The 138223-nt window shown below is 44.3% G+C and overlaps 18 protein-coding genes and 1 pseudogene across 23 annotated transcripts in view; 7 read left to right on the top strand and 12 right to left on the bottom strand.

The window, feature by feature from the left end:
- Window positions 1-4307, bottom strand: part of LOC8063617 (sugar transporter ERD6-like 4) — a 5306-nt gene extending 999 nt beyond the window's left edge. Inside the window, exons 1-13 of the mRNA XM_021448405.1 lie at window positions 3895-4307; window positions 3667-3756; window positions 2326-2385; window positions 2165-2230; window positions 1869-1934; window positions 1701-1776; window positions 1425-1489; window positions 1243-1335; window positions 1008-1088; window positions 831-915; window positions 326-372; window positions 186-248; window positions 49-108 (exon numbers count right to left, since the gene is read on the bottom strand). Coding sequence (XP_021304080.1) covers window positions 49-108; window positions 186-248; window positions 326-372; window positions 831-915; window positions 1008-1088; window positions 1243-1335; window positions 1425-1489; window positions 1701-1776; window positions 1869-1934; window positions 2165-2230; window positions 2326-2385; window positions 3667-3756; window positions 3895-4209 — 1167 coding nt within the window. The 5' untranslated portion in view covers window positions 4210-4307. The remainder of the gene's footprint in view (window positions 1-48; window positions 109-185; window positions 249-325; window positions 373-830; window positions 916-1007; window positions 1089-1242; window positions 1336-1424; window positions 1490-1700; window positions 1777-1868; window positions 1935-2164; window positions 2231-2325; window positions 2386-3666; window positions 3757-3894) is intronic.
- On the bottom strand, window positions 7024-12076 carry LOC8074610 (sugar transporter ERD6-like 4). The gene is made up of 17 exons (XM_002440224.2): window positions 11619-12076; window positions 11441-11530; window positions 10814-10873; window positions 10649-10714; window positions 10326-10391; window positions 10157-10232; window positions 9870-9934; window positions 9687-9779; window positions 9447-9527; window positions 9278-9362; window positions 8482-8528; window positions 8338-8400; window positions 8200-8259; window positions 7966-8031; window positions 7821-7880; window positions 7567-7681; window positions 7024-7483 (listed from the first exon to the last, which is right to left on the bottom strand). The coding sequence occupies exons 1-17, from the start codon at window positions 11910-11912 to the stop codon at window positions 7371-7373; spliced, it is 1500 nt and encodes a 499-aa protein (XP_002440269.1). The 5' UTR covers window positions 11913-12076; the 3' UTR covers window positions 7024-7370.
- On the top strand, window positions 20738-24652 carry LOC8063616 (probable DNA-3-methyladenine glycosylase 2). 2 transcript variants are annotated; one of them, XM_002441487.2, is made up of 2 exons: window positions 20738-21752; window positions 24521-24652. In XM_002441487.2, the coding sequence occupies exon 1, from the start codon at window positions 20867-20869 to the stop codon at window positions 21746-21748; it is 882 nt and encodes a 293-aa protein (XP_002441532.1). In that variant the 5' UTR covers window positions 20738-20866; the 3' UTR covers window positions 21749-21752; window positions 24521-24652. The 2 variants fall into 2 exon arrangements, with proteins under 2 accessions (XP_002441532.1, XP_021303051.1); XM_021447376.1 differs by lacking the exon at window positions 24521-24652 and adding an exon at window positions 24079-24514.
- LOC8063615 (protein RADIALIS-like 3) lies at window positions 22488-23755 on the bottom strand. The gene is made up of 2 exons (XM_021447377.1): window positions 23312-23755; window positions 22488-22656 (listed from the first exon to the last, which is right to left on the bottom strand). Exons 1-2 carry the CDS (start codon window positions 23568-23570, stop codon window positions 22652-22654), a joined length of 264 nt encoding a protein of 87 aa, XP_021303052.1. The 5' UTR covers window positions 23571-23755; the 3' UTR covers window positions 22488-22651.
- LOC110430198 lies at window positions 25134-27117 on the top strand (annotated as a pseudogene).
- Window positions 27254-32393, bottom strand: LOC8074609 (putative rRNA methyltransferase). Its single transcript, XM_002440222.2, has 11 exons — window positions 31818-32393; window positions 31368-31415; window positions 31125-31280; window positions 30986-31029; window positions 30123-30285; window positions 29965-30026; window positions 29641-29827; window positions 29473-29562; window positions 28941-29074; window positions 28685-28817; window positions 27254-28508 (listed from the first exon to the last, which is right to left on the bottom strand). Exons 1-11 carry the CDS (start codon window positions 32289-32291, stop codon window positions 27540-27542), a joined length of 2460 nt encoding a protein of 819 aa, XP_002440267.1. The 5' UTR covers window positions 32292-32393; the 3' UTR covers window positions 27254-27539.
- On the top strand, window positions 32552-36090 carry LOC8063614 (GTPase Era). Its single transcript, XM_021447736.1, has 9 exons — window positions 32552-32949; window positions 33394-33539; window positions 33666-33806; window positions 33905-34018; window positions 34116-34241; window positions 35036-35134; window positions 35230-35331; window positions 35529-35609; window positions 35733-36090. The coding sequence occupies exons 1-9, from the start codon at window positions 32589-32591 to the stop codon at window positions 35817-35819; spliced, it is 1257 nt and encodes a 418-aa protein (XP_021303411.1). The 5' UTR covers window positions 32552-32588; the 3' UTR covers window positions 35820-36090.
- On the bottom strand, window positions 36886-43448 carry LOC8063613 (protein ROOT INITIATION DEFECTIVE 3). Of its 3 annotated transcripts, none has more exons than XM_021447738.1 (9): window positions 43033-43448; window positions 42834-42947; window positions 41630-41757; window positions 41405-41543; window positions 40803-41002; window positions 38619-38746; window positions 37767-37960; window positions 37465-37661; window positions 36886-37232 (listed from the first exon to the last, which is right to left on the bottom strand). In XM_021447738.1, exons 1-8 carry the CDS (start codon window positions 43255-43257, stop codon window positions 37506-37508), a joined length of 1284 nt encoding a protein of 427 aa, XP_021303413.1. In that variant the 5' UTR covers window positions 43258-43448; the 3' UTR covers window positions 36886-37232; window positions 37465-37505. The 3 variants fall into 3 exon arrangements, with proteins under 3 accessions (XP_021303413.1, XP_021303412.1, XP_002440266.1); XM_021447737.1 differs by having other exon boundaries at window positions 37483-37664; window positions 43033-43447; XM_002440221.2 differs by having other exon boundaries at window positions 37465-37664; window positions 43033-43446.
- LOC8063612 (WRKY transcription factor 42) lies at window positions 45449-49006 on the bottom strand. Its single transcript, XM_002440220.2, has 6 exons — window positions 48558-49006; window positions 48287-48397; window positions 47294-47485; window positions 46696-47184; window positions 46484-46597; window positions 45449-46404 (listed from the first exon to the last, which is right to left on the bottom strand). The coding sequence occupies exons 1-6, from the start codon at window positions 48849-48851 to the stop codon at window positions 45709-45711; spliced, it is 1896 nt and encodes a 631-aa protein (XP_002440265.2). The 5' UTR covers window positions 48852-49006; the 3' UTR covers window positions 45449-45708.
- Window positions 51592-57395, bottom strand: LOC110430129 (aspartic proteinase oryzasin-1). Of its 2 annotated transcripts, none has more exons than XM_021447153.1 (14): window positions 57082-57395; window positions 56211-56576; window positions 56033-56093; window positions 54945-55039; window positions 54697-54809; window positions 54081-54249; window positions 53958-53997; window positions 53812-53876; window positions 52991-53104; window positions 52822-52886; window positions 52502-52661; window positions 52302-52421; window positions 52093-52181; window positions 51592-52007 (listed from the first exon to the last, which is right to left on the bottom strand). In XM_021447153.1, exons 1-14 carry the CDS (start codon window positions 57388-57390, stop codon window positions 51923-51925), a joined length of 1851 nt encoding a protein of 616 aa, XP_021302828.1. In that variant the 5' UTR covers window positions 57391-57395; the 3' UTR covers window positions 51592-51922. The 2 variants fall into 2 exon arrangements, with proteins under 2 accessions (XP_021302828.1, XP_021302829.1); XM_021447154.1 differs by having other exon boundaries at window positions 56970-57143.
- Window positions 62406-72073, bottom strand: LOC8063611. The gene is made up of 10 exons (XM_021447373.1): window positions 71705-72073; window positions 69271-69314; window positions 68842-68956; window positions 68672-68750; window positions 67559-68199; window positions 66575-66857; window positions 66212-66488; window positions 63959-64111; window positions 63150-63662; window positions 62406-63026 (listed from the first exon to the last, which is right to left on the bottom strand). The coding sequence occupies exons 1-10, from the start codon at window positions 71877-71879 to the stop codon at window positions 62736-62738; spliced, it is 2571 nt and encodes an 856-aa protein (XP_021303048.1). The 5' UTR covers window positions 71880-72073; the 3' UTR covers window positions 62406-62735.
- Window positions 77226-78289, bottom strand: LOC8074608 (chlorophyll a-b binding protein M9, chloroplastic). The gene has a single exon (XM_002440218.2). It carries the CDS (start codon window positions 78129-78131, stop codon window positions 77334-77336), a length of 798 nt encoding a protein of 265 aa, XP_002440263.1. The 5' UTR covers window positions 78132-78289; the 3' UTR covers window positions 77226-77333.
- LOC8074607 (cold-regulated 413 inner membrane protein 1, chloroplastic) lies at window positions 79733-82829 on the top strand. Its single transcript, XM_002441485.2, has 6 exons — window positions 79733-80113; window positions 80233-80367; window positions 81357-81452; window positions 81601-81665; window positions 82007-82076; window positions 82441-82829. The coding sequence occupies exons 1-6, from the start codon at window positions 79965-79967 to the stop codon at window positions 82604-82606; spliced, it is 681 nt and encodes a 226-aa protein (XP_002441530.1). The 5' UTR covers window positions 79733-79964; the 3' UTR covers window positions 82607-82829.
- LOC8074606 (eukaryotic translation initiation factor 3 subunit D) lies at window positions 84572-86701 on the top strand. The gene has a single exon (XM_002441484.2). The coding sequence runs from the start codon at window positions 84663-84665 to the stop codon at window positions 86409-86411; it is 1749 nt and encodes a 582-aa protein (XP_002441529.1). The 5' UTR covers window positions 84572-84662; the 3' UTR covers window positions 86412-86701.
- On the top strand, window positions 99433-104886 carry LOC8063610 (mitogen-activated protein kinase 7). Of its 2 annotated transcripts, none has more exons than XM_002441483.2 (10): window positions 99433-99659; window positions 100907-101315; window positions 101903-102030; window positions 102179-102238; window positions 102334-102483; window positions 102571-102726; window positions 102835-103043; window positions 103161-103253; window positions 103501-103583; window positions 103924-104886. In XM_002441483.2, the coding sequence occupies exons 1-10, from the start codon at window positions 99609-99611 to the stop codon at window positions 104355-104357; spliced, it is 1773 nt and encodes a 590-aa protein (XP_002441528.1). In that variant the 5' UTR covers window positions 99433-99608; the 3' UTR covers window positions 104358-104886. The 2 variants fall into 2 exon arrangements, with proteins under 2 accessions (XP_002441528.1, XP_021303027.1); XM_021447352.1 differs by lacking the exon at window positions 99433-99659 and adding an exon at window positions 99670-100543.
- Window positions 105717-106669, bottom strand: LOC110430188 (protein ALP1-like). Its single transcript, XM_021447353.1, has 2 exons — window positions 105905-106669; window positions 105717-105828 (listed from the first exon to the last, which is right to left on the bottom strand). Exons 1-2 carry the CDS (start codon window positions 106647-106649, stop codon window positions 105779-105781), a joined length of 795 nt encoding a protein of 264 aa, XP_021303028.1. The 5' UTR covers window positions 106650-106669; the 3' UTR covers window positions 105717-105778.
- On the bottom strand, window positions 109736-114626 carry LOC8074605. The gene is made up of 9 exons (XM_002440216.2): window positions 114178-114626; window positions 113947-114081; window positions 113349-113459; window positions 112651-112932; window positions 112208-112407; window positions 111762-111996; window positions 110984-111097; window positions 110427-110615; window positions 109736-110229 (listed from the first exon to the last, which is right to left on the bottom strand). The coding sequence occupies exons 1-9, from the start codon at window positions 114556-114558 to the stop codon at window positions 109885-109887; spliced, it is 1992 nt and encodes a 663-aa protein (XP_002440261.1). The 5' UTR covers window positions 114559-114626; the 3' UTR covers window positions 109736-109884.
- Window positions 114776-117710, top strand: LOC8063608. The gene is made up of 2 exons (XM_021447281.1): window positions 114776-115348; window positions 115466-117710. The coding sequence occupies exons 1-2, from the start codon at window positions 115196-115198 to the stop codon at window positions 116288-116290; spliced, it is 978 nt and encodes a 325-aa protein (XP_021302956.1). The 5' UTR covers window positions 114776-115195; the 3' UTR covers window positions 116291-117710.
- LOC8074604 (probable WRKY transcription factor 34) lies at window positions 121783-125095 on the bottom strand. Its single transcript, XM_002440215.2, has 3 exons — window positions 124357-125095; window positions 122903-123052; window positions 121783-122785 (listed from the first exon to the last, which is right to left on the bottom strand). Exons 1-3 carry the CDS (start codon window positions 124845-124847, stop codon window positions 122152-122154), a joined length of 1275 nt encoding a protein of 424 aa, XP_002440260.1. The 5' UTR covers window positions 124848-125095; the 3' UTR covers window positions 121783-122151.

Below are 138223 nucleotides of genomic sequence, written 5' to 3'. Positions count from 1 at the left end.
AAGAACTGTTATATTCTGACCAGAATCTTATCGCAAAGGAGAACTTACCTGGATGTAAAATACAACAGCAACTGCAAGAAGGCTTAGCGTCATCCCAGAAGATGAGATCTGTAATTTGAAGTGGCAATTAAATTAAGCTACAGAAGACCCACAAATTAGTGGCTTTAGAGGGGAGCAGAAGTTACAATAAGGAGGATTCTCCGGCCAGCTCTGTCCAAGAACGTGATTGTAACACCAGTCGCAACAACCTGATGGAATGCTGTTATTAGAAGATTAATAAAAACAGAGAGACTAGATCAGGTCTGTCTAGTTATTAAGTACTTGCCCCGATAGCTCCAAGTACACATGTGTCCAAGTTACTGTTCTTGAGCCCTGGAGAAGTTTGATTGTTAGAAGTTAGAACTAAAAGTCAAAACAGATTTAACTAGCACTGTTGTAGATAAAGACAGGAGGCATAATGCTTTTGCTGTAAGCGATAAAATGCCATCGTAATCAAAGCAAGAGAATGATAAACCATGTTACAACTTACAGGGAGACTAAAATATTAGCTTTTTTTTACATGTTATAATGCATTAGGACTTAGGAACAATAAGGTCACTTTATCCCAATTTCACTATTTTGATTTTTGTAGTCCACTACACTATTCCTACGTCTGTAAAAAAATATTGCCAATCAGAGACTCATGTTTTCTATTCAGCAAACCGCCAAAACAGTTCCATAAGGCCCTAATGCTCCAGTTAAATTTGGAAGGAACAAAAATTTATTTCCTCAAATTTATTATGAACAGATACTAATGAAAACACAAGTCAGTGAACAAGTGCACAGCTTACCTGCAGCTTTGAAGATGCTACCTGAATAAAATATTATACCGTTTATTCCACTTAGCTGTTGCAACGCAAGTAGCCCAATTCCTAACTGTGAAAAGTTGTAGCATTGTCATAAACTGACAGTTGCAAAATGTGATTACTAATTTGGTACCAGATAAGCACATAAAGTTAGAAACTTACAATTAGAGGCGTGCGGTATTTCTTTTGATTCAACTCTTGAAAATGTATTGTACCACTTTTGTTTGCTGATGCTGCAGCTATCTGGATAAAGCTAAAAGTTAATCCCACTGATTCCATAAGAATGAAGTAAATAGAGCCATGCGCCAAATGTTAAAGAAAATAACAATACACAAAGTGAATACTCTTCAAATAAACTGTATTCAGTCAGTCTAAATGAATGAAAGTAAGTGTGCGCCTTTATATCATTAACTTCTGCAGTGATGTCAGCATCGAATCCCCTCAGAACTTGTAGAGAAGTCTCGCATTCATCCATCCTATTCATCCTTGCCTACAAATATAAGGGGGTAAACGAGCATAGGAAATTGCAATTTGGCATAATTATTCAGTGTTCGTTATCCAACTTGTGTGTGTATATACCAGCCATCTTGGAGATTCCGGAATGAAGAATAGGCCAGGTATCAACAATAAGCAGGGCAAGGTTCCTACAAGTGTGGAATCACACACTTTATGATAGAACAGAAGGGCCTAATAACCAAAATATTTGCCTACTACTTTTGTACTATCCAAAAAATATGTGTCCAACTTATTCTGAGTTGCTGATTGTGCGAGCTAAAATATCAGAGTTGAAAAGCAAACTAAGAGCAGCGTCAGCAGCAGCAGGTTTATTAATCTGTCAGGGTTTAGTCACGTTACCTATTAATGCAAGAAGCCTCCAAGGAAAAAACAAGCCAAGCACATATGCAAGCATGACACCAAAGGTTACAGACAACTGCAGAATGAAAAATTGCACAGTGAGGTCGGCGTAAATAAGCCAAGTGTTTGCCGCATGAAAAGATAAGACGTTTCTGGGTATGAACAAACCGTGGTCACAGCACCAAGAGCTCCTCTCATGTTCTGAGGAGATATCTCTGCTACGTATACTGGTACCTGGTGGACAAAATTCACAGACCAAAATTAACTGATATAACCAGTATTCTCCATGCTTCCATTGCTCTTCTGCCAATAAAAATAAACTTCATAGGGATCGGAGCACTTAGTCTAAAAAATGCTGACATATCAGTTGATTTTTTTTAAAAAAAATTGTAGTAGAAAGGTTAAAAAGCACAAGTACTCATACTCTCAAGGCATAACAAGGCATGGAGTTTTATTATACATACCACATACGACATGACACCGACACCAAATCCTTCAAGCAATCTTCCCATATACAGAAACGAAGTGTCCTGCAGAACAGAGTAGACATCGACAGCCATCAAAACTGACGTTGTCCTTTGTGAAGCAATGAGTGGAAATAAATTGACAACACGTAGCACCATACTTTTGCTAAGGAGATTGCAAGCCAGCCCATGATGTTCGGAATCGCTGCAATCATCAGTGACTGTGAAATAGTTACCAAGCTAGTTAGTGTAAGATCACACGCTATTTGGTTGGAGCATTTTTCATGGCGTGATCCGATCACATCGTGAAGTGATAGCAGGGTAACCGATCCCAAGACTTGGTAAATCCATCACCGCCGATCTGGTCGTTAACTGATTAGGTTCCCCGTTAACACAGATGAATGAAAAAAAAAAGAAGCATGTAGTCGTTTTATTATGAGGGGCCAAAAAGTACGTATTTCCCTTGACGTGCGCTTTAGAGCAAGCTCAATGTATATGACAAAACTAGTCCATAAAAAGAGGGCATAGTCCATAACTATTTTCCCTTTCGCAATGAGTGGAGCCCACTAACACATTAAAAAAAAGACAACCGTCTGGCCGGCGGTTGCAAAAGACAAGGGAGAGAGTGTGTTTTCCTATTCCTATGGCCAGCCCATAAGCCAATGGATAGCTGATGCTATGGACTACCCTATTGACTACTCTCACATTGTATCAACCAGTCTATAGGGAATATTTAAAGGCTTATGGACCATTTTTGCAGCACATTGTGGTTGTTTCCCTTTACGCAACCAAACAACACTTTACTCTACTCAAGTTCTTTTTATTGTTGAGGAGACTTAGGGCCTGTTTGATACACATGGCTAGTTACTTGTTAGGGCTAAAAATTAACCAAATTAGCTAGGGTATGTTTGGATGCACATAGCTAGTTACTAGCCGGACTAAAGGCATGCTTGGATACTAGAGCTAATTGCTATGTACCTAAAAGTTAACTAAAATTAGCTTTAGTGCATCCAAACAGAGAGCTAATAGGTGGGCTAATTGTTCAACCAGTAGTTAACCAACTAACTAGACAATCAGAGCTAATTTTTAGCCTAGCTAGTAATTAGCCACATGTATCTAAACAGGCCCTAAAAATTAGCTTGGCTAGGTAGTTGGCTAACAAGGACATGTTTGGATCCAAGAGCTAATTGCCTAGCTAAAAATTAGCAATTAACCGGCCCTAAACTAGTAGAAGATTTGGCTAAAAAATAGCCCACCTGTTTGGATGCACATGCACTAGAGCTAATTTTAGCGAGTTATCAATTAGCCCTTGTATTCAAACGTGCCCTTAGTCTACACTCTGAGTAGTGCTGTCAACCCTCTCTACACAAAGCCCCCCCACCCCACCCCCCCGCACAGACCATGAAACAGTCTGTGCAGACAGACAACAATTTTCTGGGACATGTGCAAGGAAACAAGTCGTAGAAAACGAAGAAAAGGAGCAGTTGAGCAGAGTTTCTCACCCCTCTGCGGCCAATGTACTTGGCCATCTGGCCGCTGGCAATCGCCCCGACCATGGCGCCTACATTGGGCAGCGAGCCGAACACCGAGAACTGCGGGGAACTCAATTATTCGTTTTGAAATGAGACAAGAAGAAAAGGTCGAGCCGAGCGTGAAGACAGAGTGTGTGTGTGTGTGTGTGTGCGCGCGCGCGCGCGCGAGCAGACGTAGAAGCTGCAGCCAGGACGTACCTCGGATATGGAGAGGTTGAGGTCCCGGACGACGCCGTCCTGCGTCGGCGAGGAGTACCCGTTGGTGAAGCCCAACTGGAGGGGGCCGAGCGCGACGATGAACGTGCACAGCAAGGCGGGGACGTGGGACTCGCGCAGGACGGCAATGGAGGTGCCGGCGCCGTTGAGGCAGGACTGGCGCGACCCCATCCCGATCCGGTACCCGCACCCGCTGTTGCGCAGCAGCGGCTTCTGCAGCGCGTCGTCGTGGTCGCTGCCGCTCTCGTACCCGGCGCCGCCGCCGCCGCCGTCGCCGGATGCCCTGTTGTTCGCCATGGCGCCGCGCTGGCCGCCCAGCTCGCAGCGAGATTTGATTTGTTTTGTATTCTCCGGGAGTCCGGGGTGGGGGCGGAGTGAGAGGCAGAGGAACGCGAATGCCAGCAGACGAGCGAGACGAAGGAGACTCACCTCGTTCCGTACTTCCGTCTTTTTTTACCGAGGCCTTGTTCAGTTCACCCCGAAAACCAAAAAGTTTTCAAGATTTCTCGTCACATCGAATTTTGTGGTTTTCAAGATTCCTCGTCACATCGAATCTTGTGGTAAATGTATAAAATATTAAATATAGACGAAAACAAAAAATAATTACACAGTTTAGCTGTAAATCACGAGACGAATCTTTTGATCCTAGTTGGTCCATGATTGGATAATATTTGTCACAAACAAACGAAAGTGCTACAGTACCGAAAACTTTTCACTTTTCGGAACTAAAAGGCCGAACAAAAATTCCGTACTTCCGTTGAATGCTGTGGACTCGTCGTGTCAGGCAGGTCTTGCCGGGGTCTCACCCGACCCAGAAGGCCACTTGGCTTTGCTTTTTTCTCCGAGCTATATGCTGGACTAACTTCCTAGGCCTTATTTAGATCTATTTTTTTTAAAAAAAATTGACACTGTAGTATTTTTTGTTTTTATTTAACAAACATTATCCAATTATAGAGTAACTAGGTTTAAAAGATTTGTCTCGCGATTTATAGGCAAACTGCGTAATTAGTTTTTGTTTCCATCTATATTTAATGCTCTATGCATGTGCCGCAAGATTTGATGTGATAGAGAATCTTGAAAAATTTTTGGTTTTTGGGTAAATTAAACAAGGCCTTAGTTCATCCTAAAAACAAAAGAAAAATTAAGATTTTTCGTCATGTTGAATCTTGCGGCATATATTGCGTTAAATATAGATGAAAACAAAAAATAATTACACAGTTTACTTATAAATCACGAGACAAATCTTTTAAGCCTTACTCTATAATTAGACAATGTTTGTCAAATAAAAACGAAATTACTAATATCAAAATCCAAAAATAATTTTTGGATCTAAACAAGGCCAGCTCATCATCATCCACACACACATGTCCGTGAGTCTGTCATTTATCTAGGTCGGATAGTAAGGCTTTGGTAGTCTTGCTAGACAATGTGTTGCCTTTGGCTAGATAAAAAATTCAAGCGAACTTGATTTTCACGTTGGCAAGATTTTTCTTGCTAATCAAGCTTCTCATTGCCCGTGCCATCCACGCTAGGTGAGGCAAGGCAAACCTAGGGAAGATTTCAAGTACGCCTTAATGATGCTCGAGTTGTTTTACGGTTCGCGGAAGTAGTGCGTTAACCCACGACCCTAGCCACCTCATTTCCCTTGTACTCAATCTTGTTGTTTTCGCCTTGTTTATCTCACCTTCGCCTTCTTCATCCGCTATCCCTGGGCAGTTGTGTCCCTCGTCGCTGACCGAGCCATCCACCATACCACCCTCACCACTCCAACCCATCCTCCATTAATCCCAATTGAAAAGCAAGCTCTAACTCATCACCTCCACCACTAGCCTAGCCCGACCGGAAGTCATGCATTGTCCGCTTGGCGGTGTCCCCATTGCCTTACAAGTCGAACCGCCACCACCACTGAGGCCCTCCTATGGCCGTCGGCCATGGAACCCCCTAGAAACCCAAGCCGCTAACCCCAAAACCCTAATGCCGGTGAGCTCGTCTCTGACGACGATAGTAGAGGAAGAAGGCACAAAGGCGCAAGGTCGTGTTGGGCTTATGGGCTACAAGATGGCCCACTCCACATGACCCATACTGTCACATTGACTCAGAGTGTCCTATTGTCTTTTTGCAACACTTTAGTATCTTGTGCACCCTAAATTTATTATCTTTAGCGAATCAGGTCACTTAAAAAAAAGATGCATTGATTTGCAAGATTACAATGTCCTTGTCACAGGAGCGTTAGGGTTCAGGTCGCACGCTCATGCCAACCCATGTCGGTGGATGATACATGGTAGGTTGGTAGCTAGTGGGGAGTTGCTCACAACCACGTCAGATTTGTTGGGGAATAGTATTTCTTCTCGCCTCCCTCCTCATGTCGGTAGCTGAGGCCGTGATAGCCTCCTTTTTGTAGATATTTTGTTGTGTTCTCTCTAGCGGATGCTTTGCCGAGTGTTGCTCGAGCGGATACTTCACTGTTGTAGCCTCGTCGCTTCTCGATGGATGTTTTGCCACCACGGCTTCATCTCCCTTCCTGGCAAGCCTCGCGTTGATGTATTTTTCCCCTTTGCAGGTCCAGTTAAGTTTGTGGTGGGGGGCTTCTCCCTATTCCAAACAGTGGTGGAGCTAGAAAAAATTCAAGGAGGGTGCGCTTGCCTTGTGGGTGCGTAGACTTTTATTTTGAGGGTGCAAATATGGTAAAAGTTTAGCTATAATCATTGTTTTCCTATTTTTATGTGGGTGCGGCTGCACCCACTGTTTACTATATACATCCGCCCTGATTCCAAAGCAGACACAGGCATTCAAAATTCTCTTTTTTTCTCTCTGGATATAGGTTATCTGCCAGTCCACGTGTTACTCCTTTCATTATCTTTTTTAAAGCATGATTTAACATGACACGATCTTCCAAAATACATTTGACTATTTATTTATTTTATTTCTAATTTTTATGCTTATAGATTTATGGTAGTTGAAGAGTATATTTAATTACAAATCTAACTATATCAAGCTTGTACTATACATAATAATAATAATTAAAAATTGTACCTAAGTTATTGGTCAAAGATTTTTAAAGTTTAAAACTTTAATATGTATGTGTGCCTTGTAATAAAAGAAAATAGAGGAGGGCTCGACAAAATTCGAAAGCTGGGATTGGTCAGTTAGCGCCCAACCATCCATTTTTACATATACTTTGACATTGCACTGTTGATCTTGCATCGCTGAAGGCAAGAAGAGAGCAATATGATAAGAGTCACTGCTCTAGCATTTACATGTCAAATATTTTTGACAGCATCGTGTCGTATCAACAGAAAGAATTCGTGATCTTCACCTAGGACAATTTGTGTACGTTGAGTCCTTTCAAAAAATTTGTGTGCGTTGAGAAGGATGCCCAAAATTTCCTGTTCAACAGATACCGACCCTTGCCTTCCAAGAGAAAAACTCGAAGAATCTTTGCAACTGATGTTCAATGCTCAGCGAAACGAAAATTGTATCTCCTCTAGAGTTCTTCCCTTCGTCTCCGGCACCCAAAGCACGACAAAAACAAGGGTGAAGGCGCTCACAACCATGTACGAGAGGAAAGTGCCTGCCCAGAAAACAAAAGACTGCATCAGCTTCCATGCTTCAAAATCAGAGCTGAAGCACAAAGGTGTGGTGTGGACTGTGAACCTCCAACACTCCAGGTTAGCATCAAGTTCGTCGTCATTGTTATGGCGAAAGATGTCAGCCAGTTGGCCAGTGTTGCGATGCTTCCGCCGAGACTCTTGATGCTAACTGGGAGGATCTGAAAAACGCACAAAGTTTGAATTATACCTTCAGATATCTCTTACAGTACGTGCCTGAGACTCTTGCTTATGCAATGAGATGCCAAAATTAGGAGACATAGAGGCAGTGTATATCAGGTATGCATCCAAGTAGTGTACCTCAGACATCATGAGCCATGGAATGGCACCCATACCAAACGAGAAGGTAATGACAAAAGCCTGAACATAGTTGCACGAGTCATTGTTTTGGCATAGATTCCGCATTTGGATCCAATTTTTCAGAAGAAACATAACTGAGACATACCACGATAGAAACCAAGGAGATCATAGTTAATATGTAGTACGAGTTAGAATCCTGTGAAGTCTTATCCTGGAAAAAACCGAAGCTTAAAAAGGATTAGAGGAAAATTCAGCAGATATTGTATAAAATCTGCATAAGCCATGTGTTACCAATATAGTTTACTATTGCAACGACAGTCAGTGTCAATACAACTATTATCTTCTCACTGGAATCCTATCAAAAGAAACATGAACATACCTTGACAAAAAATACAACAGAAACAGCAAGAAGGCATAGAGTCATGCCAGAGGTAGAAATCTGTCATTTGAAGTCAGTGTTAATTCAGAGTTACAGGAAGCATGCAGGCTAGTTATTTCACAGGGAAGAGAAAGTTACAATGAGAAGCATGCGTCGTCCAGCTCTGTCTAACAACCATGTCGTAACTCCAGTAGCAAGGACCTGACAGAAATGCAGTGACCAGCTTAATATAAATTACAGATAAATTGTATCAGGTTATAAACTCATCCTAGCTATGCGCACCTGGATAGCTCCAAGTGAACAGGTGGCCAAGTTGCTGTTTGTAACACCTGGAGATTTTGGATGTTAATTTGGAACAAAAGTATACTTATCGTTGTTGTAAAGCATGGTAAAGGAGCTCAAACTATTAGTACATAGCGCCTATGTATTCATTCGAATAATACATAGGGTCTATCAGATGCGGAAATGATCTAAATTTACAAATGCAGTGAAATGCCATCTTTTAGTGATGACAGGGAATGATAAACTATATTATAACTAGGAACATACCCCGCGCATTGCTGCGGGAATTGCGGATTAGTGGATTATATAGTACGCTGACATGGACATTATAGTTATCATGTGTGCTATTGGATTTTAATTGTATATGTGGTAGTGCATTGCATGTTGAAATAAATAGTTATTGAGATTTTACTTAGTGGATTTTAATTGAATATGGTAGTGCATTGCTTAGATGGATAGCTTGCATGCTTAGAGAAATAGTTAGTGGGGTTTAGGATTATAAGAGTTATAGATAAGTCATTTTATAATCTTTCTTGATCCTACTATGATCTAGGAAGACATAAAGTTTGTGCATTCTAGTGGCTTGAAAATCAGTAGTCTAATTATTCTATTCCTTCATCTGGAAAGCATACTGCCAAACAAACAATGGTATTAAAGGTTGCTTCATTATTGGTTATCAGTAGTCATTATCATTTCCAATTAAATTTGCAAGGTACCAAAGTTATCATGCCTAAAACTTATTAAACCAACTACTATGACCTAAAAAAGTACAGACAAGATAAAGACTGCAGCTTACCAGCAGCTTTGAAGATGTTACTTGCATAAAACAGTACACCGTTGATTCCACTTAAATTTTGTAGTACAAGTAGGCCAATTCCTAGCTGCCAAGTTAATAAATAATCACAATTAGAAACTATAGCTGTTGATTTTGGCATGGATTAAGCTGACGAAGTTAAGGAAGTTACAAGTAGTGGCGTGCGGTATTTCTTTTGGTTTAATTCTTGAAAACTTATTGTAGTCCTCTTACTTGATGATGTCACTGCTCTCTGCAAAAGGATCAAAAGTAAAGATGATTCCGTTTATTCCATAAGAACGTGGTACATAGATCCATGTGTCTAACTTAAATAAGATCTTCACAGCTAAACTGGAAATAGATCATATATACTGAATTTAGTCACTCCAGAGGAATAATAGAGGTGCTTTGCCTTTATATCATTCACTTCTGTCGTTATGTCAGTCTCAAACCCCCTCAGCACTTGTAGGGACGTCTCACAATCTTCCATCAAATTCATCTTTGCCTAGAGATAAGAGCAAGATAAATGGCAGCTAAGATTTCAGTTTGATGCAACATATCATATTTCAGATCCAGTTTATGCATATATATATACCAGCCATCTGGGAGATTCTGGAATGAAGAATAGTCCAGGAATCAACACTGTGCAGGGCAAGGCTCCTATAATTGGCAACCCAGACATTTAGATAAGAAATAATGACACACATACTAGTCCGCATTTAATATCTTCCTAGATAGTATATTTCTAAGATTATAGTCATATTGGGGACTGCCATTTGCAGTTAGCAATCTTGTGAGCTGAAACATGAGTGGTTGAGTATAAACTGTAAGCAACAAGAAGAAAAGAAAATTCAGTAATACATCAGTAGTCAGCAACATTACCGATCACAGCTAGAAGTCTCCAAGGAACAAACATGCCGAGCAAATAGGCCAAGAATATGCCAAAGGTCACAGACAACTGAAGGATGAACAATTGCACAATGGATCAAATATAAATAAACCAAGTACTATTTTTCTAACAAAAAGATAAGATTGTTTTGAGGAAGCACACCTGGTTCACAGAACCAAGAGCTCCTCTCATGTTCTGAGGAGATATCTCTGCTATGTATACAGGTACCTGGTAACAAATTAATAAGAAATAGTCTTGTAATTAGTCCAAACCTCCAAGGTTCTTTCGGAAACAAATAAATTATACATTGGTCATGATTCACTCTGCCTCCATTTTTTACCCCTAAATGTTCCCAAAATATTGGAATCTCACTCAATATTTTGATCTCTCACTTTTTCAAGCAGCAACTGCACCAGTTCTTAAGTTTTGAAAGTACAAATCTTCTGTGCAAAAAATAAGCTGGCAACAAATCTTCTTTTACAAACCGTATAGGATATGATGCCGACACCAAACCCTTCAAGCAATCGTCCCATATAAAGAAATGAGGCATCCTGTAAAACAGACATCGACAGATGGCAGGCATCAATCTTCTGTTTTCAGAAGCAGCAATGGGTGAAAATAAACTCAGGGAACATGTACTTGTTGAGTACTTTTGCAAAGGAGATCGCAAGCCAACCGATGATATTCGGGATTGCAGCAATCATCAACAACTGCAACCATTTAGCAAAACCGTCAGACCAAATAGTACATCTCTAGTGCAATTTACTATGACTGAAATGATGTGATATGTTGAACACCAGACTGAACTTCTATGTACAAAATACACAATCCACACCATTTCTTGGACACGCTAAAACTGCATGATTAATACAGAATATCAATAGCAAAGGAAAGTAGGGAACAGACAAACATGTAGAAACCGTGCAAATTCCCAATTTGGTTAACTGCACAAAAAGAACACAGTCCACAGGCATTAATTCTTGGAAAATTATTGAGTATTTTCAAAATTCCACCTGCTTTTATTTTGTGAAGAAAAAGTCCTCCCATCTAATTTATGAAATACCGGTATCCTATTTATATTTGGGTTCTCTATCTATCACAGAAAAGGATGGCTTTTCTTGTTGGCTAGTCTAAAGTCTTAACGCAGACTCCTCTCTGTCTATAAAGAAGCGATGATGATGACCCTCCTTCATCGTCGGCTTACAAGTAACAAACTGTTCATAAAATGGAAGGACAGCTGATAACTACCAAGAAAGAAAGGGGCTCGAATTTCTCACCCCTTTACGGCCAATGTGCTCGGCCATCTGCCCGCTGGCGATCGCCCCGACCATGGCGCCGACGTTGGACAGCGAGCCGAACGCCGAGAACTGCAGCGCGGTCAGTAAATATTATTCTCACGCGCGATTCTTCAAAAGAAAAAAAAATCTCAGAGACGTGGGTTAATTAGTTAGTTACCTCGGAGATGGAGAGGTTGAGGTCCCGGACCATGGTGTCCTGGGTCGGGGAGGAGAAGCCGCTGGTGAAGCCGAACTGAATGGGGCCGAGCGCGACGATGAGTGTGCAGAGGAAGGCGGAGACGTGGGACTCCCGCAGGACGGCCATGGAGGAGGCCCCGGGGGCGACGCTGGACTGCCGCGAGCTCATCCGGTACCAGCTGCCCGTGTGGAGCAGCGGCTTCCGCAGCCCGCCGTCGTGGTCGCTGCCGCTCTCCTCGCCGGCGCCGCCTCTGTTGCTGCCGCCGCCACCCATGGCTTCGCTCGCTTGCCGGCCGGGCACCGCCTCTCGCCCGCAAGCTTTGATTTTTCTTCTTCTTCTTGCCCGCTGGCCTGAAGGAGGAAGAAGAGCAGCGGACAACGATCGATGCGAAATGGAACCGTCGTCCCGTTGAAATGGGCAAAGAGAAGACAGAAGAGTGACCGAACCGCCGAGTGGCCTAGTGGGGTTGTCTTGTCCGAAGCTCTGTTTCAGTGAGGGCCCACCGGTCAGTCAGCTAGGCAGATGAGCTCGCCGACTATGCCCCTTTATCGTTGTCCTATTTCTCGTCAGCTACGAATCCATAAGTTTTTTTTTTAAAAAAAAAAAGTTTACGAATCTATAAGTACAACAACAACAAAAAAGTATTTACGCCGATTAGCCATTTTTTTCTATGGTGATCCATCACTAAGCTTACATATTTTTATTTGCATCCAAACGCGGCGAGGTCGTCATATAACATTTCTGCGGGTTCGTATCCTAAATGAAAAATGCAGTTGTTGAACGGATAGCAAGGCAGAAAGGTTAGTGATCGATCATACGCTGAGCTCGAAGAGCATAAAGTCTTTCTCCTTGCACTACTAGAAATGTGTTCATCAATGACGAATCACTAATGACGCTTACTATTTTCGTCACAGATTTAGGTCATTCGATGACGAAATTAGTAGCTTCGTCATGGTTGACAAGTGGCGGAGCTTTGGCACGAAGAACAGTGACGAAAATGGAAACAACTTCATTGATCATCATAACTAAATCATCATAGATTGTTGGCAATAGTGGGTCCCACAGGCATGACATGGCACCATGGTGTCACCTGTTGGTCCCACGTCGTTGACGTGGCGTCATGGTCCCACAAGTGGGTCCCTACCGGCGGGTCCCACCGTCATAACGTGATGCCGAAGTCCCACCCTGTTGACGTGGCGACAGGATTCCACCAGCGGTCCCTGCCTCGCTGACGTGGTGGCGTGGTCCGGCCAGCGGGCCCCACGTCTGATGTGGCCATGACTCTGGTTTTTATTTTATTTGGCAAAAAAAACACGTTCCATGGGATCTTGGATCCCACAACCTATTGTTGCAAGAACAGGTGAGTTACCACCAGACCACTCAATCATTTGTGCTATAGTCTTGTATGTTGCTTTATTTGTTTAGTTATTAAACCGAACTTCCTTTTTTATTTCCCAAAAAATTAAAAAATCTTCCACAAGGGGGTTTGAACCTACAACTTGTTGATTTAGAGGGTGCTACCTTTACCACTAGACCAATGAAGCTTTTTTTGTTTCTATGACACATGTTTGTTTATTTGTACACAGATTTTTTTTAATCCATCTGACTTAATGGGCCCTATACCCATGATCCATCGTCACTTTTATGTATGCGCGAGGTGCAGAGAAACCATCGCGCAAGCTCGTTCCTGGCGGCTACGTGCATGTATAGGGTGCCCAGGTAATCGGCGCCGACGCGTGCAACCCTAGGAGGTGATCACCGCCGACGCGTGCATCCCTAGCAGGTGATCCTCAAGTGTCCTCACGTGAGTCCCCAGGTGATCGTCACGTGCGTCCCAGCTGATCGTCGTCGTGCGTCCCCAGGTGATCGACATCGTGCGGCCCAACTTTGAATCCTCACCGTGCGTCCTCAGGTTTTCTTCTTGTGTGTGTGTATATATATATATATATTATATATATATATATGCATGTGTATGTGTGATTTGTTTTGAATTCTTTTGCATATATACATGTGAATTTGTTTTATCAATTTAAAATTTGGATTTCCAAAAATGGCAACTACAAACTACATCTTGAAGTAGTAAATGATTTCAGCTCGAAAAGTCATGAACATAAAAGTTGTAGAGCTAATAAAGATCTACAATTTTTATTTTGGTCATTTCAATGTTATGAAGAGTTCACTTCTATGATGATTTTATTTTATGTTCTGTGACGATCGCATAATATGATCTGTGACGAAAACGATAACAAATCACAGGATGCCATGTGGCCCCATTTAAAAATGACATGTGGCAGCCAACGAAGCCGACACGTGTCACACGCCACGTCAGCAAGTGGCCATGTCAGCACGACACGTGTCGTTTGCCACGTCAGCATGAATCGTGTCAAGTGCCATGTCAGCGTGACACGTGTCGGGCTCCACGTCCGCACGACACGTGTCATGCCATGTGGCCTGCCACGTCAGCAGACATGTCAGCTGCCAACGTGGCAAACGCCGTCTGTTAGGCTAATGGGACAACATGTTATGACGAAAGCAACGTACATCCATGATGAAAATATTTTGTCATAGAATGGATTCACTTCATACATATTTCGTCATATATTGAATGCACATCTATGACAAAATTATGCATTTCGTCACGGTAGTCAATCTATGACGCTCATTCCATGACGAACGACTTTTCATCACAAATTCGTCACAGATGAAGTTTAGTGACGATTTTGGAGTTTTCTGTGACGAAAGTGAAACGTCATTGATGAGCAGATGCCTAGTAGTGTTGCAACAAGTGGTACGTCTTGCTTACAGAACAAAATAAGCCTGTGCCGGGAGGCATTGACCGACAGAAACGGTGCTGCATGTGCATTGCAATTGCACGCACTAGATTACAGAACCACTTGTCCGGATCCTGTTAGAATATGGACAGGCATGTACATTTTCCCACTATACCATATGCATATGCAGGCACGTTGGTGCCAGCCCATGGGAGCTGTCGCCGATCGAGCGCCGGCCGGATCGATCGGCCGGAGCTGCATGCGTATGCGTGCCCTCCGGCCGGGACGGCGCCACCGCCAAGTCATATGCTGATGCTCTGACACATGGGACATGCATGGGGAACAAAAGCATCTGCTCCCTGCTTCGATCGATCGATCGATCTGGCTATGGTTGCCGTGCACTGCAGCATACTCCTATAGAGTAAGGAACCTGTCGATCTCATGCATGCCGTATGCATGGCTACTACTGTACTTGATGGAAGCGCCAAGGGACATGTGAGTGAGGACGACGCGAGCACTACAAGAAACCTGTTAATCTGTGACGGATTCTTCGTGACGGATTCAAAAAACGTCACCAATTGTACATTATCACTAACAATACACACTCCAGCACCATGGATATCCAGCCCAAAACCCAAAACCTGCTTGCATATATAAAGTGTGGCAAAACCTAAATCCATCCCCTCCCAATCTCCACTGGCCGCCACCACGCACCACCATCCCCGTCTCCTGGCCGTGCGTGGTCGCCCCTACGACACCTCCCACTCGAGCGCCACCACCCAACCGACGCCGCTGCCCCCATCGTGCCACCCACCCAAGCGCCACCGTCCTCAAGCCCGCCCCCCACATGAGCTCCACCTCCTTCGACCTCCTGCGCCGCCGGCCAAGACCCTTGCCTCCCCACACGAGCTCCACCTCCTTTGGCCTCCTGCGCTGCCGGCCAAGCCCCCTGCCCCCCACACGAGCTCCACCTCCTTCGGCCTCCTGCGCCGCCGGCCAGGCCCCCTGTGATGCCGTCCTACTCCGACTATCCCCTACACTGCAGATCCTAGGTTGGGAATGCATTCGAGGTGGATCTCGGCGAGCCTGTGCCTATACAGTCGGTGTCGGGTGCTGGCTAGGCCAAGGAAAGAGGCGATGGTAAGTAGTGTGCAGAAGCTGCAAGGCCAGGAGATCTGCTCCCTCCGTGACCACACCTTCGCCATGAGCGAGCACTGTGTAGTAGCGCTTCAAACATACAGCTGCAGATTTACCAATATTGTCTCACTATATCAGCTTCTATCAATTAATTGGTTCTGTAGTATGAATTTGCCAATATTGTCTCATTGTATTTTTGAATATGAATTTAATACTTATTCTGTACTCAGAGATTTGCCAATGCAATTGTTTTTTTTTGTCATGTCATCTTCCTTATGATGTTTTGACCAACTATCTAAACTATTGAATTACCAAATAGTAGGTCAGATTTTTAGACATGTGGGAACAACTGTTTTGGCAATAAAGAGGAAAGGTTACGACATTAGCTGTAGTGGGCAGCGTGGTGTTGTTATTGCAGTCAAGTTTCAACAAGGGCAGAGCTCGTAGGATGCCTTTTGTAAAGGTCAGTCATCTTGCAATCAAGTTTCTACCTTGTTTTAAGAACAGTTTAAATGAATTAACTATGACATTGCTAAAATTATTGATCTCTAGAATAAAAAAAGGATCATCATTCTGCTTACATTCCCCCTGTGAGTTATAATACATTATATACGTTCATACCAATCTATCATATTTTGTAGGCTGTAGTTTTAGCTTCAGTCTAAGGTAAACTATTCTGCAGAAAATACCCTGTGTAGCTGAGTGCAAGTTTGTACCAAGTTCTAATCATAGAAAAATGTTTCTTCATTTATCTTAAAATTTCCAAGCGTGACAAACTGGCATGATTCTTTTCATTCTGCAGAGTCATGCATTGCATAGCAGAATCTAGAGTTGTAGACCAAGAATGATGCAATTCAAACACCGCATATGATTGTCAAGGAAATATCACATAAGATAGGTACTATGGCTGTTGAGCTCGAGAAGCAGGTAATGGGCTGGTTGTTGTGCTTTCTGATCCAACTTCTTGCAGACTGAGAAACTCGACAATGATATTACAGAACAAAAAAGCTCTGGAAGCTAGAGCTGGCAATACTGATAAGAATGTGGAAGAACCCAATACAATGCTAGAGAAAGTAAGCGTGTGGCTATGGCTGCGGACTTATCTTCTTTGCTACATTAGGCTACTATATTTTCTACTTTACTAGCATTTGCAATTACTTTTTTATTGCTTAGCGTCCATGTCAAAAACTTTTGCTCAACAAAAAAACAAGATTTATGTGTTATGCTTACTGCTATTTTTTTTCCTTATGTGACATTCCATTCAGTCACAGCTTATACGTTTTCTGGTGTTGGTATTTCCTATGTGTCCATATTATGTATGCTTGTGTGGGCCCATAGGGCATAGTCGACCTCTAGCCACTTTCATTAAGCGGGATACTCTATTTGTGTTATGTGATTCTTTAGTTGTTATATGTTTGGTTCTAGCTACCTCATATACCTCCTATATTGTAGGGATTCTAGAATTAGTGCTGATTATTGTTTGGTATTTTCTAGCTACCTGTCATGTGCAGTTTTAGAGTAGACAATATATCAAACACTCAAATTTATCATTTTAGTGTTCCACTTCATATACACATATTATTTGTGAGCCGTATTTGTAGTTACTCACTTTCAATCTAATATGTGTACACTATTTTTACAACCTTAGATATTTTTAACTCCTAATAATATTGTTTTGTAATACCTCATAAATTGTCTTGTCAACAATACTCCTAAATCTTTCGTAGATTTATATGTTATAAAATCCCTTGACCATTTTCTTATTCTTTGCTATCGCAGGGTGCACCACCGTCTTAAAACGCGGGGTCATCTTCTTTTGTAGAATGACAAGGGTCATGCCTACATAATTTCGTAGCTTTTAATTGGCACCACCTACTCATGAACTAATGTTTGTAGAATATTGCCTCTGTTATTTCCTTAAGTAGAATTGCTAGAACTCTAGGCATCAACCCACTTCATACTAACCTTGCATAACAACTTTATTCGACACTTGACAATGTTTTTCTTTGCCTGTTAAACTTGTCCATCTTAATACAGTGGCACCTCCTATCATCGTTTATAGTGTACTAAAACTTTATTACAAACCTTGTTGTTCTGTACATATTTATCAACTTCCAATACTTTCTATCCGCTTATCTATTTTGTTCATAATCGGCGCGCCATTCCTACTAGTGACATATTATGCTTCCTCAAGCTCGCGCGATGTGTGGGGGGGGCCAACTAGTTTATTGGGAATCCAGGACTCCTGCTGAATGCAGCACTTATTTTTGTCTAAACAACTTGAATGTTTGAGCTATAACTGCAAACTGGTATTTTTTTAACTGCTAGAGGCATAATGGCTTTGTCCATGACTCGGTTTGTTCATTGTTCTATGCACATGTTAGAAATGGGTTTGTATTTTGCATTCCTTTATTATGTGAATTGTGTTGTTTTCTAACTGCTACGTTTTCATCCGTGCAGACAGATCAAATGGAATGACTGTACTTACGTTTGTGCTGTGTTTTGCTGCAGGGTGACAAATGAAAATAGTGCAGTTTGGAGGATAGACAATCGTGTTTTCAGCAACAAGAAAACTGCTGCAGAGCCTGAATCGTGTAGCATTACAAGACCTTGTATTTGGTTAGTAGAAACGTGAGATGTGATTAACGTGAGACTTTGTATTTGATTACTGAAACAAGTTGTCATTACGACACTTCATCCATTATATTGTTTGGTGTATTTGATTACTGGAATGGAATGAAAACATGATTTATTTGCATGTGATGCTTGTTATATTATTACGAGATTTTTAAAAATCAGCAAGAATGCTGCTAGTATCCACGTCAGTGTCCACATCAGCACTGATGTCAGTGTCCACGTCATTGCTGCTTTAACATCCACGTCAGCATCCATGTCAGTATAAAGATGAGGTGGTTGTTTAATCTGTGACGGTTATTTTTCGTCATAAAAAATGGGCTTGGGCTGGGTTAATTAGGCCTCGGGCTCTACCGTGACGGTTTAAAATCGTCACTGATTACGTTAATCTGTGATGGTTTTCGATAAACCGTCACGGAGGACAATCCATGACGCTCAATCCATGACGGTATCTAAAACCGTCACAGATGCTATATAGTGACGGTTTTTTGGTGATTCGTGACCAAAATGTTACGTCATGGATTATCAGGTTTCTTGTAGTGGAGGCGAGAAGTACTATTCGTGCCTCTTTGGGTGTGGCGTGGCATGGTATGGCAGATCTCTCCATCTTCCGTGCGCTTTAAGAGTCTATTTGTTGGTCTGAAAAGTCATAGTTGAAAATATTATTTAGTAATTTATTATAAAAGAAAAATATATTGTTGGCTGACATAAAAAAATATAGCCGACAAAACAACCGAATGAGCTCATACGGTGATGATGGAGATGTGCGCTGTGCGCCGCTGAGTCGTCGTCGTCGTCGTCGTCGTCGTCGTGTCGTCTACTCATCTCCGTGTTTGGTAATTAACCCTGGGCGTTCATTGGTGCTTTGCGATCGAGCACGTGATGGCGAGATTGATTGGCAATTTAATTAATCGGACGTGTTTTGTTTTTCCATCATCTTCCACTTCCCACTAGCTTCTAGTACTACCAACGTCTGGGAAAATTATTCGAGGCGCCGTGATCACGGCACGTGTATATATATATACGCATGGATTATGAATTTATGGGATTTACTAAATAAATTCAGAAAAAAATATAACTCTCTCTGCAAACCTAGATCTCGGCCCGTTTAATTAAGGTCTCGATTATTCCCACGGAAAAAAGGTCCTTTTTGACCCATTTAGCTTTTACGATAGTCTAATTTTCCTTCTTCATTTATAAAACTGGGATTTTTAATCTCCAACTTTTAAACGGCTTTGATTGTGGTACAACTACTTTTGGTTAGTTGCCCGCCTGCAGCGCATCGGAAGTAGCACAGCCGAGCGAAGCCAGAATCTTTTGTTTTTGCACTCTGAACACTCTTGGATGGCAATCACGTCATCAGCCACGACAGGGCTAAATTTGACCCCTTTGATAGCTTAGAGAGGTAAATCGAACAATAATTACTTTTAATATCTTTCCCTTGAAATTTTTATTCAATTAAAAATCATAATGTTTGGCTTAATCTTAGATAATTCATAAAAAAATATTTTACCTCGAAAAAATTATGAAAGTAGTTTTATACCTGTTCTAAAATCATGCTCTATCTTATGATGCCTAAATTAATGAACTTGTTTTGCCTTTTTTGGTAGATTTAAGATGATCTCATATATATTATATATAGTTAGTCTACGTCGAATGACCGTGATTGTGAAAAAGTTCACATGACTTTGATGACAACACAAGTATCATGTAGTGATACTCTAACAACATCATATTTGTTCCTACTTAGGCCCGGTCTAGTACAACTTTAGGGAGAAACACTTCCTTATGGAGATGCACGAATGGAGAACAAGTGCGTCAAAATGAGCTAGTCCAACCTAAAACATTTGCTAGCGAGAATAGTCCATGTCACTTTAGCCTTCAACATGGTTTGGTTAGTCAACAATGACTAATTATAACAGATAATGAGATCATATGCTAGCAAATAAACATAAAAAGAGTCCATACAACATTTAAACAAAATTCAATATAGGCACTAAAAGATAGAACATGATTTTTCAAAAATACAAAACTGGTTTGGTAAATTTCTAAGATAAAATGGATCTTATATGAGTTTTTAAGATTGCAATAGATTTTAGGATTTGTAATTTCATATAAATTTTCTAGAAAAAACTTAGATAATTTTTCAAAGAAAATATTTACAGTCTAATTTATCCCCTAAAGTATCAACAAAGTTTGATTTACCTCTAACATAGTAAAAAAATGCTGTACAAAGTCGCTTAGACTGCAAAAACAAACTTTATTAGAAGATGATTTTATAAATGTGAGGAAAATCGGATTATTGCCAATTTTTTTGAGGAAATATTGCCAAAATTAATGGAGTTGAAGATGCTTTTTTTTTTCATACTCCCAAGTGATTGAGTTTCCGTGGCCCAAGATTATGTCGCGATTTATCGTGTCTCCGCGACCCAACAAATTTAGCTGGGCCGAAACGGGTCGTCCTCAACCAAACTTGAGTGAGATGGCCCAGCCCTAAAACATCTACCGGGCCGCTGTTCATCTGTCGGTACAGTGTCCCATCTCACCTTCACCCTCACTTTGCCTCCGCGCTCCGCCTTTTTTTTTTTTTTTTACAACAACCGGCGCTCCGCCTCGGCTCCTCCTTTGACCTCCAACTCCGGCGGCGCCGTACGTCGCAGCCGCACGCCACCCGGAAGGACCTACATGGGGCGGCCGGCGCGCTCCCGATCTCCGGCCATCGAGCCGCCTCCGGAGGTCACTGGCCTTCGCTCCTCCAAGATCTCCTTCCGCTCCCGTAAGATTGTCAAGACACCATCCGCGAAACCTTTGGCCACGACCGCCCTCGCACCACTGCCGCCGGCACCTCCGCCTCCAGTGCTTCCTGCGCTGTCGTCCCCCGGAGAGCTTGCGGCCGCGCTGAGCCACCTCCAAGCCGCGGACCCCCTCCTCGCCGCGGTCATTGCCTCCACTGAGGCGCCCACCTTCGCCGCCACCCCCTCCCTCCCCGCGTTCCACTCCCTCGCGCGCTCCATCCTCTACCAGCAGCTCGCGCCCTCCGCTGCGGATGCCATCTACGCTCGCTTCCTCGCGCTCCTCCCCTCTGCTTCGGCGGCGGCCGCGAACGTAGCCGCTGACGCGGTCACAGTCACACCCGCCGCCGTCCTTGCCCTCGCCGCCGCCGACCTGCGTACCATCGGCGTCTCCGGCCGTAAGGCATCCTACCTACACGACCTCGCGGCCAGATTCGCAGCCGGGGAGCTCTCTGACTCCGCCGTCGCTGCCATGGATGAGGCTGCGCTCCTCGCGGAGCTCACCAAGGTCAGAGGCGTCGGCGAGTGGACTGTCCACATGTTCATGATCTTCTCACTGCACCGCCCCGACGTGCTGCCGTGCGGCGACCTCGGTGTGCGCAAGGGCGTGCAGGAGCTGTACAATCTCAAGGGGCTCCCCAATCCGGAGGAGATGGTGGCATTGTGCGAGCGGTGGAGGCCGTACAGGTCAGTCGGCGCGTGGTACATGTGGCGCCTCATGGAGAGTAAGGGCGCTGCGGCCAAGAAGAAGAATAAGGGTAATGCGAGTTCTTAGCTAGGTATGTACATGTATGTGATGATCTTATGTATTTGTTCTCCTAAGCTGTTAAATTTAGATGATTCTGGGGTAGATGATGGTGTCCCAGATTTGTGACACTGTCTATGTTCACATCAGGGTCCTTGCAGAGTTACAACTGAAGTTGATTAGTTTCAGAGTCAAATGCTATTATGTTGTAAGCTTGTGATTTTATTAAATATTCATAATTGATGCAACTATGTGGAGCATAAGTTAATGGTTCCCTATTCTGATTATTAGAAAAAAGGATGATTTGTGGTTGGAAATGATATGGTGTTTCTTCCTTTCATGTATGTCATTCCATTTCATTATTCAGTCATGACTTGATTGTACATCTTAGAGCATACTAGATGGGAAATAGTTGGAATAAAGTTTTTGTCCGGACCAATCTCTGTTGCTGCTTTTGATTCTACTGTTACACCATCTTGATTCTACTTTATGCACGGAGGATTCTTTAACAGTGGCTTTTGGTGGACTCAAATATACGTGATTCTAGCATTTGGTTCTTTGCGTTGTTCGTGAGCACAATCTAGCGACCTCTCATTTTGAACCTGATGCTAAAAAAAACATTGGTGAGCTAAAGCAAAATTTAGAGGCAACAAAATGCTACGAAACAATTTTTTTTAGTTCCATAAATACAAGAGTTTACATCCTCCATAACTTAGTTCAAGGGGACAATGAATACATGCGGTTTATGAATGTACACTAGATCCTACAACCAGGTAGACATAAACTTGCTCATAACCTATACTATATACATGTACACACTGTTTCATCATTTTATTCGCCAACCAGAGCTGGATTCTTTTGCTACCTTCTAGAACCTAGGTCCATCTTAGATTCGTAGAGCTTTGTTTTCTGCCTCCTTGAGCCTCCAACATTTTAACCTGAAAGCAGAAGTCAATATGCACACTGTAAGTTTCTATGAACTGTAAACATTAATTCTGCTTTGTACATGTGATATCTGCTTGTACTGATTTCGTTTGCAGCTGCTTCTACAGCGGTTGTAAAGACCTGCCTACCAGAAATCACCCACTTGAATATAAAACAAAAGAGAAGGACAATAAAGGAAGCAAAGAACTACCCAAAGCTTGCCTACCCGTTTGGCATAACTTGCGACTTTTAGAGTAATATGAGAACTGCATGTCGGGTGCAAGCTGGATGCATGAGGGAGTAAAGTGTAAGGTCCAAACTTTTCTATTGGAAGTAGGAGATTTTTGTCATAATACTAGGATTGGAGCCCACATAATTAGTGGGCATTAGTGAGCCTATACAATGTCCATGCATGGAACAGCTAAAGAACATAAAATACTCAGATGCTCAAGTGTGTGAATTCTTGAGACATCGATGACATAGCGATGCATGTCGAGCTATTCATAAAAAAATATGGTACGGTGACTGAATTATGCCTAGCTCGAGGCCTGCTTCTTGTGACTATCACCAGTTAGCATGCATATATAGTTAACCAAAAGCTTATGAATACAGAACGAAGCTGTTATGTTATTTGTTTCCAGTTTGCTTTTCAAGTGTCATGGACTTTACCTCGGGTCCAGAATCCCTGTGTCTTGTACTGGGGGTACGGTACATGGCCTGACTCAATCATCTTGACGTCATAGTCAAGATCTTCATAGTGGCAGCGCACCTCCTCAGCAGACTTGATGCCTCCCATGGCGCTGGACACCTTGTCCCACCGGTTGGGTGTGCCCTCGCCATAGTAGGCGAGTGCCTGTTCAAACATCTTGTTCTCTTTGGGGCTCCACTTTGACATGGAGTTGGGAGAGGAGCTCCGCGAGGCAGACATATTTGAAGTATCCTTGTTGAGATATTAACCTCTGTTGGTGCCAAGGCTTACTGTATCTAGTGTCTAGACTGAAGTTTTTTGCTCTTCAGAAGCTCTTATGGTTTGGTATCTCTTGTCACAAGATCTGCTATTTATAGACCCTGGGGTTGCCTGCTGTGTGCCTGTGTGTGAGCTGTAAGTTGCATGGAATCACAATTGTGGGTTAAAGGTGGCTGGGGAGAATAAGGCTGGCTCGTTTCAGGGCCAAGGGACATGGATACTATGTGATCTAAATTCAAAGAGTAGAATCTCTATGTTTTAAAACCTCTTAAGATTTTTGTGTTGAGATGACCGGCGGTGCATGATGCTGGATATGGTATCAGAGAAAGAGCTCTTCGTGTCCCAAGCTTAGGGCCATAGCACCTGTGCGTTTCGTCTGTTGTTAAAGTTAATTTCCTGATGTTTGGATGACTTTGTACACGCACTCGTCACCCTTTCTAACATGTAAAGGTTGTGGCTGAACTTGCAGGTGCGTAGATCTCACAAATCACAATAGGGGGCATTCTGCTTCTGGCCCACCTGCGTTTTTCACACAACCGAGATGGCGCTGACCTGATCTGGAGTTCTGTACAACCCATTTCAGCAGCACACTGAATCTAACAATGCCAATGGTTTATTTTGCGTGCATGTCGCTGCTCTCTGATGCACAAGCACTGATCATTTCAGCCCCCTGAGACCTCTGCAGGAGTGCCTCCTTTTTACTGCAAAAAAAGGACTTTGCATGCCAACATATCACCTCATCTCTGGCATATTAGCATTCATGCACATTAGTCCTTTTGAAATAGCAACGCAATATCCTGTGTTCGAGCATGCACATGAGCTTGCATTCATGCACGAAAGACTATAGGGGTGATTAGTAATATATAACTTCTATATATGGCTCAAGTTCTGATCAAACATATACTTTTCAGGCGGCAAGAACAGTGGGCATTATGAATAGGCAGACAGGAGTGAGGGTAAGGCCATCCTCAATGGGAGTTTCATGACACAGTTTCCAACACATCCATATTTTGGAAACAGTGCATAGGAGTTTCATGGGGATGAAACTCTCTCTACTCCCATGAAACTCTTATCATCTCTCTCTTCATTAATATAGCGCCACATCAGCATATTTAATGTGTATGAAACTCCCATTGAGACTGGCCTAAGATCAGTGCAAGTAATCAAATTAAATGTAATGTAATGCCACTGTATCCAGCAGCTGTTTTGTATACTTGCAGAGACCTATAAAGGCATGGTGTTGTCTGCTGTGGACGAATGCATTTATAATGGAGCGAAGTTACAAGGCTGCCTTGCTCTGTAAGTAGTGACTGCTGAATCCCTTAGTGACTAGACGTTTCTGTTTGCCTCTCCTTAAGTGGCAGGTCGATCCATCACATATCCAAAGGCTGAACAAGATTGCAGTGTTGTCTTTTGTCGTCTTCACTCTTCATCAAGGTAGATTGTCTATAAAGGGGTTTAACTTTTGAGTGGTGAATGAAAGGAAATCCAAAGCCTACCCTTTTGTACACATGAAATAACCTTATCCGGGCTGTATCCTTGCTCCATGCATGATGAGAAATTGGAAGAATATGTGCCAAAGCAAGGCTTGTTAAGTCCCTTTTGGACTGAAGAATACATTTCACCTGTTGCCAGGGCCTTGGAAGAGGGGATTGCATATGTTCTCTATGGTCCATGCCCAAGCTACCCTTATGATTCTGAGACTGCACTTGTACAGCAAGGTACTTGTTGCATGATAAAACTCAGGTCTGTAAATATTTGTTAGGTCCTTGCAGATGCTTGCAAGATGCTAGTGTTGTAGCATGGAGGACCATTGTCTTTAGTGTCTGAAATATGAGGCTGGCATGCAGGTCGATGTCTGAGCACATAGCTCGGAAGATGTGCGTATCAGCCAATAGGTTATGTGACTGCGCCTGCAAGATGCCCTGAGGGACGCGCTTCCTGAAAAGTCAGAACTGCAAAGGTACGCAAACCAAACCTCTGATTGAATGCTTCCATGGCTCATAGTTCCTAGATTCTTGTCTCTATCTGATAGCCCATTGTTTACCATTGTCCATTCATGCACCTGGTTGAATGCTTTGATGCATCTGATCACAATGATCTCTCAGATTGTTGTAATATCATCCTGACCATTGTCCACTGTCATATCAGCTTCATGCATGGTTGAAAAACTAGTTGTCAAAATGCTGTCACTTCAAACACAGATTCACGTGTAATTTGAATTTGAATTTATATATTACCTGATGCATAATTCACTGCAGAATGGAGGATAACAGGATTTGGGCTAAGAACATCCATTCTTTTCACCGTATATCACTTTGTAATTTCAGCCATCCGATGTACAATCCATAGAACATATTCCCAATGAGATAAGCAGCCGGTGCACGCTCCTGGGGACCAAAGGAATATATCTATGTGGGTATATGTAACTTTTCATCTCCAATGATCCTGGAAAGGGAATTGACTACATTCCAATCTTGTTCCCAGCTTGTTCATGGAATTTGCACTGTCACACACAATAAGATTTGATTTACTGCCACTTGATCTGTCCAAAGGCTACCATTTCTTGGTTTAGATGAATGGGCGTGGAAGGTTTGCATCCATCGGATGTGTTGGAGCAGCAAGTGGTAGTTTTGATTCGTGCAGCGTGCATCGACCCATCAAGAGATCTCTACCTCAGAATCATATCTGCACAAAGCCATCGCAAAGATGCAGGATTCCCACTGATATTTTGAACCATCCAGGCAAGGCTTCAGGAAGATGCTGGGTAGTGAAATGGAGGCTTCTTTCAAGCGCTTTGCTAGCGTTTCTGAATATTTTTAGGGTAGTGTTTGAGTCTGCAGCTTTGTATGGGCTGTTACTAAAGATAGATTGTGACTTGAGATACTCCAAATTTTGAATCTTTATTTGTGTTTGCCTCTTGCCCTGTGAAATTGGAGATTCTGGATTGAGTATTCTGTGTTGTTTTCAACTGGAAAGGGAGTATATATTGTGTTGAAATTAGTAGATTACTACCTTGTTGGGTTTTAAAAGAAGAATATATTATTCTGTAGCTTTTTGTGTACAGAGATGTCTTGATTGGTTCCTGCTATTCTACTGACGTTCAGGTGTAAGGGCACGCACCACTAGTGGGTTATACGGTCAACTTGTCTCCTACTCAAAACAATTGTTTAAGCACTACAACAATAGCGGCTTTTGCAGTGACTGTGAGCCATCGCTCACTGCTTATATTCTCTTAGAGCTGAGCCATCATTAGTTGGTATCTGGCCAGCTGCTTGATGCTATGACCAAGTAGCTCGGATTCAGTGGCCACCTCTGCATCAGCCTGATTCCAAATCTTGAACGCAAAAAAGCTTGGATCAGATTCTACTCTGATCGTCAACTTGACGAATGCGAATCCAGGCGGTCTCTGCATCTCAATGTTTGGGATTCAAAGTGCCGCATTCTTTTCATCTGATAAGGAAATGCAAGCGGATTCCAGAGGAACTTCATAGCCAAAGTCGCCTATCTAGTCCAAAGCAGCCAAAGCCACAGACACACCACGCCCATCTCGACACAACGGAGAACTCTTCAGTTCCTCAATTGTAAAAAAAGAAGTCTCCACCGGCGTGCGTCACACAAATATTAGTAGAGATGCAGGCATCTGTATGTCCTGTACCCTGGAGTCCCCAAGGGGGCTAAAAGTTTTGATAATTGATTGTGAAATGTGTAAATTATGCTTAGTGACACTCAAAGTGACCACTAGTTTAGAAACAAATTATAGCCACTGATAACCCACGCTAAAAAACTTTGAACACATAAACTTTTATCATCACATAACTTCAAAACATCTGCCTACAGAGTAGCTGTAGTCGGACGAGACAAAAATTTAGCACGGAGGCGGGCATCCAGCATTCCAGCCATGCTTTTAGCTTCCAGCTTTCAGCTTCCTTACCGCGGGGCTTTCCCAGCCTTCTTCCCAGCTTTCCCTCTCATGCCTTTCAGGCCACCCTTCCCCTTTGCGCCTTTGCCGCCCTTCTTCCCTTTCTTCCCAGTCCCGCTGGCCCGCTTGTCCTTCTTCATCCGTGGATCCACCAACACCTTCCCTTTGCCAGCCCTCACCTGAACCCCCTTCTTTGCAACAACATACTCCTTCTGAGGCCTCTTTGGCATCGCCTTCCTGTAAATCTGGTCGATCATCTTCCTCTTTGATCGCTCGTTTATGTCATTCTGGTCTGCTATAGCATCTGCCTTTTGGCGTGCCTTGTCAAGTTTCTTCATGGCAACACGCTTCTTCCGAGCCTTGGCCTCTGCAACCTTCTTGGATGGACGGGCATCAATCTCCTTAAACTGAGCCCTCATCGCTGCTACTTCCTCACGTGTAACAGGCTTCATGGGCTGCCTATGTCGCTTTTCATCCTCAACAAACCAGTTGGGTAACCCTTCATCATCAAACATGTGCTTGTTGTAAGCATCATCAAGTATCTGCTCTCTCTGTTTCTTCCTCAGCATCTTCTTAGCATAGGCTAGTACTTCAGCCTTTCTGTAATCATCGAGATCATCCTCTGATTGATCTGATTCATCAGAAGATGAAGATGAATCCTCTTCGTTTCGGACAGGTTCTGCTGGTACAATCTCAAAATCTTCTTGTTGCAAACGCTGTGCTTTAGCCACCTTTTCCTTTTTGCCAGTATCCATCTTCTTATTCCTCTGCAAACTCTCCCTTTCATCTTCAGTGTCACTCTGCTCAGTAACGCCGGTTACAGCTTCTGTGAACACATCCTGACTATACCATTGCTTTACAATCTGCTCTTTAGTTGGCCTCTGTTCATCTAGAGATAACAGAAGGGGATTGGTCTCCTGATCTTGATCTTCATCAAAATCTTGATCCATTTCAACATCACCATCATCTTCACCTCCCTAGTAAGATTAAAAGATAATAAGAACATCTATATCACCTTAAAACTTTACAACCTCTATTATTGAAACCTAAATCGAGATCTTAAAACTTTACACCCTGTATCATTGTAAATTGCAACATAGAAAAATAAATTGCATAGCATTGTACAAGTCCTGTGCTTTGGCTGCTGTATTACCTCTAACAGGTCTGCATCAGCATCAGGATTGATTCGTTTCGCACGCTTGCGTTCTTGTTTTATTTCACCACCCTTTTTAGTTACAAAGCGCTCATAAGCTTCATCAAGCATCTCCTCAAGCTGGGCATCATACCTGATGTGAACAATGATTACTTACAAACTTTTGACATTACAGTTATTTTTTTAGAAATATAAGGATAAGGATATTTGATCACTTAATTCTGCTTTCTGATGGCGTGGATGTTCAAAAAATTACCTCTGCTGTTCCTCATCAGAATCAATTTCCTCATCAGAGTCTTCAAGAGCTTGAGTATCCTCATTCTCACTGTCTCCAATTTCATCTTCCACATTAAGCTCTGCTGATTCAACAGCTTCAAGTTGTTTTCCACCCTAAAAAAGGAAAATGAATATAAAAACTTAAGAATTAGATGATCATGAACGAGCATGCTCTTTTAGATACTTTTGCAACAAACCACAGGCAAAGATAGCACATACACAGCCCATTAGAAGGTTACTTTACAGAAATCCAAATAGAGTGAATCAAATTTGTTGGTGTGTTTTTGCAAAAATGAAGGCTGCCGCATTTAGAAATTATTGCATGCAGGACAAGGAGGAAACTCAGGAGAGGAAAATGAGTATTGCTGTTTACTAAGGAATGATGGGAAAACAAGTTCAATATCATGCAAAACTAAAGCTCTTCCAGTGAGCTATTGGTATAAATTCTGAGCACAGGAAATGCCACTAAGTAACCATAGCACATAACATGACCACAGAAAAAAGCACGATACCTTAATAACACTAATAGAAAACAAGTCAGGATCGCCATAATCATCTCCAGTAGCATCAATCTGCATTCCTGTGGCCTTGCGTGCTTTATCCTGCAATGAAGAGACCCATATGTCAGCATAGATGTCAAATCATCATATTGCAAAAATTGTATATGTATTTCATAATACCTTCGCTCGACGCTTTGACAAACGCTTTTTCTCTCTTTTTTTATTTCTATCGATGACACTGGTCAATTCTTCCATTTCTTGTAGAAGCACATCATCATCTGTGACCTTTGTGTTCTCCACAGCATCATTGACCTTTGGGGTGACTTGTGAAGACGCTGACAGTGATTTTCGTAAGCGAATTCGCCATCTAACATGGTCATGCAAATAGACAAGATTTATATCCTCCACACACCTTGACTTATAGACTTGTTTGGGTTATCATAACTATTTAAATGAACAGAAATAAACCATATGGGAAAATAGAATGGTAGATAAGGTACTCACTTCAAGATATGCTTGAAACTATTTTTATCCAACAGAAGTAAGTCCTCACAGAAATTTTTTATCTGGCACAAACCAAACAATCAACCGTAAGTACTTATACTAGAATAGATGGAAAGATAAGCTGTGCAGTATGCTTAGCAAAGGCATCAGTTCCTTACATCATCTGTTGTAAGCTCATGATTTTTTATGGGCAGGGATTCTGGATTATCAAATGAAATTGCATTGTAAGAGCCCAAAAACTCCAGTGGCGCCTGGGCATCAGACCATACAAAGTCTGATGCCAAACCGACTTTCCGCAATGTCGTATTCCCTTCTTCATACCTACATACAAGTTAGTGATATCAGTGTATAACAATCTAGTGTCATATTGTTCACCAAAGAGGGCTTCGTGTAACAAAAACTTAAAGCTACAACTTCACCAATTGCAGCCTTAAGTGCAGTGAACCAACATAAACACCCACCCACTCACTGTTATGAACATAAACACTCAGCGATGCACCATACATGAACTCGAGTACCATGTTTTTGTTGAACAAATTCACAAACTATTAATTCTTGTTCATTGCTTACCCAAGGGCAGAAAAGCACAGTTTTCTGGCTCAAACAAGAAATGCCTAACTGATTATGTGACTTAAAAAAACGCTGAAATGATGAGAACAAACATCTCAATTGCTTACACGAAATAACAGAGCGACATAAACTTTCACAATACCAAGAGCAATGCACTTCTTTACATGTGAGCAGAATAAGGATATTGGAAAACAGGCTGTTATAAACCTATAATGATCGTAAGAAGTGGATATGTAACATGAGAATAGGTAGAACATTATAAACTTATAATGATCTTAAGAAGTGGATATGTAATGTGAGAATAGGTATAGGTAGAACATTATACTCAACTATGATGTGAACACTGCTAATCATGCTAACAATTATAGATATAAAAAAGTTGCATTCTTTCAGAAGGGGAAAAAGAAAACAAGCAGGCAAACTCCAGCAATGGTGTGAAAAGGGGCCCTACCCATCACGGTGTCTCTTTTTCCTACCATCCATAACATCCCTAGACTGCAGAGCACAAAACATTTCCAAAATCAAGGTATGCTAGCAGAAAAAGAATAAAAGAAACTAGACAGATGATTCAGACAAGTGGCTCAACATACTTTGGTCTGTTCTGGAACAACACTGAACAAGTGCTTTATATCTAGAAGTTCTGGTTGAATCTTTGCAGGAGCCTTGTATTTCTGGCAGATGATATAAATTTCAGCAGATGTAGACCGACTTGCCGAAGGTTTAGTCGCCTCAACCTTCTCAAAGAACTGCATGCCGAAATGATATTTGAAGTTTCAATTAACCAAATACGAGAAATATAAAAAAATATTACAAAACATTTAATGAATACAGACCTGTTTAAGACAGTACATAATAGCGTTGTAATCTTGAGACCTAAAAACCTGTTGAAGAAAAAGAACAGTTGATTAAACATGGATTGAAATGTGAGACAATGAGAACAACGAAAGTAAAGCAGATTCAATAACTAAAGAGATGAATTAATAATAAAACACATGACAACTCTGTAAGGTATAAACTGTCAAAACCACTCAATATGTCAGAAGAATGGATACTACTTAACTGTGAACCAAGGAGCACATATATATACATAAACATTGCACCTGCCTAGGGATGAAAATGTCAAGATACCATGCTGCTACTCATTTAGAACAGATTTTTATAGTGTGTTTTCAACAAAGATATTTTGCATTCACATATTACAAGGAAAATAAACATCATGCTTAATTACAAACTGAAGCCAATGGCTGCAACATTGAGCATTCTTCTTCTATAGAATCCTTTACCTTCGTGATGAAGGCGCCCTTGGGAGCGAGGAACATGGTAGCAAGGCGCAGTGCGTCAATGACGAGAGCCGACTGCGATGTGGCCTCCTGCGCCCAGGCACCACCGACGTTGGGCGACCCGTCGTGGAGCACGACGTCGAAGGCGGAGACGCCGTTGGAGTCCATAAGCCTCCGCACCGCGGCGCGGCACTTGGTGGTGGTGATATCCTCGGTGAGCGAGTGGGCACCACGGATGGGGCGGATGGGGACGAGGTCGACGCCGACGACGAAGGCTCCCACGGGGGCATGGTTGACGGCCACCTGGACCCACCCTCCTGGCGCGGCACAGAGGTCGAGCACCGAGCGAGCCGTCGGGAGGAAGCGGAACCGCGCGTCGAGCTGGAGCAGCTTGAACGCCGCGCGACTCCGGTACCCTTGCTCCTTGGCGAGGTGGTAGAACTTGTCCTGACGCTGCTTCCCCTTCGCCTTGCCCATCTCCGCCGCCGCCGAGGAGACTTCCCAGCGAGGGGTTGGGGACTAGGGTTTTGGAGATGGTTTTGCTCCGCGCTCCGGCGGCGGTTAGGTGCCTTGCTGCTCTCGTCGTTTTTGTCGGGAGGGCTCCGTCCCTCCGTGGCGGGTAGGCCGTGACCGGCTCATGGGCCTGGGCCTTTGTCCTTTTATGGGCCTCTGAAAATGGGCCGAAAACGTCTCGTCGCCCGCCTTCTCTTTTCCCTTATCCCCAATGGCGGACGCACGCGGACATCACTGCGCACTCTGCTGCACTCTCGCGGGATGGAGCTTGGCCTCGCGCTCCGGCTCGTGGCGCCGCCGCCGCCGCCGTGTCTCTCCCGTAGAGCCCTTTCCCTTCCACAGTGTTTTATTTCCCTGTGTGTGCTGCGGGGAAGACGCGTCCGCGCCTCGAGACTGAAGCATGGAGGTGGGGCTGTGTGCAATGCGATTCTGACCTATTCAGGAGTGGAAGAGGAGGAGATGGTGGAAGAAGAAGTGGGGGAGGAGGAGGAGGAGGCTGAACCGGCAGTGAGCACGAGACCGCGCCTGGAGCTCATCGAGAAGCCGGACCGGAGCCTGGCGCTGCTGGATGAGTACGAGTCGGAGGAATTGGGCACCTCTCTTTGCGCCAATCACCGCAGCGGTTAGGCTTCTCACTTCTGTGCTTTCTGCGTTTGAAATTAGTCGGGTTTAGTACTCCCTCAGCCCCCTGCAAACTTCAATTCCTAAAATTCGTGCTAGTCAAACTTAAAAAAAGAGCATCAATATATCTATGATATAAAATTAGTATATTATGAAAATATATTCTATGGTCAATGGTACTAATTTAATACTATAAATCTTAGCATTTTTTTCTAAAAATTTGTTCAAAGTTTAAAAGGTTTGACCTAAGACAACTCTAGGAATTGAAGCTTTTAGGGACAGAAGAGGAAGTATTGATTAAGCTTAGGAATTGAGGTCATGCATTTCGTAAAGTAAAATTAAGGAGCTTGCGAAGTTGCAATGCGCAGAGCATTTTCGTCAAAATTCCAGAAAGGAAATTGATGCACATTTAAATGATTGGCGTACTGATACGGTGTCTCCTCAGGCTATGTTGCTGTATTGGGGAAACCAAATGTTGGCAAGAGCACCCTTATAAACCAAATGGTTGGTCAGAAACTTTCAATTGTAACAGATAAACCGCAAACGACAAGGCATCGCATTCTTGGTATATGTTCTGAACCAGAGTACCAGGTATCAGAATTTAATTCAGTTCAATGCAAATGCAAATTAAGGTCCTCACAAGTTTCTGGACCCAGTTATCATCAAGGGGATCATGTTGCTTTTCACTGCTAATCTGAGATATCATTTAGTTTGCAGATTATACTTTATGACACTCCTGGTGTTATTAAAAAAGAGATGCATAAGCTGGACAGTATGATGATGAAGAATGTTAGGAGTGCTATCGGCAGTGCGGACTGTGTGCTTGTTGTTGCTGATGCTTGCAAAGCACCTGAAAAGGTATTGCCACCACCCACCAGTAAGAAAGAAAGTAATCGATCCTTCTGACATTCAACCATTTCTTTTTACCTTACTTCTTGTAAGCTTTGAGCTTTTAGATTGATGAAATGCTTGAAGAAGGTGTGGGAAACAAAGATATTGCACTTCCTGTACTGCTAGTATTGAACAAGAAAGATCTCATAAAACCTGGAGAAATCGCAAAGAAACTTGAGGTATGAACCTGATACAATTGTTGAAAGGTGTTTCCCTGTTTCCTTTGTGCTTTCCTCTGTATGCAGTTGGTATTGATTTCTGGAACTCTTTTGACAGTGGTACCAAAAATTTACTAATGTTGATGATGTTATACCAATAAGTGCTAAATTTGGTAATGGGGTGGATGATATCAAGGAGTGGATATTGTCAAAGCTCCCTCTGGGTCCTGCTTACTACCCCAAGGTATTACCAAATCATTCATATTTTTCTAATGGCATCTCCCCTGTGGTTTGTTTTCCTTTAAATGCCATTATCTGTTCTCTTATATTATTAACAGAGAGAGTCAGGTCCACAGGCCCAGAACATTTTAGTGAATATTTTTGTCTGTGTGGTCAAGAGTGTGCTCCTAAATATCATTATAGTTGAACTTGATGTGCCCATTCCAATGTTGAATCCATCAAATCTTGTGTTATTCTTAGTTTGATGGATGGAGACACTGGCAAAGTTGAACTTGATGTGCCCATTCCAATGTTGAATCCATCAAATCTTGTGTTATTCTTAGTTTGATGGATGGAGACACTGGCAAGTCATCTTTCTGCAGATGGCCTAATAGTTTGCTTTTTCCAGTACTGGTGAACTGAACAATGTGAACTTGAAACCGCATATGTATGAACTAACATAAAATGATTACTATGTGCCCTGCTAGGCTGCTACAAATCAGCTGCGAAGAAATATTTTCTCGGAAGCCAGAGATTAGGAACTTCCCTGGTACATTTTTACTTTGCTAGATGATGATAATAATAGGTTTACACCCTTTTAGTACGTAGTTATCACCCTCTTTGTTGCTCTGTGGTTTCTCTCTTAAACGAGCATATGCGCTGTAATGTGATTCCTCAGTTGGACTGATCTTTCAAAAAACATTCCCCAGTTGAACTGAACCATCTATTTTTTGTTAGATGGTGTACTACATAGGATGATTTGAGATTAATAGGCATATTTGGTTCATGTATTTAGCCATGTGGTTCACCATGTTGCAGGATATAGCTAGTGAACACCCTGAGAGATTTTTTGTTGGTGAAATAGTGAGGGAAAAGATTTTTGTTCAATACAGGCAGGAAATTCCTTATTCATGCCAGGTATATCTTCTGGTGTTTTTTCCCTATCAGTTTGGCGCAGCGTATTCTCCATCTTGATATTCTCTATTTCTAATATAAAACGTTTTTTGTGACAGGTTAATGTTGTCAGTTACAAAAGCAGGCCTACTGCCAAGGACTTCATTCAAGTTGAGATACTTGTCGAGAAAGAAACACAAAGAAGCATTATACTAGGGAAGGTAAAAAAAAAGTTAAGAATACCATAATTACGCATGGTGTGGTTTGTTTTTTCTGGATGTTTGAAATACATGAGACAAAGTTAAACCTTTTTTTAATCATAGATTAAATATATTGTAAAAAAAGGGATTAGATCATGAATTCTCGGTTTGTGTTGTCTAATAGAAAAACATTCCCCTGACATGTCCGGTTGATGCAGGATGGCAAAGCCATAAAGATGTTGGCAACCGCATCAAGGCTTGACATCGAGGACTTCCTACAAAAGAAAGTCTACCTTGAGGTTTACATACATCTTATTCACTTATATTACATGGTCGCTGTGGATTGGCCATCTCCTGCTGGAATGCAACCATCGTGGAGAAGTTTCTATCTAACAGTAATGCACGACTCCTTCCTTGTGCAGATAGAGGTCAAAGTGAAGGAAAACTGGCGGCAAGATGAGCGGCTTCTGAAGCGGTATGGCTACGGCGGCGAGATCCAAGCACTGTGACTTTGACCCCGGGAGGATGCGCTATTACTGTCAGCTTCCGCGAGCATAGAATGACTTCACTTTTCCTTTTTCATTTCTTGTCTTTGGTGGTTGTTGGCGATGCGAGTGAGTATAGTAGTTAACCGAGTGTCGGACCCAACTAGCAGCTAAGTTATTAGTGAGGTACTCGCAGTAAGTTTTGTGCTCTGATCCTGTTGTTTTGCCCTGTGGAATTGATTTTCCTGCAGATAAGTAAAGTGAGCATGGTTGTGCTCTCTGTGGTCTGTGTAAACCATGGGAGAGAGGGTCTCAGACAGCCGAGCCAAGTGCATGTAGTAGAAGTCGCTCTTTCCAATTTGTGCTTCGGGTGGCCGCGTGGGCGTTACGACGCCGCCGCGGCCGCGGCGGGTCCAGGTGGTGGCGCGCCGTGTGCCCTGCGCCGCGCCGGGCGTTGTGGATACGGTGTGGCAAAGCGAGCTCGACTGGTTGGAGCTGCCGCCGCATTGCGCATTACTCGACCGAGCATGCAGGTCGGATCATCTGACGCAGCATTGACTTGGCTACCTCGGTCTCAACTCTCGACATTCTCGCCCTTGTATTCGCTCTCTCAAAGTTTAAACTCTTAGAATCCGTGTTATAAAAAAGTATTAATATTTATGATATAAAATAAATATTTTATAAAAATATATTTTAGTATTTTTCTATAAATTTGGGACTTACAACAACTCTAGAAGTTACAGCTTTTCAGTACAGAGAGGGAGTATATAACAAAAATTTCGACTTCCGCCATAGGTGTGCACTGCAGGTTTTTTTTTTTTGTCTAATCTATTGAAGAAGTCAAATTTATTTAAAACACTAATCTTGGCGAACAGCAGGAGGGCCAGGAACACCGATGCCCGAGCACATCTCAGCATGGCCACCGCAACTCTCCCGCGCTTCAACCAAACAGCACCTGAGGTTACTTCAGAATTGGCCAATCTCTGCACCATTTCATTGTTCCAGTTTATGCCCCATCTCAGAATTTTATACTTTGGCAGGGTTCTAAACTCCCGTGGAAACGTTTCAAATCTAGATTCTCGTAGAAAAGTTTCAAATCCAGATTCCCTTGAGAAAGAATCATTTCTCTAATAAATCAAAATCACTTTATTTACCTAGCTCGCTGGATTCTTAAAATTAGAACTAGAATAGAATCAAGAGAAACTAGGTTTTTGTGTTTATCGAGACTAGTACAAAAATGAGAATCAGTTCCAAGTGAACTTTGGCAGCGATTCTAGTGATTTTACTAAGAATCTGAAAAGTTCCTCGCGGCCAAAGGCAGTCAGGCACCCTCAATTACACCCCACAGCCACCACCAGTTGAATTACTCCAAAGAGCTCATCTACATCGTTTGTGGCCCGAATGGCAACCATCACTGTTTCAATACCGCAAATGATCCTACACAACGTGTTAAAAAACGTAAGTCTCATGGCTGAAACAAAAACACAGCATGCATATAAGTGCAATATGCTTCTGCCGCTAACTTGATTATGCTACCATAAAGAGACTAGAATAATTGAAATGAAAAAAAGGAGGATTTTCCAGGTTATGCTATTGTGTTGCCAAAAATCTCTGCCATTTCTTCATGATCTCTATTGTTAACCAGCAGGAGAAAATAAAAATCACTTACTTAATTGACAATAGCAACCTATGATATCCAAAGCATGCGCATCATGGGTTCCTCGAGGATGGCATCTGATGGAGGACCTCATGTACAAAGAGATCCTGCAACTCCAAGTATCTATCTCTCCATTCTGTTCCCTGTTGGTTTGGAGTGCCATTCTGAGCATTCAGCTCGAAATCAAATAACCTGGAAGAACCACCATGCTTCTGGACCCCATAAAAAAACATAAGATGCAACAGAAAGAAATATGGAAATGACACTTGTAAGATGTATGACAACAAATGAAAGACAAAGCAAAATCACCCAACCTGAAGCTCATCCAAGTAGCGCTCCATAAAGATGGAGGTTTTATTTCCAGGAATTGGAACATCATTTTCAGGCCGAGGAAGAACTACTGCCCGCCATTCAGCCTCCCCATTTGCTGAGCAAACTTTGCGTAATGGTTGTAGTGGTGGCAGATTTACTCGTTGTGGCGTTACTATCAGAACATTGGTTACTGGACCTGACAAACAATTGCATTATGGAAGCTCAGAGGTACTGCAGATTCAGGGGAAAAAAAGGAAACAAAAACATGATTCATAAACTATATACAAAAGGTGCATTGTGATATATTTTTTAAAAAACATGGCCATAGAATAATCCTAGCCTCAGCTTTAGAGATATCAGATATGTAGGCTTCTGGCGAAGAATACTAACAAAAAATCATACCATGAGTCATGAAAGTTGACTTTGTAAACTCATGGAGACATACTTTAGCAGTCCAGATTCCAGAGTTCATGTTTCGGTTATAATCAAGACATCCCATAGAACTTCCCTCAAAAAAAGAATTCCCATAGAACTAACTCAGCCTAGGCAAATTATCACCATTCACCTAACATAAGGAAATGTATTTAATATTAAAAATGCCTTTAATGACAGTAAAAAAACAAAAAGAAACATCTTTTGCCTATTAAATGCCCAGGAAAATATGTTATCCTTGGCTTTCTCTAGAAAGAAAGTTCTACTAGTCAATGGAGTAGGCTCGCAACCCAACCACATATTCAACGCATAAGAGTGTCCAACGTAAGAATTAAGTTTTCAAATATTGCACTGAGTTTTGTAAAGTCAAGGCAGATTTTCAGTACGAATATAGCCTTTTTAATATAAAATAAGAGTATAACCTTGGGAGTGTTTGAATTTTCGGGTCACCTGCTGACATCTAGTATCCCAGACCCGAACATTACCATCCTCAAATCCAGAGACAAGTAGAAGTCCATCTGTGCTTGATGCTAAGCTTGTTACTGCCTTGCTGGATCAGTCAAAAAAAAACAGAATCAACTTAATAGATCTCACCACACAAATGTTAGGAATTTGACACTGAAGCAGCCTATATTAAACAGAGAAAGTAGTTGGAAATAAATTTATTTAGATAATGGCATTGAACAACCTGCACTGCTAACAACAATGCAGATCAATGAATAATCATTGCCAAAAAAAATAAGCCTATCATCCAGCCTATCTGTAGTTTCTAAGCAGCGAATAACAGATAAACAAATAAAAAAGAGGATGAGAATTCCTTTAGATTGAAGTTAATTAGGGTGCATTTGGCAGCAATCCTTGGAGCAGCTTCTTCATGAGAATCACTCCAGCTCTGCCAAACGCCAAAATTTGGCACAGCTTCTTAGGGAAATCTAATGAATCGCTCTCTCATTTTTCTATACCAACCACGGAGCCAAAAAAACTGCTCCCACAGATTCACGCCTGCTACCCACCCTTCTGATGACCTCCTCAACAAGTCAAAAGGTTATTGATCCACAATTGCCACAGGTATAAAAGGACCGCACTTCCCCATCCTGCACCCATTTGTCCCAAAGCACCACTTGGAGGGGTCCGAGGTTTTCTCTCCATGTGTGGGCAACTGCAGCGCTGCCAACAGGACTGGCCCAACACCAGCCGTCCAAACAGGGGAGCTCTGCGCCCAGGTCCATCCCCAGGACACCCACATGTGGCACAACTCCACCCCCCACCCCCCTAGCTAGAAATTAAGATTCGGTACAGTTGGTGTCAGTTGACCCCAGGGGGCAACCCTACCATACCCCTGTACAGGCACACTCTTTCCCAGCAGATCGAGCTCGGGTGTCCACCTTCCACGGGCTGTGGTCTCCATAGAGGCCACCGGTGTCTTCCTCTAGGTCAGAACCACAGATGTCCAGGCCGCCTCAGGTCGTCCCTCATCCAGACCAAAGGCCCTGGCAACACAACTTTGTTTAATGTTCTGTTGATCAAAGGATAGGATGAGCCCTAGTTAATTTTGATTTGTTCTGTGAGCATGTAAATCAGGTATTCATTTATTTGTTGGTGGTTATATACTACTTTTGCCATAGGATGAACAACAATGGCTTTCATAGTTTATTAAACAATTGGGAAGATTGACAGGGGAAGCTAGACGCCTGGACCCCGTAAGAAAATGTCTGATTATTTTGTTCTCTTTTGGGGACTTTGTAATCTATTGGACCCCATCGGTTTGGACTTTGGAATATGATGATTGTATGATGCAACTTGCAGTGTCAACAGCTAATTATTGGCGTATTGGGTGAAGAATTTCTCTAGTCAATTTGTCGTTACACATAAATTTAACCAGCATGTATCAAACAATGTATGCCTATTCATGATATGTATTATAGACTTTTGTTCAGACAGTCAGGGTACTATGGACAATTACAGATTCATCCACTCTTTCAAGAATCACTTCACAGTCACAGCTTGCCAAACGATTCTATCAGACAGAATAAATTTCAAGTTCCAGAGAATCAGGAAGTGGGGCTGGAGAATCAAGGAGTGGAGCTCTGCCAAACAGGACCTTTAAGTGATATATACTTGCACATTTATGGAATACTTAAGTGTAAGGCTGTGCAGAATGTACATGTTGCCTGTTCGATCCCTGGCTACATTCCTAATGTGTTGAGAAAGAAAAGAATTTCCATGTTGCTGACTAAATTCCAAACTGGATTATCATTATTACTTTAATGTAATGTCACTAGATAAAGATCTATGATTTCTGTTATTCCTTTTTGCAACTTACTCTATCCCTCTGCCCATCAATCAGAGTAGATGCAACATGGATGTCCTAGCAATTCAATTTTTATTCATTCAAGTCTAAAGTAAAGGTTGAAGATACGGAGCCTTGTCAAAGCTGAAAACCATGCCCATATTGTATGCATTTCCTATGGGTAAACATAGCGGGTCATCTATGGATAAGGACGATTCAGTGATGAACAATTATCTCATGGAATTTCATGATGCAAGAACTAGTAATTCACAGCAGTAAATTTCAAGAACAAGACAAAAAGCTAGGTCAGGCAAACCTGTGGTCATCCAATGTGCCCAAAATAGATGACTCATCACTACCATGAAAACTGAGATCAACACCCATAGCAGTAACATATATCTTTCCATCTCTACCACCAGCATAGAAAATATGACTTCTTGGGTCTAGTGCTACAGAACCAATGCTAGTAGGAAATGAAATGCTTCTTAGCATCCTACCCTCAGATAAACTCCAAATCTGCAGATAAGAACAAATGCCATTAGAATATGTAGCCCAAGATGCTACTCCCTCCGATTCCAAATGTAGGTCGTTTAGGACACTGGCAATCTCCAATATGACACTTTGCCTTGTAATTTTGTAAAAATATACCATTTATATAGTGAAACATATATTATGGAAGTATTTTTCCATGATAAATATAGGAACATCAATCATATGTTATCAGTCTATGTAACTTTTCATGCTTATAATCCAAGTTAAAAAATTTTGACCAGATACAATCCTAAGACCTACATTTGGAAGCGGTGGTAGTACTAGTTAAGTTATAAATAAGAGTAGCTAACAAGAACTGTAATAAATAAATAACTGCATATAAAACATTCAATTAAAAAAAACAAACAAGAGTTGAGTTGCACACACTTTGCATGTTCGATCCTCTGAAGAAGATACAGCAATTGCTCCAAGAAAACAAGCAATATCAGTTACAGGCAGTGCATGCTGACTGAAACTATACATGTATGGTGTCTGGGCCTCCAGCCTTGACTGCTCATCAAGCACCCTGCAACCAATACAACCAAACCCAATGAACACTATAGTACTATTCAAAAATAGTTTTACCGATTTTACTACACAAAACAAACATACGTGATGAGATCCCAAACTTTGATACTCCCATCCTCTGACCCTGAGACAAGCAAATAGTCATACAGCGCAAGGCACCTAACAGCACGATAGTGCGCATGCCATGTGCGGAGAAGCTCTCCACTAGACACCTATAAACCATCATAAAACCCGATAGGTCAGATAAATAGCTTAGACAATGTTCAAATTTAACCAGAAAAGTGCTGGATGGATCAGATTCAGATATATAGCAAATAGCATAAAGGGGCTGTTTGGTTCATGCCCTCGCCTGGGATCCGTAGCCAGGCAAGCGCATCTGACCCCAGGCGTTGGAAATTGAACGCCTGGTGTTACTGCCTGGGCCAGGCGCGATTTCCACGCTGTGAACCAAACAAGCCCAAACTGCAGACAGAAACCAAACTCATAGGCACATAAGACACCAGCAAACAGAGGAAAGACATAATTAGTTACCTAATACTGTACCTGTGAAAATACACTGAGTAAACATGTCAAATATTGACACAACTCTGAGAGAAAACTGAGGATTACAATGTGTTTCTGCTTAAGTAACTGTAGAAACCAATGCTCAAGTAGAAAAATGGAAGGGGAAAAAACACATCATGTCGTTACAGAAAATGTCTTCAGGTGCTAAATGGACATATGAGTAAAAAGTAAGAAGACATCCGGTGGCATTTGATCATGGAACTTTAAACTGGTGTATACACGAATGGCAACAGCATAGTTTTCTAATGGTCACAGTGAGCTTCTAGCACGAAACACAAAAATTGTTAACCTATGGCATAGTAATTAGCTTCTAAAACTGCCAGGTTATTAAGTGCTAAAGAGAACACTTACGCAAAAAAGCACCACCTTCAAAGTTTTAGCACCTAAAACACACATTCGTCGTTCACCACCCCATACAGTGCAGCACACAAGCTACGGGAAAAAAAAAGGATCTAATGCAAGAAATTTAACAAAGTTATTGTAAACATATTTCATTTCAGAACTAAATAACCCCAACTATTATTTTCCAAACCAACTGGAAAGAAATGAAGGCCCTGGTCCAATTTTGATTGGTCACCACCAGGGGCATACCACCTTGAGCTCACTAATAACCAAGCAAAGACACTGGAAACATTCCACATCAACCACAACGACAGCACACCAAGCATCCAACAACACATACTAACAGTTTCAACCCATCACAAAGAAAGCACAGTGCCCTCACCTCCCAAAGGAACATATTGCCATTGCTGCCACCGCCGATGAGGTAGCTCCCCTCCTGATCGGCGATAAGTGCTCGGATCGGCTCAGCAGGAAAGCTCTTGACGGCCACTTGCGGCTGCAATTGAAACCGAGAAACGACTCGGGGTCATGGGTTCGGAGTTCAAGAGCGCCGTTCGGGGTTTTATGTAGAGCGTGCTTACCTTGTCCCAGTAGTAGAAGTGGATGGTCCCGGAGTTGCCGCCAGCTGGAAGAGCCTGAGCGGAGGCGAGGAAGCGGTCGGCGACCGAGGCGAGCGACCGAGGGCGGGAGGCGCAGGGGCGGAAGCGGATGTCCTCCGCGCCGGTGCGGAGGTCCCAGGCGGCCACGCCCGCGTCCGCAGATGACGCGGCGAGCACCAGCTGCTTTGGTTGTGGCGGCGGCGCCATGAGCAACGAAGAGGGAGAGATAGGAGAGTCCGGCGCGGCGCAGTCAAGGAAGCCGGCCGAAAGAGAGAGAGGAGGCGCGACGACGTGGGGCGAGGCGGCGGCGGCGCGAGACGGAGAGTTGCGAAGGCTGGTGCGGGAGAGCGGGGCGCCTCCGTCCGTTTGGAGTGCGTGGCGGCGCTTAAGGTCCGACCGGGTGGCACTGTGCACCTCGCCGACAACCAAATTATCCTGGCCCGTTCCCGCGCATGGGCCGACGAATTCCTTCGCTCCTCTCCTGCGTATGGGCCGGCCCGCTCCGCAGCTCGCGCACTCACTCGTCCTACTCCAGCGGTCCAGCCCGCTCTGCAACATATAGAAGGAGCAAAACTATGTTATAGAAGAGGGATTAAACATTTAAGCCTTATTTAGTTCGTGAAAAAAATTAGATATTGTAGCATATTTATAACTATAATAATTAGTTATAACATAGTTTTGCTCCTTCTACATGTTACAAAGTTTGATCGTCTTATAGTGTACCTCTATGTTGTGATCGTCTTATAGTATACCTTGTCAACTAGTAATACCCTCGGTGTTGTGATCGTCTTATAGTATACCTCTGTTTTTTTATGGATTTGTATTTGTTTTCAGTATGTTGACCATTGCCATTGCAAATGTGAGTATATCATACAAGCACATTATGATATTACAAATCTTTTGTTATTTTCTAGGTTAAATTATGTCTAAATTTGAATATCTAAAAACAAACATATGTGCATGAATCCGACAAACCAATTTGGTTATAAAGTTTGGTGTCTGGCATTAGAACACATGTCCTCCATCAGAAAAAAAACCGCTACACTATGGTTGGCCAAGCAATCAGTCACTCTATTACAGGTTCTAAAACAAGTTGAAATAGAACAAGAAATTAAATTGTTTGCCATCATTACACGAAAGAGCACCTTCTAGCCCACTGTCTAAATTCTTGACATTCCAAGCTTATGTTGCTCTGCTCAGACCATGGAAGGTTGACAGACCTTCAACATGCAGAGCACTTGCAGCTCTTTGGATGAAACCCACCTCAATATCTAGCATAGAGCTTGTGTTGTCCTTGCCACACAGCCCCAACCCCTTCCTTGTTAAGGACGAGAACGTCACATCAACATTCAATTTGTAGTGTTCTTTTTGGGGCTTTCACTTTGGTTGCTCAGCCTGACTTCCGGTCATGTTTGAGCCATTCACTGTTGCAAATTCATTCAAATGATATTGAGGCCTTGTTTAGATACAAAAAGATTTTGGATTTTGTTACTGTAGCACTTTCGTTTATTTGTGGCAAATATTGTCTAATCATAGACTAACTAGGATCAAAAGATTCGTCTCACGATTTACAGTTAAACTGTGCAATTAGTTTTTATTTTCATCTATATTTAGTGCTTTATGCATGTGTCGAAACATTCGATGTGACAGAGAATCTTGAAAACTTTTTGATTTTTGGGGTAAACTAAACAAGGCCTGAACTGCATTCACCTCCCCAGCAGCTTGCACCCTCTCACTTTATTCCTCATCGTCCACCATCTCCACAGTCAAACCACGATTTTCAGTTGAAGATCCGATTGCATTGCCCATATCTTTAGTGTACTTCCTTCCCTGACTTACAATTTGCTAAGCTGCAACGCAACTCCTCGAGTGCAGCGTCCGCCAACACTTTTTTTTTTTTTTGAGATTGTCCGCCAACACCCCCGAGCTCCTTTACAGTTAAAAAAAGAGATGGCGGCAGTCTTCATCAAGTCTGTTACACATGGGACGCAATGTTTCAGTTTTGATTCAAGCAATCTCAGTTTTCTCGCTAACTAACATTGCTTGCCCCGAAAGAACAAAATGGTGACAGCTGACAGCATCTACTTTTCTTCCACAGGATTGAGAGCAACTCTAAGAGACTCTATAAATCATTTCTAACTCCAAGTACTAGAGATTTTAATAAAAAAAATATCTACCATCAAACTCTTCAGTTGGTTATGTAAACATAGTCATCCCATATTTTATATTTCTCGTTAGCTAAAGATAAAAAATGAGAATAACTTTCTAAAGTACAAGCAAGATATAGAAAAACAGTTGGAGAATAAAAATATATAGAAACAATTTATATAAATGACTATCTAAACGATAATTTAGATAGTGCGCTTTATAAAGACTCCTAGAGATGCTGAATCTGTAATTAAAAGTTGTAGGAGAACAAAATTGGTACTCCACTTGCTGCCATAAAAATCGCCCCAGGGGAGTAAAAAGAAATAGCAAAATTTTCGTCTCCTACCAGACGAAACTGAAGCAAACTCTCAACTACGCAAAATTTTGAGGGAACTAAACTACGCAAGAGACAATTAACTAAACTGAAGCAAACTAGAGCGGAACAAAACTGGAATCGGGCGAGCAAAGAGCAAGCAAGCAAACGGACGATCATATCGCTAGGCGATCACGTCAGCTCCCTTGCTCCCCGACCTTGTCGTCTCTGCTGCTGTCGCCGGCGCTGCTCGCCCCCGCCGGCGGCAGCACGGTCGTCCCGCTGCTCCCGCCGGCGCCATTGCTGCCGCTGCCGCTGCTGCCTATGTACGACTTGATCGCCGCCGCGAGCATCGCGGTGAAGTTGGGGTCGGACGCGATCACGGCCGCCGCGCTGACTGTGTCGCCCGCCGCGTCCGCCTGCGCGGCGGGGGCCTTGGAGGAGGGGTCGTACAGCTTCTGCCCGAACAGCTGCGTCGTCAGCGGCATCGGCCGGCCCGCGGCGTCGGCGAGCGCGGCCTGGAGCTGGGAGGGCTCCGTCCCCGTCGCCCGTGCCTGCGCCGGCGCCGACGCCGGCGGCTGCGCGAACGCGGAGGCGGAGGCGGAGGCGGCTCCCGGTGGCGGCTGCGTGAGGTCCAGCGTCACGGTGGGGAACGGCGCCGACGCCGAGATGGTGGCGACGTTGGAGGAGCACGGCAGCACGGCGCGCGCCAGGAAGTTGGACCCCGCCATCAGGCTGCCGCCGTCCGCGCTCGGCATCGACCCGGACAGCAGCATGGACGCCGCCGCCGCGGTCGTCGACGCCATCGGCATCGCCGCCGGGGGAAGCGGGTGGTTGTGGTGCCCCTCGTACGTCGTGATCACCACCGTCCTGTCCTCGGCGCATCTCTGGACCTGCCATCACGCACATGCATGATCAACAACGTGCCCAACTTCTGGCTCGATCGACCCATCGTTCAGCAGCACAGCATACCTGCTTGCGGACGGGGCAGCCGGCGGCCATGGTGCAGCGGTAGTATGCGCGGGGGCACGGGTTGCCCTTGGCCATCTTCTGCCCGTACTTCCTCCATTGGCACCCATCATTGATCTGCATACCATCAAGAAGAACAAACATTTCAGCAACAACGACTCAGTAGCAGTCCACAGTCAGAACTCAGATTCAGAAGCACTGGCAGCCAAGCCTACCATGGGTGCCTCGGAGCGGGCTCGGACGGAGACGCGGGCCTTGCGCATGGTGGCGGCCTCGGGGACGGGCTCGGGGCCCTTGGAGGGGAGGAACTTATGCACCTTGTTGGAGAGCCAGCCCTGCTGCGCCGCCGCCAGGTGGTGCGGCTGCGGCGGCTCATCCGCCCGGCTGCTGCTACCCATCTCGTGGGCGAGGTGCTGCTGCGGCTGCTGGTGGCCGTGCTCGAACGCCGGCAGCGGCATCATCTCCTTGCTGCTGACCATGAGCCCGTTGCCAGGGCAGTAGTCCAAGGGTTGCGGCGGCGGCGGTTCCGCGTTGCTGGTGGACGACCCCGAGCTGTTTCCGCCGCCGTGCATTGCGTCCGAGCCCACGGAGCGCAGCGGGTCGTCGGGGGCGGTGCCGAGGCTGCTGATGAACTGCCGTGGGAGCAGGTGGCTGCCGCCGCTCCCCTCCTGATGATCCTTCGTCTCCGGATCGACGTTCATCAGCTGGTAACATGATACGATCGCAGCAAGTCACAATCACAACAGTCTCGATCGGTCAGAGACGTTGCCTCGCTTACATCGATGCATGTGTTTTGGTGTGGCAGTGGTTTACCTCATGGCCTGGAGCTCCGCGGAGAAGGGCTTGATGGTTATTGGTCCTTTGCTGCTGCTGCTGCATCAGTGTAGTGTAGACCGGCATCTGCACCTGGAAGGCGTTGAACTTGATGGTCATCCTGCTGAGCATGTCCTTGAGCTGCTTGTTCTCTTCGTTCAGGCGCCCAAGCTCGGATTTTGCCAGTGCCAGCTGGTCATATAAATACACATTATTTAATACTAATATCCTGTAATAACAAGAGAGACTAAACAAACAAAATGAATAAGCAAGTTTTTTTCATTTTTTGTTTGTTTCTCTCTACTATCTAGTATGTACAGTGTCTGTCTGGTAGTGGACTAGTCGTAGCTATTTACATGGGGTAGTTCGCAAAAATTTTCAAGATTTCCCGTCACATCAAATCTTTGGTCGCATGCATGGAGCATTAAATATAGATGAAAATAAAAACTAATTACACGGTTTACCTGTAATTTGTGAGATGAATCTTTTGAGCCTAGTTACTCCGTGATTGAACAATGTTTGTCAAATAAAAACGAAAGTGCTACAGTAGCCAAAAACCAAAAATTTTGCAAACTAAACCAGGCCTTACATGGGAGGCCAGTTAAGGTTTGACTAAGGGGGTGTTTGGGACTGCTCTGCTCCACGTTTTTCAGCTCCGCTCTACGTTTTTTAGCCAAACGGTTCTACGCACTCAGTTCGAGAAAAAAAAGGGTGGAGTTGTGAGAGCACCTAAAGAGGTACTCCACGAACTCCAGTTTTTTGTGGAGCTGCTCCACGACGAAGTTTATGAAGCAGAGTTCGTGGAGCAGTCCCAAACACCATCTAAACTTGCATGCAGAATTGGCGCATCAGATGAAATCGAAGTTTAATTTCCAAGAACAGGCAGTGAGTGATATGGTACGTGTGTATATTCACAATAAAGTACTGTAGAAACTAGCTAGATAGGCAAAAATGCATGGATCACACGGCTCGTTGGTGATATTTTTCCCTCACCTCAGCTTTGGTCTCCCTGTGATCCACGCCGTTGGAGGAGACGCCGTCGTCGACGCTGGACTCCTCGCTCCTGATGCTGCTCTTCCTCCCGCTGACGTGGTGCAGACCCATCTGAAAAACCGAGCCACAGCCACGCGCGTCAAGCAGAAAAAGTAGAAAACCGCCGATCCGACAGACTAGTGGATCGATCGGATGGGATGGACGACGGAGGGAAACGCCAAAATGAATTTGAATTCGTCGATTCGCGAGCAAAGCGGGGTTATTAACGTACGTTGATGGTGAGGTCGTCTTCCTTGATGCCGTGCTCGTCCGACGACGACGGCACAAAGGCGGCCAAGGCGGCGGCGGCGGCGGCGTCCTTCCTCTCCTTCTTGAAGAAGTCCATCTCGCCCGCCGCCACCCGGCGAGGCAGGTGGTGGTGGTCCGCCGCCTCCGCCGCGTCACCGTACTCGTACCCCATCGCGGCGGCCGGGAGGAACGACGACGCAGCCGGCGCCCTGGCCGTCGTCGTCTCCCTATCGGCGCCGCCGTTCAGCCTGCGCTTTCCCAGGTAGGAGGACTCCATGATGACGTAACGACGACGACGACGGGCGAGGAGGGAGAGCGGGGGTGGACGGCCGGGGACGGAGACGAGGGAGATCGGTGGAGGGGAGGGAACGGGGACGTATAAGAAGGAGCGGGAGGGCGCACACGTGGCGAGGCCTGGCGCTGGGCTCGCCGATCTGAGTCCATCTTTATAGGCAGTGCTGGTGGTGACCATTGACCAGGGGGGGCACCTGGACCTGGGCAGGGCAGGGCAGGGCGGACTGGGCGACTGGCGGAGGGGAGAGGACTGGGCGACATGGCAGGAGGGCAAGGCGAGGCGATGCGATGCGATGCATGCGGTCGCCTCGGCCCGAGTCGCGCACGCACGCCGTACCGCCGCGTACGCGCTCGCGAGGTCCGGATGTGGCAGTGTCCCCGGCCAGTCGCCCAGTCCATGGGGAATGACTGGGAGGGAGAAAAGGGAGGGTGGTCAGGTCAGGTCGGGGACGGGGACGGGCGGTGGTGAGGTCAGCTGCGGATCCGAGGAAATGGTCAGGTTAGCTGGGTGACTGGCCATTTACTGGCTCCGGGGCTGCATGGACTAGCGACCAGCGCGTGCGACCGTGCGTCGTCGCGCGCTGCCCTTTCTTTCGGGGATCGGGACCATGTAGTTTCAGGTACTATTGACTGAGCAAGTGCGCAGCGGCACCACCAGTCACACGGACCATCATCGGTTTTGACTTTTCTTTTTTTATATATATAAAAAAACAAAATCTCATCTCAGTGCCCGAAATCTAAGGTCTGCAGAGATACAAGATAACAAACTATATGGATAAAAGGAAACTAAGGTCTCATAATCAAGACGGTCAAAAACTTTGCACCAGCTAAACCTAAGTCCCCGCTGATCTTTTGGACGAGGTCTAAGGCCTTGTTTAGTTCGTGAAGGAAAAAAATTTGCGATATTGTAGCACTTTCGTTTGTTTGTGGTAATTATTGTCCAAACATGGACTAACTAGGTTCAAAAGATTTGTCTCATCAATTTCGACCAAACTGTGCAATTAGTTTTTATTTTCATCTACATTTAATACTCAATGCATGCGTCTAAAAATTTGATGTGACGGAGAATCTTAAAATTTTTTGGGTTTTTGGGTGAAAGTAAACAAGGCCTAATGCCAAAGACTAATTTTTTGCTAAAATGTGCATAAAGTTCTCTCTTCCCAAATCTTCCATATAGTCCCATTTATTAGAAGCAAGAGGGAGCTGAGACTCTTCCATGGGACCCTGGGCAAAGATCCAACCGTCATCCACCAACTCTTGACGGAGGCAAAAGAGGGGTATCTGTGGCTCAAGTTAAGGCATGGCTAACCAGATGGCATGCAACTACAGATGTGCCTCGAATAATGACATTCCATAAGGATGTGATGTGCCATCCCCAAGTCGTCAAAGAAGAAGTGTATTTTTCCAACCACAGACCTCTACTTGATTCATTGTCCAAACATGATTACGTATGATAAGCTAGAAAAAATGTCATCATAACAAAAACGATAGAGAGAGAGTGTGTGATTAGCCATCGTTGCATCACTTCAGTAATTCGGTCATAATAACATGTCGTCTAGGACAAGATTTGATCAAACTTTAAATACTATAAATATCAATAACTTGTAAATTATTTACTTTGAGAACTTGGAAGATATATACGTACAGTTGTATAGTAAAATAATTACAAAATCCCGTGAATTCAAACAATGCAACAATAGAATATAGAAAAGACATTAGTGAACAAAAGATATGCATAAAAAAACCATGTGAAATCATGTCTCAACTTCATTTTTAATAAGAGAGTACCATGCTATTTTGAGAAGTATTGGCTTGAGATTGACTTAAGCTCGAACATCGTTTTTGGGTGGTGGCTAACACGACTATTGTACTCCATAGAGGACATTATTGAGCGTGTTATTTTGAGGAGGAAGTATTGGCTTGAGATTGACTTAATCTAGAGCATCGTTTTTGCGGTCATAAACGACATTATTGCGCGTAACAACAAAAGAGTGAAAGAGGATGAGTGGCTTAGGGGTGTTTGGTTTGAGGAATGGTCTAGTCCATCATCTACTCATGATTAGTTTTTTTTTGACAATGTACTCGTGATTAGTTGAGTTGATGCATCGTAACACCATTCCTCAAAAGCCAATAATCAGAAGTAGTATGAAAAATAGTCATTCAACTAAAATTAAGAAATGGACTCGATACAACACCTCGTCTATAATGGAAGTTGAGTGAAAGTGAGTCCTCAAAACCAAAACCAAATTAAACACCCATCTCGTGTACGATGTGGCATGAGATCCCTAGATCAGTGAGAAGCCCGTCGCCGGACCGCATGCCCTGGTTCCCACCTCATGCCGTGCTTCCCATTGCGCTCGTAATGATGCAAAGTTGTTTTTACGCTTTCTTTTTTAAGAAAAAATATGCTTCCCATTGCCCAAGGCCGGCGCATTTCAAGAAAAAATATGTGAAAATAACTGAAATTGTTTGACTGCTGAGAGTTCTGCCTCTCCCCGTTGGGAAAGTATACCTTCGTTTCCAAGAAAACCCCACTTTCTACACATAATAACACCAAAAAAGTTGCAAAATCGGTTATCAAAACCAAAGAAGTTGCAAAAACCAGTCATCATTCTGATGCTGACGCTATATGACTCCACTGTGCATACAGATTACAGAGTGTAAGCCTGTAATTTCGGAAATATGTTTCATCCACGTAACATACAACAGCCAAAGCGTCGATATCGCAGATTAACCGCTGCCACAAAAGCATACCAGGTTCAGTGCACATATCGCACGCATAACACAGTGAAAATACTTCTTCAGTACACGTTGCTAGGGTGCACGGCAACAATTCAGTACAAGAGGCCGAAGCGTGATGACCAATACATCCAGAAATATTCTTGCGCCAGGTTAAAACAGATGGGCGTTGTCTCTGGTCTCTGAAAGCATCACTAAACATGTAGTAGCATATATACACACATCGCCGGCCGCATAAAGACACAAGTTAAAAACAAGCTAAGCTTCTCTCTCGGCGCATGCGTTCGCCTCTGGACGAGGCGCCAAACCATATCCTTAGGCCGACTCTGCGAAGCCAACCCTCAGCTTGCCGTAGTCGAAGACGGTGTGGTAGACTCCCATGAAAACATCACCCAAGATCCTGGAATTGCAGATAGTCCAAACGTTATGTGCGAAGACTAAAATCATGCAAGCCAGAATCAGGAGCTTAGCAGTGCCTAATTTACCAGAGGGGGCCACGAGGCGGTGGGATATCCATGGCTGTGAATCCACTGATGCACTGGGCAGCTTGTCCTTCACCAACCTTCAGAATGTACTGCATAACCAAAGAGAAAGGGAGTCAAGTTCAGATACTGCAACAAGATGGCAAATGCAGATGGTTGGGCTAATAAGGATCAAGAGCCGAGAGTGTGATAATGGAGAAGGGATCACACACCTGCTCTGGTTTCAGCTTGAACTTCTTGCCTCCGATGGTGAACGCAATGTCAGGCATGGACCCAAGACTGGCACAGTCCACGGCTGATTCTCCCATGGGACTAGGAAGACGCTCACAAAGCTGTCATAGTGAAACAGTTAAGCAAAGTAGAGTACTACGTGGTACATTAACACTCTGCGCTCGAAGTCAGTTAAGCTCACCTGATTAATGTAGTTCAGGATGAGCTCCTGTGTCTTGTTCTGGGCAAGTTGGTTCTGCATCCATACCACAGCCATCTCACAGGCACTGCACATTGGGTCACTCTTGAGACCACCATTTGATTTCCCAGCTTCATCATCCACTACGCTCCGAATTCCAGCGCTGCATTTGCATAGCATATAACAAAGGAAGAAGTGAGCTACAGTAACTCCATAATATGAGACAAGATGCCCAGACGTTATCGTTATCATGAGTACATGACAAGCTATGTCTCAGCAACATCAAACAGTATGTAACTATAGAGATTGTTTACAGTCCTCACCTAACACCATGAGTGCCATCAAAAGTGCACAGACCAACCTGAGAACAGACCTTCGCTGGTTGTGTCTGTAAAATAACCCAGTAGCAAGTTTGAGTTACCTCAGAGTTTCAAAAGCAACCGACCAAACCAGCAACCAGAAAAGCAAATCCATAGTTTGGAATACACAAACCTCAGCTAGTAAAAGATCTAGGATCTGTTGTCCATATTGAGAAACAACAGTCTTGCACTCCTGGCTGACTACACCAGCAGCACCAATCTTTTCATTGATTTCAGTAATTATGGCCTGTATTGAAAATATTAGCTTGTAAGCACCAGTGCAACACAGGGTGGAACACAAAATGCAGAAAAGCAGGGAATGATAATCAGACTTAGATCACCACCAGACATTTTATGTGAGCACCACAGGATTGAACACAAAATGCAGAAAAAGAAGAGTGATGATCGTAGATTCAGATCACCACCTAGGCAAATATCAAAAGTTAAGTGCATTAAATGCAAGTGCTGTTTTCTCACAATTAAGCTGCAAAATTACATAGAATTTTGGTATTGCTGAAATGTGAAATCATCCTCACCAAATGATATCCATAAAAGATGATACGTACAAAAAGACAAGTCTTATTAAAAAAAAAACAGACAAAAAAACAAAGGCAAAGTGTCCAGGAGCCAACCCGGTACATCTGAGTCTAATTTTCAAATGTTTTAGCTATCGAAACATTAAGCACCTGAGACTATCGATTTGTCAAGACTCCACAAGGGCATGGTATGATGGAACAGTAATTTAAGTAGCAAGGCGGACATTTTTAGGCAGACATGATAGCATCAACTACATTTTTCATTCAACAAGGATCACCATGTCATTTGTACAAAGGTTTTGTTATATATAATATATCACCAAACAGACAAAAAAAACTAAACAGCTGCTTCAATCGCAAAATGGTGAACCCATCAAGGTTATTGCAGATAAAAAAATACACAAAGCTCAAAACTTACTGTGGGCCCAGCAAGCAAGGAAGTTCCAGAATCTGCAATTGCTGCACAACCGCCAGCACAAAACCCTGATAATGATAGATGTCACATTTAGTTATATTTCTCATTAACATGAGATTAGAATAACAAAGAGAGGAACATTGCAGTACCAGTGGACACTCCATCAACCAGGACATCACCCATGTTAAACTGCACCAACAAATTGTACACTTTAAACTGAGTTATACCTTCGAAAAACGAAGTTATTAGAGAATACAAGAAACAAAACCAACCTGCCAGTATCCCTTCTGAGTGACTGGGACATACGTGTGATCACCCTTGTAGTGGCTAGAATCCATTCCACCAAACACAATTTCACCACCTTCTCCGTCATCAGCATGTCGGTTAAACCAGAAGGAGAAAACAGGGTCGCTGATGAGACCTTGTTTTACCATGTTATACCTGCAATTTGTTTGTTATTAGGGACCAGATGTGCAAAGTATATCATAATCATATTTCCCAAACTATAAACCAATATGTAACAAAGTTGTACAATACCGTAATCACATATCTTACTATTCTTGCTAGATACAGCAAAATCTAACTACATAGCATGGGAACACATAAGATACCCCAGAAAGAACAAGAAAGAGCAAGAAAGAACAAGAACTCTTAATGCAGAAAGATGACCATTTGTTTTACACAAGGATAACCATGAAATATATCCATGTGTAACTAAACAACGACGACCTTTGAATTACAGTGTTCGAGAAAAAAAATGACCTTGAGTTACTCAAAGAATATCAACAACAGCTAAAGCTAGATGGACAAAGGAACAATCATTGCTTTTACTGTAATTGAAACAGAACTGAGCAAATGATCTGAACTTTGAAGGCCACAAAAGCTTACCATACTGGTGTCGCATTCCCAACAGATATTTCCTGAAAGCCTAGCCCAAGAATGCCATCAAATTTTGCAACCATGAAGGTAAGGCCTGGCTCCTTTGTAGCTTCAATAAATTCCTAATAAAGCAACACAATATTTATTATTTCCAAGTGGAACTGATGTGACCTGAGATGAATTCCGAACAAATATTATAACATATATACATCAGAGCACTGTTTCATACAAATAAACATATACAAGTGCCCACTAACCTGATCCTTCACAACCAGATCACCTAATGTAACACTATCCTCACTGAAAAAACCAGCAATTGAACCAGTTCCATATTGAATGGCAGCAGGTTTTCCTGGAGAGATGAGGCAAGACAACATGTCAATGTCCAGAAGCAAACAAATAGCATACATAAATGCCCAATATGAAGAGCTTTTTATCTTCTTTTTAATTTTACATTCTCAGTGGCTCATGTTGGGTTTCATCTCCAGAATTCCTCAATTTTCTTGGGACTGAAAGGATTTTTTTTTTTAAAAAAAATGAGCAGTATGATAAAACAAGGCCATATACATTCCAAGAAGAGACAAACCTTTCAATATCCATAGCACAAGAAAAATAAGGCGACTATTTCCAGCATAAGGTCTGCTAGTGTCACACGCTGAAGTTATTACTATACCAACTTCTAGGTTTCCATTGAATTCGAGGAGTCAAGCTCAAAAAAGACAGATACTGTAAACTGTCATCATCATTCCTGAATCGTGTTCCACATTGCTATCCACACAAATTTGCACTACATCTACATCAGGTGCTTTTAACATCCTTTTCATAGATGTTGCAATTATACCAAGCTAACACAGATTTTGTTTTGATGTTGTTATAAATTTTCTGTTTCATCGTAAATATTCTAGAACAACAAAGTAGGGCAGGCAGCAGACCTACTATAAACAAAGTAGGATTTGTAAGCTATTAGCAATACATGAGCAAAAATAAAAAGGGAAATTCATGATATTAGAACTGAAAAGAAAATCTGTGTTTCCACAAACAGAGTAAATTTAGCATTTCAATTCATGACCATGCGTCTGTTCTAGGTATGGTGGATTGGACCTAATCTCCTAGCTCGGAACTTTTTTGTCCACAAGGCATTTAACTTATGATCCCCGTCTCCCCGACATATAAGTTCAGCTTTTTACATTTATATACGTATATTTTCAACATATATGGTGTTATATGGGGACGAGAACACGGATTTGGGAAAGAAAAACATATGACAGAGCAAGGCAGATCTCAGTCCACAATAACTGAATTGAGAAAAATACAGTAACAAGAAAAAAAAAAGTAAGAGTCAAACCGTTCTTCTTGTAAGTGCTTGACTGCCCTGACTTGTAGCGCGAGTGGAAGTAGCAAGCGATCTGCAGCACATCAGCAGTTCAGCACAAAAACACGCTCCAAAGTCTCAGCACAAAACACATCCAAACCCTGAACTAAAAGCCTGGAACAGGCAAGGGAAGGAATGAACGAGGACGCACCGAGAAGTAGCACTTGGAGGACGGCACCCAGAGGTTGGAGCTGCCGGTGTCGAAGATGACGGTGAACTTCTGCTCCGGCGTGCCGACGCCGATCTCCCCAAAGTACTGCGCGTTCATGTAGTTCTTAAGCGCGATGACGTCGCAGTCGTCGCTGCCCGAGCCCAGGGCGTTGGCGCCGCGGAGGAGGAGGCGCTGCCTCTCCTCGGCGGAGAGGCGCGCGGCGACGCGGCCGTTCTGGTCGATGGGCTGCTTCTTCAGCGCGACCCGCACCAGGCCCTCCGCCGCCGCCGACGCGGGGAGCAGGGCCTGGAGCAGCGCCGCTGCCAGGAGCACCAGGGCGATGCCGCGGGTTCCCATGGTCGCGATCTGCGGAAATCGAAGGCGGAGCCAACGAGAAGCAACGGATTTAGCCTCTAGGCCGCGAGGAGATTTGAATGAAGGGTGAGGAGATTTGAAGGGTGGTTGGATCGAACAAATCCTTCACTGGGGAAAGCACTGGAACGAAAGGGCTGTTCCTAACTGATACTGCAGTGATTAGTTCGGTACGGTTGCGAGCGGAGTTTACAACGTCTAATAAATACTGGCAAGATCGGATTGATCGAGGATCAAAACCGCCGACGAACTCGATACTGGACGAACAAAAACCTCAAAACCCGGGGAGTCGCGACCATCCCAACAGAATTGAACCCCTTTTTTTCGAAAAAAAAAACACAAAACTACTTGGAAATCGCGAGAATAAATCGGGTGAAAACGGATTACATGTAGGAACGCGCGGAAACAAGCAGATCTAGAACAGAGCCCGCATCAGACACCGCAGGCAATTCGAGACGCCGTCAAGGCGAGTCCACGAGAAGAGAATCGTCGAACTCACCAGAAACCGAGGGCAGGAGCAGGAGGAAGGGAAGGTGGAGGAGCAACTGACGTGCGCAGCACTACGAAGCGGAGGCGTGGTGGGGAGGGTATATAGAGGAGGCTGGCCGTCGGATTTGGTGGTCGAATGCGATCGGCCGTTGGATGAGGATAGGGGCGTCCCGTGCCCGGGGTGGGAATTGGTACAGGTACCCAGGCAAATGCCGATCAGTTTTTGAATATGTAGCAAAGCAGAAGCAGGTCGCATCTGGTGTGGTGTGGTGTGACTTGTGAGGAGTGCGTGAGCCTCGTACTTTTTTCCCCCTGACATTTGAGTGCATGAAAAGAGCCTACTGGCTGCCGGTTACTTTGCCTTGAAGTAATGAAGATTCATCATGTCATTAATTTAAGGGCATGCCATAGGTTATTTTTTTCAAACACAGTAGGTAAATGTTGACCCCTAACAACACAAGCAAACCGCACCTTAAAAAACTGAGCCGAGTACCTTAAAAAAAACTAGACGTCACATTTTACGTTCTTGTCATTGAAGTTTTTTTTTCGACTCAATGGTTCCATTTCATTCATCAATGAACATCAAGGTTACAATCGGCAAGCACTAGATGAGCGACACATGATATGACAGGATATGCCACCACCCATCCATCCTGTACTCTCCTAGAGACCTGCTTTGCTAAAATATGGACATCTCTATTACATGACCTACTAGAAAAGATCAAAGTAAAATTAGATAAAAACAAACAAAGATCATGTACAGTATTTCCCTTATGAATGGAGCAATCCGCGACTGCTGGTTCGCCCTCGCCTCCTAGAATTGACTAACTATTGTAGGTAACTCGCTACCGACAAGCATATCTTTTCTTTAGACCAAAGACCGTAGCTCTGCTTATATTGAAAGCAACATAGTTTTGTTGGGGATTCCAGTTTACAAAGCTTGGCTCAAACAAGAAAAACGTGCAAGAACAAAAAACAGCACAGGTGCTAAAGTCAACAAGAAAACAAGCCCCAACGACATATTATCTACCACTTAACGAGCAGTGTTGTTAAATCTCGTAATGAATTAGAATAAAACACGAGCAAGTGTCAAACAATAATTTAAATACAAATGGGTGTGTTTCACCGCAATCTTAATCTGCAATATTGGTTTCCGTTTGTACTACTCAGTAAATTAAAAAAATACTACTATTGATTAACTTAAGATAAATGATGCAATTTTATATTTTTTTTATAAAATTTATCTGTTTAGATTTAAGATTATTAACCCTATTTTTCAATCCTACTTTTTAGCGAGCAAGTAGTATTTTTTTCTTATAACTAATCAGTATAGTTAGAAGGAGCTATATTTCCACGAAACAATCAGACCATCAAATTAGACGAGGATCCCGTGAGTCGCGTTTGTCGTGACCTTTTGTCTTAAGATCTGTTGACTCGAGTTCTCAGATGTGGTATATAATCAGGGGCGAAGCTACGTAGTAGCTTGGCGGTGCTCAGGCACCCACAAAAATTTGAAAAACCACTACTAAAAAACACATTTTCACCATTGTTGTAAATTAAATTTTCACACCTATAAGAGAAAGGCACCCCCATCCAATTCGTTCTAGCTTGGCCCCTGGGTATATTTATATAGTGATATACACATTGTGTATTTACATTTGTGCGCACGTTTATATATGCATGTAATAAACGTATTAATATGTTTGTTTGGAAGAAAAAAAATGACATTGCGTAGGATACTGGTTTAACGAGCAAGTCACCGCTTAAAAACGGCACGTCTCATGTGCCCAAAAATGGTCCATTCCCTGTCCTTCGCCTTGTAGTTGTAGACTGTACTAGTACCACTGGAGTACAAAATTGACGAGGAGTGAGGGCGACACGTAGATAACTTGCATGAACACTTCGTGGAATCTCCTTGTCGTGCTGCCTGCTGCTAACGTGACGCATGGCTTGGGGTACCGGCTCCTCATCTGACGGTCGGCCTCGGCCTGGCCTTGTTTACTTCTAAAAAATTTGCAAAATAAGAATATTAGTACTTTCGTTTGTATTTGATAAATATTATTCAATTTATGTACTAACTATACTCAAAAGATTCGTCTCGTCAATTCCGACCAAACTATGTAATTAATTTTTATTTTCATCTATATTTAATACTCCATACATACGTTTAAAGATTCGATGTGATAGAGAATCTGAAAAATTTTACAAAACTTTTTGGAACTAAACAAGGCTCTAGTTGTTCCCCGGGGCCCACGGCCATGGAGAGGGAGCCAGGCTCTTCTTGTCTACAGTACGTACATGAGGGGCCACAGCGGGCGGCGGGGACGGGTAGGAGTAGGATAGCGTGTGAGCCGAGCGACGCGTTGCTGCTGAGCGCGGGATTCTGCTCCGCGGACCCCTCGCGTGCACGCCGAAAGCCGCAAGTCGCACTCGCCCGCATCTGATGGCCCGCCGCCCGTCGCGGTGTGAACTGAACAAGGCCAAAAAGACAAAGGAAAATCGATAAAGTAGTTTTTTTTCCTCTTAGAGGAACAAGATAGAATATTTTATTACTAAAATCCTGATTGTTGTTGTTGAGCCGATAAGGTGGACAAATCAGACGCACGCTGTCCGCTAATAGACTAAGGCCTCCTTTACATCAAAAACCTTTTTTTGATTTTGACACTGTAGTACTTTTATTTTTATTTGATAAATATTGACCAATTATGGAGTAACTAGGCTTAAAAGATTCGTCTCGTGATTTACAGGTAAACTGTATAATTAGTTATATTTTTTTATCTATATTTAATGTTTCATGTATTTGCCGCAAGATTCGATTCGACGGGAAATTTTGTAAAGTTTTGGGTTTTTGGGTGCATCTAAACAAGACCTAACCTTATATATTAATTTTTTGTTATATAAGCGCACGCCACTAGTAGATTAACAACGCGGCATGAGAGGCACAGAACTCCAACGAAATCACTGACGCTTTGTTTACACAGACTGAAAATAAATCAAGTGAAGTCAACTTTTAGATGCTCTTCAGAATATTGTTTAGTACCGTACCTTCGTTACATTTTTGTTACCGATCGCTATATTTAACATATGTGCACAGCGTGGCACGTGACGTGGTGTGTTAACACTTAAAACGGTGTGTATACCTGATCAAACACGAACTGCCCCGGAAAGAATTTACCAGGTTAAAATTCTTGGCTTGAGCCCGAGTCAACAGACTGGTGGGTTTGGTCAGGTCGAGCTAATCTCGAGAGATTTTTTTCTCCAAATTTTTCCATTTTGGTCGAAAATCAAGTAGTACTATACTCCACAGTAATAAGCAGCCTGTGACTGGCCAACTAATTGGAGTTGATTCGCAAGCAAGTAACACCGGGAGACTGCACATGTTGTCGCTTATTTGCGCCACACAATCGGTGGCAACCGAAAGGTACTCTAACTCTAAGTATAGACTACTGCATGCATGTGGATCGGATCATCGGAGCAACTACCACGAGGAGGAGGGAGGGAGTTTATAGTACGTGACGGATCACTTCGTTCTGCAGGTCAAAGGTGAGATAGACCGTTTTGTTCGCTTAGTTTATCGGTCGAAGTTTTTTTCCAGTCATTCGGCAGTACTTTCTACATGACTTATATCAACTAAATGAACAAAACGGCCCGTCATCACGTTGGTTGCTTCTAATTTTGGTCTTTTATAGGCGACGGTTCAGGACGGGAACTACAAATTATAACATATACTCGGTACACGTACCCCTACATAATAATGGAGGTCCTCGGCGCCGGTTTGGTTTTAATTAAACGAAGAAAAGTTTTTTTTTTACAAAACGAAGAAAAGTTAGGCACCGATCGACCAATGCAAATAAAGCGCTATTTGGATGTTTTGGAAAACATCGTGTGGTAGTATTTGGATGATGTACGAGTAACAATATTTATAGAGAACTGTGCTGTTAAAACCATAGTTCTTTTTTGAAGTTTTAGAGACTACTCTAGATTTTTTTTTTCTAAATTGTGGTTTTAATTTACATGTTTCTTGTTCTAAAACTATTTCATTGGTACTAAAGCTTCTCAAAACCACGACGTCCAAACAAGGCGTTAAAACTCACAGATCACAGCATACTGCACGCCACAGGTACGCAGGAGCTGCTTTGATATCTTATCGATACCGTACGCGATGCTTTGCGTCTTGGCAAGCGTCGTAGTCCGAGCATCTAGGGATTAATTATTGCAGGTAGAGGCAGCAGGTCGATTCTTGGCGGTGTCCGGGTGTAGGATGTACGTACACGATTGTGTGTGTGTGTGTGTATATATATATATATATATATATATATATATCCAGCACACTGTGCCGCAGCTTGAAACTTGGGAGCCAGCCCTGCATGGATGTGGACGACACAGCCAAAGCCACACGGAACGGGCACGACCATTATTTTTTTTAGCGAAAAAGACGACGAGGAAAGAGGAGGAGACGAACGTGTCCTGCCTCCAGTCGCGGTGTGGCCTAAAATCGGATGCCGCACCCAGGAACCAGGATCACCAAAAGTGTCTGGTACCCATTCCAATCCAAACTCCACTACCGACATGTGACTTAATAGGGCTGTAAAAGGAAGACCCTGTTATGCTAGTGTCAAATAGGGAGTTTTTTGTCTAGGTAAACTATTTATTAAATTAAATCAGAAGAAGCGACGTACTCCTGAAATCATGTCTCAGTTGTCAAAAGGAAACAACAATGCGAGCAGCTTACACGGGCCGAATTTAACTGGCACAGAAACGGGCCTGACAGATAAAAGGCAGGCCGAACACGCTCAGGAACGTACGGGCCAGACCGTGAACAAATGGGCCAAGCTTTTAGAATTTAGAAACGGTTCGTTTACAGAACCTCTCTTTTCTTTTGGACGATTTACGCATGCAATTTTTCAATTAGAAGTATGCAACTCCTAGAGGTCTGATCGAACTTTCGAACCCGACAAACACCCTGATGTCATGTATAACAAACTGAACCTGTTGCTACTATAACTATAACTATATTAGCATAGGCACATAACTATATTAGCATAAGCACATACATCACGGTGACGATGAAACTCACCATGTTGGCGATCGATATGCAGATCCTCAGTTTTTATTACCATTATCTGAGTTTTCAATGACAATGGCAAATTTGAACGCCAAACAAATGTGGACTTGCATATCTGAACCCGCAGACTTTTCACAAGTACCACATATTATTAATTATTAATTATATTATTACCATACTGATGAAATGGAGCATGTAGTAACCCCTTTTTCTTCCTCGATTCTGAAGCAGTATACGCTGCAAGTTGCAACCGCAAAACAATAATATTGCAAGCAGACATTCAAAATCAGAGCAGCATCTGCTCAAGCTAAGAGTAGACAACTCTTGGAAATCAGAAACGACTGCTTGTTAGGTTATCATATCTCAGTTATACAGGACTGCACCTCCGCATACTATCGAAAAGAAATCACAATGCATCAGTCTGGCAACACACGCAACATGTTAACACGCTCTAACTGTTGTATGCCTGGGACCCTCTCAGCGCTCAAGGTACAAGCTCAGCTAAACCGAGCAGCTTACTCTGCATCGAGTGAGGGCACAAGCACGAGAAACTTGGCTTGTGACGGCGAAAGAGCCACCATAACAAGGAAGTACAGGGCTCAGTAAGTGTGCTGATGCTGCCAGTTCGGATGAGATGGCTGAGACGGTGCGACCTGGAAGCCATTCAGGCTGCCCTCAGCAAGGTTCTGGGGGTGCTCCTGCGTCAGGCCACCCTGAGACTGGTAGAATGTTGGATACCCATGGCCTCCAAATTGGGAAGGCTGTGGCTGCTGCGCCTGACGGAAGCCACCCAGCTGACTCTGTCCCTGGTAACCATAAAAGTGGTTAGGTGGAAGAGTCGAGGTCGCTCTAGAACCCGAGCCATGAAGCCACATTCCGGAGTTGTCACCCTGAAAGAGATAACAATAAATTACCACTGCTGTAAAAACCTTCATCCACAAAAAAAGGATGACACTGATTGGGGAGAGAGCACAAAATTTCCCAGGTTACATGAGCCAGCGTGTGATGATTACCTGCTGGAGAGCCATGTATTGACTGGTGTCTTTGTACTGTCTGCTCAATGCTTCGTCAAAACCAAGAGTTGATGCAGAGCCAGTACTCTGATTAAGGGTAAAATTTCCTTGTATGTTGCCTGAGCTTCCGAAGCCTCCATAACCAGAGATGACTGATGAAGGTGGTTGTGGTTGCGGCTGATGTTGCTGTTGTAAGCCTGTGGCAGACAGGTTGTTCTTATACTCTGGGGTCGAGTACTTCATACCAGATCCGAGCAAAGCAGCAGCAGACTGATGGAATGGTCCATTACTCGGGTATGCTTGCTGGAAGGTGCCTGAAGATAGGTAAGTAGCATAGTTTTGTGGCAAATACGTCGGATAGCCAACCATATTTGGAAAATGTGTAATTGGTAAAGTTGGCTGAGAGTAAGGGTGATGTGCTAATTGCTGAGGGAGAGGAGGCCCTGTTGGAATGCTGGTACTTGGAAGACTCTGTGTAGACTGAGCATTGGAGAAAACCCCTGCTTTCAGGGCCTGAAAAATATTTTCATGAGATGTAGACTTAGGAAAGGCAGAAAACATAGGACAATGCTAAACAGGACAGTTCAGAATCCATAATGAATTTAACATGAGTTTGCTATGTTTCCAGTTTTAAATATTTATGCTAATGATGTATATCACTAAACTAGGATGCTATTTCTTTCAGTATAATAATAATTTATAATTTATAGATGCTAAAGTAATATGCACAGGAACTTTTGATACATAAAATAGCATAAGCATGTCAAGGATGTGAGTGAGAAAAAAAGGAATTCAAATATTTAACTAACCTCCTGCATGGATATGGCTGGTCTAGGATTTGTAGTCGAGCCTGTGTTATATTTTGCTTCCAGATAAGGCGGTAAATCAAACTCTAAGCCATGAAGAGCTGCATGATTTTGATTTGACCCCAATAGGCTGCTGGTGCTCAAAGGATTTGCTTGCTGGGAAACAAATGATAAAGAGTGAGAACTAAGAAACAAACTGACAGGCAGAAGAAAATGAAGTTTAGCATAATCCTTTTCAGTAAGATGAAGCATGACATGAATTGAAACAGCACAGGAAACTAGAACAAAGCTGCTGGACCATACATTAACTGTTGAAGAATTCCTGTATATATTTAAGAATAAGAAGTAACAAATATACAACAAAATTTGTTAATTTAATATGAGGATCGAGGCCTTGGGTCTTTTTTTACTTCTTTAAAAATAGAGTTAAACTAGCACACTGTCATACTGAAATATTTTTAAACTGGCTCATATGGCTTAAAATATTGTGTTCACACCTCATTTGAACTCTCTTATTCAATCTGTGTACTACTAGTCCTATAAACCAGAAGCAACGGGTCAGCAAAAAATAGCTTGACCCACTGAATAACTGTTTTTGCTTTGTTTTGAGAATGTATAGTAATCTCTTGATAACTCATCTAGTAATAAAGGCAGTTAAATCTTTTTGTTAGATATAAATACTCCACCATCCTCAGCCCTGGACACTAGCTCACCAAATTATCTTTCCCTTTTGTTTATATGAACATTCGAAAAAAATTACAAAGCAAGAGATAAACACCACACAACAGATTACTTGGATTTTTCTGAAATTGCAAACACAAATCCCTAATGTGACCCAATCACCTCACCAATTTACAGAATCAAATAAGCCAACAGGGTAAATAAAACAGCTTAAAAACACCAAACAGCCAACAAGAAACATCTGATACCCAAAACAGCTAGTTACATAGACTTTAACTTAATTCAGAAGGTGATCATTTCTATTACATCCATTAGATCTATACTATGCAGTCAATCAACATTTAAAAGTCATTCTATGGCCGAGAACATATTCTCGTACATGTCACGAATTCATGCTGCCTTTGTCAATGTCAAACTTATAAATGTGGGCACATGCACACACACTATTAAGAAATAATTTCAGAGGACTACACTCCTAGTGGGATAAATGCATCACAAAACTGCGATTTAAGCAATACCCCCACAAAAAAAAATCCTTAATTTTTCATAAAAACACACGTTTAAGCACTCCATCCACCAATGGGATATGCAATGCTTAAAGTCTGTAGTCTTGTTAAATTCTAAGTGACCAGTATTGTCAATTGTGTATGGTTTCTTGTGGTAGTTTTACAAAAGGTAGTGATACCTTTTATTATATATCTATTATCTATTATAATTCTAAAAAGATACAAATTGTATGCTTGTGTCAATTTTACTTTTTTTAATATTACGCATAAAAAAGTTTACATATGGAAGCGTTTCTTAGTAGGTCATGCAATCATGATGATTTTTCAATACAAAAGGAGGCCAAAGCATAAGCAGGGCAAGTTTAGCCAAGATATGAGCATTTAAGATGAGAACTCCAGATTGACCTAAGTGCAGTTTCCCTTATTGATATAATATGGAACTTCCTACTCCCTCCACACAAATTATAAGACATCCCAAGAATCTTGAGAGTCAAATCATCCTAAGTTTGACCAAAATTATATAAAAAACTATAAAGATTTGTGACATCAAATAGATATACTATGAAAATATAATTAATGAAGAACATAATGATACTTAGTTAATATCATAAATGTTATTATTTTATCATATAAATTTGGAAGCTATTCGCTTGGTAGAAAAGTCATGGCTGAAAGTATTGTTCGCTGATTTGTTGTGAGAGAAAAACATTGTTGAATGGCTGGCAAATTCGGGGATAAGCTCAAGCGAAAAGGGCATTGGTCAAACTTAAAATGCTTTGACTCTCCAAGATTCTTGGAATGCCTTATAATTTGGGATGGGGGAGTACATGCTAAATGTTCTAGAAAAATGCAACAGAATGCTATATAAGGCCAATGCGCCTAGATCTGTTATCATATCATGGTAACTCAAGATGTTTTTCCTTATGTATGAAGATTGACCATGTAGATACAGTGGAACTTAATGCACCTTTGCAGTTACAGCATAGCACTAGACACAAATATTGAGGGCAACGAAAGATCAGTTACCAAGGATGTGTGGGAAAAAAACAGAAAGAAGAGTCAAGCATACCATCAAGTTTGACAAATGGGAAAAAGTATGTGCTTGGTTGTTTCCTTGTGGATCCTCCATTGTGCTAGGCTGTGAAGCGTTCGTGTTTGAATAAGCATGACTTGAAACTGATGGCACGTCATATTGAAGTCCAGAAGGATCAAGTACGTCCTGCCTAAGCTCATTAGGCTGTGAAACAGAAGGCGCATCGACATTCTCTATGTTGGCTCCCAGCATGGCCTCAAGATTTTCGTCCACTGGTGAAGTTACTGCACCACTTTCATAGTAATCTTGATTCCTGCAACAAACAATTCCACGGTGTCAACATTCCCGACGTGAAGGGGCAATGAAAGTGCCACAAAAAACAGCAGTAAAATGCTTCACCTGGCGTCTATTTGATCTACCGGTGCAGATTCCTCTCGGGCAGGGAATTCCACATTGCTATCCATGGTCTTTTGTGGGAGTAGCCCAGAAAACGCACCAGATCCAAAACTGCCAAAGCTCAAACTGACACATTCTGTATTTGTAACTTGCAAATGATCAGGAATTATCACTGCAGGGTTATCTTCGGCAGTCTTTTTTGCGGCTAACTCGTCATTATGCAGGCTTAAACTCTGGAAGTTTGCTGCTGCTGCTGCTGCTGATAGATCAGCACTGGAATCCTCGACTGAAGATAAACATATATAAACACAATTACAAAAGGAATCAGAACTCATTGTGAACCATGCCAACAATTTTGTTCAAAATTTGAAAACAAGACCAAGCTATCAGAACGCAGCATGATTCATAAATATCCAAAGTGAAGCAATTCATACGATAGCAAATCGGATGAATAATTTGACAAGCCCAACAACACTAGAAGCAAAATAACTCTCCCTTTCTTATGGAAAGCAAAGAATAATATGACAGTTCATAGTCGAAGACAAAACAATATAATATCTATATTTGTTCTTTAAATCTGTTTTAACTACAGTATCTATTACTTAACAAATACTAGCTGCATTTGATCCAATACTTTGGATAAAGCAATACTTTTTTAGGTGCTTATATTTGTCCCAGTACCTTCCTGATTATGTTTACATCTATGACACAAATACAGTCTGCACAGAGTGAAATATACAGGCAGAACTACATAATAAATGGTAAAAAAATAGTTTACATCACCCAACTAGACTCAAGCAATTAATTACAATTTACCACGTCTTCCATGATTCTGACTAAGACTGGCAACTACCTAAATGTTACTTTGGTGCTTACTCCATAGCTAATATATGGAAAATTAAATAAATGGATGTTTATAGAAAAAATCATCAGCCTCTAAAATGGTTAACCAACCAGCTAGCAGATTCCCAGTAGTTCTACACTTACCTTCTTGTTCTGTGTAAGAGTAATTTTGAGGCTGATAGGAACTTGAGTTGTTCAACATTCCATCATTGTATTCAGAAATACCATCACTAGGTTCCAAGTGTATCTCAGAGGCAGGTACTGGTCTCATTGCAAAGGTGCTGTCTTCATCCAAGTGCAAATTTTCATGTGAATTAACTACATCAGTAACCAATGTAGATGACTGAAATGATGCTTCATACAAGGACGGATCACCAGATGTCTCAGGAAGGGATGATTGGTTCGCAGATGTTGGGTCGTCTTGTGGAGACCAATCAGTACCATATGGGAGCTTGCTGTCAGCAGCAGAATGACCGTGATTCATAACCTGAACCGAATCTTGGGCAGGTTGTAACCCCTTGTCAAGCTCTGTTGGGGGAACCATGCTTACAGATTGTTTCAGGTTCTGGTTTGTGCTTGGCAAAGATGGGTACTGTCCAGCATAACCTCTGTCAGCTGTGACCACAGGTTTGCTGGAAGCCTTGCCCTGAGGCCGACCCATTTTCACAATGTCAGCCATCGACAACTGACCAGGCGTCCCAGACCAACCACCATGCTGAAACCCAGACGATGATTGCAATGATACAGCTGGTCCATCAGTAACCATATGTTTGTTTGCAGAGGAACTGCAGAATACAAGAGAGGATATTAACATCAGCAATCAGCCAAATGTAATAATAAAAACCAAATGATCTGAAAATATTGACAGTTGAGAATAATTCTCTATTTTATAGAGATGGGCATCATCCAAACACTTGGAGATCATTCTGTTGATTCTAACACCCACAATATTGCAAATGATCTTTTTTTTGCAAAAAAACTAGAATGTCAAACTAAATTAAATTAACTACCTAGAGAACCATAGTAAACCTAAGAAATTAACACCAAGAATTCTTGTTGTTCCTTGGATGTTTACTCAGCAAGGCAAAAGCACCAGCAGTAACACAAAAAATAGACATGACGAGCCACAACAAAATTATTTGAAGGAAAACAGAAAATAGCTTAAATCGCTTAAAGTAAATAAACAAAATAAAAATACATAAACAAAAAACACTGATCCTTTGAATGGATCACAGAAGGGTCCTTTTGTCCCTTTACCTTGCCATTGTTTGCCTCTGACTGGAATTAACTGATGCCGTTCCAGACCCTGAGACTGGTGGCCTTGAGGTCATGTTATCTAATTTTTGGAATGAAATGGAGATTGGGTCAGAAGAAATAATAGGCCAAAAAATAAGCTTGAGGGTAAAAATGGCACGTGTTCTATTTACCAGTAGAGCTAGAGTGCACAGAATTGCTCCGTCCACCTCGATCTGCACCACTTCTAAGGCCTCGATTAGTAGAACTATTTGCCGATCGATATCTTGTCTCAGGAACCTCTTTAATCTGCTTATTAATTGCCACAACTCTAGTTGTCAGTTCTAGTGGTCAACTAAGAAAACTTTTCAAACAATAACCAAAACTGTAGTTGAATATGCTAACTTCTGGTGCAAGGAATAACACATGGTAGAAAAAAGAATCAGCAGTGCATACAGATTCATTATCAGTATTATTCACCCAATGAAACTACATGGTGCAAGAAGGTTGGTTACCAATTTATGAACAAGGTAAATAAAAGCTGGCAAATGGTTATTATCAAATGGATTGTATATGCAAGACGATAGGGCACATTAGAAAGTTTTAAAAAAAACAGTTCTGACCTCTTTCTTCTTGTCGCGCTTGCTCTTTACCTCTTGGAAAGTATCTGAAAAGAGTATAGGCAGTGATGACTTATCAACATTTATAGATGTGCTCGGCCCGTTGACATTACAACATGTACATGATGCAAGATCAGATGATATCTAGACAACTATTTCAATTGCCAGCGACCAGAACATATCCATAAATCCAAAGCTAACATTCTTGAGCACATCTGGTAAATAGATAGATTTCATTCCATGACAAGCATATGTAATGTACATAGGTCTAGAGTAGTGAGAAGTTAAGCTACAGTACTGATACTAAAATGTAGAGAACAAATGATTCAAGATCGAACTCATCCTACAGCAAATGTGTGGGCAAGACAAAAACCTTAAGAAAGTTGTGGCATGTTCGAAGTTATAGCCAGGAATTGCAATACCAAAAGAAAAATACCATAATAAGCAGAACCAGCAAAAGCTGAAGAAGAAGACAAGACAACCAAGTGATCTGATGTACATGTTCAATAGATCCCATAGTTCCGCTAGGCGCTCGACTAGGTGCGACTGGTCAGTGGGCGAAGCCCGTCGCCTCAACTACAGGGGTAGTCGCCGATCTGGGCGCTAGGGGGCCTTAGGCGGCGCGGAGGCGGACGCGTGCGCAAGCCCGCAGAAAAATTACGCAGCGGGCCAGGGCGTGAAGGTTTCTCGCGCAGAGGCAGACGTCGCAGGCGGGCGCGCGCGCACAGATGGCCTCGGCTGTGCGAAAACAGGAGGGAAGTATAAAGGAAACGACGCAGTTCCTGCCTGCCATTCGCTTCTTCCCTCCGAGCACATCTCTGCCCGCCCGACGCGCTTCCTCCCGCCGGTCTTGCTCCTCCACGGAGGTCCCGTGGGCGCCAGTCGTGCTCGTCGCCGTCTCCTCACCTGGAAATTCATCCCCCCCGGCGCACCCCTCCTGCAGTCTTGCCTGGAAGGTCATCCCCACCAGCGCACCCCTCCCCGCCCCAAGGTCCGTCCCCTCCCCCGCCGGCAGCTGTGCTCCCCTGCTCCTCTCCCCTCCCCTGTTCTTCACCCCTCCCTCGCGCATCTCGTAGGCATTCACAGGGATTGCAGGTGGATACGCAGGCCCTGCTCCTCCCCGTCCTGCTCCCCTGCTCGCTGCTCCCCTCCCCTGCTCCTACCCTCTGTTTTCAAGTTGAATACATGGATGATGAATAGGAATGCCTGATCTGAACTCTGTGATTGCCACTGGATCTGAACTCTGAATCCCTGTGAATGCCTGATATTACTCTGAATGTCTGAATGGTGAATGTTATTTCTGAATGGTGTATGTTTTTGCATTTGCATTTGCTCTGAATGCCTGAATGTGAGCTCTGAATGCCTGAATATATAAGTTATGGCAAAATTGCCAAAACGCCTAGGAAAATGCGTAGGAACGCCTAGGCGCGATAACTCCCACCTAGGCGCTAGGCAGAGGGTCGGCGCCTAGAAGCCGCCTAGCGCCTAGCTAAACTTTGATAAATCCTATCATGGGAAAATCCAATACATAAGCACCTTCCTCCAAAATGCATGACTAAAAGGGCAAGAGTTCAAACATCATATCCCAGTCTAAAGGCTCCCCTCTTTCCAAACCTGGTAGCTAAAAGTACCACAGATTTTCTTTCCCAACAAACTATCTAAGCCTACCACAGCCATCCGCTCCAAATCTGGTTCGTAAGTCCTACTCCTGTAACCAGTACAAACACAAATATATCCACTTAACCAATTTCAGTTTGCCTCCTGCATTGAAACACTAAGATGTCCAGTCTAATGCAACAGGCTTGTCTTACTTTCTCCCAAGCTTCCAGCGTTCAGACATTATCCACGCTATTGTGTCGCATCCATTAGATAAAAGTAAATCCTCCCACAAGCGACAACGACAAAAATGTCTGTGCGTTCTTGAAATGATTAGCTGGCACCACAACAAAACAAGTGGATGAACCAACCACCGGATTGAGAGAAAAGATAATCCTGCGTGGTTGTGTGATATTCCAAAATAGGTAACTCCTTAGTCACTAGTCCTTACCACTAATAGCATTTGCAAGAAATCTAAAATAGAAACCCTAAATGAATAGTGGACACTGTGACAGCACTCACAGCTCCTACATCTAATACTACTATAGACTCCAACATCTAATACTATTATCTGATATACTGCCTTAAAGATAACTAAACCGAGTATGAACTCGAGGGCCCCAAAGGGGAAAGGAAACAATACAGGTGCATCCGATTCCCACTAATCGGGCAGCGCGCTCAGACTACGACCTTCATGTCAACGAATCGCCCAGATCGACGAGAGCCCGCTGGCCTACGAACCGTGTAAACCCTAGCAGTGGGCCCAACAACGAACAGCTAAACAGGCACGGAATCGTGGGAGTGGGGAGTGGGGAGAGGACAGCGCAAGCCGTGCCCGGACCTTGGGAGAGGAGCCGGCTGACCGCCTCGTCGGGGTCCATGCCGCACTCGCGCAGTGCGGCATAGATCTCCGCCTCGGGGCGGTTCACGATCTCCTTGAGGCTCTGCACCAGCTTCCTCGACCCGGGCGGGACGGGCGCCGCCGCCCCCTTCCCTCCGGCTCCGCCGCCGCTCATCCTCGCCGCCGGGATCCCCTCCTGGGACTAGGGGACAGGGAGACGAGAAGGGCCCGGCGTTGCTGCGGTGGGCGGGTGTGGTGGTGGTGGCGGTAGCTTCGGTTTCGGCCTGGTTCACTTTGCTCTCTCCCACGCAACGGCGGCCGCTGCCTAATTCCAAAACCCTTCCTCCTCCCCCTCCCTCGCTGCGGCCGAGTTTATATAGCTAGACGGAAAGGATTACGGAGAAGGGATTAACACGGGACCATAACTCTTTCCCAGCCCCATGTATGGTACGGCGTACGCGGCAATTACCCTGTGTCACATGTATTATTTGCGACTACTCCTGAAGTCCTGTCCTGATTACCGTTTTTTCCACATTTTATATACAGTAATAAAGCAAACAACCTATCACCCTATAATAAATATACAAATAATAAACCGCATACCTTTACAAAGACTCTAAGAAAATAAACTTGAGCAGACACATCTCAAGATCCGTGAAGCAACACTTAGGGCTTGTTTGGGTCGCCGTGGTAAAGTTTACCGTCCGTCACATGGAGTATTAATATAGATTATTTATGAAACTAAAAACATATTTAGAGATTAATTTGTGAGACAAATCTTTTGAGTCTAATTAGTCCATGATTAGATATTAATTGACAAATGAAACGAAATGTTACACATATTAAACTTAAACAACCCCGACCAAACACCCTCTTATTTTCACTAGGCACGTCACCTACTACGAAAATGTAAAATCCTACTTCTACAAGATCTTCAAACGACTAAACCTAATTAAATTAACAGATCTTGAGATTCATAAAAAGTACCACAAATATCCCAGTGTCGAGTGTGGACAAACATGTTACCTATCATAATGTAGCAAACCCTACTCCTATGACTATGAGGATCTTCGAAAGACTAAACACCTAAGTTGACAAATCTCGAGATTCGCAGAATTACACATAGATGCCTCGCTATCGACGACAAGCATGTTGCCTACTATGAAGTTGCAAATCCTATCTCTACGAGAACCTCTAAAGGACCGATACAAGCTGACAGATATCGAGATTCACAGTCAACAACTACACATAGTTGCCTCACTACTGACGAGCAAGGCGCCTACCACAAAGATGCAAATCTACCCCTATGACGACTCCAAAAGACTAATATGAGCTAACAGATATTGAGATTCACAAAGTCAATATAGGTGTCCCACTGTTGATGACCATGTCACCTACCACAAGCCGCAAACCCTACTCATATGAGGATATCGGAAAGACTAAACCTAAGCTGTCAAATCTTGAGATTCACAAAGTCATCGTAGGTGTTTCACTGTTAACGAGCACGTCACCTGCCATGAAGTTGCAAACCTTACCTCCTAACAGGATTGTCGGAAGAGCTTGGGCTAGTAGATCTTGTGATATTCTTGAAATCACTATAGTTGTCTCCCATTGACGGACGTGTCACTTGCCACGAAGTCACAACATGATTTTAAACGAGGACCCAAACTCAAATGGTTTGGTTCCACCGCAATAAATTTAACCAACCTACGCTCGATTGACATAATGTCTTATTTTTATTATACAATATTTGTTATTTTTGCTTTGTGCTAGTATATTTTTTGGGTAGTTCACATCTCTAAGGGAGAACGATGTTTGTCATCACTCGTCCTGTTATTTAGGTAGGCGTATATGAGTATGCCCAGTATGAGGTCATTGGTGCAAGACGACATTAATGTCTGAGGACAAGCTTTGCAACCTGTTATTGCCCCCCATTCGAGTAGTAGTGTACTGTCCATATGATACTATACGGACATGTTTTAAGTTCTTAGAATCCATAAATATAGATAATTCATACAACCCATAGACATGAGCTGTCTTTTTGGCTATCTACAGGTGGTTTAATACTTGCATGTAGCAATCATCAATTATGAATATTCTTTTAATATATCGTTGTGTTTCTATTCACACAATAGCATCTACTACACGACAAGAGCTAAAGACCAACATTTTGTAAAGATCACTTACTGGAATTCACATTAACAGGGTCGTTTAGAAGTTTTTGCACTGCACGTCGCAAAAAAAAAAAGGTACTAGATGCAACTCAACCAACTCCATGACTCCCCTACTGTCCAGAAACTCGCTCAACATGAGTACATGACAAAGCTATTTTACTCATCTGCTGTCCAAAGCAAATCGAGCAATTTTTAGTCTCAACAGCCCACATCAACTCCAAGACACTGCAAGAAGAAATGGTGAATGCCAACTGTTAACAAAAGCAAATAATTCTGTATCTTACCCTAACATGGCCGGTCTGAGCAACAATGACAAACTGAATTGTTTTTTGGCATGTTCACCCTCACATGATCTCAACAGTCCGCGTCAACTCCAAGACGCAGATTGTTCTCATTAATTATTGAGGATCACACACTTGTATTACATGTAGGAAGAAAAATGAATAAAAATGCAAAGATCGGAGCCATTGTGGCAAGAAGACACCCTAACGTTCGATGACAATTGGTAGTCTTATTATTACATACTTTTTGAGGATGGTGTGTAAGGTTCGATGACAGTTGGTAGTCTTATTATTACATACTTTTTGAGGATGGTGCGTAAGGCCAGTCTCATTACGAATTTCATCTAGACTGTCATATAGGTATTTTGGATGTCATGACAGTGTATTTAATAAGAGAGAGAATAAATAGGTTTCGTCTAGATAAAACTCTCTTGACACGATTACCAACTCTCTATGAGTCTTGAAATTAAATGTCTATGAAACCATGGAATGGAACTCTCTATTGAGAATGGGTGTTTCATCCAAGTTTCATTTCATTTCACATGACATGGTAACTTTGAAACAACGCTATGAAACTCTACACTGAGACTGGCCTGACAATTATGCCATTTCTTAGTGGCATTATGTCAGCACATAATATCACCCTTTTTGGCAAAGATAAATGGGATTTAGAGATATTAATCGATTTTATTTTTTTTCATGTCTCTGTCCACAGGCCACCCTCGTATAGCATGCGGCCATCGGCTCCATCAATGCCATATAAGCATCACGTGACTGATGCTACCCACCGAGGACTGCTAGGGGTCATTTTAGGGTTAAAGGAGTCGCGTGAGATTTATTTTCCCTTGTAAAATCAGAAGAAATATAGACATGAAAGTTAATTTAAAACAACTGTCGTCATCATCATTGGTGATACCTCTTTCACGGCTTCACTCGTAGTATGGTTCGGTTTTTTGGATGTTTCCACTTACCAAAGTGTCTATCTGCACTCCACAAGTCTCTTCATCTGCGACATCTTGGATCTTGTTGCATAGATAGGCATCACTAGCCAGTTTCGTTGTCGGGCGCCACAAGGGCTCATTTTGGAGGCGGGGGTGGCCAACTAAAACAACATGAGTGTGAGGCGTGGGGGTTCAGGGAGGCAACCGGAGAGCTAATATTGTGTGATGGGTGGGAGTGCGACCATGGTTCTGTGTCTTCTTCTCCCACCCCATCCTCCTGTGGGTCCTCCCCGTCTACTAGTACTAGCCGTCTTGTCGTTCCACAACCTCTAGATTTCTCGCCATTACTTTCACCATCGTCTAAAAGCCTAAGTGTCAATACTTTTTCTCTGTGATTTGAGTTTGTAATTGCCATTTGTGCTCGAGGAAATTGCTTCTTTGCTTAATCAATCATCGGTAATTTAGGCCTGCGAAGTTGGCATGGTATAGACAAACATTGTGGACTTCTTTGATATTTCAGTGGCAAGTTGTAGTTGTTTTACCAGTGGTAATAGGCACGGGATTAAAGTGTGTTGACTAGTTGAATTTTTTATGGTCACTAGTTGAATTTTTAGGTAGGGGCTGCCTTAGGGAAATGTCACATATGGCATGGTGGTGCGGGTTCGAGATGAGTTTAGCATTGTTAGTAGGCCTATGCTCCGAGTACGTCAAACAACGTACAGAGACTCATGGCTTGGCCAAGCACCGAGCCCTCTCACTAGCTAGCCATTAGTCTTATAGGTTTTTTTGGCGAAAAAAGATATTTTTTAGAAAGCATGCTAAAAGTCACATGTTTATATTTGAAAAAACCCAAACGGTTTTAATTTGGCTTACCAAAAGCACTCTTTTCGTGACTTCTATTGTATGATAAGCTAATTTTGCAGCTTTCTTGTTGAAACTCAAACAAAAAGTCCCTACAACGAGGCGAACTCTCCTTCAATCTCTTGATCCAAACAGCATCCCACTCGTTAAGCTCTCACTTGTATCGTGGGCTAAGCAGGAGCCACGCCCATTCATCGGTCCAGTCCACTTAGGTAGTTGGGCCGTGGGAACTCATCGTCTCTGTAATCGGTTGGCCAGTCTGCAATCTAGAGCGCAAAACCTTAAAAAAGTGAAAACCTCACAGTTTTTCCTCTTGCACTGCAATGAGTCTCTCGTACGTGCCCGTGTCACTGTGTGATTGTGTCTCATTTCAAATTTGCAGAAGAACTCAGGCCTTGTTTAGTTCCGAAAAGTGAAAAGTTTTCGGTACTGTAGCGCTTTCGTTTGTTTGTGATAAATATTATCCAATCATGGACTAACTACGATCAAAAGATTCGTCTCGTGATTTACAGCTAAACTGCAATTAGTTTTTGTTTTCGTCTATATTTAATGTTTCATGTATGTGACACAAGATTCGATGTGACGGAAAATCTTGAAAACTTTTTGGTTTTCAGGGTGAACTAAACAACGCCTCAGCGTTTTGGTGAACGAAGACAACGGCAGAAAGACGCATTGCCCGATTGGCGCGCAAACACCGCATATGCGTTACTTACGCGATATCTTAGTACAGTTTCACCGTAAAAAAGAGTGGTGTTCAACTTGCTTAAACCATACTACTATACCGTCTAAAAGGTTGTCTACTGGTAAATTTATGAATTTACAGATAGATTCTTGTACGTGTATATACAAAGTGCAGATAAATAGCAGAGCTAAACATCATACTGACGAGAAACAAAACAACTGGGACTAAATTGTATCCTGTCAGAGCTCCGTTTTCTGACAATGTCGAATACCGGTTGCTCAATGGCTGGACTACACTAATCGAAAAAAAATCCCCACAACGGATCAACAATGCAGCATGCAGCTAAAACAGGATCTTTTTACTCTTCTCACTGTAATGATCACTAGAAGCATGGGTGCTAGACTGCTAGGGTGCTACCCCACGGCGTCCATCAGTCAGGTAAGCAAATGTCTGAAGTCTGATTTGTAAATTCAGCGACCCTCTTCTAATCAAACACCTGATTTTTCACGCAAATAAAACCGACAGTGATGAATGAAAAAGGAAAAGAATGAGCCGTATTAGAAATTTAGACGCGGCGCGAGATAATGAACACAGTTATTCCTTCTTGATTGAACCCTGGTACAGTAATTTACATCATGGTACAAGCCGAAACCAGTGCGCGCGCGCGCTCACATGCATCCGGACACCTCCTCACTTGCCGGGCACGAAGTTGGTGGCGTAGGCCCAGGCGTTGTTGTTGACGGGGTCGGCGAGGTGGTCGGCGAGGTTCTCGAGCGGGCCCTTGCCGGTGACGATGGCCTGGACGAAGAATCCGAACATGGAGAACATGGCAAGGCGGCCGTTCTTGAGCTCCTTCACCTTGAGCTCGGCGAAGGCCTCGGGGTCGTCGGCGAGGCCGAGTGGGTCGAAGCTGCCGCCGGGGTAGAGCGGGTCGACGACCTCGCCGAGTGGGCCGCCGGCGATGCGGTACCCCTCGACGGCGCCCATGAGCACGACCTGGCAGGCCCAGATGGCGAGGATGCTCTGCGCGTGGATCAGGCTCGGGTTGCCCAGGTAGTCCAGCCCGCCCTCGCTGAAGATCTGCGAACCCGCCTTGAACCACACGGCCTCGCCGAACTTGACGCCGTTGCGGGCGAGCAGCTCCGGGAACACGCAGCCGAGCGCGCCGAGCATGGCCCAGCGGGAGTGGATCACCTCCAGCTCCCGGTTCTTGGCGAACGTCTCGGGGTCCGCCGACAGCCCGGCCGTGTCCCAGCCGTAGTCGCCGGGGAACTCGCCAGTCAGGTAGCTCGGGGGCTCGCCGGAGAGCGGGCCCAGGTAGAGCACGCGGTCGGGGCCGTACCACGGGCTGCCGGACGCCGCCGCCGGCTTGGCCTTCGCCGCCGTCTTGCGCATCGTCACGCGGGCCTCGCCGAAGAGGGACGACGGCACGTTCACGGCCTTGCCGGCGAAGGCCGTGGAGGAGAGAGCCATGGTGCTGCTCGCCATTGCGCTGCTTGATGCACTGGGTTTATGCAGAAGAGTGAGACTTGCAGATCGATGGCTTGAGTTGCTGTGGAGACGACGATGGTATTTAAAGCGAGGGAGGGAAACACCGCCGCGACCAGTTCTATCTTGAACGTCGCCAAGAGTTGCAGAAAAATCTGTTGCCTGGATGCCATTGGTGCGTCCGGGATGCTGGAACACTTGGCGCGACGGGAGCCTCAGGGAGATGAGGCAGCTCTGGCTGAGGCTAGGAATCTCCGTGGAGAAAGGCGATTGGGCGCCCGCGATTTCTGTGGTGGTTGTGGATTTTCCTTCAGATTTCTCTCGATATTTTTGCAACTCCGTGCTCACTTGGATCATGTTTCACTTTGAGGAACGGTAAGAAAGCAAAATGTATTTTTGCGAAAGAGATTGTCTCAGTGCGGCAGACTGATAGCGACTCCGTGAGACAAGTGTAACAAGCTACCTGGCGGTCACTGGCTCAGTCCCGGCTGTAACGACTTCTTTCTATGAAACTGACAATCGACAGTGAACGTCTCGCTGTTTAGAACCACTAGAAATCGTAACTTTCAGATACCTACCAGTGTCTAGTTAGTAGTTACTAGAGAAGACAGTAAAAACAACGGAAAGCATGACGCCCTCGCCATTTCATCGGCAGCTTTTCTTTTTTTTTCCCCTTTTTTTTTTCCCTTTTTTTAGAAACATCGGCAGCTTTCAATCCATCCAACAGCAACCATGGGCCGAACGGATTCTAATCCAACCAAGTTTTCCAGGATGGGCTCCCAGCCCGAAACCAATCTTGGCCCTAGTGTTGAACTCTAAAACCATGGGCCTAATGAACCTTTCGTGTTTGGCGTAAAGGCCCACAAGTCCACTGCACGTTCGGTGGTCCAGGCCTTCCTGTAAATGAGTCCACTGGCGCACTGCAGAACGACGATGCAAATGCACTGGCTCTCCGAGGCTCTACTTCACAGCCAGCACGAGCGAACCGCATGATAATTAACGAGTGGCATGTGGCAAGGCACGAACAGCGCAACTTTTACGCTCTCACTCACGTGATGTGCGCGTCGGTCGCGTCCGTGGCACGGCGGCAGCAGCAAAACATCGTGGGTGGTCTCTGATCGTCCGTCGTCACACATAAACCTGCAGCATTCCAAGCTCCGGTAACAGCACGTACACCACACGCAACGCAAGATCGAGCACCAAATCGCATCAAAACCCCCGCGTTTTACCCACGGAACCACCGCGAAAACCAGCAGCGAAGCCTCAGGCGCTCGCGCCGCCCCCCTCCCAGTCCCGTCTCGGTCCCGTGAAGCGCCCGCCACGCCAGGTCGCCCTTGTCTCGGCTCGGCGCTCGGTCAGTTCGCCTCGCTCGAGTCTGTCCAGCGTCCACTCGGCAGATCCCAAACAAAGCGGGCAAGGCAAGCAAAGCAAGAGGACGCACCGGCACCGAGCGCGCGCGACGGGAGCGTGCGGCCCCTCGTGAACCGTTGCCTCCCCCGCGCGCCGCGGCGGGCACGCGCACGGCCTGGGACGGCCGGCCGGGGCGCGAGGCCCACGGGCGGCTCCACGTGGCCACCCGCGGACTCCCACGCCCGCGACTTTTACTCGCAGCCGCGCTCTCGGCTGCCCGTCCGCATCACAGCAGTCACAGCTTTGCCTGCCACCTCAGTCCTCATCCTCTGTTGCCTGTGCTCCATCCCTGCACAGCTGCGCTCCATTCCGCGCGAGCCGAGAGCGGAACGGGTTGAGCAGCTTCTCCGAGACTCTAGACACGCCACGCCACCGCACCGTCCGCGGCGAGAGTCAATCATTCATTCCTTCCGTGCGGCGAGAATGTCCATCTCGATGCGCCTCGCGATCCCGGCTCCCGCCGCCGCGCCGCCGCGGCTGAGGGTGCGAGCGGCGGCGGCGGCGGCGGCAGGGGACGGGGGCTGTCTCCCCGTCGCGCGCGCCGCCGTGCGGACGGAGACGGCCGCGCTCAGGTGAGGCTGAGTCTACGGGGGCTGTGCGCCCTCGCTGAAACCTCCCACGGCTCTGCACCGCCGCGTCTTTCGTGGAATTATTGATCCAACCTGCCCGTTGGTGACGCGCATTTGTGCAGGGGATGTGCGTCGCTGCCACTGAAGCCGCTGGGCGCCGGCCAGCCGTGCCGGCACAGGGGGGCCGCCGCCGTGTGTCACTCGTCGGCGTACCTCAGCGCGCAGACCATGCAGTGGATCTCCGCCGGAGCCAGCGCGTGAGTGCCTCAACTGCCTCGTATCCTGATTCCTGACACCCAAAAGGCCAAAACCAAAAGTCCCTTTCTTTCCACTCACATGCGTGTTGTATAGCATTTCTGTTTTTTTTCCCCCGGCATTGTGTGATGGGTGCGAACTATCCACACGTTCAGGTTCAGAAACATGGGCTTTGTTTTCTTTTGCCGTTCATCTGTTGCTATTTTGCCTTCTTATTAAGGATCATGAGCTATTTGCAAGTGTTGGCATGTTGATAGATAGCTGTATACGCCTCTGAGATGTGCCATGTTGTGAAATGCGATCTTATTATTCATGTTGCAACTTGAAAGGGCAGGACATCAGATGCTATTACCAGTGGCGAAGCTAGAGCAAATTAGAGGATGACGCACTTGCCTTGTGGGTGTATAGATTTGTATTATACAGGGTGCATATATGGTGAAATTTTACAAAAATCTATTATTTTCACGAATTTTGGGTGGTGCATCTGCACCTACTGTCATCTACGTAGCTTCACCCCTGGCTACTACATTGGCATATGCTGTCACCACTCTGGCACTTGATATGAGTCCATTGTCTTAAAAGTTAAAACATAATTTCATACGATCTTCCAAGTATTGTGTGTCCTTTTGTGGTGACCATGTTGCATGTGTGTATCTACCTCATGCTTCTGATCTTCCAAGTACTAGACCTGCTCATATTGCGAAGAGGATGAACTAACATGTAAAGAGTGGAATTAATCCTGATTCAGATCTTTCATGAGTTGTCATATAGTTCATGTCATTCATGCTGCCCTTCCCTAGCATGACACTGGATAGTCATTTTAAAAGAAGGGAATGGTCACATACACTTCGAAGTCCAACTTCTTCCTAACCTTTTTAGGACTTCCAGGGAACACCTGGGATTGCGAAACATATACACAGTAACAGTATAACTTAGCAGTACCCTATATGATTCTTATTTGAACAATGGTAACTGTTTTTATCTTTTGCAGAGTGCTATTACTTGCTAAAGGCACTGCCATCCACAAATCTTTCCTTGTGCCATTTTTTGCTCTTCAAGCACCTTGCAGCATAATCTCATGGATCAAGTAAGACACTGCTCTTTGTGGAACGAATTGTTTGATACCTGCGTTTTCTTATCTTCTTTTGTCTGCAATACAGTTTGTATGCTTCTTATTTTCGGTGAAAGTACTATCTTATGCCTAATTGTTTTTTGTTACCAACAACCATATCTAGGGGTGACTATGGCCAGTGGACTGCTTTTCTTGCTCTGTTGGTGCGTCTATTCTTCTTCATTCCAGGTAGAGTAGCAAACATGGTTAATATAAGAGTATTTATGAGGTTCTTTCTGTCTGCTAATAATCAATTTCATACTTTGTTTTTGATATAATGGAATGATACATCTTTTTTAAAGGGACGACATAGACCCAACATAAACAAACTTTATTACTTTTTTTCAAGTATTCACGTGTAAGGAATCAAGAAAAAAGAGAACACGGGTAGTATAACGTTATATTGTAATCCTACTTTAGCAAACTTGAAGACAGTTCGTGTCTTTGTAGCGTTGATTCCGAACCGATTTATGTTATAGGTAACTAGGTCTAACCTGCTGTTTATTATACCTAAAATCTGACTATTGAAGGTGAACTGGAGCTTCCACTGTCAACAATGCTGCTTGTGAGCGTTGCTCCATACCAATTGATGAATCTGAGGTACAGAAGATTTCAACATTGGCCCTGATGAATATCCTGATGAATTTTTGTTTACACATCTTTTTATTAACTATAATATATGAACATTTTGGTTAAACAAGTAATCATCTTTTGATTGTAGTACTGAACTGTGTTGCGTCTGTGTTTTTTTGTTGGAAAAAGCACACTGAGACTTTTAGTGGTAGCATATTTGCACACTGAGACTTGTAGTGGTAGCATATTTGAAGTATCATCACCATGCTGATTTCGTATTCTCAAAATTCCTTTATGAAAGTTGTTGCTTAATTTGGTGAGCAGAAAAAAAAATCACTAGTTCGTTTTCTCATGTGCTCTGAATCCTCTGATTTCCAATGTATGGTTACAGGGGAACTCAAGGTGGTGCAGTATTGTCATTGGCCATAGCTGTGTATCTCGCCTTCCAGCACTTCACTAGGGTGGGAGGTCTAGGCAAAGCCTTTGAGCAGGGATCGATTATTGCGACCTTGGCCATCATCTGCATCACGATTGTTCCCTTGATGCTGCTATTCTGATTTGGATTAAGCTGGCAAGAGTTTGCTTCTCATCATGTGCGTAGGACATAAATTAACCTTGTAATGCAACATCCTATAAATCTTCCTACTTTTCTTTCCCAAAACGTATGCAGTGATCTAGTCTGATGCCCTGATCTTTGGTTTGGTAATGTTCGTTCTAAAGATTTTGGTACTTTAGTGGCAGTGAGTTCTCTTCGTTGATTATTGAATTCTCTCCTTTGCCGATTGTCTTGTTCGTTCTTGCATCAGAAGTTTGATATCTGTTGGTCAGAGCTGATTGTGTTCCAAAATCACCTTAGCCACTTCCAAAATTCCTTTTTTACTGTCCATTTTAAGATTCATGTGGACTTGACAAACAATTCTGGCTTCAGTTTGAGGGCACTTTGTTAAACAATCCATTTTGTCTTGCAATCGATGACCCTCGTTTGCGTAAACAAATCTAGATGATATAATCTTGCTATCGGATGGTCTTTTATTTGTATACCCTTTCTTGACCTCAAAACCTTCACGTCCACCGTAGCTAAGCAAAATGCTCAAGCCTCATCGAAAGTTCTGAAGTCCATAATAACATGAGGTACCAAACTACACACCAAACTCTCTACATAAAAAAACACACCACAAAAAGTACGAGAAATTGAATAGATATGGTGATCGAAAAAATTGAAAAACTATGCCACAATCAGTTTCCTTCCGTCTTGGGCTGCTTGCCTATTTGATTCCATTTTGATGGCAGACCTGACATAAATCTTCATTGATCTGCTATTTCTATGTGAAAGGCAAGACTGATGACCTACATAGTAGGTCAAAGCAATCTCGTGATGCAAATTCAATCAATTTGAAGGGGCATTCACGTGGGAGACAAAGAAGAGAGGCAAATCGTCTTGGGGGTGTTTAGTTCCCCTTTCATAAAAAAAATTTAAGTTTTAGTTTATCATTTTGCATAATGGAACAAAACATCATACGATTTTTTTTGGCAAAAAAGTAGTTATTCTCCATTTTAGATTTTGACCTTAAGAGACCAAAAAAAAAACTAAAAGAGCCTCAAGAGGCCAATATTCTGTATTTTGGATGTAACTAAACATAATTCTAAAAATTTTGATATTTTACATTTCATCATTCCAAAGTACTCCATCCGTCCCAAAAAAGTGTCGTTTTCGCTTCTCGAGAAATAACTTTAACTAAATATATAGTAAAAAATATTAATATTTATAATACATAATTAATATCATTGGAAAGATCTTTAAGTCTAGTTTTTTAATAAATTTATTTAGAGATATAAATATTACACGTATTTTCTACAAATCGAGTCAAACTTGTGTCATAAAAATCTAAAACGACACTCTTTTTGGGACGGAGGGAGTAGTTGACATTTTACATTTTATATTATGTAGAGAACTATACACACCAAAAAAACCAAAATCTTGAAGTAACTTCCCACCCTAGGCCATTGGCCGATCGTATCCCGCACCAAAATAGCTTCCCTGTGATTTTTTTTCCCCCGTCGGCCAGCTACATGCATATGGTCTCAGCTGGCACCATTTTTTCCCCATCATTCCAGGGGTGGGCAAAACATCCGATATCCAATCCCAAACCCAGACCCAAAGTACCTATTTGCTTGTCTATTATTTGGCATGGGTCAATGTTTCTTAACCAAAACAACGAGTCTATTCGCTTATCTGAAAAGTTATGACTGAAAGTAATGTTTTTAGAGAAAAATACAGTTGACGTGGCGGAGGTGAGAATTCACGTGGTTCCATCAAAACATAAGCTTCATAGCGTGACTTGCATTTGCGTCTGTATATGAGTTTTGAACGCAAAACACTCTTCATCGTTCATAAAACGAAATGAACGAAGTTACATAGGACTCTGCAATCAGCAATCTTGATGCTGACACGTAGGACCCTCAGGTGCAATCCTGAGCGTCAAATATTTTACGAGCATATAAAAATTCGATTTACAGCCAAACCCTAAAGCCCCCTCCCTCCCCGTAATCCCACCCAGCCGCCGCGCCGCCGCCTCTTACCTCCGGATCTAGTCCAGCATCGCCGCCGCAACCATGGGCTTCGACGTGGGCGTCGTCCCGTCCAACCCCGACGGCTGGGGCCCTCCTGACGTCCCGGCAATTCCGCAGTCCCTGGGCGGCGGCGCCTCCATCCCCTTCGCGCCCTTCTCCCGCTCCGACAAGCTCGGCCGCATCGCCGACTGGACGCGCAACCCCGCGGGCCCAGCCGCCTTCGCAGCGGCGTCCCGGGACTCCGTCTTCGACTTCACCTCCGCCGACGACTCGCTCATCGCCGGGGCCGAGGACTCCTCATTCCGCCTCGTCGACGCTAAGCCACCGCCGCGGCCGCAACGGTTCGGCCCCAAGTGGCGCTTCAACCAGCGCCAGCAGCTCCCGCAGCGCCAAGACGAGGAGGTGGAGGCGCGCCGCCGCTTGGCCGAGAAGGAGCGCGCACGCCGCGACCGCCACTTCCAGAACAACCGCTCACATCACCACTCCAACTTCCGGTTCAACCAGCCTTTGAACTCGGCCAAGCCCTCCGTCGACATCCAGCCCGACTGGACCATGCGCGAGCAGATCCCCTTCGCCAACTTCACCAAGCTCTCCTTCTCCGTCGCCGACCAGCCCGAGGATCTCCTCTTATGCGGTGCCGTCGAGTTCTACGATCGGGCCTATGACCGTGTCAACCCCAAGGCCGCGCGCCGTCTCGAGCGCTTCAAATCCCGCAACTTCTTCAAGGTCACCACCACCGACGACCCTGTCATCCGCCGCCTCGCTGAGGAGGACAAAGCCACGGTGTTCGCGACTGATGCCATCCTCGCCGCTCTCATGTGCACGCCCCGCAGCATCCAATCATGGGACATGGTCGTCCAGCGCGTGGGCAACAAGCTGTTCCTTGACAAGCGTGATGGCTCCCAGCTGGACCTGCTCACTGTCAATGAGACTGCGCAGGAGCAGCTTCCTGAGAACAAGGATGACATCAACTCAGCGCACTCACTCGCTGTTGAGGCAACCTACATCAACCAGAACTTCTCACAGCAGGTGCTGCACCGCAATGGTGAGAAGGTTACCTTTGACGAGCCCAATCCATTTGCTTCTGAGGGCGAGGAGGCAGCATCTGTTGGCTACCGCTACCGCCGCTGGAAGCTGAATGATGAGATCAGTCTGGTTGCTCGCTGTGAGGTGCATGCTGTCAATGTTGATCCAAGTGGTGGTCGCCAGTTTATTACCCTCAATGCCCTAAATGAGTTTGATCCAAAGATTACTGGTGTTGACTGGAGGCAGAAGCTTGAAACCCAGCGTGGTGCTGTCCTTGCTACAGAGCTCAAGAACAATGCGAACAAACTTGCTCGCTGGACTGCCCAGGCTTTGCTTGCTGGTGCTGACATGATGAAGTTGGGCTATGTGTCACGTGTGAACCCCCGTGATCACTACAACCATTCTGTGCTCACTGTGATGGGGTACAAGCCAAGGGATTTTGCCGCACAGATCAACCTGAACACTGCAAACATGTGGGGAATCGTCAAGTCAATTGTGGACATTTGCATGAAGTTTGAAGAGGGCAAGTATGTGTTTGTAAAAGATCCAGCAAAGCCACAGGTGAGGATCTATGAGGTGCCATCTGATGCATTTGAGAATGATTATGTTGAAGAGCCACTTCCAGAGGAGGAGCAGGTTCGCCCGCTGGGAGAAGTTGATGCCACTGCAGAGGAAATGGATGCTGTTGCTGAGGCAGAGGCCAACAATGCATCTTCTGCTAATGGTGGTGAGGGTGAGAAGAGTGCGGATGCCACTGTTGCTTGAAGGGAATAGAGGGTTATTTTGCCCTTTACAAGAAAGTTCCTTTTTTTAGCTAATTATCTGTTTCGTTGAAGACCTGAACTCCCAGTATTGATACAGGTCTTGTTTTGGTTAATGAGAAAACTGTCGCATTCGTTTTTTCTTTCATGCTGAGACATACTATAGTTTTTTAGTGCCCCCCATTTGGGATTTGGTACTATATACTGGTAGTTTAATCGTTTCTGCTACAATGTTTCTGTGTATGAACTATTGAATCCGTTTCAGTATCTTTATTGTTAAGCCTTGTCAACAGATGCATCATTGAGCCTTTTATTTGTGCTTAGTAATGTTTGCAATTGAGTAGTTTTTGCATTGGGCATGTTTATGTTGCTTTTTTCTCTGGAACAACACAGGAGAGCTGCGTGTCATTTATGTTTGTGTTGCTACTGGTGCATTATATAGTTGTTCAAATGTTATAGATGTGAAGAGATCTGTGAGTCCTTTCCCTGTGCTCTAGGTTTAGGGTTGCATGTTCTACAACTTTCAGAAGCCACACCTGATTTTCAACTGTTTGACAAACCCTACTACCCTAGATGTACATGTGAAATCCAGTATATATGCATTCCAAGCCTCCATTGTAAATTTCCTCACACTGTGACCTGGATAAAAGATTGATTTCACACTGAATATTCCTAAGTTCATGCTGCTTTGCATGTTGAAACTTTTGGCGTTTCATTGTTGGGTTTTGAACTATATATGCGACTTGCTCCTTGCAACCTCAGTAGTGAGGACATCAGTAATGCTAATCTTCATTTGTTCTTTCATAGTAACCAAGTTGTCTCAAAGATATCAGATACAAATTTGGTTGGCAAAGGAACCTTTGAGTTGTGAGTTGTTACATTGATAGAAACATATCATGAATTCATGATAAAGGTTTAAGTGTTTAGCGCTTGTTACAACTTCTCTTCTTTGAGACATTCTTGAAGCACTTAACGATCTGAAATCTTATGATCAGTCCCTGAATTGTGCTGCAATCATATGCTGCTACTCTTATCTGCCGCACTGGGCTTCAATCCTATGCTGGTTTCTTTGTTGATTCTCACACAATATATACATTGTTTTGTTCTAAACAATGGCATGATACGAAAATGCGATGCACACATAACTTCATTGAAGGTTTGGTACTCTCTGAAGTTTTTTTTTTTTTTTTTTTTTTTTGACAAGGGTACTCTCTGAAGTTGAGAATCACTCTCATTATGGAGCAAAGCTCTGCAACTCTTTTTTTGAAACTGTAAAGCTCTGCAACTCGATTGTGATGAAGCGGTTCAAGGCACAAAGGGGGGAACGAGTTACTGCATTTTCTGTTTTGCACGGGAACGAGTTACTGCATTTTCTGTTTTGCACAGTAAAGCGGCTTACTCAAATGTTTACCGTATTGCAGCATATATATTTTGTAGTTGCTATTGTTTTTGGCTTACATAGACATCATGGTTCTTTTTTTTTTCTCCCTGGTCATTGTTCGGTCTTATATATACAAATAGCAGACATAAGTTTCTGTCCTATTTTCTGTTTTGCAGAATAAACTGGCTTACTCAAATTACACCCTATTGAAGCTTTTTTTTAATTATTTTTTTGCTTTCATGGTGTGACACCATGGTTCTCATTTTCTTTCCTGGTCATTGCTTAGCAGAGAAAAGTTAGTACGCAGTCTACAAATGAACACACAAACTGATCCAAGCAACACCACCTCAAGAATCCGATATGGATATTGAAGTTTCGGAGGCTTTTTTTTTCTTGAAAAGAGGCAAATGAATAAGATGCATTTTTTCCCTTCCTCGGAGGCAGCTCTATGATCAGGCAACCCAGACGTCGAAAATTGAACACAAGGGATTCGGGCATGCTGGCAGTTCCAGGACAAAAACAAGAATTAAAACGCAGCAACATTCCCCTCTCTCTTCCCCGGAGAGCAAACCATCCGTGGGCTCCGCAGCCCGCAAAATTACGGCCCATCCGTGGGCTGTTCGCACTGGGCCAGTGGAGTCTAGCCATACTTATTATTTTCAGACCAGTTAATAAAGTTTGAGATTCTCAAAAAAAAAAAAAGCCACGCATTGCATTCCCTTAAAAAAAAGGAGCAGCCACGTATTTTTGCAGTTTGCACACCCTTGCCTTAATGCGATACATCTGCTCTCGACTCTTGTCGTTCTCTTATTTTTACGTCGTGATGAATGATGATATACTGATCGATGACTTTGATTCGTAGTAGGGAGTCCGGTAGAAACCGCGAGGCCGGGACGCAACACAATCATCACGCATCCCCGTCCGAGTCCGGCCATTTCCTTCTCTTTCACTTTCTCTCGTCAGAATGTTCTGGGCTTCTGTCGAGCCCGCGTACGTTAATTTAACTCATCATCATATATACTACCACTTGTCGCAACAAAAAGAAGGAGGAGTCATCAGGAAACAGGGAACGAAAAGAACCACCGTGTGGCATCGCCGTCGGCAAATGCACGCACGGTGAGCCGTCTCAGCTCGTCGTCGAGGCTCATCAGCGGATCAGCATCAGTAATAATGGAATCATCGATTATTGCCGTCGCCGTAGCTCCCACTGTATACGTTGCGGCCCGGACGAGCCATATCACCCATCCATGTGTATGCTCTCCGGGCCGGGCACGGTACGTGGCCGGCCGGCCGACTCACCCGATACACATGCTGGCTGACATGACATGCACGGCACGGCCAGTACGTTTTCTGATCGAGCGAGCTTTGACTGCTCTGCCGCCGCTCGGGTAGTCGTGTTCTACAGTCTACAGCTACCGTTCGTTGATCCCTGAGCCTTGGCAGGTAGCAGGGGGCACCCTGCGTGTGGTAAATAAACCGACGATCAGGAGCTGCACGCCGGACGGACGGACATAGTACGTCGACGGCTGGAGCTCTAAAGGGAGCCAAGACAAGAAGGCAAGCAAAACTGTACTCGCCATCGTCGTCGTCAAGTGAAAACCTTGCGGCCGGGATTAGCAATTGGCACCGATCGTTTCGGTACGGGGTGCCATCGGAGGAAAAAAAAAAGGGCAAGAGCACCAAAAGTAGCGGCTCCTGTTGTTCCCTCCCCTCCCTCTCGCACTCGGAAAGCAGCAGCAGCGACGCAGGTGAGCCCCCGAGCCGTGCCGGAAGGTGTGCGATGCTACGCTGGGGTCCCGACAAGCGACAATTCACACTGCTGCTGCTGCTTCGTCCGTTGCTTCCTCCATGGCCATGGCCCGGTGCGCCGGTGCGGTGACCCCAGCCGGAAGCCCGGCACACGCGCCAAGCCAAACGCGCCCCCCGTTCGTGCCCACGCGGGCACCACACACGTCCGCGTCGAATTTTTTTTTTAAAAAAAATGAGCAATAATCCAGCAGGCGCCACGATCCCACACCAGCAGCGTCCGGCGCCCGACAGCGACCGCCGCGCGTGATGCCGAAACGAAAGGCGTCGCGGATCCTCTGTGCGTCACCGCACCGCAGCATCGATCGGGAAGCGCGGCGGCAGTCCACGGCCGTGGCCGTGCTTTTCAGCGCGGATGCTGCCACGGCCGGGCTGTCGCGCTCGCACGGTCTCGCTCTCGCGCCGGATGTTACAGCTAGCGACCCACCGATGGTGGGGAGGCAGGCATGGGGCTCGCTTGTCCGGATCCGGACCCGGCCCGATCGGGCGGGCCGTGCGCATGTCGCCGTCACAGCTTGGCCAGGCCGCGACACACAAGCACGTGCACCAAAGCGATCCGAGCACTTTGCGTCTGCGTCCGTCACTCGGTGCGTGTGCACTGTGCAGGCACACTAGCTACAGCACGTACTCCGGCTGGGTGGTTGTGGGAGCTGTGGCGATGAACGCAGTGACGCACAGAAACAGAGCGGTCCGTCCGATCCAGCGGACGCAAAGATCCTCAGATACTTTGGTCTTCCACGTAGGAGCAGTACGCATGCAATGGCATCTAGCCTTTTTTTTTTTCTGGTAACTAGGTAAATGCCCGTGCGTTGCAACGGGAGAACATCGAGTGATATATTCTAAGTGATAGGTAAATGCCCGTGCGTTGCAACAGGAGAACATCGAGTGATATATTCTAAGTGATGCTGACTGAGATCATATTTTGATTTGTCTTCTCTAGTTCTGTTCCACAGGATAACAATACATCACTTGTAATAAATTCCTACTACTAAGAACAGATGGAAAGGACTTCATTGATAGGTTTAGGTCGATCTTTTTTTTTCTTTTAATTGAGAAAGAATCAAAATGAAACACATGATAATCTGGTACACTCTCTAATATGCAATTTCACTAAATTGAACCTGCGTAACAATATATAGCTTCGGAACTTTCTGAGCTTATTTAGCTTTTCAAAATGGTCTTGTGGTTCTAGCATAAAAAGAAAAATGGCATATTCCGATCACTCGTTATCTATGTACATGCATTGAGAACACCATTCATGATTCAGCAACATGAGAACGCCATCCTAAAAAAAATGAGTGAACAAAGAAGGCACTTGCCACTGCTGGCTGCAGGAAGGACATCGGGGCTGCTCCAACCGATGGGACCACGAGCAGCAGCATCGGGCTCGGACATACTTGGCATGGCGACCAACACGCACATAGGTTACCCGTGGAGCGATAGCATAGTGTCATAGCCATGCTGCTAGCATGCTACCGGACACTGACATCTGTTGTTGCATGGCGACGTGGCGCCAGCCTGAGCTTCTGGAGCTTGAGGAAGTCTTTATGGGCAGGGTTCCTAATTATCTGCAACACACATTGTGTTTGAAGTTTTAGTTCTTGGATGAGATACTGAATCCCTAAATGTATGTAACAAGAAATCAAATTAGTTGTCTTGGTGCCGACATGCTCCTTGATCTTCTTCTAGACGTTGCGTCCAAAGCTAGGAAAACAAATTTATGGCCATCAATTCCATTTCCTGCTCATCACTGAAAATCGACAGGAAAACACAATTCATACATATTCATAGATAGGTAAATGCCTGTGCGTTGTACCAGAAGTAATAAAATTGTTTTGACATAACATGCACCATGATCTGTAGTTCAGGCAATGATCAAAGTGAGAAAGCACTTGCAAACAATATTCAGGTATATGAGACAACAAATAATCAGCCAAAAGTTTCACTCAGCCAATCACAGAAGATGACCCCCTACTCTAAGCCTTCCTGGTTGCGATAGCGATCTTGGAGTCAGCCTGAAGAAACTATTGACCCAAATAGCACAATATTAATTCATTGCTTTGACTCAAATAATCAGGCGCAAAGAGTATACAACCAAATACCTCTTTCTTCACAGGCTCTTCCTTCTCCAACAAGATGAGCTCAATGTGGCACGGTGAGGACATCTAAGCTGCACCAGGTAGGTAAACAGGATGTTACGCTACAAATAAAGAACCGTTCATAGCATAGCAAACTTCAAGTTTAGACAACATTAGATAGACTTATAGTTCATGCGTCCATGAGCACGGTAGGTCCTGCGCCTCTACTTCTTAGCCTGGGCCTTGTTTAGTTCACCCCAAAATTCAAAAACTTTTTAAGATTCTCTATCACATCAAATCTTGTGACATATGCATGAAGCACTAAATATAGACGAAAACAAAAACTAATTGCACAGTTTATCTATAATTTACGAGACGAATCTTTTGAGCCTAATTAGTCTATAGTTGGATAATAATTATCAAATACAAACAAAGTAATACATTGTCAAAATCCAAAATCTTTTCACAACTAAACAAGGCCCTGGTTCACTTGAATGTGCGAAACATCCACTTCAAGACCTTTTACCTACAACACATAAATTCACATAATTAGCATAATACATTCTTGAGAAGGTCTAGAATCTAGCAGACTTGACATGATAGTGTCCCTGCCCATTTGAGTGGCGAGACTTAGCCTGAGCAGTATACCCAACACCACCACAATACATGCGGAACGGGATGGCCTGTTTGTGGTAATCACATCCACAAGGTACCTTTTAGCCTTGGTGAGTGACAACATCCTGAGGGCAAAAGCAGTCTCAGGGTGTTCTGCAAGTATGAAAAAGTATTATTAGTATGATCTTCGAAACATAAATATTGCGCAAACTCGACAACTGTCTACATGTGTTGTACATGGAGGAGGGCTGACCATTAGGTGAAAACTAAGAGTAATTTTGTCCTAAGTGTATCCTCTTACAAACCTTGATGCCACAATTTTTTAATAATATCAGAAGGGTATTGTTGCAACAAGCACGGGCAGCTAGATGTGTTGGGAATATCTGCATAAAAATTATTTGTTACTTTGTAATATTTAAAGCACCAACATGGCAAGGTCCTATAGGACCACGACCAACACATGGTTTCATGAGTCCAAACATAGGTAGTGCACTTGGGGACATTGAGATGGGTAGAAAACCTCTGGCTCTTTATAATTAGATACTTACAAGTTACAACTGCGTCAACCGCTCAATGCCATGCGATTCAGAAAAGGTAGAACATCGTCAGGTGTGCACATAATTATCTTCTAGCTTGATGAGGGGAGGTTGTACAACATCTTACCAAAAGTATTTTTCGATAACTTGATTTGATGATATTGTAAGATGCGTCATAGTCAACCTCTAGAACTTTGTAGTAGTCCTGCAATAATAATTAAGTTTATGAAACAAATATAGTATATGAGCCCTGAATAGAAACCATTTTGCTGCATCTATGATCAACACTAAGTTTTAAAGCAGTTAGATGGTTGAACTGAAAACCGATGCATATGTACTTGCATGATGGCCACAAACTTGAATGCTACTTACATTTCAGGAGGATAAATAAGTCAATCCCGGGTTGAGCAAGCCTATTTGGCCACTTGTAAACAACCAAACATATAGCTTTGTGCACTCCATGATAATTCTCACTGGGTACATATCCTGATCCCTTTCGATCTACCTATCCAAATGCCACCAAGGTGGGGTGGATGAGGAGCACAGGGCTATGAACATTAAGAGCAAAGCAGATCAAAGCACACAGAAGGCCTGCACCCTGTCAGCAATCAGTGATGTATACTAATGAATATACTATGAAAGGCTCATCAACTGAAATAATTTGATGAACTATATGTTATTTTCTGTAAATCTAGTTTTATGATTTATATGCCAACAAATGACTGTGTTAAATATGTCTACTTTGAATGCTTAATCCAGGTCCTTTCTTGTAAGAATAATGACCCTATGTGGCTGTAGTGCTCCATTTTGACATTAGCTATTCAGTTAAATTTGTTAAAAAGCATTATGCTCCTATTACAACTGTTAGATCACACTCAAAGGTAAACAAGAGGCATCTGCTAAAATTTTTGGCCGTGCTAAATACATATTTCATCTGAATGGGATCTACACAAAATCATCCTTATATACTCTACAGTCTTTTTTTTTACAAATGATGTTATATTAATATAACAAACAAAAATTTTCACAAGATATTTATTATTCCTTGAGGATTAAGTCATGCCAGAATCAGATTAGGAGAGTTGACATGTACAAACGATTAATGAAGCAAATCAGATTTGGAGAGTTGCAGGCATGTGCCTTTCTTACCCTGTATTCCCAGTCCCAGTCTCTTCTATGCACATCACACAAGCCTCAATGTTTTAGTACAATGGAGCAAGAGAGAAGTAGAATGTAAAATTGTTGCAGTACAATAGAGCCAGACAAATGGAGAATGTAAACAATCATATTGCTACAGAGGCAGAAATGCAGATATTTGGGCACTGCATAGAAAACTGCAGCAGTAGATTCAATAGCAGGGCGTGAAGATTTCCAGAAAGGTCATTGAATCAGTTTCAATACTATCACCTCAGATTTCAATGGCAAATGTAGACTACGGACTACCAGTACTTCTATTCATAAAGATTTGTGATCAGCTGAAGACAATAAAAACATAGACAAATAACAAAAGTTATTGATGATAACGGGCTGCTGATGCTCTGAACTAAAACGATTTTTTTTACAACACTCAGACCTTAGACAAGACTTAAAAACTGAAGCTAGCATTCCCACAAGACAGGGTAGCTATTGTTACAGCGCAGAATTGAAGTAGGCATCCCATTATGCCGCACTTTAGAAAATGATGCAGGACACCAGCTACACATCTAGTTTTTCAAAATTTGTCACAGACAAGTCAAATTAAAACTGGGTAGTGCTTTGCAACAAGATCTGTCCAAAAGAGAAGTAAAGGGAAGAGAAGGGGTGAACATACCTGCTGGGTACCCGACGAACTGATGAAGGAACCGACAAAGAATCGAGTGCGTGGCGTGCGGCGGCGGAGACCCTCAGCGCGTGGCGTGCAGGAGCATGAAGCAGACCGGTGGCGGGGTGGCATCATGGCTCCTGCTTCGTCGACGAGCGGTGGCGGAGTTGGCCATGAGGAGCAGCTCTTGCTCGGCGGCGCTTGGCCTCCCTCGCACGGCCCCTGTACCACCGGCGGCAGCGGCTCCCTGGTGATGATCTTGGGGGAGGGGAGGAGTCGATGTCGTGGTCGCTCGAACAATATAAAGGACGGAAAAAACGATGATGTGAGGGATCGAACCGTGGCTGCTCGGGCGTGGGCCTGGGGCTGGTGCGGGAACAGGAGTGAGCGCGCGGGCGATGACGAGCGAGCATGCGAGCCAGCGAGGGATCGCAAGCCTGTGAACGATTGGAGTCCAAATGTTTTAGTGGTAGAGATATACTACCAGTGCTCTACGCTGATTTTTTTCCCTTAGGCCTTGTTTAGTTCTAAAAAATTTTGCAAAACAGGTACTGTAGCACTTTCGTTTGTTTGTGAAAAATATTGTTCAATTATGGATTAACTAGGCTCAAAAGATCCGTCCCATCAATTCCGACCAAACTATGCAATTAGTTTTTATTTTCGTCTATATTTAATACTCCATGCATGCGTTTAAAGATTCGATGTGACGAGAAATGTGAAAAATTTTGCAAAATATTTTGGGAACTAAACAAGGCAAAATGAACAAAAACATGGGTACTCCGCACATCGGCACCTCGGATTCGGATGCTGTGTGCTGTCGCTGCTGCCCGATGGAATGAATGATGATGGGTCGTGGGTGTGTACTGTAGGCTAGGGGTATCAATATCGATCATTGTCATCAATATACTGTATACTAGTAGTAGTAGTAGTGAATTCGTAGGGAACGACGACGTACCGCGTAGGCTTGCCATCAGTGCCATGCATGAAGGAAAAACGACGGCCAGCCATTCCTTTGTTTGAACAGACAAAACGAAAAGCTGGAGTCCGTATGCCGGAGAAAGAAAAGGTAATCAATTGCCGACAGCTGCTTGCAATAATACTAATAATAATAATACACTACTAGTAGTAAATCGCTGATAGGGAAGCCGAGAGTGCCTGCAGCTGCACGGCCAGTGTATGGCTCTCTCGTGCACCTCTGCTATAATAGCCTGATTTTTTAGTCCTCCTATATGTGGTCAAAACTAGAATAGCCTGACGGCCCCGATTGCTCCCACACACACCTCCCACGTGTCTCCAACCACTGGACCAACCACCGTAAAATCCCCCGTTTCCACCGGGACCATCGTCCGAGGCTCCTCCGGTTTCCTGCTCCTGCACCTGCAAAAACACGCGTGTTTCACGCTGGGTTATTACGGCCCCGCTCGTGTTTCTTGCTCTAGTTTTTGCTTCTTCATTCATCAGTCTCCACATGCCGCCGATCGGCGCGCACCCTAACCTACTACAGTACTGTACGACGTAGGAGACGCGTGCGCAGCGCGACGCGTCTACAGCAGGCAGTGTGCACCGCCGCAGCACGCGGTGTGCGGCGGGATCACGATGCGTGGGGGGGCAGGCAGAGGCAGACACACGCCGAGCCACCGAGCCAGCGAGCGAGCGAGCGAGAGAGAGAGAGAGAGAGAGAGAGAGAGAGAGAGAGAGAGAGAGAGAGAGAGAGAGAGACACACACACACGAGACGGGCGGACGGACGGAGCGAGTACGGCGCGCGGCCCTTGTAGTAGCGTCGTCCGGAGTACGCACGACGGATACGAGCTGGTACGGCCGTGGCCGCACATGGCTGGCGAGATCCCGATGGATTTCGGCATGTGCGTGCCCATCGACCACCCATCCCACCCGCAGCTCGATCACACTCCACAGCGGCCACTCCGTTGCTTCGTTTCACGCGCGTGCTGCCGGGGACCAGCTAGCAGAGCCGATCGAGCTCGCTCGATCGTCACGGGGGCAACCGGCAACGTGCGTGTTCCATGCCGGGCAAATATTCTAATCGGCAATCGCTGTGCCGCCGCAACCGCCGAGGCAGCAGATCCGGATCGGGGCCCGGCACCCGGACCCGCCGCCAGATCTCGATCATTTTTGCTTTCGTTCGCGCGCGCCTCAACGTCGCGAGAGGTCGCGGTCACAGGTCGTCACAGCGTGCTGATGGGGGAAAGGTGGTGACTCACTAGCAGTAGCAGTAGTAGCAAGGCTGCAGGAGTGATTCCTAGTGGTGCCACGTCGGCCGGGTGACTTGGACGAACATGTTGGGGCCCGGGGAGTTTATGTGTGTGTGTCTGTGCGCGCGCTCGTTGACCCTCCTAAAGAGCTTCTTGGCGTGTGAAGACACGCAAAACCAAACCATCGACGTTAGGAAACTGTTTGTTGATGCATGCATGCTTGGCACATGCTCATTTTTAATATTTTTTCTGCCCTTTTTGCCGTCTGGATGTTTTCAAAAGGAAAGGTTTATTTTGTTCACACGTATCGCTAATGCTGTAGCGTGACTGTGCTATTTCATCTCGTCATGGTGACTGCTCTGGCAAGTTAATACAATAGCGTAAGAAGGGAATGGGTGTTGGGACGCCCGAGCGCCGTGGTTGGAGGAAAAAGAGAGAGAAGCTATTGGATGAAAAATATTGATGAATATATAATGGGTCCAAGATTCAACCATGGAAAGAGGGATGAAATAACCACGCATAGTGACCCTTCAAATAATATTGTACTCTGCTTGTCTGAAAAAAAATATGATTCTAGCATAGTACCAACTATAACCATATACTATAGTTTAACCAAGTTCCCACAAAACATATCATGATCTCAAATATATATTGATAGATTCGTCATTGAATAAAATTCATACCTATCTGTTGTCATAAATTTTGTTTCATTTTTTATAAATTTGGTAAAAGTCTAGATAGTTAGTCTCGAGTTAAAATTAGAATTAGTATTTTTTTATAATGGAGGTAATATAAATCAGACAAACAAGAGGAGTAAATTTCGCTGTCACACATATTAGTGGACATATACACACCCATAACATTAAAAATCGGTCCCTGTTTCCCATGTGAAGAAAGATAATTTATCCATTGGTAGAACCCTCAAAATAAGTCTGTCCTATTAGCATTTGACAAATCAGAACATACGATTGAAGCACCCCCACCAAATCTACCGGTCATGCTAAGAAAAAAAACCCCCTCATCCAATCGTGAATATAAGTCCATTTAACCTTTTCCGAGTTGCATCAAGTATAATATAAACTATGGTGGATCTCTGGTGTAGCTTTTTCGTTCCTCATTATTTATATCCACCTCTATTAAAATATACACTGATCAGTACGTTTATGACACATCTTAACTTTAACAATGATTTATATATGATAAATTCATAAACATGATCATTGCACCTCTGGTGTATCCCACCTTGATTTCTTGCGTCCAAGTTGGCATGGACAAAAATGCTACGTACTGTACTGGGGATCAAAGCAGCAGATCTCTCTTTGTCTCTTCGATCGTCATCTTTCACCGAACGTAAGTAAGGAGGCCGAGGTAATAATAATAATAACACGCACGCAGCAACAAAACCACGCCCTAAGTAGTACCTTACTGGAACCTGCACGCAATGCAAGGTTACAATTTGCAAAACTGTCTCTCAAAACCGACAAGGGAAGCACGCAATAAACTAGGTTATCCTCTCCACAGATCACAGCAGCCCAAGCTCACGACTCACCACCGACTCCTCACTCCTGCAATCCACGAGACAAAACCACCGGGGAGAAAAAAAAACCATCGCAGAATCCGATGCATGCGTACGTGCTTAAACTACCGCAGAAAGGGCAGCAACAAACAAGCTAGCGAGCTGTTGTGCTTAAACAAGCGTGCAAAGCGCTGCATGAGTGCCAATTGCCATACAAAAAAGATCGGTTGGGACATCAGGCTCACGCTACAGCGCCAACGGAACGCGCCACCTACTCCACTCCACTCCACCACCAGCGGCAGCGGAGGAGGGGACGACACGAGGATGGCCCTGATCGTACCGCGCCGGATGGTACTTGCACTGGGGTTGGGTCCCCGGGCACATTCATCATTTAGCTCAATTGTCTCCGTGAGAGATTCTAGACCACACATATGATGTGTGGGAATCATGATTATTTTTGTGGTTGAGTGACGAGTCAGATCCAAGAACCGAGGGTCCGGTGCGAGTGCCAAGCATATTCCACTGCACATCGGTAGTGTCCCACTCATAGTGCCCCAAGCTTGCCGAAGATTGAAATAAAGCTAATGTACAGTAGTATATATAATATAAAAATAAAAAGTCATGCTATAGTGGTAGTACTGTGATTTGCTATGAAGACTGTATGTGCATACAATTCCAAGTAAAATCTTTTCTTTTTCTCTCAAAGGAAGCAACCTTTTGCTTTCTCTTTATTTGCCGTTTTTTGTTTACCCGGAATTACAAATTTCAGGATATTGTTTCCATTTTCTGGCGGTGTAAGATGCTACTACCAACACGTGGAAAAAGCAAAGAAATTATCCACTTCGCGGGTAAAAAAAAACCAGCAACACAAAGCCACGTCAACGCCAGAGCCACGTCAGGACCAGCACGGCATCAGACGCGGGGATGACGAAACTACCCCCTACGCCTTCCCCGAGACAACGACGCGTGCCGTCGCCGCAGTTCAGCCGTCGCCGTCGGCGGAGGAGGGGTAGGACCGTCCACCCGCTGCACCTCCCTCGACTTGTTTAACAATTGTAACACCCACCCACCCACCCACTCACCCACCCCGCTCCCGCTCATATAACCCAAGGGGACGCCGCTTCTGCTCCTCCGTCGTCCACTCCTCTTCTCCCCCTCCCCTCCTTGTCGTCCTTGCCTGCGGATTGGGGCGGCAGGCAGGCCGGAAAGGGGCTCTCTCACTTCTCCCGCGAGGTCTTCCACGGCTGCGGCCTGACGATGCCGGAGGCAAATGCCGGTGCGGTGGCGCACGCGGAGCAGAGGAAGAAGGTGGGGAGCTCGGTTCGACAGTGAAAAAAAGATTGCTTCTTTTCTCTGCTTTGTTGGTGCCATGGACGACCTGTGAAGGAGATCCCTGTGGGGGAATAGGGGGCCTGTGCGTTGAGCAGCGGCGCTCGTTTAGGAGGACTGGATAAGGATGCGGCTTCTCTCTGTGTGTTCCTCCGGATTTTGGCACGGCAGGAGGTGCTGGATTTGGGGGATTTGAATTTCTTGCGGTTTGGATCCTGGGTTGCTTGCTCCCTGCGCAAGAGAGAATATGCCTTTTCCTGGGAATGGGATTTACCGTACTGATTTCTTGCCTTGTTAGGAGATCCCGTCTTATCCGAATCATTCGAGTATTAGTCTTCCCCTAGAGTCCCTCCTCCTCGGTACTATATATCTGCGAGAAATCCACTCCCACTTTAAAGCTAGGTTTTCAGTTTCGAAATCCCCCCAAAATCTGGCTCTTTTTTCACGCCATCGTTAATAAGCGGGAGCGGTAATTCTTTAGTAGTAGGAGTAGACCACGCAACGCAAGACGGGTGGTCGAGGAGTCGTCTTGGTAAACAAAGGGTATTGGATTCGGGTGACTTGGTATGTTTATCCTAATCCAAGTCGCAGTATTTCCTTTCGTTTTGTGGACAGAGATGGCTGGCTTGGCTCTATATAAATATTCGGTGCCAACTGTGGGAGGTATATTTACCGTCTACTACTACGTATAGTTTAAGCAGAGTGGTGCCTGTTCAGAGGTGATCATTAGCCTTGGTAAAGGGTTTGAGAGATCAGGAGTTCTTTGGCCGGTCGCAAAGGTCAATCTGGGTTGGGTCGGAGGGGGTAGATGCTGCAGAGCTTTTGCGTTTGAGTTGGTTGGATTACTTGCCATCAGTTTGTCGGTAAGTAGAAACCGGGTCAAAAGATTCTACTATCCCATTGGTTAATTTAGTAATAGGAATCATTGTCTTGGTGCATGCCAGAAGTGGTTGCCTCTTGCTATATGTGGAAGAGTCGGTTTAGATGTTCCTGTTCCTGTCGGGGATCTCACCTCTGCCTACTTTGCTGTGCCGATTGTTCGATTTTGGTGGCTCAGCTTTTTAACACTCGAAAAACATGCAATTCTGCTGAATTTCTTGGCAGTTTCCAAGTCATATGTCATTGCTTACGTTCTTGCAATGGGTGACTTGAATATACGTTTCAGAAAAAAGGCTATTCACTAGCTGTGCAGGCAATCTTAACGTTTTCCTCTTTCAAACTTACAGAATTCACCAGAGATGGAATTCTTCAGCGAATACGGCGATGCCAACAGATACAGGATTCAGGAAATCATTGGCAAAGGAAGTTATGGGGTTGTTTGTTCAGCTATTGACCGACATACCGGTGAGAAGGTAGCGATCAAGAAGATACAGAATATCTTCGAGCATCTGTCCGACGCTGCTAGGATCCTCCGTGAGATCAAGCTTCTCCGGCTGCTAAGGCATCCTGATATTGTTGAGATCAAACATGTCATGTTACCTCCATCGAGGAGGGACTACAGAGATATTTATGTTGTATTTGAACTGATGGATACTGACCTTCACCAAGTTATTAAGGCTAACGATGACTTGACAAAGGAACACCACCAGTTCTTTCTCTATCAAATGCTGCGTGCGCTGAAATATATTCATACTGGTATGCGCCTTTAAAGATTCCTTATTTTAGCCTGAAAGGTCTTCTGACTAGCATTTGTAGTGTGATGTGTTGCTTTTCGGTTTGCAGTTAGAAGTATGACAGTTCTGACTAGCATTTGTACACGAATTCAACTTTAGACTTTAGTGCTAATCAATTATAAGGACTTACCTTAATGTCTGTATTGTATTCTCAATCATTCCTTTGCTTTCTCAAGTTAGCTTGGGGTTCTGATTATTTAGTGTTCCTTTCTTTGTGTGGAAAAAAAGAAAAACGAAATTTGATTGACATTCTCTGTGCTTAGATGGAAGTGTACATGTCTATACTTTTGATTTCAACATTTACCTTAGGAAACTACTTTTGCGTTGTCTGAGTGGATTCATCAAGTCTGCCTTGACTTCTTTACAATAATTTCCATGCATGCAGTTTAATATGTTTTGGTTTATTTTGTGTAAATCCTTATTGAAATTCTGGGAGATCGAAATGTGTGTGCTGAATTCACTTATAATATGTTATATGCATATGCATTTAGTTTATATCTATGGTAGAGTGACTTTGAGCTATGCTCTGACTGGTCTATTTTTTTCCAGCTAATGTTTATCATCGTGATTTAAAGCCAAAAAATATATTAGCAAATGCTAACTGCAAACTCAAGATATGTGATTTTGGGCTAGCAAGGGTTGCATTTAATGACTCTCCTACCACAGTTTTCTGGACGGTATGTTATTTTTACAGTAATCAATTCACAGTATCACATTTTACCAAAACCTCTTATGAGTTCTTAGCAATATTGTTGATTTAGTGTGTTCTGTACCTGAGTCCTACTTCGAACTTAAGCCTCAATGTCTGCCCTAAAATGATTGCAGGACTATGTTGCTACCAGATGGTACAGGGCTCCTGAGCTGTGTGGATCTTTCTTTAGTAAGGTACTCAATTTTCTCATACTATTGTTATGTCTTACCGGTATTTAGTTTGAAATGCCCTGTTATCCTGATGATATTAAGTTAATTCTCTTGTGCAGTATTCACCGGCTATTGATATGTGGAGCATCGGTTGCATTTTTGCGGAGATTTTGACTGGGAAGCCTTTATTCCCTGGTAAAAATGTGGTTCACCAGTTGGATTTGATGACTGATCTCCTGGGCACACCATCAGCAGAAACTATTTCACAGGTATGATTTAGTATTTATGTAAATATTGAGACATATCAAGCATAAATTATTGCTAAGCCTCAAATGTTTTTGTTCCTTCGTCTACAGATTCGAAATGAGAAAGCAAGGAGGTATCTGAGCAGCATGAGGAGGAAACAGCCAATACCCTTTTCAGAGAAGTTCCCCAATGCAGATCCTTCGGCGCTAAAGCTCTTACAAAGGCTTCTAGCATTTGATCCTAAGGATCGACCAACGGCTGAAGAGGTAGGTTTGTCGTAATGAAACATAGATTTTATGTTTACGCTGTTGTTATTTGTGTTACTTTGCAGAATTATATTCTAACAAAAATAAATGTGCTGTATGCATGACCAGGCGTTGGCTGATTCCTATTTTAAAGGCATTGCAAAAGTGGAGAGGGAACCATCCTGTCAGCCAATTTCGAAAATGGAATTTGAGTTTGAACAGAAGTTTACCAAAGAGGACGTCAAGGAACTTATATTCCAGGAGATACTGCAGTACCATCCTCAACTTCTGAAGGATTACAAGAATGGCTCTGAAAAAACGAGCTTTCTATATCCCAGGTTCTTACCTTGACTATATCTTTTAGTTTCTTTTCCCTCTTGTTATTTTGTTTCAATACGGTAGTATTCATGACATCCTTGATAGTTATTGAATATATATACTTTTTTATTTTGCAGCGCTGTTGACAGGTTCCGTAGACAATTTGCTAGCTTAGAAGAAAATGGAGGGAGGAATGCCACACTTGATAGGAAGCATGAATCTCTCCCAAGGTAACATAATCTTCTTTTCCTCTCAATGATTTGTGCTGCCATTTATTGGTTGCTGAAATTGATTAACCAGGGTAATGTATTAGTTACTCAATAGGATTTGTCAACTAGATATAGGATAGTGTAATGATTGTGTTTCTTGAAAGATTTATCCCAAGAGACCCTAAACCCTATCAGGTGATGGGTTGGCCTGGGGCGTCGCAGAAAATTTGCTCAAATTTGATTGCTGACCTTGATTTGCTGCTTGCAGGACAACTACCGTTCACTCCACTACAATTCCTGCAAAGGAAGGCCCAGCAGCTACCTCCCAGGTCGCTCAAAGGATTCCAGCAGGTAACCGTTTGCATTTCCTTGTTTAGATACACCCAAAAACCCAAAACTTTACAAGATTCTCCGTCACATCGAATCTTGCGGCACATGCATGAAGTATTAAATATAGATAAAAAGAATAACTAATTATACAGTTTACCTTTAAATCACGAGACAAATCTTTTAAGCCTAGTTACTGCATAATTAGACAATATTTGTCAAATAAAAACAAAATGCTACAGTATCAAAATTCAAAAACTTTTTGCATCTAAACAAGGCCGCTACCCATCAGTCTGTTTTTCAGTCACTCCTGAGTCCTGACTCCCAATTTTTCTGACATGCTTCATCTCTGCCAATCTTGCAGCTAGACCAGGAAGAGTGGTAGGTCCAGTATTACCATTCGAGAGTGCAAGCGTCACTGATCAACACATCGCGCGACGGGTGGCAAGGAATCAAGCTGTTCCTCCAGCAACCAACACCTCGTCAGTCTACTGCTACCACCTGAAATCAGACAGCTCTGACAGGCAGGAGCATCAGGTAGAGCGTGAGAAAGACCGGAGGCAGTATAGGCAAGGGCAGCATCTCATGGATGCCAAGGTAGCACCTGAGATGGGCCGGGACATACGCCCATCACAGTACTATGTCTCAAGGGGCATGCCCAAAGCTGATCTAACAGACAGGGCCACTCTCCATAGGAGCACGCTGCACGGCGTTGCTCCCTTCAATAGCATCGCAGCGGTCGCTGGTGGGTACAGTCAGGCCAGTGTTCTTCACTACGGAGTTACAAGTTTGTACTAGAGCAATGCCCTTGGGAGGGAGGGTAATAAGATGGGGAAACCGGAGTGCAGCTCCAGCTGCCCTTCCCTATGCCTGAAAATTCGGAGCACGCGCATACCTGTTCGACCATGCAGGTGTCCAGAAAGGATTTTCAGTCTGGGAAATGGCGTGTGTCGCCTTTCATTGCTCTTGTTTGATGAGCAATGGGGATGATCTCGGGCCAACGTTGTGATCTCCCTTATGCCGCAAGAAGTGAAGAGCAGAGCGGTTGCCAATTCTCACGGGTCACTGCCTGCCCCTTTCGAAGAAAGGGGGAAGATTATCCATCTGAAGAGAAGGCTAAGGGAAATTTGTGGATAGGTGTACAGTGCAACGCTTAATTTTGTAACCAACTGAAACGTTCTGTTCCAGTTATAAACATTTAAATCATATAATGATGATGTTTATAGGTGGAATTTTCCAAATGGCCATTACATATGTCTCCATCAAATTATATGCATATTCAGCGTACAATAATAGTTACGTCAAATCATTAACAGATTTGTATTCACAGTGGCTTTAAGATAGCATTGATTAATGTAATAATAACTAAGGCCCTGTTTAGATTGCAAAAATTTTGGCCAAAGTGGTAGATTTTTTTGTTGTCAGAACTTGAGCAGAGAAATCTGACACACACAAAAAATTTTCAGGTGTTTAGTTGAACAAATTTTTTTCTGACAAAATCTAGACTGCAGACACAGTTAGAAGGGCATTAAATGCTGTGTTTGGGACTGCATGCACATGCAAACGTTGCTTTGCATGCCGCATGCAGCACTTTCCACATCGGTGTCACTCATGCAAAGTTGCTTTGTCTTCAATCACAATGATATATATAAACAATAATAATTTGTATTTGTTCACAAACACTCAACCCTATTATTCACCACTGTCCCTATCACTATTATATGCCGAATACAGAGATTATTCGCACATCCACACTCAGTCCTCAACCCAGTACAAAAAATACAAGCACAGGAAGATCAAAACTGTTCATCCCAAAAAGATCTTTCAAACACCAGTGCACAACGCAGTGGCGATTGAATCACGAAACTGATTCATCACATTCCACTCATCCTCCACGACCTCAGGATCCGGCTGGAACTCAAATGCCTCTGGTGGCACATAGTTAGCATCCCTATTGAGCTGCTCAAAGTGCCTGTCATGCACTCCACTAGTCCTCATGAAATTGTGTAGTGCCATACAAAAGCATATTATCATGCTTTGCTTTACGGTGGAGTATGGGGGAACATCACGTAACATACGCCACTTCATTTTCATAACGCCAAATGCCCTCTCTACGACATTCCTAAGAGATGAATGCGTATAGTTGAAGATTTCTTCTTTACCTTGAGGGCCGACGTTTCTGTACTCTTGCATATGGTACTTGGTTCCCTTGTATGGGGCTAGATAACCAAGCCGGTTTGGGTACCCGGAATCAACAAGGTAATATTTCCTACAGTACCATATCTATGAGCAAAAACATGCCAATTTAGATAACAGGCACAACATGTAACCATACGACAATATACCTGGAGGTGGATGGGGGAACTGATCACCAAAAGTTGATGTTGCATCATTGAAGACTCTCATATCATGAGCAGATCCAGGCCATCCAGCAAGGACAAAACTGAACCTCATGTCGAAGTCACAGACAGCCAAGACATTCTGTGTGGTTCTACCCTTGCGGTTCAAGTACTGGACAAATAAATTACTAGGCACAGTTAATGGTATATGGGTTCCATCTATTGCGCCTATGCAGTCCTTGAAGTAGGGATAGAACCTAGGGCTTCTAAGTCTGTCATGCATTGTACTAAATGTAGGGTCAACAGGTTTTAGGATGTCGGCAGCTAATCTGTCCATACATACCAACACTTTGTTGAAAAGCCTAGAGATAGTACCCAGTGACCTCTCAAATCTTTCCTTAGCTTGCCTAACACTTTGACAGTCTCCAAGCATCCATAAGAAGATACCTAGTGCTTCTAAAGAGGTTGATTTCCTACTGGATTTGAGGCCATATGTTTCTGTCAGGACATCATGAAGTTTGTGAAACATTTCAGGGTTCATCCTAAACATGGTGTAACACCTATCAGGGTCATGTAGATTATCCATGACCCACTCTATTCCAGGCAATTTAGGGGTCCTATAAGGGCGCCTACTCAAGTACTTATCAATATGTATGGCTTGCTCTAACATACCACTGGTTCTTAATGCATGACTTGACATCAACTCGATCATAATCATGGTCTGAACGGCCTCGTCCCAATCATCTCCCATTGATACATCCTCACTGTGTTCAGCTGGTTGGGACTCGTCATCACTGCTGACATGTAGGTCTTCTCCATCCTGTCATCATCAGCATAGGTATGTCAGCCCCCCTTCCAATTTCAAATGATGTCCAAAACCCTAGCACAGCTCGATGGCCATGCAACAGAACAATGATTATCCACAGTATAAAGCAAAAAATAGAGAAACTAATCCACACAACTGCAATGAAGAAAGTTCAGATGACAAAGCACAAATCCTAGATGAACCCCACATTTGGGGCACTAAATTAGAGTTCAAATTATTCACCAAAGACTAAACGGATTACGACTAACTGCATTAGGACTTACTCTAACTGCATTACAACTAAGGCTAACTGCATGCACTTCAATTAAGCAGGGGAACTAGTTCTCCACCGGGAGGTTTTCTTGAATGATGATCCACCTAGCAGCATCGTCAGTGCAAGAAAGGAAGATGGCCAGATCAACTTCATCTCGGCAGATCTTCCTAACAGCCAGGAAGGAACTCCTGGTAGCTGCAGTAATTCCCATCCCCAATGCAATGTTATATGCCTGCTCGACCATCTGTTTCTTTGTCTGATGCTGATTAGGGGACTGTTGTGCCTGATGCTGATTCTTCTTTTGCTGCAACTCCAATATGGTACCAAACAAGTTTACCTTTTGCCTTTCAATGTCATTGGCCTCACGTTGGTTGCTATCCCAAGACTTAGCATTAGAGCTCCTAGTTTTCTTGCTAGGGCTGGAGGCTGTGGAATTAGTGCTAGAAAGCCTTTTGTGTACTTGGCTACCAGGGGTTGGAAATCCCTGACTTGCAGGGGTTGCAAATCCCTGACTACCAGGGGTTGCAAATCCCTGACTTGCAGGGGTTGCACCATCTGCCTGTACCTCATGCTGAGCATCCTCGTCATCGGAGTCCTCGACTCCAATGACATTGGTTGCCGCACCAGTTCCAGGCCTGTATGCAGTAGACCCATCAACTGTCCATCCAGCAAACATGTCATCAAGCTGCCCGAGGTAGTCAGGCATGCCTCCATCCCTTATTTTCAGCAAAGCCTTCTTGCCCTATAATAAGAATTGAACTATTGTAAGACTGCATGAGTAGGCTTGTATTGAAAACCTTAAACTATTTGCTGGTACCTTGCTCTCTTTCTCTCACCGGTCATCATCAGCATAAACATTGTAGCCACTACCTCCCAGGCCAGAAGACTTGCGCAACGAATTGCATAACCTCCACTCGGCCTTGAGTTCTTGCACTTTACTGTTGAACTGTTCCCTCTCATGCACTAAACCAGTAGCCAAGAAGTACTTGTGCTTGATGTCCTTCCAGCCAGCGCTGCTCATGACGCCGTTGTTGTAGTTGCCGTTTTTAATTTGGGAGTGGTAAATGTCAATGAAGACACGCAGTCTCTTTGGATCCCAACTACCCTTGTGTTTTAGTACCTAGACCAGAGAACTACTTAAATACCAGAGAACAACTATATTACTAATTACTCTAGTGCGTAAACTAATTACCAGATAAGTACCAGAGAACTACTTAAATACCAGAGAACAACTAAAACTAAATACAGAGAACTACTAAAACTACTTAAACAACTAAATACCAGAGAAATACTTAAATACCAGAGAACAACTAAAACTAAATACAGAGAACTACTAAAACTACTTAAACAACTAAATACCAGAGAACTACTTAAATACCAGAGAACAACTAAAACTAAATACCAGAGAACTCCTAAAGTAATCAATCTAGTACGTAAACTAAATACTATATTACTAATTACTCTAGTGCGTAAACTAATTACCAGATAAGTACTTAAATACCAGAGAAGTTCTAACTAATTACTCTAGTGCGTAAACTAAATGTCATTGTAAGTAAACTCACCGGGTAGCGAAAGCCGTCCATGCCGGGGAAGAACTGCTGCTGGTCCGGGTTGTCTTCACGGCCGGCCCTTGCAGCGCGGGGACGGGCCTTGCGAGCGTTCGCACCTCCGCCTGTGGATCCGCGGCCACCAGATCCGCTCGGGACGAAGGGAGCGCCGGATCCGCGGCCACCAGATCCGTCCTGGCCGAAGGGGACGCCAGAGTACCCATACCCTCCCGGAGAGGATATGGCCCCCCCAGATCCTCCAGGCATCCAATGCATCCGGGAGGACGACGGGGGTTGAAGGAAAACCCCGTCTGTGGGGGAGTCCTCAACGCGGCGCGGCGGATTGAAACTCAGTGAACGTGAAGCAGAACGGGGGGGGGGGGGAACGGCCTGACCTAGACCGATCTGAGTCAAATCTGACTCGTAGTTGATGTCCAGCGACGCCAGCCTTGGGTTGATGCCACTGCTGCTGCCGGCGCCGTTGAAGCTCGGACGGGGCGCCTCGACGGTGGCATCGTTGCTGGTAGGCTCCTGGACTCCGAATACCGCCTCGTCGGAGAAGTGGCCGCCGCTGAAACAATCACCGTGCGCGCCGTCCATGAGAAGGGATACAGTTTAGGGTTTGCGGCGGCGGCGGAGGAGGAACGGCTAGGGTTTGCGGCGGCCGGGGAGGGGAAGGAGGGCTGCGGTGCTGCGGCGGCGGGAGGGGAGGGGGAAGGGATACGGTTTGCGGCGGCGAGGGAGGAATGAGCTATGGTTTGCGGCGGCGTGGGGGGGGGGAGGGATGCGGTGCTGCGGCGGCGGGGGGGAGAAGGGCTGCTGCGGCTGCGCGCTAGGGTTTGCGGGAGGGGGGGGGTTGGATGAGGGAGAAGATAAAGGCCTGAGAGTTTGGGGGGGGGGTGTTGAGGGTGGGATTCGGATACGGTTGCGATTGGTGGGCTGGCATGGATGTTAGTGCACAGTTGCAGGCCCTGCAGGCCAAATTTTTTTGCCACAAAATTTTTAGCCCCTGTTTAGTTGGCAGGCCAAAAAATTTGCTCTTTGGGCCAAAATTTTTGCAATCTAAACAGGGCCTAACAATCTCATGATAATCCAACGGGCCCAAGTCAGAATAGGCATGAGGCTGGAATTTTTTGTTATTAGCTCATATCATATTACTTGTATCGGCAACTGCCGAGTTCTGTAATCCTTCAGGGGAGTAGAATCGGCAGTGGGTGTCAGTGCCTGGTATTCCACTGTGTAGATGGTCCCCTAAAAATTCACAAAACAGGTGCAGAAGAATAGCAAAAGAAAAAGAAACGTCACGCATCTATCAAGCAACTGTGATTATGTACAGTACACTGGCAAGAAGAAACATCTATTACTCAACAATCTCCATGACACACAGTTTATCAGGAGCGCAAGAGTTTAAGACACTCGTAACCTCGGCGTGCAGACGATGGGAATTAGCCACCTCCGGCTGGACAGCGACCCACTGCCCGTCGACATGCTCGACGTGCACGTTCTCTTCGGAGCGAGCGGAGAACCTGACCTGAGTGACATCTCGGCACATCTTGTTCAGCTGATCGATAGAAAGGATCACATCGAAATCGTTTTCCGTTTCACTAGTCTTGGAGAGCTGGATGCCAACATCAGCCCCGCGGGAAGCGACAGCCCCAAAGAGCATAGGATGCCCGATGAGTGGTTTGTTGGATGAGCTGCAGATCTGCAACAGGATAGTAAAAGTCCGTTCAGGTAATAAGAATCCTCATATTTCCGAAGGAATTTACAAGCTTAACTAGAATGCATCTCTTGATGTAATTCCATACAGCAAAGTGATTTGTTCTTGGATTAGTTTATGCAATTGAATGTATGATGGGAAGAAAGTTAGGTGATGAGTGGCACATGATCCGATGATCGTACCTGTGTATACTGTACACCCATTTCATTGAGGGTTTCCAAAATCTTGTTTGATGCCAGTAAGCTGAAGATACCCCCAGATCCTGCTGGCCTTTTTATTATCTCCCAGGGAGACTTCATCAGAACCTTTTTCCTGTTTCCCTCGGAGGATATACTAACAACTGGAAGCTCCAGCTCTTCCAGCACCCACACCTGCGAATGGTTCCAGAAGCATTAGGCCAGTATCAATGAGGTCTCATTAGAGTTTCATGGACATTAAATATGCATGTGGCACCATATTAATTAAGAGAGAGATGATAACAGTTTCATGGGAGTACAGAGAGTTTCATGAGGATGTGTTAGATGGGAGTACAGAGAGTTTCATGAGGATGTGTTGGATGGGAGTACAGAGAGTTTCACGAGAAGAGTTTCATGGGAGTACAACTGGAAACTCTTCTGCTTAGTTTCCTAAATATGGATGTGTTGAAAACTGGGTCATGAAACCCTCACTGAAGATGGCCTAGGAAGAAGAAAGGTGGAAGGAACTAGGATGAAGACCAAAGCGGGACAATGCTGTGTACCTTTTCAGTGTCCAAACCAAAATAGTCATTCTCTACCAGGCAGTTCCGAACTGACTCCACATGACCAGCTGGTGAAACGATAATAAAAGGGGGAGAAACTTGATTTTCTACAACCTGTGTCAAGCAAAAAAGGATCAGTGGCCTTGTTTAGTTCGCAAAAATTTTCAAGATTCCTTGTCACATCGAATCTTTGGTCGTATGTATGGAGCATTAAATATAGACGAAAATTAAAACTAATTGCACAGTTTATCTGTAATTTGTGAGATGAATCTTTTGAGCCTAGTTACTCTGTGATTGGACAATGTTTGTCAAATAAAAACGAAATGCTACAGTAGCCAAAAACAAAATTTTTTGCGAACTAAACAAGGCCTATCCATAGGGTAACTGTTATTCAAGTAAGCATCTTCTAACAGTACTGCGTGCATGCAAAACAAATAAGCAACAGGACGTTCCAGTTTTTCATGACTATAAACAGACTAATCATTTTGGTGATATATTCACCAAGTATTCCTCATTTAAAAAGGAGTTATCCACTTCAAACACAGTTTAAAACTACAGGACTAATGGGCAGGTTCAACTTCAGTATCAACATTCAACAGTAGCAATGAGTAACAGTTTTCTCCACTTTTCCTATATTTATTATTATGTTCTTTGGGAAAATTATGCATACTAGGAATTAACAATATATGAAAATAAACAGAGAACAAGCACTCGCAGTAGTATATTCTGCATCTATATGTTAAACCAACAATTAACGACAATGAAAAAGAATGCATACCTTCATTAACTCACTAAAAGAATTGAGCAAACCCAGAAACTCAGCATCAGAGTCAGAGCCATTTCTAACAAGTACAATGGCTGCTTTGGACTTCAGAAGAATCTCAAGACCGTTTTTGAATTCACTACTGAATGCATGTTCAGCTTTGTCCTCAAGGTTGATGAGAGTCTTGTATGGTATTTTGATCACTTTTTTTCTTGACAGTGAAGAGTTAGCGAGCAAAATCTTTGAAGAGCTGAAATTGACAAGTTTGAAGAGCAAGTATGATTAAGATCTTTTAAAAAATGACTAAAGCGTGTTCTTCAACCAAAAGCAAGCAAAGAGTGATTTCCATATCTGGCGCTCGGGCAGTGTAAACATGGGTATATAGTAAAAGTGCAGTGAATACACCTACTGTTCTGTTTCTTTTGAAAAAGGCTTAAGTAAGATGTTGAACAAAGGCGTACCTCTCAATCTGCTTGCTAACACAATGCACTGCATGTCGGAACAATTGAAAGTCAATGCTCCCAATCTGCTCTGCAAGTGATGCCTTTTGGACCTTGTTCCCTGATACCAAACCTTCCAGAACATGGACTTGGTCCATTTCGGAGAGCACCTTCTTTCCTGCAATTACACGACGTTGAAGCCTCTTCCTGTCCTTCCACTCCTGTAAAAATCAAAACTGGGTCATGAATTATTTGAAAAAGTATACAGTATAAAACATCAGGCACCAAACATCACATTGTTTTTTGTTATGACCTGAAGCATGAAAGTTCATTTTATACTTGATTTGTTATACTATATGCAACATATGTATCGACAATCTTCAATATGCTTTGTTTCTTTCAAGAAGCAAATCATGGATGTAGATGCGAGCATGGATGCAAGAAAAGGATGATGCAGACCTAACCATCGCACGCCTTTCTTTTTTTGATCTCTTATCAGAACGAGAATTGAGCTCAAGTAACCCCTTCGGAGGTGTAATCCACATTTCTCTGCTCGCCATATCAACATCAGGTACAATATCTTCAGCAAATGGAATCCACACATGCTCACGTGATGAAATTGAATCTTGATTTTCTGAATCTGGATCGACAGCAGTACCCTCAGCAGAGCCAATCATCACCTGTAGAAGATCTCCCCCTCCAAAATTGAAAATCTGACCAACTGTTCCTACGACCTTGCCTGTATCCTGTGAAATAATTTCAGTTACAAATTTAATAACAATATTTCCCTGGAAAAATAAGTAGGATATTGTATTTCTCGCAAAAATAAAGTAGGATATTATGTGTGCATTTTGGCTGTGGTGTTTACTACTCTACTTGCAGGGGATGGACAAAGCAGTTTTGAAAAGGTATCAAATGAAGGTCATAACTGTTGTCTCTAGTTTTAGGGAGTGGAGGGAGGTATTTTAAAATACAAATGATTCTTAAGTCTTAACCAACCATTCACAGTTGCATAGACCTAAATTTCCCTTATCAAGTAATATAAAAGTGCATGGGACGTGTTTTTTTAAAATTGCCTACATTGTATAGTTTTGTAACTGAAATCAACCAATGAAGTGGCATTGTGGCAATATCTTGAAAATTAAAATAATGATGTATGTACCTTGACAATAACTCTCATTCCAACAAGGTCAAGTGAATAGAATTCATCGTCCTCAATTTCTGGCCTATCTCCAGCTTTGACAAGTACAGCCGAACCAACTATTTGCCTAGCCTGAAAAGCGAGAGGGAAATGAATTATCTCAGAAAAGGTAACGTAAAGCAGTAACTCAAACTCAACGAAGCAGTTTGAGCTGGACTACTCTGACAGTCAAGCCCAGTCATAGAACTTGAGCCGGCCAGCTGTTGTGATTTGTGACTGTTGTGATTAGTGACTGTACATCTCATATTTGGCTGTTCGTTTCGCTGAAATTTGGCTGATGCTGTTCGCTTCGCTGAAATTTGGCTAATCCTGTTTTCTCGTATGCAGACTGAGAGGAAAAGAAGCAATACAACACATGAATTTTGCATTAATTCAAGGATTTCCAGCAAGTTGTCCACTGAACCATAAACCAGTATTACAGCTAGGATAATTTATTTGGACTGTTCATCCTAGAAACTAAGCAAGGCTCCTTACTAGTTACTACACTACCTCTTAGCTGAGGTACACACATTAACATGCAAAAGGCAAATGACTCCAGAGGAATGCAAGGCAGACAGACCTCATCCAGGTTATCGATGCCATCAAAACTGACGATCCAGCTCTTCTTCCCCGTGTGGGCCCTTCCCCGAACAAGCTCGAATTCCCTGACCTGCTGCTTCCCAGCAGCACGAGCCCTCAGCCATCTCGTCCCCGGCTGTCAGAACAAACAAACTAGAAGCGTCAGCCAATCAGAATCAGTAGCATTGCCATTGGGGTGACAGAGAGCTAATCGACGTTGGTGTACTGTTACCGTGGCGAGGCGGAGCTCCGGAAAGTCGGTGCGTGGCGTGACGAGGACGTCGCCGCGCACCCCGTGCGCGCCGGACACGTACCCCACCTCGACCAGCTCCTCGTTCTCCCCGTCGTACCCCTGTTCCTCCTCATCGTCGTATTCCTGTTGCTCATCCTCCTCATAGAAATCCCCTTCCTCTTCCTCTTCACCCTCCTCCTCCCGCGCGTCACTGAGACTGGATAGGACCGCGGCGCCAGGCCGGGCCGGCGCGAGCGCGACGCGGCGCCGGGGGAGGAGGCGAGAGCAGGTCGCGGGGAGCACGTGGGACCGGTAGCGGGAGAGAGGGACGGTGAGGGGGAGGGATAGCGGCCGCGCCGATGCAGAGGCGGGAGGCGCCATTTCTGCCGGAGCGATGAGAGGAACGCGAGATGGAATCGGATAGGAGGGTTCGAACCGGAAGGGGCCAAGCGCTAGTGGAGCGAGACTGAGACTAAAAATATCTGCAAGGGGTTTTAGCACGCGGCCCGCGGGCTGCTACGAGCCTATAAGTGATTGGGCTGGGCCGTAGAGTCTGGATGGGCTTTCTGATTTTCGGGAGAAAAAGACCGGGGCTGCTTCGTGCCTAGTAGCCTAGTAGGATGCTTTCTTCTCTTCGGCATCTGGAACTCTCCAGATCCGCGGCGACCTGTACGGACGGAGAGCCGCCTCGCCGCCGGTAAGGCATCCCGATGTCTGAATCGAGTCTAGCTGCTTCTCAGGTAGTTTCCACTCCCCAAACAAGCAAAGAGGGATCTCAGAGAGGAAATTATAGCTCCAAGATTTCTCGTGTGAGGCCTCTAGGGTTCTTCTACTCCCACTTATTGTTGGTGTGAGAATCATATTTTTCTCTTCCGTTTGCTCAGATTTACGCTTGCAGCAGTCTCTCAATCGCAATTCGGGCTGGTTAAAGGACAAACATTGGGTTTGTTTCTCAGCCTTGGTTGTGATTTTGAGAATTTGTGTGTTGTATTTAGTGTTCATCTGTCACGTAAAAGAGATGGATAAATCTAACCTAGATTTACAACCTGAAGGGAGGTTTGAGTGTGAGTTGGATGACTTAAATATACGTGAAGATGAAGAGCAAGGGATTATCTTGGAAGCAGACCTGGAGAAAATGAAGGCGGAGGCACTTTGGACAGCGCTAGCAAAGGTTAATTTCCTGCAAACCTTTAGCCATTCAGTGTTTTTAGCTAATATGAAGTATGCTTGGGGTCTGGCAAGAGAGGTCAGTTTCAAGGCAATAGGGGAAAATTTATTTGTGTTCCAGTTCTCATGTTTAGGAGACTGGCGTAAGGTGATGGAAGAAGGCCCTTGGTTATTCAGAGGGAATGTTGTCCTACTGGAGAAGTATGATGGGGTTACAAAACCATCCACGGTGAAGTTTAAGAAATTAGCTATTTGGGCACGTGTCTATGATTTACCAACATGTTTTAGAAATGAGAAAATTGGGCATCAGCTAGGTGACAAGATTGGTGATACTTTATGGGTAGAACCAGATAATGATGTTAAGGGATGGCGAGACTATTTGCGCATCAGGGTCAACATGGATATTGATAAGCCACTCACCAGAATTATCTTTGTGTCGTTTGGAAAAGAAGAGAAGCGGGAAGTCTTTCGTGTTAAATATGAGAAGTTACCTAAGTTTTGTGCTATTTGTGGACTAATAGGGCACACAAAATTTGAATGTGGTGATGGTGTGCATGACAAGAAGGCTATCCAGTATGGGGATTGGTTAAGTGCTAGCCCAGAAAAGAAATGGAAGGCGAAGGGGAGCAATTCATCGGGTTCAACAGACACAAAAGGGTCAGATTCGTGGGAGTCGGATCAGGGAATCCACCCGAAGAAAAGCACCGAATCTAAATGTGAAGAAGGTAGTCACAAAGACTCAGTTGGGGATTATGATGATGTACAGGAAGATGCAAGAAGCCTCATGAAAAGAGGTAGGGACCAACAACAAATGCCTATTAGGAAGGGGGCTTCCAAGAGTCTAATGTTAGGAAATGGAGAACATCTCAATGTTAATATGACCATGGCAACTGTTCCTGTTTCTAATCAGATAGGGAATTTGGGGGGACAACCTAGGGAAACATGATGATATTTTGATGATAGCAAATGATGATTCTTGGGATTTGTACGAGGACGAAGATTTAGAAGGGCAAGGCTCCAAAAGGTTTAGAAAGGTAACCGTGAATGAACTTATTGATGACATTCGATCAGTGCGCTCCCTTGGGGAGTACCATTGGGAGAAATGAAAGCACTATGTTAGAACTGTCGTGGAATTGGCAACTCTGCGATAGTGAGAGAACTTTGCGATCTTGCGAAGGAGTATGCCCCCCGATGATGTCACAAATAGCTAAGACTTGAGTGGAGAAGTTAACTTGAGTGGAGAAGTTAAGGTACTTATTGGGTCATGATAATAGCTTTGCATTTAGTAGTAGGAGGAGTGGTGGTCTAGGTGTCTTATTATGGAATAATGAGGTATCTCTCAAGGTCACAAAATACTCTTAGTACCATACTATAAGGAGATACATGAAATGGAAAAGGACCTTGGAGGCTAGCATTTGTTTATGGAGAAGTGAATCATGTGGAAAGGCACAAGGCTTGGGATTTACTTAAATTCATTAAAATTCATAACCCTTGGCCATGGATATGTATGGGAGATTTCAATGAAATTTTGCAGCTCCAGAAATAGTTGTGCCCAAACCCCAGAGAAGAATACCTAACAGCGGGATCAAGAAGTAGTAGATATGTGCAACTTTTGTGATATTTGGTACATGGGCTTAGATTGGACATGGAGAAAAAGGTGTCCAATGGTGTCTATGTTCGAGTTAGGCTGGATCATGCACTTGCCACAATTGATGGATGCAACATGTTCCCTATGACATCACTGAGGCATTTAACTATATATGGTGAAATCAGATCACTCACCAATACTCTTATCTACACAGCAAGAAGATTGTTGTGCACGTGGTGCTTCTAGAGGAAGACTGTTTGGGTATGAGGTTATGTGGAGAACAAATAAAGTTCTTTCATCATTGATCTCACAAGTGTGGAATGATGTTACGCACTGTGAAAATCTTATGGAGTTAAATAGAAAGTTATCTTGGCTAGCAAGTACGCTCCAGCTTAAGTGCCTCATTAAACACATACAGATGTTGGTGCACACAAATGTCTTAGAGATCGAGGAATGGCCTATAATGAAGCAATATCTTTGGCGCTAGCTGTTGGTGTACACAAATGTGTAATAGCTTTGGATTGTTTGGAAGTCATTGTGAATCTTTAGAAGCAAAATATGTGCTTACTCCACGATTTTAAGGGATATTAAAAATAGGAGTACTTTGTTTCAGGATGTAATTTTCAAGCATGAAAGTAGTTGTTCCAACAATGAGGTTCATGGTATTGCTAAAGACACCAAGGAGATGTGTTTGGCTTCATCAATGACCAAACATATTGCATGTACCTAGAAACATTATGACTGTTGTTAATAATTAACATGCCCGCCTTCCTCTAAGAAAACGTGCCTAGTTGGACTTGTTAATTATTCGATTTATTTTTCCTGTTCCTCAAAAAATGGCTTCCAACACAAACAAGCCTTGCTTCATGCTCGTTGCTCATGTACAATTTTTTTTTGCAAAGCTCGTGTGTAGTTTTATAGGTCATGCCCGCTAGGGAAAAATAGAAACAGTACATAGCACGATCACTATAAGGGAATTGACTCTAAGGGACTGTTTGTTCGGTTCGGTCATTTTAGGCAGAACATAAGTTCACAACGTGAACAAATAGCTCTTTTTCGCACTATGGTCACCGCTATCCATAGTTGATCGCCTATTAAATAGTTATTTGCATATACAATCTTAATTCCGCTCCTAACTTGGCGTACCTATTGATCGACAAATCTAGAGGTGGAAGGACGTGTGAAGAATAAGGAATAGAACATAGTTTCGAATTCAAATGTACAAGAGACAAGAAAATATAAAAGTGGTTGAGATGCTTTAAAAATAGTTTACGATTCCTGATACGAAATGACCTTCTGTACTTTAGGTGCTTGATTTTTAAAAACTTTTAGAGCAACCAACCAAAATGTACTCCCAACTTTTTTTTGCCACTTGAAAAGCTCATTGATTTATCAATTCTGGAGATGCTCTAAGTGCCAATGTAACAAGTAGCACTTAACTCATTACATTTCCATTACCGCTTCTAGCATAGAAGCAAACAACACCTAAGCTCAAGCGTTCCCACTTTTTACATTATAGGTAGTCGGGTACGTACGTGATGGTATGAATTAACAACTTGTATAACCTTTTCAATCTTGACGGGTTAAAATGTTCCTTCCACAGTGCTTCTCATAAGATTCTTATGATACAAAGGTCCTTTTCCTTCCACAGTGTTCCTTCCACAGTGCTTTCTTCATTTTAATTTATACTCCCTCCGTCCCAAAAAGAGTGTCGTTTTAGAATTTCAGACATCTTGTTTGATCATTCGTCTTATCCAAATTTTTTACATAAATATTATATATTTTGTTAAGACCTATTTTATCATTAGACATACTTTACTAATAATTTATTTATTTTATAATTTACATAAAATTTTTGAATAAGACGAATGGTCAAACACGATTTCTAAAAGTTAAAAACGTCATTCTTTTTGGGACGGAGGGAGAGTAGGTTGTTTTGACTTTTTTTACTACTTACATAATTTTTACTACGTATCTAGACGTAACTCGTAGCAAAAACTATGTATCTATAAAACCTAAAATGACATTAATTTGGAAACAAATATGTATATCTTTATAAAAAACTAACTACTATTTTTTACAAAATATAAATATTTTAACAGAATACTATTTTTATGGATATAGAATAAAAGGTATTCTATAAAAATGAATAGAATGGATAATAAGAAAATTATACGATGAAGAACTAAAAAATGGAATTCACTAAATAAAATATTTTTATTTTTCCTTTTATATTCCCATAGCCTTTCTATCCTTCTATTTGAATTTGGAATTAGATTTAAAAGAAAGCTATTGTATGTATAAAAATAAAAGGATGTTCAAAAGTATTACTACAAAATTCTCCAGAAAAATAGCCTCAACACTAATGGGCTGGTCCATCAGTGAGGCTTACTGGACCCCAACTTGGCGTTTGCGAAGGAACACCGTACCCATTTGGGTCGGTGCAATGCGACTAGTACTAGTACTGTATTTGTCAAAAAAAAGTACTAATACTGTATTTGGGTTCTATAAAAAATTGTATTTCGGTTGGGTCTGATTTGGCCTACGTGGACGGATCGTATCAGAAATCAACTGATGAACGGCGCCCGGTTGTTGGCATTCTTTAGTTTCCAAAAAAAACAAAAAAAAATCAAAATTGGATAAAATAAAAATTAATTATATAATTCGCTTATAAATTATGAGACGAATTTTTTGAGCCTAATTCGCCCGACGGCGAGAGTGCCCCTCAGCCCCACAAAAGGTTTCGCCGGCCGGCCGGCCGAGCTCTTGCCCTCGAGACCGTCGTCGTTGCGACGCAGCCGTCGCACGGCCGCGCGCAATTAACTCTCCCCCGCGCGTGCACTTTGAGTCTCCGCGAAGGCGCCGGGACCGGGCGCTCGCTCGCCACCGACCGTCCATGCATGCCCGTCCGCCGATCCATGCATCCACACGCCACGCACGCCCGCCGCCGTCGCTGTCGCCGGCCGGTGGCTTGCAAACCCAGCTTCCCACCCCGTCCTTACCCCCGTCGTCAGGCCGTCACAGCTCTCCAGCTCGATCGCATTAATGGAACCCCCCAAAAAAAAACGCCGTACGCGCGGGAGGCGATGCAGCATGCATGTGCCATCCTAGCCATTGGCGCGAAGGATTAGCGATCGATCGAGCGGCTAATAACCGTTCTAGCTAATCCGCGATGGATCGACGGGCCAGTGCGTAGCGACGCGTGTCGTTGCCGCGGCATAAATCTGGATCTGGTGGCGCGGCGGTGGCGTTTGACGCGTACTACGCGCGCGCGAGCAAGGTTGACCGCGGCTGCTCTCTCGTCGGTTTCGATCCCTGTCCGGGCATTAACACGTGCCCAGGTCAGTCATTTGACCGGATTAATCCGTCCATCCCCCGCCCAATCAATGCACAAACAAAACTTACGCATCCTTGTGCGGGCGATCAGCCCGTCTACTTCTACAGTTGTACTACCTGGGTAGGATTATTTCCTTTCCCGCTGAAATCTATCGATGTCTTCGATATTCTCATTCTGTTTAACCGTAGATGTTGATAGGAAATAATAATCTATATATCTATACAACTCTTTTTATCGTATTTTGTTTAATTTATTAAAATTCACATTTGTTCTCTTTTTTGAATTTGTCTGATGATTTTAATATATCCTGATTGGCTGCGACGATTTCCGATAAAATTTATTTATTTACCAATAATGTAAGCCTCTCCAACTTCGTCTAGCATGTTGAATTTATTTACTAAATCTGTTAGTTATTTAATAGTATTTTTTCTCCTAACAAATCAACAAAAATATTATTTTCAACCATGACTTGTCAACCAAGCAAAAATGCTTAGTCTGGGTAAACCTGTGGCGACGGACGGAGCCCTCGCTGCTAGCTCCGACTGTCATGCGCATCCATGGCCCTGTGGCTATGGAGGGAGCTGACTTTCCTTTGGTTCAAAGGCATCCGGCCGCCGCCTGTTGACGATGACGAATTGACGATTAATGACCCATGACCGGTGCAACCGCTGCTTCGAGCGAGCGAGCGAGCTAGTATACTCCTAGCCTAGCTAGCTTCCCTAATAATAATTATAATCGCGTACGTGTGTTGAGCGCGTCTCCCGTCTGCGTCCACGCTGACGACTGATGACTTTAATGCAATTATCAAATCTCACGTTAAATTAAAAGTCCATATATAAATATCAGTAATGGCAATACATAAAAATATGCAACTTCAATTCTAAGTTGGGCCTTGTTTAGTTTTTAAAAAAATTTGTAAAATTTTTTAGATTCATTGTCATATCGACACATGTAAGGAGCATTAAATATAAATTAAAAAATAACTAATTTTATATGTAATTTGCGAGACGAATTTTTAAGTCTAGTCAAACAAGGCCTTGGTTTGGTTAAGATCTAATTAATAAGTGCGTGCGTAACCTATATTTCATGTTTCAAATACAGGGTACATATACCGCGCGCGCGCACTACTGAATGAATGGGAACTAATCGTCTTCGCATAGTCAAAGCGATAACGCCAATTAGTACTTTGGGTGCGCGGGCGCGCCGCGCCTTTCATGCATGGGCTCCCTTTTTCTTCTATTTCTTCTTTTCATTTTTAGTTCTTCTCTGGTACTATTACTACTCCATAAGCTAGCTAGAATAATTTGAGCAGCACACATGTTTCAATTATCCATATATATATACTGAGATCAGGCTCATGGCATATGCAGATGATGTAGATCCATCAGAATTTTCTTTGAGGAAACAGACCCATCAGAAATTGACTAGCTATAGCCTATGCATGAACAACACACGATCATATATATGTGATGTGTCTGTCATCATCATGAATTAGAGGAAGTAAATGGCATAATTAGAATAGACGGGTAACGTGCCAGAATACTGCGACTGCTCAACAGTACAGTACTGCATGCATGCCCCCAGCTTAATGAAATTAAGTGCAGAGCTTGATGGGCTCATTAGGAATCAGGTACATGTACAACAAACTCCTAGCTAGCTAGCTAGTACCGGATAGGTGCCCGTCCTATACTACTGATGATGATGCTATACTACTAGCTACCTCAGATCACATCATCGTACAACGATACCACGAAGAACCAAAAAAGTTAAGAGCAACCAAATCTCTAGCAGCTATCTCTCTGGCTACTAGCTCCCGATCGATCGACCATCATCGTCACCATCGATCGTTTAAAGCAGAAAAACTCAGTCATCACTCGTCACATCAATGGTGGTGATGGTGGCCATCATCGTCGCTGTGAACGAAGGATGGAAACATGTCCTGCAGGAGCCCAGCATAGTCTTGCGCCATGAAGTGCTGCATCCGGAGCGGAGCACTGGCGGCAGTAGTTGCCGCCGTCGTAGTACCAGCCGCACCTGCGATGGCAGCCAAGCCGTGCTGGTCACCATCGTCTGGCAGCGCCGCGTGGCTCGCCATGGCGGCGGCAGCATTCACCTGCTGCACTCCGGCGGCGCCGCCGCTGACGGCCAGCTGCTGCATGGCGGCGGCGCCGTGGTGGTGATGGTGGCCCTGCTGCTGCTGCTGCGACGACGACGGCGGCTGCAGGAGTCCGAGTCCGAGCGCGTCGAAGGCGTTGGCGCCGCCGCCGGGCCTGAAGCCGCCGAGCGCCGCCGGCGGCGGCGGCGGCGCCATCCGGAAGTGCGGGTGCACGTGGTGGAGGCCGCCCATCGGGTGGTGGTGCGCGGCGGCGAGGAGGTGCGAGCTCCCGCGCAGCGTGGCGGGGATGGGGTGCGTGTGCTTGCCCTCGTACGTGGTGATCACCACCGCCGCGTCCTGGTACGACCGCTCCACCCGCTTCTTCACCGGGCACTTCTGCGTCGTGCACCGGTAGTAGCTCCTGCCCATGCATTGTACATTTGTACTCCCCGTGTCAGTCAGTCAGTCACCATGCTCTCTCTCGCTCCTCGTGAGAACCCTAATTATTCGTGGATAGCTAGAGCTTCTGTGTACGTACCTCGGAAATGGGCTGTTCTTGACAGCTTTCTGGCCGTACTTGCGCCACCTGTAGCCGTCCTCGAGGTGGTCGACCTCGCTCTTGGTCATGAACGCGAACCGCGGCTGCCGGGGCCGCTTCTCGCCCTTGCCCTTGCCCTTGTTGGCCGCCCTGCAGACGATCATACACACATGCCAACTTGCATTATTGATCAATCTATATATTATTATTCAAACATGCATGCATGGCGGTAGCTCTAGCTGTAGTGTTCATTTGAATGCATGCGTTTGGTGTGCTACATGCTGCGTTCATACTTCATAATGGTACAAACTGGTGGTCAAAATTAAGATTATATATCAGCTAGGGCCTTGTTTAGTTCACCATGAAAACCAAAAAGTTTTTAAGATTCTCCGTCACATCGAATCTTGTGGCACATGCATGGAATATTAAATATAAACGAAAATAAAAACTAATTACACAGTTTATCTGTAAATCACGAGACGAATCTTTTGATCCTAGTTAGTCTATAATTAGATAATATTTGTCATAAACAAACGAAAGTGCTACAGTACCGAAAACTTTTCACTTTTCGGAACTAAACAAGGCCTAACTATTAGTCCATTCAAACATGCATGGGTGTCGTGGAAGAGTAGCTACGTATGTACGGTCGTCCGGCGCCCACTTATACATGGCTTCAGATTGACAGGGTTCACACTGAAACTCACCTGCAGTAGTGTTCTTGAGTTTTGATCGATCTGCTGGGATGATTTGGAGATCCGTCATCGTCACAGCAAAAGGGGAAGTTGCAAAAGCAAGTCTCGACGAAATTTATGGATCGGTTGGGCAATTTATGGCCAACACAGAGAGGCTACTGATTCGACCGATTCGATCGTCAGCTAATAATAATCTTAAATCCTTTCCGGGCGGGTGTGATTAACTACGAAAACAGCAGGCAGTTGGTGCAGTCAAATTGAAGGTAGATGATGCCAAGACACAAGGAAGACGCGAAATCAAGGAGGAAATAAAGCAAAGCCGATTTGTGAATGAAGCAAAAAAGATGTTTGAAACAAACAGAAAACTTTGGTATAGAACGTGTACCCTAAAGATCAAGTTCTTTTTTGTTTTCTGTTCTTGGGCATGCAGCATGCAGCGTATACTAAATGAGAAACCCTAGCAGGGTTCACACCTTGTTCAAATCAAAGCTGTAGACGAAAAGGAACACTAGTATTATGTTATGCATGTGTGAGAAGGGATTCACACAAGTGAACAAGCAAGATCGGGCCAGAGAGGAATTAGTCCAGATAAACCTATCAAAAGCTTGGCAAATCATCAAACACCTTAACTAGTTAAATTGGTATTTATATATGAGGCTTATATATAGATCTAATAAAAATAACTCCAAGATCCGGGGACAAATAGATTTTCTGATGATAAAGAGGGTGATGGAAATCTGATCAGACGACGAACAAACTCACCCTTTCTTGTTCTTCTCCTCTCCTTCCCCACCGTCTCCCTTGCCCGCCGCCGATCCGTCGTCCTTGCTCTCGAGCCCCTCCTCCTCGCCGTCCTCCTTCTTGCACTTACCAGCCGCCGATTCCTCGCCCGCTCCGGCCCCGGCGCCGCAAGCCTCGCTGGACGTGGACGACATCGACATGCTGTTGGGAGTGAGCGGCGCCGTCGTCGGCGTCGGCGTCCCGCCGCCGCTGCCGGCAGCCGCAGTATCCACCATCACGAGCTCCCTCTTGACTACCTCGTCCGCGGCCACCGCCGGCACGTCGATGAAGTCCCCCACGAAGGCGTCGCAGTCCAGCGGCGACGCCGCCGCCGCGGTCGCGTGCAGGTAGTCCATGAACCACGGCTGCGCCATCGGCGCCGCGTCGGGCCGCTGATGCGCGAACAGCGACGCCAGCTCGTCGTGGAACTGGAAGTCACCGGACAGGTGGTGCTCATGCCTCGCGCCCGACATGGATGGAGATGGATCGGCCCGCAGGAGCGGCTGCTGCTATGGCTACTTCCTTCCTCAGATCAAGCCTCCGATCCAGCTGCCGGTGACGACCTTGAGCGGCGCGCGGGTGCTGTCTCTCGCTCCAGCTAGCGGCGGCGGCCGCAGTAGAGAGAAGGTGAGGAAAGGGAGAGGTGTGTAAGCAAGGAAGCTAGCTTTGTAGAGTGTGATCGTGTGTGCGGGGAAAAGGATCAGGAGAAGGAGATGGATGGGTGGGTGGTTGGGTGAGAGGGCTGGGCTGGCTATAAGGGGCTCCGGTTAGATGACTAGCTAGTGGAGTAAAATTAAATTGTAGGATTGCTTAAAGCTAATGAACTGATTATCAGTCAGTAAAAAACTTTTCTTCAAGTTCTAGTAACATATCAGACACTCTTTTTTTACCAATTCGCAAGAGAACAGTAGTCGGTGAAAATTCTTATATACTGTGTTATACTTTATTTATTACCACATCTCTTATCAAATGGTTGGACCACACGGAACATGTCAAACTTCCTTTATTTTTATGTGTTTGGATCGACCATGCTCCTGCTAGACTATACTAGTATACATACATATACATTGTTTTTTATTTGAAGGAAAGTACACATATATTTGGGCACTCCATTTCCTAGGCTTCATTTGTCTCCCTGGGTGAGTTTCAGAAAATTATTAGTCTTGTGCGGTGTTCACTGCACCGGTTACCAATTGTGGAGCTGTTTGTTTCAGAAGACAAAAGGTTTTGTCTGTTTCTAAAAAAGTCATTTACCAACAGTGATGCAAGCAACAGTGCACCACCACACCACAGCTATTGTTTACTTTCCAAAAAATTTTGCAAAATTTTTCAGATTCCCCGTCACATCGAATCTTTAGACACATGCATGAAGTCTTAAATATAGACAAAAATAAAAACTAATTGCACAGTTTGGTCGAAATTGACGAGACGAATCTTTTGAGCCTAGTTAGTCTATGATTGGATAATATTTATCAAATACAAACGAAAAAGCTACAGTGTCGATTTTGCAAAATATTTTGGAACTAAACAAGACCTAGGCCTTGTTTAGTTCTGAAAAGTGAAAAGTTTTCGTACTGTAGCACTTTCGTTTGTTTGTGACAAATATTATCCAATCATGGACTAAGGCCTTGTTTAGTTCGCAAAAATTTTCAAGATTATCCGTCACATCGAATCTTTGGTCGCATGCATGGAGCATTAAATATAAACGAAAATAAAAACTAACTGCACAGTTTACCTGTAATTTGTGAGATGAATCTTTTGAGCCTAGTTACTCCGTGATTGAACAATGTTTGTCAAATAAAAACGAAATGCTACAGTAGCCCAAAACAAAAAATTTTGCGAACTAAACAAGGCCTAACTAGAATCAAAAGATTCGTCTCGTGATTTACAGATAAACAGTGTAATTAGTTTTTGTTTTCGTCTATATTTAATGTTTGATGTGACGGGAAATTTTGAATTTTTTTTTAGAATGAACTAAAAGAAGGCGAATAGCGTTTGTAACTGGGTCCAAGGTCGCATACGAACGCATCTGGTGAGTCAGCGACGGCTACCGGATGCACCCGGTCACGTAGGTCAAACCGCCGTGCTGCGTCAAACCGTTCAAACGCAGCTTCACCGCCACGTGTCCGTGCCACTTTGACCGGACCCACACTGCTCCTCTGACCCAGCGTCCGCCCAGGTGTGCGCACCGGCTGACGCCAGCCTGACCCCGCCGGTGCCTACCTAATCCAACCCTTCCTCCGCCCGATCCCGATCCGACGGCCACGGAGGCACGCGGCCCACGCTGCGAGGTGACCACCGCCGCGAGGTGACCACCGCCGGCGGCGAGAGAGATGCCTAGGCCGTTCACTAGTCTCAAGTCTGAACGAAAGCGAGCGGCCGGAGCTGGAGCCATATATCAGCCATGCCGGCCCGGGCGGCGATGGAGCGATCGAGGCCACTGTCCCGCTGTCCGGCAGGGACCGGGACAGCCGGACAGGTCACGAGGTTGGTCGCGGGCGGGCCGACCGCGGACCGCGCCGGGCCTGCGACGGCGTACGTGTAGCACGGCCGTGCGGCCTCCCGGTTTCGTGCGCGTTTCGCCTGATTTGACGCGAGGGCTGCCCTGGCTGGCTGTTTCTCGCGCGACTTTTGTGCCCGCGGCGGAAAAGGTTCGGTTTGGCGCGGCCGCCGCGACGACGACGGCAATGGCGGCGGCGGCGAGATGGATAGTGAAACCGATCGAGAGTCTCGGTGCGTGAATGTGTGGTGCTGGATGGATCTCTCCGGCCACCGCGCACCGCACCGCCGCAGCATTTGTGCCGCTTGCAGAGGTTCCATTCCATGCGTCGTCCCATCCCACCCACGGTTTATCTTCGGATTTGAGACTTTGAGTTCACATTATGATTTTGACGCGAGTTTTGACCAAATGACGCCTCGAGTTCAAGCAACAGGACGACGACTGCCGGTCGGCCGGCCGGGCAATGATCATGCAGCAGATGATCAGGGCTGTCACAGTTTAAAACTAAATATCGATCGTCGTTTGTTTGTTTATTGTAATTAATCGCGCGCGTGGACTAATCTAGTTTCCCGTGCTAGCTCGTGATGCAGCGATCTAGCTAGGTCGTTGCTTCATGCTTGGAATACCTAGCATATATATAATTATATATCACTCATCACTCACCAACCAGCAATAATAGGCGTCTGAAAATCGCAGGCACTTGCTATATATACTACTTACTAACAAACTCGAATAGCTAGCTGTGGATTATATTATCAGCGTTGTTTTCTTTAATTATGGGTTTGACAGTTGGGTGCTGAATCCAATCAAAGGGTGCTTAGCTTAACCAGTCAAGACAGACAGCGTTGGCGCGCCAGAACAAGCGCGCGCATGCATTCTTTTTGTGTTGCCAGGATCCAGCGAGATTCAGAGTAGTTCAGTTCAGGCGCACACAAGCTAGCTAGCCTGTTTACTTCAGACTTTCAGACGGAGGGACAACGAATATATATTACACTAGTATATACTACAACACAGTGGAGTAGGAATCTTTGGCACTGTTTGTTTTCTTAATCACTAAGTTTTTTGGGCCTTGTTCGACGGTTTCTGAGTCTTTGGCATATATTTATGTCATCGTCATTAGTCAGTAGGAAGCGGCCGAACCAAAGTCAATTGCAAATCTGCAGATGTATGGAAAAGGACAACTGCTATCCACAAACAAGACGCTTTTGGGCCCAATAAGTTTTTGTTTATTTACAAGCTGACAACAACCAGTAGTATTAGAAGATAAAGAGTACACAAGCAAACGGGCACGTCAAATGGGAGGCGGCCAACTGCTAACCTACGTGCCCAAACATCGCTACCCATTGTTAATATACCCTGCGAGACACGGTGACTTTGCGATCATCTGTGTATCTGCCAGAGCTTTGACTTGCGCCAAAGTCCCTGTGGGTTCGTCGTACTACGCGATCGATTCCGGGGTAAAATAACCCTGGTCGTGGTCCGTCACTTTGCTTAATCCAAGCAAAGACCTTGTCCTCACCTAATCCGCATCATTACGACAACAAGCATCATCGTCCTGTATGATGAGAAGAAAACTATTTCATCCCATCACTTGTCAAGTAGTGCATCCTACTCCTAGCTAGCACCAGCGTGAATTTCCATGCATGCATCTGTGTTTGTACTCGAACTCACAAAGATGCCCCTCTGCCTCCCAAACATGCTTTGAATTCACAGGACAAAAAAACAATAACTGGATCTCTTCTTTATATACTCCGTACCTTGGGTAGTCTAATTACTAATAATTAGCTGAATTTTGAGTGAAAGATGGAAAAAACGCATGGAGACTGTTGGAGCATGAGAATGTTGACCGGATCAAGTATCACTTGCTGTACATGTACATAGAATCGTACATGCTTTGGCCGCTAGTCCCGTCATGAAAAGGTTCGAAAGAGAGAGTGGCTACTAGTGCAGCTCTCACCTTTCAAGTTTGAACGGCGAGGCAACTCGTGCTTTTGGACGTACTCCACTTCACCGCCGTCCCTCTCGCTGGCCGCTCACATCGATCTAGCTACGCCGGCCGACGTGCCGCCGCCGCCGTTCCGGCGACCAATGTGCAGTTGTAACTGGTAATACAAAATCAAACTGGCAAACTGGAGCTGCCACCATCGGATCGGATATCCGAGTTGCATTATATACTACTGGCATCATTATGCAATTCGCAGCTCTATGCACGGGGAGGCTAGGCTGCATCGGAATGAGTAGCCATGCCAAAGCCCAAGGCCAAAAGGACAGCAAAGTACTAGTACTAGCTTGCTTAACTTCTTTGCCCTCTCTTTGCCCCTGAAAAGCATGTCTTTTTGCTTGATTCTTTTTAGAAACCTTTCTGCCTAATAGGTTTCTCACCTGCAGAAAGATGGATCAACATGTACAGTACTTGCCTAGCTAGCTGCCTAGTACATCACATTGATCACAAGGCTGCCAAACACACCACTAGCTACAACATCCAAAGAAAACTTGTAAACAAATTTCCTAATCTCTCTCTGTATGGCATCAACAGTTTAAGAAAACAAACATCCTGCAGTCGCAGGAGTAAATCATGAAAACACAACAATATTATATGACAGGCTTGACTTGATCCGATTAAAAATTGGACTAACCTCACCAAGTCAAGTTCAGCTCTTGGACTGCGTTCCAACATGTTGGACAGTGACCATCGTGTTTGTCTTCAGTGGTGCTAGATGTAAAGCATTTCAAATCTCAGTCATCTGTTTCACCAAAAAAAAATTTACCTAAGTATTCAGTCAGTTGCTACTTGTGTTCTCTAAACTTTAAAATACTTCATGCTTCTGTCAAAAAGAACTGTGGATAATATATTTATGTTCAGGCATCTTGGAACAATAATTGTTTCAATTCTTCTAGACCATATGGTTCATTCAACGTCATGGTTATTCCTGAATGTCATATTGGCTTATTTTCCAAACCAGTCCTTGCCTCTCAGGAAACTAAAATGATAGCGATTGGACGCCTCGCTATCCCCCTAGCCGGTCTTGTGGTGTTTGGGAGCTCAACCAAGGATGTTAGCTGGTCCCAACAAAGGTCTTCGTTCATCCAAAACCTGGCTCCACATGGGCGCAAACGTGTCGTCCCCGCGGAGCCAACACCAAGCTAGCCACAGTTCAGAAGGTATTTTGAGCACTGAAGAATAGATTTAGAATTCTATACAACAAGCCCTTCCATCACTACAAGACCCAAGTGAAACTATTTCTTGCCTACTTCACTCTTAGATTTGGGTTTAATGAGCATGTCCCCAATGAGACTAGGTGGAATACACATGCTGTTGACGCTGGTGTTAACATTGACAATGTTACTTGGGATGAGGGACACTTCGCTGAGCAAATGTTGCTAAAAGAGCCAATGTGAGCAGGCGCAAGCAGCACCGATTGAGTGATTTGGTGACTAGAAACACATCCAAGGGGGCAGTGGAAACTGTCCAACTCATCTTTGTCGGCCTTAGCCGAGCAATGGAACAACCCCATGAAACTAAGCCTGGTGCTGTCCAACTTGAACCATTGCTAAATCCTAGTTGGGCTAGAAATTAGCCAGGCAACCAATCGCTACAATAAAGAGTGTGCTTGGTTTGGTATCCTTGAATTGCACAGGAGACGATGGTCTATGGACTGGAAGTGTTTGGTTCGCAGAAGACTACAAAGATACTCCCTCCGTCCCTAAATACTGCTATTTCTAGAAGAAAATTTGTCCACAAATACTGCTATTCCTACTAGCATACTCAGTCCACCAGCCCATTTAATTCTCTTTAGAACTTGCGTGGTCCACAAACTCATTTAATTTCTTCTAGGGAGTAGTACTTTGGCGCATGGTAATTGGTTGAGTCTATTCAGTTGACATTAAATACAGCTCGTTGGAACCAGAGAACCATGACTTAACGTGCATGATTAAATGGTGGAACCCAAATTAATTGAGGGTAGAATGGTCTTTTGTTTGTCACATTAATCTGTCTGAAATCTGCTAGAAATAGCAGTATTTGGGGACGGAGTGAGTATTCACTACCGCAGGAGAATATTCTCTATAAAAGCTGGATAAACTCGCCCCTAAAAGTCTGCTAGACAAGCTTGTCCATATTTCCTAATCTTTGTCATTAGTAATAAAGATTATCAATATGTTGATTGGTGCATGTTCGGTGCGCCAATTAGGGTAGGATTGTTGCTAATTAACATATTTTATTTTAATTGGTTATTATCATGATAAAATTAGAGTTAGTGCATATTTATTGGTGTCTAGTTAGTTGTCATTATTTTAATTAATAGATATAATTAGTCAATTATTCTCATCTCATTCACTCTAATTTATCCAACCAAATAGAAAAAATAGTTTGTTTCATTCATCTCGCAAAACACAGGCACTATAAATATCGCTATGGATAGCCATATCGCTTATGGCACGCGGTCAGTGGAATCACCCTCAACGAAAACCAGGACCGGATGGTCTGGCGCTGGACCTCGGATGGCGGCTTCACCGTCCGTTCAGCCTACCGGGCGCTGCACCTTGGTTCTCATCCCATTCCGGGCTGCATTCGCGTCTGGGAAGTCTGGGCGCCATTGCGAGTCAAGTTATTCCTCTGGCTAGCAATCAGACGACGACAATGGACGGCAGACAGGCGACGGCGCCACGGGCTGGACGCGCGCAGCGCCTGCTACCTCTGCGATCAACAGGATGAAACAATCGACCACATCATCGTTGAGTGTCCATTTTCTCGGCAACTATGGGTCGAAGTTGCGGCAGCGCTGGGGTGCCAAATTCAGGAGCAGCCTGCAGGGGCCATTGTCGACTGGTGGGAGACTTGGCGAGGCTTATGGCCGCCGGAAGACGCCGGAGGAGCAGACTCCCTTTTCGTACTGATCGCCTGGGAGTTATGGAAGGAACGGGACGCTAGATGCTTCCGTGGAGCAAACACGCACCTCAGCGCGGTCAAGGACACGATCAAGCAACAGGCCGAACTATGGATCTTCGCAGGAGCCAAGAGGCTGGGGCGTCTAGTTCAGAGAATAGGCTAGACTATAGTAACAAGTGAGGAAGAGTGTTCTTGCATATGTAAACTACCTCGCTGTATTCAAACCTTCCCTCTTAATGAAAATACGCGCAAGCCTTTTGCGTGATTGAGAAAAAAAGAAAACGACGTCACATTTGCCTCTCCTGCCAAACACATGAGATTCTTAATCAGGCGCATGGTTTCTCTCGTGGAAAAAGAAAACAGCTGGAATCTTTCCATGTTCAAACGGGCACAACTACTAGAAGCTAGTGCCTAGTACAGTTACTGTATGAATTCCACTGTCACAGCAGTGTAGCACGTTCTTGAACCCTGATCTTGTCAAAAGCGAGAAATGCCAAAGATTTCAACTATTGACATGCTTATTCAGTCAGTCAGATCTCCTCTAGGGACGAACCAAGGCATCAACTTGACCAAGTCGCAAAGCAGGGCAGGTTTTACTGATGGCCATAGGCGAGACAGGCACAAGAAAAGTCTGCAGCTTTCCAGGGCTAGTTGATGGATAATGGGTAGGAAGATCTCGCAGTTCAGTATCTTTCTCGCCCCACCGAGGGACAGGAGGTAGAAAGGCTAAACTTTTCCAATCTGAAAATCTCATGGCTTTTGATCCTGCTTTTTGTAATCTGAAAACTCACGCCCTGTATACGCTGAAAGTGATTTGAGCTGGGAGTTGGATCTGATGCCAGGGCCATAAGGATTAAAGGACACAAAAAGCCTGGCTTTTGGATGAAGAATTAGCCATCTTGTTTGTCTATTCTCGTCGATCTTGGACCAGGAAAACTACAGTGGGTCAGTGGCTCTATTGTCGAGAAAAAATTGCAATGGTTCTTCTGTGGCTGAGAAGCGATCCGACATTACTTTCTTAATGACGGTAAAATAAATAACAAGTACTGACCGGTAAATAAAATTAGTCACACAATCGTCCAAGCATCCGCACGTTTCGTTTGACCTGTGTCGCTGTGTCCTTTGCTGTGATGTTCAAACTTTCAGAACGTCAGTTTCTCTACACATTTGGTAAAACAAAGTTCTTACTGAGGAAATACTTCCTGGTGAATGGTGATGAGATTGGTCAGAAGAGGCAGATATACATATACTAGTACATCTTTGCAGACATGCATGCTGGACTTTGGTGGCAAAGTCAACCGAGGAGATGACCGCTGCTGTTCCAAAGGGCATTTCTAGTATTTTCTGTGGAGATCCACTTCCCCATAGACCATACTGGTAGTTTATTGTTCTTATACTCTTTTGGACCATTCCCATGAGATCAGCCATAAACATATAGGCAGGATTTGCGTCATGCCGTCATGTGATCCACTCGTGAAGGGTTAATTATTGTTAAAGGGCAGACCAGGAACCTGTAGGCAGTGCTGAGTTCTTGTTTATGTGGCAGGTGAATGGTTTTATTCCCAAATAATTGTGTTTTATGCTGGCCCTTTTGACTTGGTTCTTGTCATATCATTATGTTTCTTGTCATTTGTCTGCCTCTTTTTCTGGGGCTAGCTGCAGCTAGGGCTTTGCAGGGAATCTTTGTGCAGGAGTCCCATCTCCTTGCAGGTTCACACTGCAATGCTGGGTTCAAATGATTTGCCTGGCCTAGCTAAAAATGGCTGGATGATGCAATCTTTTTTTTTATCCCCGACATTATTGGTGATGCAACTTGTTTGTTGTTTCTGTGTAGAGATGCAGGCTGGGCACAGGTATATCTCATTCTCAGTTCAGCAGAATGTTGATGAAATGAAACTATATAGCCTCGTTTTCTTATCCCCGTGGGTAAAATGCAACGGATAAAGCTATAAGATTCGGTCAGTAAAGAAAGTGGTTGGTCACCTTTTTCCACTTTATCATAGCTGGAGTTTGGAGAATAACATTGAAAGTTTTTTTTTTTGGATAAAACATTGAAAGTTAGTCTGTTCAAAACGGAACAACGTTGAAGGAAACGTACGGCTGGGGAAAATTCGACCGTTGTGTTTTAAATAAAAAAGGATATACGAGTAACTGAACATTGAACAAGCAAAGAGGAGTATGCAAATCCACCAGTTTTCTTTTAGTTCCTGGGGAGCCGGAGAGGCAGTACATTACTACATTTCCCAACATTAAGAGGCGTTCTGTTTACAGAAACAATGTTTTTTTGGACCAGGGTACAACTGCGCATCTCACTCAGTAATCAGTAGTATCTCGCATGAAGTGCTCACAGTCTGGAGTGGTTCGTGCATGATCTGCACCACCTTGTTGCATATGCACGCGTGCACAGGCAGGCACGCTCCCGAGTCTACCACAGGTGGTCAGTTTCACACTCACGAACGGGTTTCATCAGAGATGAGAATGGAGCAAGAACGCAGAGGCGGAGCAGGTCTCGTGCTTGGCCCTGAGCACCAGCATTCTCCGTCCTGCGCGCACGCTGTCAGCACGCACAGCATCAGATCACCGGCGGCCGCCCGCATGGCGCACGCAAGACGCGTTCGCAGCCGCGGCCACAGGCACGCGGCACGAGGACGCCGGGCGGGGACAAGCGCGCCACGGTGCACGGGCACATGCGCACGACGCGGCAGCGCAGCCGGCCTGCCTGCTGCACGCTCCGCCTCGTTGGGCTAGCTAGATTCTTCTGACGTCCTGCGGGCTGCGGCTACCCATGTCCCATCCCATCCCATGCTGCTGCTGCGAGAGATCGATCGCCGAGGTCAACTCTCGCTCGCAAACTGTTGTCCGCCTCCGCCTGTTGACAGTGTTAAACAACGCATGCATGCACACGAGTAGTGGTGGTACTCCATCAAGACATCAACCAGTACTGTGCTTTCGCTTTGGCTGAGCTCGTGGAACGAGAAATGAGATGAAACGAGAGAGATGTCTGTCGTCCGGCCCTCCGATCTCTCCTCTGTGTTGGCGCCCCCGGCATGCATCGGCATCGCCCTAGCTAAAAACAACAGTGCTTTGCACTTGCACGCGACATCTTCGTCTCCCCAAAAGTCAGAGATCCTCCCATGGCTTTCCAAGGCACGGGCGCACGGCACGGCACGGGACGGGACGCTTGTTGCATAGATAGCGCGCAGCAACACGATCCGAAGTGGTACTAGTGAAAAAAAGCTGCGGTCTCGGCCTAACTCCTGCTGCGGAGAACGGAGACAAATCCAGCGGCGGCGTCAAATGCGTTGCAGCCATGGTAGCGACAGGGCAGTTGTCGCGCGCTTCTTCGGTCTCATGCATGGGCGCACCGGACTGGGTTAGGAGACCAAGGCAGGCACGCAGGCAGGCAGTGGATGAACGAAGGCCACATGTAGTCAGAGCGATTGACCGGATCGCTGATCAGCTCGGGCACGCACAGGGCACCTCGCGCGCGCGCGCGCAGACTTTTCGCCGTGCCGGTGCGCGAGCGCGACCGATGACGCTGGAGGCTGTGGACCGCGACAAGCGAGGAGCTGCCCCAGCGCAGCGGTGGCCGCAGGGTGGAAAAAGACCCGGCACGGCGGCTGCGCTCGGTGCGCTCGCTCGTGGCGGCACGGCAACGGCACGTCGGCACGGCGGCGCTTTTACCGAGCTGCCATGCTTGCTGCAGCTAGCCGTGCTGCCCGTGCAGAGGCCGGGGGGAGGTCGGTCTCGCGTCACGCACGGCACACGTGACACGTGTAGCGTCTCGCCGTGCCCACGTTTCCGCCGCGACGGCTTCCTGTTCTTGAACGCCGGGTGGACCTGGGCGGCCTGCGCGTGCTGCGGTTGCATGCTACTGTTTTGTTTCGAAAAAAAGGAAGAAAGAAAGATTAGGCTTTCATCGAACGTCTTGTTACTTGTAGCACAACAGCAGCCCATGTAGTAGGCGCTGAAATAACAAATTTGGCCCGTCATGGCGAACGCCGTAATGGGCTAAGCCTCCTTCGTTGCCGACGTATTGGGCCAGTTTAACTGTTCCAACCTTTTTCCAGGACCAGGACCCAGGAGCTCTCATTGTCCACGAAATTGAATGGGCTTCATGGACCACGGGACAGTATTTCCATGATTCTGATTCCTTCCAAAAACAAGTTTTGTTGTTTTCTCCTACAACTAAAAAACAAAAGGAAGATAAATTTTTCGTGCAACTTTTGTTTAGTGTAACCTTAGCCTCTTTTTGCGACCCCGCATGCAGCTCTAAAAGGAAAAAAATACGTACGAACAAAAAAGGAATCCGACACCACGACATATGCGCAGATTAGTTCGGCTTCAAAAGGAAACCAAAATAATGTGTACGCACTTGACATGCGCCCGCGATGCCTTCTGTTGTTTCCTAAAAACCCTACGATCCATGCAAACCCTCCTAGCAAATCACTGTCTCCTTTCCAAATAAAACCGGCGCTCAAAATCTTTTTCATTTCTGCAATCAGAAAGCAAATTAACAAACAACGCTGCAATCCGTTCCAAGCAAATAGAAAAGGAAGCAAACAAACAACGATATTCCATGAAGAAGAAGAAGAAGTAATCAGCGCCTGGTCTCATGCGATCGCTATTAGCGCCTCCCGTGACCCAGCACGCGTGAAAAAACTGCCCGACAGCGATCTCCTCCAAGCCGCCACCGCCGCCACCAAGTCTGATCCTTGTGATCCGCTACTCGAATCCTCCGACACTCTGTGGCAACTCGACGGCATCGATCTGCTACTCCAGTCCAACTACGCCTGTCGACAGGGCCAGCATTCATCGACCCTCGCCTCCCTCGCGATCTGCATCCCGGCCAGACGACGTCTGTCTCCCTCACGATCTGCTCCTTGGTCAGACTGTATACATGACACGACAAGTCATGCTAAAAATTGTCAAAATCCTATCTATTGTAGTATGTATTAATAGCAGTTATAATGCACGATTAAACCTTTATATGAACTAATACTAGCACCATGTATTTGGCTCTACAAATAGAAAACAATGTTAATCATGATTTACTTTGAAAATAAGATGGGTTTTTTTTAGAGAAAAAATAAATCTAAGCACCGTACTGAAGTGTTCATTTGAAATAAATTGAGTGATTCCAACAATGAAAAGACGATTTGAAGTACCCCACTATAGTATAGTGCAACTATGCAACAGAATGCATATTTTCATTGTTACAGCATTGTCAAATTGCTAGCCTATTTACCTGCACTTCATTGAGAAGTTATTGATATGTTTTGATCAAACTGCTTTTCAGTTAGATCACTATCAACAGTGACTTGTTCAGAGTCTGACTTCACTATGTAATTGGAGATGTAGTAGTCCATCAGAGGCCTGCATGAGCTGTGGCAGGAATCATTAGTGACGATTATGTGCACTTCCATGTTGGCCCGCATGAGCTATGGCAAGAATTATTAGCGCTAATTCTGTGCAGTTCCATATTGCACAATGGTCAAATTTAATTATATATGATTTTACTACGGTCATCTCATATCTAACACGATTGTTGATGCATTAACTACAATATGACCAACAACAACAAGAAGTCACCCCCTAAATTAAAAAATTACTAGAAAAAACCTTCATTCTATCATTCAAAAGAATACAATAGACACATAAATTGTATTGGGACAGCATGCTGGAAAACACCGCTACGAGACAATCAAACTTTTATAATAAACACATGGAAAAGTGTATAAAGTAGAGTTTGTAAACCTGCGACGTCGTTCATAAAACTGTATGGTTTGCATTTAATGTTATTTCAATGTTGATATTAAAATCTTATTGTGCGATCTATGTATTTTTAGTATAAATTGTTAGTTATCCCGTAGCAACGCACCGGCACGCTACCTAGTATATACAAAAAAAAAAACTTTTATTCTGGCCTCTGCAATAGTTTTACACTCAACCATCCATCACTGACACGCCTGTTTCAAATTGGGCTGGTTGGTCTTCTTCCGAAGTACTGTATGAACTAGAACACTTTGCTGTTGCCTCTATTCAGGTTACATGCAGATCCATGCATCACGGAGCTAAAGGAACCCATCTTGATGCCGTGTTAAAGGCAGCGTCCACTGTGCAGGCGCCATGCCTTGATGCCGTGCCTAATTTACTATCGGAACTGGGCTGTACGCCTGAATCATTAGAGTACTCACAATACAAGACTTTATCACAGAGTCTAAGACAATTAATCACATATTATTTATAGTATTTTGCTGATGTGACAGCATATTTATTGAAGAAAGAGGTAGAAAAAATAAGACTCGAAGTCTTATTTAGACTCTAAGTCCACATTGTTCGAGGTAATAAATAACTTTAGACTCTATGATAGAGTCTGCATTGTGAGTGCCCTTAGAGCACTCACACTCTATCAGGCCATCCTCAATGGCAGTTTCATAGCCTAGTTTTCAACATATCTG

This window comes from Sorghum bicolor, chromosome 9, assembly GCF_000003195.3.
Source record: "Sorghum bicolor cultivar BTx623 chromosome 9, Sorghum_bicolor_NCBIv3, whole genome shotgun sequence".
NCBI lineage: Eukaryota > Viridiplantae > Streptophyta > Magnoliopsida > Poales > Poaceae > Sorghum > Sorghum bicolor.
Note: the sequence above shows the minus strand (reverse complement) of the source record. Positions and strands in the feature narration are given on the sequence as shown.

Bases quoted from the DNA above. Each gene is read 5' to 3' on its own strand.
- LOC8074610 (XM_002440224.2), bottom strand. From the start codon at position 11,912: ATGGGTGGCGGCGGCAGCAACAGAGGCGGCGCCGGCGAGGAGAGCGGC. The intron at 10,874-11,440 runs GTGAGAAATTCG...AAATGGTTGCAG, and splicing joins AGCACATTGGCCGTAAAGGG to TTGTTGATGATTGCTGCAAT. The intron at 9,363-9,446 runs GTAACTTCCTTA...TTAACTTGGCAG, and splicing joins AATACCGCACGCCACTACTT to CTAGGAATTGGCCTACTTGT.
- LOC8063616 (XM_002441487.2), top strand. From the start codon at position 20,867: ATGGGGCGGCCGGCGCGCTCCCGATCTCCGGCCATCGAGCCGCCTCCG.
- LOC8063615 (XM_021447377.1), bottom strand. From the start codon at position 23,570: ATGTCTGCCTCGCGGAGCTCCTCTCCCAACTCCATGTCAAAGTGGAGC.
- LOC8074609 (XM_002440222.2), bottom strand. From the start codon at position 32,291: ATGGGCAAGGCGAAGGGGAAGCAGCGTCAGGACAAGTTCTACCACCTC. The intron at 31,416-31,817 runs GTAAAGGATTCT...TTTCTTCAACAG, and splicing joins AGGGCGCCTTCATCACGAAG to GTTTTTAGGTCTCAAGATTA. The intron at 30,027-30,122 runs GTAAGGAACTGA...GGTTTGTGCCAG, and splicing joins ATGAGCTTACAACAGATGAT to ATAAAAAATTTCTGTGAGGA.
- LOC8063614 (XM_021447736.1), top strand. From the start codon at position 32,589: ATGGAGCTTGGCCTCGCGCTCCGGCTCGTGGCGCCGCCGCCGCCGCCG. The intron at 32,950-33,393 runs GTTAGGCTTCTC...GTGTCTCCTCAG, and splicing joins TTGCGCCAATCACCGCAGCG to GCTATGTTGCTGTATTGGGG. The intron at 35,610-35,732 runs GTTTACATACAT...TTCCTTGTGCAG, and splicing joins AAAAGAAAGTCTACCTTGAG to ATAGAGGTCAAAGTGAAGGA.
- LOC8063613 (XM_021447737.1), bottom strand. From the start codon at position 43,257: ATGGCGCCGCCGCCACAACCAAAGCAGCTGGTGCTCGCCGCGTCATCT. The intron at 41,003-41,404 runs GTGTGTGCAACT...TCTTATCTGCAG, and splicing joins CAGAGGATCGAACATGCAAA to ATTTGGAGTTTATCTGAGGG. The intron at 37,665-37,766 runs GTTGGGTGATTT...TATGGGGTCCAG, and splicing joins GCTACTTGGATGAGCTTCAG to AAGCATGGTGGTTCTTCCAG.
- LOC8063612 (XM_002440220.2), bottom strand. From the start codon at position 48,851: ATGGAGTCCTCCTACCTGGGAAAGCGCAGGCTGAACGGCGGCGCCGAT. The intron at 46,598-46,695 runs GTAGGCTTGGCT...GATGGTATGCAG, and splicing joins CCCGCTCCGAGGCACCCATG to ATCAATGATGGGTGCCAATG. The intron at 46,405-46,483 runs GTATGCTGTGCT...GCGTGATGGCAG, and splicing joins GCTGCCCCGTCCGCAAGCAG to GTCCAGAGATGCGCCGAGGA.
- LOC110430129 (XM_021447153.1), bottom strand. From the start codon at position 57,390: ATGTCAGGGGGAAAAAAGTACGAGGCTCACGCACTCCTCACAAGTCAC. The intron at 53,105-53,811 runs GTAAGTTTTGAG...TTTTCAATACAG, and splicing joins CCTTGCTTGCTGGGCCCACA to GCCATAATTACTGAAATCAA. The intron at 52,008-52,092 runs GTAAATTAGGCA...CTGCAATTCCAG, and splicing joins CCGCCTCGTGGCCCCCTCTG to GATCTTGGGTGATGTTTTCA.
- LOC8063611 (XM_021447373.1), bottom strand. From the start codon at position 71,879: ATGAGCGGCGGCGGAGCCGGAGGGAAGGGGGCGGCGGCGCCCGTCCCG. The intron at 69,315-71,704 runs GTCCGGGCACGG...TACTCTTTTCAG, and splicing joins CAGCCGGCTCCTCTCCCAAG to ATACTTTCCAAGAGGTAAAG. The intron at 68,751-68,841 runs GTAAATAGAACA...TCCAAAAATTAG, and splicing joins TGTGCACTCTAGCTCTACTG to ATAACATGACCTCAAGGCCA.
- LOC8074608 (XM_002440218.2), bottom strand. From the start codon at position 78,131: ATGGCGAGCAGCACCATGGCTCTCTCCTCCACGGCCTTCGCCGGCAAG.
- LOC8074607 (XM_002441485.2), top strand. From the start codon at position 79,965: ATGTCCATCTCGATGCGCCTCGCGATCCCGGCTCCCGCCGCCGCGCCG. The intron at 81,453-81,600 runs GTAAGACACTGC...AACCATATCTAG, and splicing joins AGCATAATCTCATGGATCAA to GGGTGACTATGGCCAGTGGA. The intron at 81,666-82,006 runs GTAGAGTAGCAA...TGACTATTGAAG, and splicing joins TCTATTCTTCTTCATTCCAG to GTGAACTGGAGCTTCCACTG.
- LOC8074606 (XM_002441484.2), top strand. From the start codon at position 84,663: ATGGGCTTCGACGTGGGCGTCGTCCCGTCCAACCCCGACGGCTGGGGC.
- LOC8063610 (XM_002441483.2), top strand. From the start codon at position 99,609: ATGCCGGAGGCAAATGCCGGTGCGGTGGCGCACGCGGAGCAGAGGAAG. The intron at 102,031-102,178 runs GTATGTTATTTT...AAATGATTGCAG, and splicing joins CTACCACAGTTTTCTGGACG to GACTATGTTGCTACCAGATG. The intron at 102,484-102,570 runs GTATGATTTAGT...CTTCGTCTACAG, and splicing joins CAGCAGAAACTATTTCACAG to ATTCGAAATGAGAAAGCAAG.
- LOC110430188 (XM_021447353.1), bottom strand. From the start codon at position 106,649: ATGGGAGATGATTGGGACGAGGCCGTTCAGACCATGATTATGATCGAG. The intron at 105,829-105,904 runs GTATATTGTCGT...ATGGTACTGTAG, and splicing joins GTTCCCCCATCCACCTCCAG to GAAATATTACCTTGTTGATT.
- LOC8074605 (XM_002440216.2), bottom strand. From the start codon at position 114,558: ATGGCGCCTCCCGCCTCTGCATCGGCGCGGCCGCTATCCCTCCCCCTC. The intron at 111,098-111,761 runs GTATGCATTCTT...TGCTTGACACAG, and splicing joins CTTTTAGTGAGTTAATGAAG to GTTGTAGAAAATCAAGTTTC. The intron at 110,230-110,426 runs GTACGATCATCG...ATCCTGTTGCAG, and splicing joins TGGGTGTACAGTATACACAG to ATCTGCAGCTCATCCAACAA.
- LOC8063608 (XM_021447281.1), top strand. From the start codon at position 115,196: ATGGATAAATCTAACCTAGATTTACAACCTGAAGGGAGGTTTGAGTGT. The intron at 115,349-115,465 runs GTTAATTTCCTG...TTTGTGTTCCAG, and splicing joins TTTGGACAGCGCTAGCAAAG to TTCTCATGTTTAGGAGACTG.
- LOC8074604 (XM_002440215.2), bottom strand. From the start codon at position 124,847: ATGTCGGGCGCGAGGCATGAGCACCACCTGTCCGGTGACTTCCAGTTC. The intron at 123,053-124,356 runs GTGAGTTTGTTC...GATCGTCTGCAG, and splicing joins GAGGAGAAGAACAAGAAAGG to GGCGGCCAACAAGGGCAAGG. The intron at 122,786-122,902 runs GTACGTACACAG...ATGCATGGGCAG, and splicing joins AAGAACAGCCCATTTCCGAG to GAGCTACTACCGGTGCACGA.